General features: G+C 42.6%; 1 protein-coding gene across 1 annotated transcript; it reads left to right on the top strand.

The window, feature by feature from the left end:
* The first annotated feature begins 45,340 nt into the window (after positions 1-45,340).
* Positions 45,341-102,519, top strand: cfap77 (cilia and flagella associated protein 77). Its single transcript, XM_047048780.1, has 6 exons — positions 45,341-45,412; positions 66,425-66,524; positions 69,047-69,287; positions 84,768-84,873; positions 88,061-88,162; positions 102,155-102,519. The coding sequence occupies exons 1-6, from the start codon at positions 45,347-45,349 to the stop codon at positions 102,260-102,262; spliced, it is 723 nt and encodes a 240-aa protein (XP_046904736.1). The 5' UTR covers positions 45,341-45,346; the 3' UTR covers positions 102,263-102,519.
* The last annotated feature ends 15,794 nt before the right edge of the window (positions 102,520-118,313 follow it).

The following is a 118,313-nucleotide window of genomic DNA, read 5'->3' as shown; positions in this document are numbered from 1 at the left end:
GCCACATGATGTTGTGTCCTTGGGCAAGGCATTTCACCCTACTTGCCTCGGGGGAATGTCTCTGTACTTACTGTAAGTCGCTCTGGATAAGAGCGTCTGCCAAATGACTAAATGTAAATGCCAAACTGAAACTACAGAAGGAAACGTAATTTTTCTCCATTGGTATCGAATGATGCGGCAGCTAGCACAAGTGCTGCTCAGTGAAGTTTGGCTAGCAACAGCAGCTAGGCTAGCTTGCTCTTAGCACAATTTACCGGGGTCAGCTTCTCCACGCAGGGCTCTAGACTGAGACCAGATTTGGCATTGGTACTGACAATGATCGCCTCCTGCAAACTTTTTTTTGAATTAACCATTTCCCCCTAATAATTGTCAAGCTTATGTACGTTTTTGGGGGCACATTTTCAGTTAACAGATAGTACTGTACTGTTTGAATTGCCATTCCATCTGAAATACTGCCGGTGACAATGTTGTTACAATAGCTTGTTTCAAAGGGGGTTCTTAATGAATTAATGCAATATGAGTAGGCTAAATGCTTGAAAATATCACTAGAAGGGTAAAACGTGACATAAAGTCATAGAGGTTAGGACCGTTTTGACCGCATTGCCCAATATCTTCATTTGATCCAACTTTTCAACTGAGGCTGCTATAGCTTATCAATATTATGTATATATTAATAATTAGTATATGGATTGAAAAGAGTAAGAATAGGAGTTAAGGAGGCCCCATGCCTGTCTTCGCCTGGGGCCCCCAAATCACTAAATCCGCAACTGATCGCGGCACCAAAAATTCTTGCGCTCATTTCCATATACCGTGCGATAAGTCAATATATTGACTATCGCGACAGGCCTATTTAACAGCCTCTTCAGAGCATCTGAGGAACAGTGTTACAGTAGTCAGACTACTTTTGTTAGGTAACGAGCAGTAGCGAACCGTTACTCTTAAACCTTGGCCTCTGACCTAAATTACTCGTCGGGAAGAAAACACAAGATACAGCGTGCACAGCATTAAGGCCTACATGAAATTGTGTTGCTCATTAAGCACTATTTGAGCCAGCCCTTGCGCCACTATTCACGTCATTGTGCACAATGACGTTGCGTTGGTACCTACAGATTGACCGGTCATTCTGCACAATACTATAACATATAGTTAGGCTCTCAAAAGCTTTGGTTTTCTGCACAAAATTAAGTTCTGGTGTAGGTCTTCCTTTGCCGATTAACTCCATCTTCCCATTAAAGGTTAACCTAGAAAACAGCGCATAACAAATATGAAACAACGTCCTCCTCATTAGCGGGAACGTTACTCGCAGCTTCACTTGTGAAATGAACGAACAGGCTAGCTAGTTTATTAGGCTTGTGATCGCGTTTCTGTGTTCCCACAGCGGGGGGGACTTGTCATAAAGTGATAACAAGGCCCCACCCATTTAGAGGGAAGATATGATTGGTCAATTTTACTGTCAATGGAAATTAGTCTTTCATTGATTTTCTATCAAGCGGCCCTCTGTAAAATTCATAGCTGGACCAACAATCACAGAGCTAGCTGCATAGCATTTTCCTCCCAACAACGGAGGCAGCAAAATTCTGATAGGGTGACAAAACAGGGTTTTTTCATTTAACTCTTCACATTACAACATAAACTGAATAGGGCAGGATGGAAGGGTTTATTTCAGAAATATTGTCAATTTATGGATTGATGAAATACTACTATAACAGATTACTTTTGAAATATATATTTTTAGAATAAATTAGGCCCTCTCTGAGGGTCTAGAGGGCCCTGACGGTTCCCCACTGGTAACGAGTAACTTAACGCGTTACTTATTTAATTAAATGAATCCGTTACTAGTTCCTTGTTCAAACAAATAACGTGTTACTTATTTTAGTCTTTTAGTAGCGAGCCCTCAGCATGTAGCTAAACGTCTAGGAAAGTTGAGGATACTTTTCACTAACGCTAGGTACCTACGAAAACGTCATAATCTGCTAGACTGGTGGGTTCCCCTTCGTTCTTTTGGTGAGCAGTCTCACCAGCCCAATTTACCCGGCGTCATGTAGCCGACCAGCTAAATAGTTATTAAGACTTGCATGTACAGGCCTACGTAATGTCACATTAAATTATGTATTGAACTCAAGCTTGTGTGATTTGTTGCTGTATCGTTCAGTGGTTTAGGTTTAAGATTATAGAGGGTTTTCACGGCGCGTCATCAGACCGGAAGTTGCCATATTGGAGGCACTCCGCATCACAACAAAGCACAGGCACTGAAGTAGCCTATATACCGAACCTTGTCAAGGAAAATGGTTAATTATTGCTGTGTTTCAGGTTGTACCAATACGACAGATCGAGAAAAACATTTTCAATATTATCGACTTCCAAAAGTTATTAAAAACCAGGGAGAGGAATGTCAGAGATTATCAAAGTAAAGGAGGCGCTTAAACTCAACAATGTAATTTAACTTCTTTATTTTTTTTTTATCAACTTTAAGTATAACAGGCTGCTGCTAAGTATTGTGCATTACAACTTAATATGTGAATGCTTATGAAAAAAAGCACGATTTACAGTATAAACAAACACTTTATTTAAATGCATTTTAAAAGCCTGAATTACTGTTCTAATATTTTAATTGTGTCAACCCCTCCTCTTCCCCCTACTCCTATTCCTCCCCCTCATCCTTTCCCTCCTCGTTCTCCACCAGTTCGTCCGGAATCACCACCTGCAACATGAATTAGCTACAGTTAGACAGCAGATCAAATGCAAAGAACATTAAGTGGAAGTGCATTTTATCCATATAATGCTCCTGGAGTTATTTTTAGGACCGTAACAAGTGAAACGGAAAGCTTCCCTGACCTTCATTATCCAGATATTTACAACCATCTAAATAATCAACTTTCCTTCATCTACTCATTGTGAACATTTGTCCAATGTAGCAACAGTAACTAAAAGATCATGAGCGTCTGAGTCCGTAACCAGGACAACAATGGGCCTCATTCTCGAACGCAGTTAAGAAGAATTTAAGAAGGAATTTCTTCTGAATTGGATTAAGGAAAATATTTCCCATTCATGAAAGTTCTCATCTGGGATTTGTTCTGAACTTCAGAAGACTTTCTGAACTCGAAATAGCAGTCGTAAATCGGCCAGAGTTGTCTCAAATGCGATTCCTTAAAAAATCACAAGGATCAAACGAATCGCATTTAAGAAAACTCTGTGTTTGAAGTGTTAATGAAGTTATGAGAAATCATTGGTGATTGCGTTCAACTCTACAGACTATGGCAAGCGTTTTATCATTTAACCAATGAATTCTTGATATCCAAAATTCGAATTCTTGATATCCAAAAATCGAATTCTTGATTTCAAGAATTGTATTTTGGATATCAAGAATTCGAATTTTGGAAATCAAGAATTCATTGGTTAAATGATAAAACGGCCTGCCATAACAGACATCCTCGGATTTCGATAATTATAATAATTAACCTTGCTTAGTGTGCACACTGTTAGATCCAGTGGAGAAAAATTCCACTGCTCATCTTACTGGTATAATGTTGCACCGATGCACCTGTGCACCGGTTGCTTTTCGCTTGGACATAACTTGCATTCCTGTTGCTTTCGTAGTTGTGTCGATTCTGACTGTACACGTCACTGCTGTTGCGTGCCCTTATAAGGTGCTGTCGGGGCGTGTATGTATGCAAATTCAGGAGCACGAGGACGCGCCTTCAACTTAAGAAAACTCTTCCCGGGGAGCCCAGCTCAGAAAACTTCTGCTGCGTAGGAACACATTTTCAAGCGTTCATGAATTTTGCGGATGTGTTTTTCTTATGTTGTTTTTCCGAAGCCCGTAAGAAACATTTCAGAAGAAACTTAAGAACATGTTCGAGAATGAGGCCCAATGGCTTAGTGGCAATGACAGCCAACTCTCATTATGATACTTTTCTTGCAAAACGACTTGGTTCATTGTAGCTCTAGTCTAACTGTTAGTGATGGGAAGTTTGGATCATTCATTAAAATGAACAAATCTTTTTTCGAGTCATTCGTTCATTTCAACGGGGGGGGGGGGGGGGGGGGGGGATCATGACATGACAATGCATCATGACAGTTTGTATGATTTGGTCATTTATTATCACACTAGCTAACAATTACACTGCACTAAACTGTAAGTGTAAATATAAAGTGAAAATAACAAAACCAGTCAGTATGATGACTTGAGCGAATATCATTCACGTCTTACTAAAACAGCGGCCACGCAAAAGGGAATGAGGAAACTGTTTCCTCTACTAAAAAATACAATGCAGGTCATGTGAAAAATGATCCAAAGACTCGTAGAAAGACCGAGCCGGGAAATGAACGAATCGTTTGTTTCCTCTAGCAACCAGTACAGAGCCTATGCAGGTCATGTCAAAAATGATCCAAAGACTCGTAGAAACACCCAGTCGGGAAATGAACGAATCGTTCGTTTCCTCTAGCAACCTGTACAGAGCCTATGCAGGTCACGTGAAAAATGATCCAAAGACTCGTTCCCGAAGACCGAGTCGGGAAATTAACGTATCATTTCTGAGATCATTTGCATCAGTTTGTCTGTAACTTAACCAACAGTTTTACAACTTGCTCACACCTGCTCAGAACAAGTAGTTCATAGATGCAGCCGGTGTGGATCGGTGAAACTCACTCCTCAGGTATGTAAAAGGCCACCCGCGTCCTTGGATTGCTAGCTTTTCGTTGGCGTAGTTGGTAGTGGTGGCGCCTGGGATGTCAGAGGTGGCAGGTTCGAACCCAGTGCGGGACAAACATATGCCTGATACCTCTGACGGAGTTTGCAATGCCACGTCTGTTAAATATAATAGGCCTAGTCATATTTTCGTTATCACACGATGACTGACATATTGTCACATTATAAACATCTCTTTAAATACATGAAAGTGTTTTGCATAGCCGTTGTTATAGGTCACTTTTAAAATAATGTCATTAATTTTGACCCCCTGACAGGGGGGGGAATGTCACTCTTGCCTGTCTTCAAAACTTGAGAGCCCTGCATCCGTACTTGAGGAGCACGCCGGCAGCATTGTTTGTCATCCGGGGCTGATTGCAGTGAGTGTCGGGAAGCAGATTGTGTCGTCTTATCGGCTTTCTGTGTTTTGAATGTGGTCTATGTCACTGTTTCCTTGAGCGGTTAAACGCTGTTGTTAAATACCCGACCTACTACTGAGCCTTATAATAAAATCTATATTTTTATACTAATTCTCAGTGCCTTTTTAGTGAGGGAAACCTGGGTGTACTGGGCATTACAGTTTGACGCTGCGAGTAGGGTCAAACAGTGGATTGGGATTAGGGCAATGCGGAAAAGAAACGGTGACATAGGCCGAAGACCTCAGCGGGGAAGTGGTAGACCTCTAGACTCATCATGACAGTCCAGGAGTTGGAAAAGGACTTGCAAGTTTTAAAGGAAAGGTTGGCGTCTGAAAAGACACAGATGGCTTTACTTAAAGACCAAAATGAAAACCTGGCATCCAAATGATATGCGACTATACAGACGCCACCGCAAACGTCTCCGCAATCACAACGCCAATCTCCAACTAGGTCGTCAGTTCCTACAACAGTGGCCCACCATTGAACTTGTGTACATACCCAAAGACAAGAAGGGTGCTAGGTTTTCTGGGCATGCGGGTACTACGACCTATTATGAATGGGTAGATGATGTACAGAATTCTGTGAACTTTTGCAGGTATAAGCCTAGGGAACAGGCAGCCTATCTTTATGACCATCTAGATGGGGAAGCACAGCAAGAAATAAAGCACTGTTCAGAAGAGGTGAGGAAGGACCCAGGGAGGCTCTTAGAAACTTTGAAGGAAGCATACGGACACCCTTGCTCTTTAACTCAGGCCCAGAAACGTTTTTTTGACAGGAGGCAGAGAGAAGGGGAGAGTTTGAGAGAATATTCCCATGCTTTGTTGTCATTAGCTGAACTGATAAACCGTTGTAATCATGGCATTGAACTTTGTGGGGAACAAGCAGTGGGGAGCCAATTTGCTGAAAGTGTTAGGGACCCGGCTCTCCGTAGAGAATTAGAGAAAAAAAATTATTAGACAGGATCCTACAATCAAGTTTTAAGCCCTGCGTCAGGAGGCCATTTTGTTCAGTGAGGAGGCTGATTTTAGAGGTAAAGCAGCCTACACATGTGCAGCAAACACAGTGGTGGCAGAAAGTGCCCAGGTTGTTTCTAAAGGCCTATATATGCTTCTGCGTTTTTCAAAAACGGACACATGGGAACGCCCTCGTCTCCATGGAACGCCCTCTACAAGCTCTCCGTCAGCCCTCGTAGAGCCTCGGAGAGCTTGACGTGCACCTCCTTAATTTTGTAACTCTCCGTCGTAGCTATGGAGAGCTACGGAGAGCTACGGAGACACCCTTGGCTGTGATTGGTCAGTATTAAGTACCGCTTGCGTCAGGGGTAGGGGCGGGGTTGCCGTGATAGCAGGACGAACAGAATCCTTTGACCGCCATTGCTTGTAAAGTTTTTACAATTCATATTTCAGCTAAACGGTACATGTAAAACAGAATATGAATTAAAATGTGATTAGAAATGGGCAGTGTAGTTGCTGAAAATGAGCGTATTTTATTGATGGAACGGCTAATTTGTAAATTTGCTCCGACTTTTCGGTAACCTAGGTTAATAAACACTCAACGACGTCTAAACAAAAAACCGTTGCGCCACCTACTCTTCTGGCGGTGAATTGTTTTCAGCACCCACAGCCTACGGAGAACCATAAACGCAGTCTATCCGTCCGTATCCGTGCCTATCCGTGCGCCCGCCCATCCGTAAACGGAGACGCTGAAGCATATTTCGGCCTTAACCCAGATCCTCTCTTATGCGAGCTTAGGGAGGCTATGCGGAAACAGGAAGAGAAGCTTGATAGCCTAACCAAGAGGCTTGAGCAGATGCAGGGAGAGAGAGGTCAGCGCAGACCCAGGCAAGAACCCAGGTATGATCCGTCTGGTAGACCAATATGCTTTAGATGCCAGCAGGTTGGCCATATTGCTAGTTTTTGTAAAGGGCATTTCAAAGGCCTAATCCGAGTACCAACTCAGCATCCTATCGCCCTGTTTGGGCGGTAGCTGGGCAAGATCAGCAGTGTAGTGAGGGACCAAACTACAGGCGGGAGGCTGCTAGGTTCAAGGGATAATGTTCAGAATCAGAATTTGTGTTTATTCGCCATGAAAGTTTACACAGACAAGGAATTTACCTCGGCAGGAGAGCCTACCTAGGCAGCCATTTTCGGCGCCAACTAGAAAAGTTACAGCATAACATGAGGAGAGAGGAGGAGAGAAAAAGGCAACCCCCATACAATGCTCCTAGAGAAGTACAGTGTGGGAACAGGCAAAAACCTCAGCACATAAGCCCAACAACATTTACAAAACACATGACTTGCAACGGGGAGTCTGTGTGTGTGGGGGGGGGGGGGGAGACAAGCAGCATCTGGACCTGCAGCCATGGACATAGCATAGGCCATGTAGTAGATGAAAGTTAATCTGTGAGTGGGTCCGGGTTGGCGCCCTCGACCTAGGCCACAATCAGTCCGATTCTCCCTATGCAGATTGTGTTGGCAAGGATATCCTTGGTCATGACCCGGGCAGAGACCAAACCACAGATGTCGTTGGGCGCTCTCCGGGGGAGTTGGCCTTGGCCAAGGCCTGTGCTGGTTACGGGGCCGAAAGTAGGTAAGATTGGGGTAGTTGTTTTGACGAGTAGCCGCGACTCAATTTTCACGTCCACCCTTCAGGAAGGTCTCCAACTCCTCCATCTCCCTTGCAGAGCCGCAAACTTATCCCTGTTGTACTCCATACTTCGTTGTAAGTTCACAGTCTGAGCTCCGACAGCTCTGCCCACCGAATCAATCAGGTCGGGCAGCCTAACGGGGCTTTTGATAGCCACAGCCGTTTCCTTGATTTTCCGATATACAAACCAACCGCCTATTCCAAACAGCAAAAAGATTGTAATCACGGTTCCGAATATGAAGATGTCTTCAACGTCCTCCACGGAAAGCACCGCTAGACACACGACACGCCAATTCGCCCACGCGTCCATCGTGTAGCCAGCTGCGAACGTCCGTCAGGACAGTTGGGTTCCCCCGAACTCGAGTTTCTCTTCGAGAAGATGGTGTCAATTGCATTGAGAGACCAGCTAATTAATTCCAATGCTTCTATGGAATTAATGATTAACGATTCTTGTTAACGAAGCAGTCAGTAGTTTAATAGGGCCCACCCCTGTCATTCAGGTCTGTATGGGAGGGGTGCAAGTACCATGTCTAGTGGACACAGGTTCAACTGTCACCTTGATCACAGAAAGTTTTTTTTTTAAACACTTTGAAAGTAAGGGGGAGGGTGCTTTGAAGGAATGTGGGTGGCTTACTCTTAAGGCTGTTAATGGTGTGTCTATGCCTTATTTGGGTTACATGCAACTGAATGTGGAGATCATGGGGAAAGCACTCCCTCAATGTGGTATTCTGGTGGTTAAAGACCCCTCTGACCTGGGGACTAAACTGGAAAGAGCAAAAGTCCCTGGCCTAGTTGGCATGAACATACTGAAAGATTGCAGAGAAATTTTATCATGTCATTAGGGGCTGTGGGCAGCAAAACAACTTGTAGAACTGAAAGAAGGGTACGCAAAAGTATTGGCCCCGTCTGATGTTGTGGTACCTGCAGGGTGTATGTGTTTAGTACCAGCCACAGGGCCCCAATGTAACACTGCTTGCAGTTTTGGTTGAGGCATTAGAGTTGGATTAAGGGGTACTATCAGATAACTTATTGGTTTCCACAGCATATGTAAAGATGCAGGGGGGTCAGATTCAGATTCCAGTCCTAAATGTTGGCACTATGGACAATTGTTTACAGCCACACACACGCATAGCTCATATTTATACAACTGAAGTTGTAGTAGGAGCAGGGACAGTACATTTTCAAGACGTGGGTCCACAGGAAGTGCAGGTCTCATTCGGGTTCGATGAGGCTTCAGTAAGCATTCAGGGAGCAGAAAACTCGAATCTGCAGCAGTTTACGTGTCCTGGTCTGTCTGAGCAGTAGGTAGGGCAGGCCAGGGCTTTCCTGTCTGAGTATGCAGATGTCTTTGCGTTTAGTGACAATGATTTGGGGTGTACGGAAGTCATACAACATGAGATTCCAGTGACAGATGAGACACCAGTACATCAGAGATATCTGAGATTACCCCCTAGTCAGTATGAGGAAGTGAAGGCACACATTAAACAGCTGTTGGAGACGGGAGTGATAAGGGAGAGTAGTAGCCCATATTCCTCACCCCTGGTCATTGTAAAGAAGAAAGATGGCAGCATAAGGATGTGTGTGGATTACAGATTATTGAATTGGAAGACCAGGAAGGATGCATACCCCCACCAAGAATAGAGGAGTCCCTGGACGCCTTGCAAGGAGCCAAGTGGTTCTCAACTTTAGATCTGGCCAGTGGATACAATCAAGTTGCAGTGGTAGAGAAGGACCGACACAAGACTGCTTTTTGTACTCCATTTGGCCTGTATGAATTTAATTGTATGCCATTTGGTTGTAATGCTCCGGGGACATTTCAAAGACTCATGGAACGGATTTTAGGAGATCAGCATTTTCAGTCCCTCTTGGTATATTTAGATGATGTGGTCATCTTCTCACCCTGCTTTGAGCAACACCTAGCTCGTCTGCAAGTGGTATTGGCCCGGTTTAGAAAGCACGGAAAGCCGGTTTAGAAAGTGAGGTGGGCTGTTCCGTTACAGTTAATGAAGTGAGATCTTCATCCAGTTTTCCAGTGTACTTCGATGAGCTTCGATTATGGCCTTCTTGAAATACAGGTCCCAGGGCCAGAAGCCGGGGCCTGGGGAGTGTCAAAGAAAATTCTAGTTGGACTGTGTACATTTGAATAGTCGAAGATGGCGGTTTCAATACAATTTATTTAGACCATACAATTACATTTGATTAAACAAAGCTTTGCTGATCAGTCATTAATGAAGGAGGTGCCATCCACACAGATCGTTCGCAAGATTGATAGAGCACTTTCACACATGCACTGCCTTATATAAACTTTAGATCAAATGGCATTCTGCCCATTTGATCTAAAGTTGAGGGCAAGCTGCCCACAGAGCCATCAGCCCATTTGATCTAAAGTTGAGGGCAAGCTGCCCACAGAGCCATCAGCACCTCACATTCCTTTGAACTTAACTTAATTATCTTCCCTTCCTGTCTCTTACCAATGAACATAGAAGCTTATAGATTTCATAAACATACATCTATGCATATGACCAACATTTCTACCACAGGAGAGAGCCAGAGAAGATGGCCGAACACAGGAACTGTTGCGCCAATGGGAGAGGGTGTTGGAGGAAGGTGGCGTTTTATTTCGGCAGTTCCACAATGCTCGGCGGGGTCCCATAAAGCAGGTGGTCTGCCATGCAGTCTGCAAGGGGAGGTCCTACGAAGGATGCATGAGGAACACGGACATCAGGGGGTTGAGAGGACATTCAGGCTGATAAGAGCTCGATGTTACTGGTCAGGTATGTATCAAGACATTGAGGCCTATTGCAAGCAGTGCAGAAGGTGCATTGTTTCAAAGGCACCAGTGCCAAAGGTGGTGACGGAGCTAAGAAGTCTGCTGGCATCCAGACCCTTTGAGGTGGTGGCCATGGACTTCACAGTCTTGGAGCCGTCCAGTGATGGTCGTGAAAATGTTCTGATCTTCACTGAAATTTGTAAAAAATTTACAGTGGAAATTCCAAAGGAGATAGTGTCAGGTTTAATTATAGAATAGGACTTTTGTTGTGTGGGGTGATTTATGTCTTAGGTCTTATCATCGGGACGATGATAACTTAAGAGGGGGGTGACTGTGATATGGGTGTGGCTCCAGAGGGTGTGACGATAAGGCCACACCTAAGGCTTGTACCGATATAACTGGGTGTGAGCTTGTAGGGTCACATCCGTACTTGAGGTGCACGCCGGCAGCATTGTTTGTCGTCCGGGGCTGATTGCAGCGAGTGTCGGGAAGCTGATTGTGTCGTCTTATTTCTTGGTTTTGGATGTGGTCTATTTCACTGTTTCCTTGAGCGGTTAAACGCTGTTGTTAAATACCCGATCTACTACTGAGCCTTATAATAAAATCTGTATTTTTATACTAATTCTCAGTGCCTCTTTAGTGAGGGAAACCTGGGTGTACTGGGCATTACACTATAATTAAGTTTGTCATGCCATGAGCATAATAGCGTTCATTACAAAATGGTTACATCTGCTTTAAAATAACGAAATAAACTCTACAAACAACCGTCATGTATATATGCAACCATTTGTAAAACGTGCTACAATAAAGGCAGGCAACTGTAGATTATCAAGTCCTTTCTCCTTTACTCATTAAGCTCAGGTAAATCAGCGATGTGCTAATGTTCCCTTTTGTGCTCTTCCCCTGTTCGTATCCGCGAACACGTTTCCAGCAACTTTTCTTAGTAGTATGAGCCAGGTTCGAGAATCGAACACAAATTATTGGGGGAGATCATTTTTGAAATTTGAAAAAAATAGCATACTTCATAGATTTCAAGATCCAGTGTAATTTGATAAAATAAATAAGCAAATTAAGGAAGATAAAATAGTCTAAAGAAAAGGTGGAAAATATATCTATGTGATAAAATGAAGTATGCCTAACCACATTAAGGGAGCTAAAATAGCCTAAAGAAAAGGTGGAAAATATATCAATGTGGACAGATGTGTGATGTCTGGAGTGGCCTTAAAAGTTTTCTGGGACTACAGAGAACCAATGTACACCCTGCAACATGAGCCTTAAGGATTGTGGCACCTTTGCAGATACTCTGAACTCGTTCTAGAGGGCTTAACTTCACCAAATAGCCAAAGTCAACAAAGTATTATGTCCTGATAACATCAGTAATAACAAGCTCCTGGAGACCTGCTACAAACAACTGGCCCTGTCTTCTGTGAACTGTTCAACTGGTCCTTGGAGGAACTGGAACCCACAGTTCCAGCTCTTTGGAAGACCTCTGCCATCTGCCTTGTTCCAAAGAAGAGCAGACCCAGGCTTCCCAATGACTTCCAACATGTAGCTCTTACATCAGGGGTGATGAACAGTTTTGAATGTCTGATACTTTTGTAACTACAAGATACAATCCAGAACCTGGCAGATCAACTCCAGTTTGCCCATATGAAGTGTAGAGGTCTCGATGATGCTGCCCTTTCTTTCCTTCATCATGCACTCCCATCTGGAAAAACTAAAAGCACATGCTAGGCTTGTGTTGTTGGAATATCTCTAGTGCCTTTAACAGAATGTACCCACATCTGTTGGGAATAAAACTACTAAACATGAGTAAATCCTTGATTCATACTGCAGATAATTAAATTCCACACACACACAGGGTTCTGTCAAAATACTTATGCAATGTTCGTATTCTGTGATTCGTTTCATTGTTTTATTTTATGCTCTATACATAAATATCAAAGTTATCTGAGGAAATACAAGTTTAACTCTAATCTGTTATACTTAAATTTATTTAATGTCATCATCACAAAAAAAAACATTTTCTTTGAGTAATGTGGGATGGTGGTGCTGTGGAGGATCCACCGTTTCCTTCTCTGCTACTGGTGGTGAACCTCTATGGTGGATGGGCTGCATGAGGATGCTTCCTAGATTATGTTTTGTATTGGACATGACTCAAAACATTGATCACATCAGTGGATCAGATCATCTTTCATATTCCTGTAAATACTGCACATGCTACATTTTGGATGTGTCTGACACCACAAAGTTCTGGAAAAGTGAAGTTCTATTCTATTTGCTATGGCTTTTGCAGTCACTCAATCTCAACCACAAATGTGTAATGTTAGAGAGGCAAGACACAAGGTTGACTCTCAGGGCAGATTCAAGATATACATTGTTTATTTTGAATAATTGTCAAACAATGACAATCACCCTTCCATATCATTCCATCCCCTCCATATCACTCCATCTAGACTTCCATACAACTTCATCCTTCAATGAGAGATAGAAGCAAGAAAAACAAATATAAAAAAACGTTATGGATATTTGACTTTTCCTGACCTTTCAATATTCAAACCCCATATTGTGAAGTCGGTGACAGTACTACTTACTAGTTGAATGGTCTCCCTTCAGTGCGCTATTATTTAGATGTCCCCTCCAAACTCCTCCACTTCACTGAAATAGTACAGACTATATTACTTCTAGGTAAGCATAAATATCAGTTACCCTAACAAAGTAGTGTACATTAATTAGCATTACTTAAGTGGTTGATAATAAAGGTATTAATAGTAGATTATAAAGTTGTACGGCATTGTGCAGAAAATGTACATTCTCACTTGCCTCCGATGATAAACTGGTCCAGTGATGAAGACCTTTTCTGCATCCTGTTTTGAACGTTTAGCTAACTTAAATATGTTGATTTAAGCTACGTCGCGCTACTGTTTCATAAAACAAATACGAGTAACAATTTACTGTTCGTTTTTAAGGACGCTTGTGTGTAGAGCTAGCTACAGTAGCTAGTGCTATAACCAGAGAATGTCTAATAAAGAGAGAACTCCCACTCTCGGGAAACTTCCAGGTTCTGAACTGGTTGCAGTTCCACTCAAGTTCCATATGAGGGCGCTAACAGTCGAGTGCAGAATCAATGGAGGTCTATGGAGCTATACCCCTCAAAATCCACTTTTCTCAGGATATAATTTTTTGTCTAGTAATTTGAATTCTGAAATCGAAAAGGGAGGCCAAAGAAATACACATCACTGGGTGTTAGATTTTTTTTAAAGTCGCCTTTCTGTTCTAAAAAGCCTTTGAAAATGGCATTGACGTCATACACATCGTACGACCAGAGCTACTGCTTGACGGCAAGCTCTGGTTACTTCCACTTTTCTCTCGAGGCATCGACAACACAGCTGACAGGTTAGGCTCTCCCTGTCAATACACATGCTAGAAAGAGTTTTGGCTTGCTAATGTTGTTGCTAATGTTGTTAATGCTCTGACATTCTGGTTCTGCTTCGGATGCCATCAAGCGGGATCTCTGGTCGTAGTCAGTCCTTCACTAACCAATCAACATTCGTTAGCAGAATGCTAGCGTGTTATGGGCAACAACGACTTACCCTGTAAGAAATCGAAAGGACATAAGTACTCCTTCATTCAACTTTTGACCTGTAATCCATGTTGAACATGCAAAAACTATAATCAAATCTGAGATTTATCAACGACAATCAGGCGAAAGAGACTAATTTAGGCGTTTAGCTCCATAGACTCCCATTCATTTTGCACTCGACCACGATCACTCCCAGTGGAACTCTGGTGGAACTGCAACAAGATTTGGTACAATGGGGCTTAATAGGGAGTGGGCAGGCTCTCCTTAAACAGGCTCTGCTATAACTACTGAATGTTAGCTCTAACTAATCAAGTAGTTTGTTTGACGTTGAAAACCACTCCAGTGTCTTGAAATGATTTTGACAGCAAAGTTGAAGTTAGCTAGCTAACGTTGTCCAATTCAAGACACTAGAATTGTTTTATACATAACCATACATGATTCACATTAGCTACTTACACTCTGATTCTAGTCCATCTTGTTTAGAGCCGTAATGCTACAATATACGCTACTGCAGGAAAATATTATCTTGTTCCGGTCCACGTTTATCCCATTCGCTACGTGGCGCTGTCAGATAAAACGAGGGTCCTAGAACTGCGGTCCTGAAACTGCAGCTCTCCAGCTCTCCGGGCTCTCGGGGGTCTCCGGCTGTGCAGGTAACCCCTACTCGTTTAAAGGCCATGTGGCAGGTTAACCACCACTGTGGATTAATGGATACATAAAGCACTCAAGATATGTATATTATACAAAGACATCTCCAAATGGTGTCTCAAAATGGTGTTTAAGACCAGTTTTTGTCATTCTTAGTGTTAGCATTAGCATATAGAGGGTTTTCACCGACATCACGTTCTGGGTGGTAACCCGGAAGTGCGGCCATTTTGGAGGCACTCGGTGTAAATAACTGAACGGAGTACAACCAAAGAACGTATATTCTATACTCTTTGGTACAACTGTAGCCTTGTGTAAACGACCAAAATTGTCATCAAAACGCGTCCAAGATCCAAAGGCATATAGGGAAGGACTTGGACCACAAGAAAAGGGTCGATATTTTGAGAAATTAGGATTTATTGGCAGTGCAGATCCTACCACAAATCTGTATGTTGTCCAGATTTTTCCCTCGTAGATCTTGGTTTAGCTTTGCCAACCACAAGCGCCTCCTTTCCTCCTTCCTTCCTCTTTCCTTTCACTGGCAGTCCTTTCCCTGGTTTTTTGAACTTTTGGAAGTCGATAATATACCAAATGTTTTTCACGATCTGTCCTATTTGTACAACCTGAAACACGGCAATAATTCACTATTTTCCTTGACGACGTTCGGGATATACTTCAGTGCCAGTGCTTTGTTGTGATGTGGAGTGCCTCCAAGATGGCGACTTCCGGTCTGATGACGCGTCAGTGAAAACCCTCTATTAGCGCAATTCGACGATGACGTCACGTTGGGGAGTTGTGGAGCAGAGTAGCCTCTGTGTCATAGAGTTAATATAACTAGAGTAAGCTACTTTTGTCTTCCAAGATGGCGTCCCCATTCATTTCTATGAAAAGTGCTCAGTGGCGCAGTGAGGCAAGCGAGAGCGCGAGACTGGACACGGCCATCTTTCCACTTCCGTGTCTTCCTGTCTAGCTTTAAACAGTGGCTCTTTTTTTCCCTAGCTCCGAGAGCTCATGTAAATGGGCTATCGGCCAATGTGAACTTTTGTGCTCGTGCCCTGTTAGTATCCCCGAGCACATTTGCAGGCAACTTTCATTGACTAGACAAATAAATGGATTGCTAGTTTACCCATTTCGGATTGGTTTCAACCTTTGCAAAAATCGGGAAAAATTATTCTATGAAAAAGCTAGTAGTATGAGCCAGGTTTGAGAATCAAACACAAATTATTGGGGGAGATAGTTAGTAAATGTTGAATGGAGTTAATAGAATAAAAACGACCGGAAGAGTCGGAAACCTAACCGTACATGCAATACCACCTACATCAACCGGGGCCGTTGCTTCAAGCCGAGGGGCGAGGGGTGGCTTGCTCTGTGTAGAACTAGAACTATGGCGACTGATCGGGATGAAGAAGGGGTGGCAAGAACCACTAATGTATATGATGGCCGTCAAAGCCAAATAAATGATTCATATAACATTTATTAAATTATTTATTTATTAAACGGTTCATTGTACCGAGGAGAATGAGTGGAGAGTTGATGAAGTGTCCTCCTGGTGAGTTGCTATCATTTAACAACGCAGCAACGACCTCTGGAGCTCGTCTACAAAGAGCAGTGCACATATACAATCTGGAAGTCAACGTTTTCTTTATATCTAGTGATTATTCAGTGCCTGACATTACTTTTAGAGGCACTACACTAGCCTACATTTACGTTTCACTTTTCCATGCACAAAAGTCACGTCCGGGTAAACATTGTGCCTTTGACCAACGAAGATGAGCTGTAATATTATACAAATGATAACAATTGAAGTGTTATAAAAAACGGTATTTGTTACATTAAACATTTACACAATTTCTGCAGAATGAAACACTTTATGTACTGTATTGCAGCTTCGTCCCAATATCTACAGACCGTGCAGCTAATTTGACTTGAACGGGGGCTTATTACTTGAAAGAGGAATTATTTACTGATTTTTCTCTGTTACATTATCAGGGCTACGAAACACTGTGACTTGCTAAAGTAGGCAAATGGCTAGTAGTAGAACATAACATTCGATAATAATTGCAGTCAATCAAACAGCTGCAAGTGTGACCGCTGTTCTCCGTCCTCCAACTCAACCACTCGTCACACGCAGTAGGGATGATAAACAGGTTATTTCTGCAACGGAATAATGCACGTGTCGGGGTTTCACTGAGAAATGGTTTCTAAACCGACAGACATTCTCCCCAATTCTGTGGTAACAGTCCCAGAATTCCACAGTTTTGCTGCCGGCTGCATTACTCCGGTAATTACAATAAAAGGCCAGTAGATGGCCTCCTAACATTATGCAGTCATTTAACAACATATTCACATCGCTACATACACCCCCCTTAAATTCTGCAAAATTTGGGAAGCACAAAAAAAAACTAACAACAAAAACAAATACAAATATATATTTAAATATAAGCTTACAGAACAATCAGGTAGACAACATGAATCACGTAGAGCACCATTGTACATATCAGTCGATGAAAACCCTCACCTAGGGAGTGTGTGAAGATGGGGTGGTACCATACCCCAAACTAAACACAGAAGAAAGAAATGCCTACTACACCTCTCATACAAGTACGAGGCTCATACATTCAACCCTGTAAACACTTGCTCTGTGTAAACAGCTCCTGCTCATTCCCTTAACCAATCCGTAACCAATCTACATTGCAAAAACACTTCTATCAAAAGAAAACAAGGATGCCCCCGATGGCACTGAATCAGTTACAATTTGGTCATTCACTTCACAAATAAGCCTCTTAGGAGGTCTAGTAAGTCTACCAACTCTTGTTCTGGTGGACTCAAGCATGATCCTACGTGGCTGCGTGCAAACTACGGAACCTGTCCTGTCATTGCCTACCGGGTCAGCCTCACAAACAGGGGAGTCAAGGACACTGCCTATCGAAGGTTGGGTACTGTCGTCACTAGAGACATCACTATCCTGGTAGATCATGACTTCACTCAGGTCACTAGCTAGGCCATCCTGTGAATAACTGTCAACTACGTCAGGTAAGTCTTCAGAACAGTTCCCATTTGACTCATCTACTTGTCTGAGCCAGTCCAACGTCCGCGCATTGCTGTTTCCTTCCTCAGGGACCTTAGGAGTATCCTCACACTCTGATTCACTTTGCCTCTCATTCTGGTCAGGCTCACCGTCTATAGGGAGGAAGTTTATGGCAAGTAGAAGATTCCTGTGAACAATCTTCTCTCTGGCTGTGTCCAAATCCTTGATCCTATACAAGTTGATGTCCGGTGCCACTGATATCACTTCGTAGAGAGTCGAGTCCCATTTATCTGCAACCTTCCTCTTACCCCGTTCACCTCTGTTGGCCAGCAAAACCCTGTCACCAACTGCTAACGGTGATCCTCTAACCTTGCTGTTGTAGAGATTGGCATGACGGGTCTGATCTCTGAGGCTGTGTTTTTGAGCAATCCGGGCTGCCTCACTCAGGTCTTTCTTCAACTGGGACACAAAGGTCAACCGATCCACTACACTGGTGTCTGCAAGAACATTCTGAAACATGACATCGACTGGAAGACGTGGGACTCTCCCAAACATGAGATAACAAGGCGCAAAGCCAGTTGTCTCATGTTCAGTGCAGTTGTAACAGAAGGTTAACGTTTGAAGCATCTGTGGCCACCTGGCTTTGGACTTCAACGGCAGAGACCTTATCATACCACCAAATGTTCTATTGAAGCGTTCCGTGATCCCATTCCCCATCGGATGGTATGGTGTAGTATGTGACTTTTTTACTCCAGCCATTTCCAGAAGTTATTTAATCAATCTGCTCTCAAAATTAGCTCCTTGGTCGGAGTGAATGCGCTTCGGGAACCCATAAATAAAGAAGAAGTCGTTCCACAGCCGACGGGCAACTTGCTTTACAGACTGATTCTTGCAAGGGAACGCATTGGCCATTTTCAAGAAATGATTGGTCATGACTAGGACATCAATGGACTTGTTGTCGCCCTGTTCCGCTGTCCAAAAGTCGATGCAAACTAGTTCCATCGGCTCTGAAGTGAGGATGTTTGCTAGTGGAGCACGAGCATGCGGTTCAGGGGTTTTCCCCACGATGCATTGACGGCAGTTCTTGACATGGTTAACGATGTCCCGCTCCATTCCTGTCCAAAAGAATCGCTGTCTTGCTATTGTTCGAGAACGCCCTTGGTGGCCTGCTGAATCATGGAGGCCGACAAGTACTTGCTGTTTCATAGAGTTGGGTACGACATACTGGAAGAGCTGCTTGTTCATATTCTGCGCCCTCCGTTCTCTGTACAATATCCCATCACGGATGGTGAGCTTGTTCAGGTGCTTCAGCAATCTGATCACGCCGCGAGGCTCAGACGCACTTTCATGTCTAGTAGGTCTATGACGTTTCCGGACATAGTATAAAACTCTGCACAGAGTATTATCTTGCTCTTAAAAGGCTCAAAAGTTCACTCTGGGGAAGGGCTGTGGGTTGGTCTCCTTGTGGAAGCTGAAGGACAGATGCACCTATACCCAATATTTCACTCAGCCCACCTGAGCATTGTGCATCTAATACGGCAGAAACTTCATCAGCAGAAATGGAACCACCTGTCCTAGGCAAAGAGGCGGTGACAATAATCTCTCCATGTGAACTCCCACCAGGCGAGCTTGTCACTGCTATGTAATTGTTGCTGGCTCTGAAAGCATCTTGTACAGTTGTATTGACAACTCCGTTTACTCGATCCAGGAGAGATAGGTAGGGCTCTGTCACGAGTCGGTGACTGACACATGACTGGACGAACGGATCCCTGCTCAAAGCGTCAGCTACCACATTTCTACTGCCGGGAACATATTTGAGGTCAAAACTGTACGAAGCAAGCTTGGCCACCCAGCGCTGTTCACACGTATCAAGTTTGGGCTTCGTCAGTATGTACGTCAGTGGGTTATTGTCCGTCCAGGCTGTGAAGTGACGTCCCCTTAGCCAATGGCTAAACTTGTCGCAGACTGCCCACTTCAACGCAAGGAATTCAAGTCTGTGTGCCGGACAGCAAATGCAACAGGCCTGGCCGTCTTCTCACCTTTTGAGATCTGTGAAAGCACAGCCCTGATTCCATCGAACGAAGCATCAACAGCAAGGATAAACGGCTCACTGAAATCAGGGTGGGCCAGGGTCACACTTGTCACTAGATCGTGTTTTAGCAGTTCAAATGCTTCTTGACATTCCCTTGTCCAATCCGAAGGGGTCAGTTTGACACATACCTCCTTTTTTCTTGATCCGCATCCTCTCTGTGCCACACTTTGCTTGGTTGGCCCGGCTGTAAGCTTGAACAGCGGCTTGGCTTTAACTCAACAGTTCTCTATGAAATGCCCATAGTACAGGACCATTCCCAAGAATGAACGAATCTTCTTTGAACATGGTGTAATTTGGTTTGACTCCATCAGATCTGTTGCCTGTACATTGTTGATACTCTGAACTTTCTCTGGGTCTGTCTGTACCCCATTCTCACAGATCACGTGGCCAAGAAATCTTACAGATCTTCTTAAAAAATTGCACTTTTTTGGAGCTAACTTAAGGTTGTGTTTAGACAACCGAGAGAACACCATTTGAAGACACTCAAGCGCTAACTGTTCAGTTGGTGCAAAGACCATAAGGTCATCCAAGTAGCAAAGTAGACTTGTGAAGTTCTCATCCCCAAATATAGACATCATCATGCGCATGAAGGTTGCTGGGCTGTTGGAAAGGCCTTGGGGTAACCTTTTGTACTCATGCAGTCCGAAGGGATGAGAATGCGGTGTATTTCTTGTCTGCTTTGTGTACAGGAACATTATAGAAACCTGATGTAAGGTCCATTGTTGAGAAGAATGCATTCCCGCCCAGAGCAGCTTGCGCATCAGCCTGGTGTGGCAAGGGATGGGCATCCTTCGTTGTTCTTGTATTAAGCCACCTGAAGTCAGTGCAAATCCGAAGATCTCCATTTTTCTTCCACACCAGAACAAGTGGACATGCATATTCGCTCATAGATTTGCATATGAGGCCCCTCTCTTCCATTTCATTGAGAGCAGTTCTCAGCTTCTCGTAGTGGCCGGGGGGGTACTCCCCGATAAGGTAGGCGGAAAGGTTTGTCGTCGACCAAATGGATTCTGTGTACAAAGTCCTTGGCTTCGCCGCAATCCATTTTATGTCTGGAAAAGATTGTTTCGTGTCCCTCAATTATGCGTAGCAGTTTATCTTTCTAGGCCAGTGACACCTCACATGATTCCAAGTCTATGTCCTGTAATCCCAGAACCTTGAGGACTGCTGCCATGTCTTCCTTTGTCCTAGATGAACTGTCAGATTGCTGCCCATACTGCACATTAGACCGAATAGTGTCAGTCTCCGGTAAATCCTCTGCCGCTATGCAGGGAGACACATTAGCAATCTTTGCGTTCCTCCTTAAGGTAATCGTTTTGTCAGTGGGGTTGATCATTTTCACAGGAACAGAACCATCTCCCCACAGAAGTGTAATTACTCTTCCAACAAGTATGTGTCTCGGTTTGGATCTGGATTGTGTAGGTTCAACGATAACCGTGCTGCCCACTGATGAGACTAGAGATGATGGCAGCTTTCCCCAGACTAGATGCTCACTCCTTGGTTCTAGAGTCACACTCCGTTTGAGCTTGACAGCACCTACACTATCTGGTACAGCTTCACCTCTCCATTTCTCTGAATTATTCTGAGCCCCTCAGTTCCTGAGACTGTAACTTCTGGTCATCTTGTCGATGGACGGGAATTGGACTAACCTCCATCCTGTTCACTGCAACTCTCACGTTCGAGTCTTCCTGCACATTTGCAGCAGCGACATAAACTGACATTGTTCATCACTTTGATCATTATCAGGTGCAGACACTAGTCTCCAGTAATCATCTGTCTCCTTTAACAGCTTAATCAGGATTTTTATAGCGTTACTGCCCAATATGATCTAATCTGCCTGACCGGGCACGACGAGCGCAGGAATGACCATTCTGCATCCATACACTGTAACATCTAGATCATACATAGCTTTTGGAGTGACCTGATGACCACCGCAGCTTATAATGACAATATTCTCAGCTGAATAACTCTTAATATCAGGCATGGCTTGCCGTAGGCGTGCTTCAGCTGCCTCACTTAGAGTGCATGCCATCGATCCACTATCAATCATAGCTTTTAATGTGAGCTTCGTTCCAACATCTACAGGTGTGTAAAATAAAATATCTGTTTTAGGGATCTTCTGGGTCCCTTGAAAAATTACAGTCTTACTACTTGGGATACTGTTACTATAGAACTCGTACAAGGATTCACTATCATCTATATTAACAACAGAGGTTTTGGGAGGTTCACTCAAATGGTCAAATGGCACTACCACCCCTTGAGTGCAGACATGTTAGTTTCCCTGTTCCTTCTCAGCTGCAGCTGACATTTTGCCCGGACAGCCATGTCTTGAATGACCAGGCAAGTGACATCAAAAACACAGGTTGTGCTCAAGGCAGTGGGTCAAGGTAGAGTGAGCTGCGTTCTTACATATGGAACATGGCGCCATATTTAGGCCCTCAATTCTGGGTGGTCCACCAGTCTTCCTCATAGAGTTATAACGAGATGTGTTACTGCCACTTAACAAGACCTTCTCTAACATGTCAATCACTCTCTCCATAGTCGAGTGGTCTGAGCCCCTCAGTTCCTGAGACTGTAACTTCTGGTCATCTTGTCGATGGACGGGAATTGGACTAACCTCCATCCTGTTCACTGCAACTCTCACGTTCGAGTCTTCCTGCAAATTTGCAGCAGCTTTGAAACACATCTCGGCATGGTAGTTGTTTAACAGTTCCTTGCACTTCGTGTGCAGACCACTTGTGTGGTCCTGGTTCACCACAATGGTCCTGGCTCTAAATGTCAAAGCCTCTTTGCTCTGACAATTTCTTATGAACATTCTCGTGATGTCAATACTGAGGTCATCTTTTATCTTACCCTGTCCCTTCAGGCCCTCTACAGCAGTGTCCGCAGCTCTGTGAAGTCTCAACCTGTAGTCATATGGTCCTTCCTGCTCCTTTGGCAAGGTTGTGTAGAAGTCCTGTAGCGGGATGGGTGAATATTGACTCTGGCCGAAAATGTCGTCTCAGGAAACCATAGATTGAGTCAGGGTTGACTTTAACGTCAAGGCTACTATTTCTGGTCCCAATTTTGACTACATATTTGGCTCTGCCTCTGAGATGGCTAAGAATCTCTTCAGCTTGCTCTCCGACATTTATATTTCCTTTTTAAATGTAGCTCTTCATGGCGTCCTCCCAATCATCGAATGTGATTGTGTCTGTCTTGTCTCCCCTAAAAAAAGGTGGCTCTTTCACTTTCCTCTGGGTGAACACTTGAACCTCGGTCGCTCTCGCGCCACTGCTCATTGGGAAGTCAGATTCGTCATGTCGATTAGTCTGTCTGGTAGCTACAGTCTTTGCTGGGCTAGGTCTCTGAACAGTATTTGAAGCACCTATCGGGCTAGCAGAGGTCAGATGCATAATGATGCTATCGGCTAACTGCTGACCTATCTGTTGAACTATGGTAGACATCTGACCGACTAAGTCTGTACTATCACTCAAGCTGGGAGTAGAAGTACTAAAATCAAGCAACTTAGGTGGATTAGTTGTGTTACGGCCCATATTGACTATATTGTCTCCATTGACTAGAGGAACAGGATTTGTGACCTCATCGCTACTGACATTACTTACAAATGGACCCACATTTGGAAATGGAATAGGTAGCCCCAACACTCCCCTACCCCTGCCCCTACCCCTGCCCCTACCAACATAGGTTGGAGTAAGCTGGGTTGAGCAACCAATTTGTCGGATATCCATATTAAGCTAAACAAGGCAAATTAAACACACTGCAAAAATAACTGAAGTTGTGGATAGCATTGTATCTACAATCTGACGGTTTGGTTGTGGCCTTCCTCCTCAGCTCTCTGCAGACGATGGGGTAGCAGGACGGATCCCAGTTCGATGAATGGCACCAACTTGATTGATGATCCGGGTCACGGCAATAATGTGACCGCTGTTCTCCGTCCTCCAACTCAACCAATCGTCACACGCAGTTAGGGATGATAAACAGTTTATTTCTGCAACGGAATAATGCACGTGTCGGGGTTTCACTGAGAAATGTTTTCTAAACCGACAGACATTCTCCCCAATTCTGTGGTAACAGTCTCAGAATTCCACAGTTTTGCTGCCGGCTGCATTACTCCGGCAATTACAATAAAAGGCCAGTAGATGGCGTGAACTCCCAACATTATGCAGTAATTTAACTACATATTCACATCGTTACACAAGACCCAGTGAAATGTTATATCCAGCTAGCAAACTAACGTTAGCTAGCATCGCTAACGACATTGGCTAACTCAACTTCGGTAAGCTATCCTCAGTATTTGCAAGCTGGCCAGTGCAAGTACTAGTAACATGCCATTTTATTTTGTTTAAGTTTAAACTTGTCCAGTGGGGCAAGTACATTCTTTTCCACTTGCCCTACAAATCTAGCCTGGCTCTGCCCTCCTACGTACTTCCGCTCAATTTGGATTTTGCTTCTGTACTAGGTCTGGGAGCTCGGTTCTGAAGTCAGTTTCCAGAAACAATTTTTTTGTAGGTCCAATCAGCGAACAGAGGGAGTGGCTGAGAACGATGACGTTAATGTCGTGCACTTGTTTGAGTAGTTCAGTAATGGCGGTGGAGAAAGATGCGAGCGAAACTATTCTGCGGTTGTGGCAACGCTGCCGAATATAGGTTAAAGCCGGAGGAAGAACATTCCTTGCTGAGTTTTGTTAGTGGCCATGATGTTGTGGCCCTCCTCCCCACGGGGTTCGGGAAAAGTTTGATTTTCCAGCTACGGCAGCTAGCTCCTTTACATTAGTGGTGAAGGAGTTGGCTAAGGCGAACGCTTGCGATTGGTTATGACAAATCAGAGTGGCTCTGGGCGGATCCAATAGTTTTAAACTTCAACAGAGGACCCGCCTTCAAGGAAGTTAACGTTTGTCAATCGAGAGATCCCAGACCCTCTGTACAAATGAAATGTACGAGGGTCTGGTTAGGACCAGGCTACTACAAATCCACTTGTCCCGGACAATCATGTCGTTGTAGTTCAGATAGACTACCGGGTAAACGTAGCTCTAGATCCAGAAGACATCATGCTATGGGCTAGCTATATGGGCTAACTTGCCAGTCCCACCTGTAAAATCCCCCCAAGATCATAAATATTTTCCCCGACAATGTAAAAACCTTTCCAATTAGATGTCCCACGTTTTGATGGTACTAGCAGAGCCCATATTAGACTTTCTCTGGTACTATCCTAGTTTTTTTTCTAATCGATTTCAATGGTCTCAAAGCAGACTTTTGTCTGTTGTCTCCCCAACGTGACGTCATGCAATGCATTTTTGCAATGCAATTGCAAAAAGTAGCTACATTTTCATATTATATTGCGTTTTGTGACACCCAACAACATCAAATACAATGGATAAAAGTTTTAATTTTTATTACCAACAAGCAAATGGCAAAAATTGAAAAATGTACCTGCCATATGGACTTTAAGGAGAGCCTTGCCACTCCCTATTAAGCCCCATTGTACTGAATTTTGTTGCAGTTCCACGAGAATTCCACTGGGAGTGATTGCGGTCGAGGGCAAAATGAATGGGAGTCTAGGGGCTAAATTTGTCTCCTTCGCCTGATTGTCGTTGAAAAAATCTCAGATTTCATGGTAGTTTTTGCATGTTCAACATGGATTACAGGTCAAAAGTTGAATGAACGAGTACTTATGTCCTTTCAATTTCTTACAAGGTAAGTCGTTGTTGCCCATAACACGCTAGCATTCTGCTAACGAATGCTGATTGGTTAATGAAGGACTGACTACGACCAAGGGTGACCAGAAGCATGACCCTGGAAAGGAGGACACTTGGTTCCAAAAAGGAGGACAAAGGGTCAAAAAGGAGGACAACCCCAAAAAGTTGTTGACGGGGGGGGGGGGGGGGGTTTACGTCCCTATGGTTTCAGAGCCATCTGGGTTCCCAGCGGTGCGTGCACCTATCAGTCAGGGGGGGGGGGGTGCCCGGCAGACCTAGCATTATCCTTGTGCAGTTGCGTATAGCAGGCATGCTTAAAGCCCCTTTCCCCCTACTACTCACGTCAATGTCAATGCGACAGAACTTACAGAAGGTATGATATTGATCTTTGCTGCTCTTATGGAAAAGTGGAGTTCTGAACTCCACGTAGGTTTGAAGGAGATCTTTCTTTTTGGCATCGGAAAACTTACGCGAGTTGTAAATTGCGACGGTGGGCAGGAAGGGTCAAAAAGGAGGACAAAAGGGCAAAAAGACGGACACGCAACAGCGGTCCGGACAAAAGGCTGGAAAACCGGACTGTCCGGCCGAAATCCGGACGTCTGGTCACCTTACTACAACCAGAGATCCCGCTTTATGGCATCCGAAGCTGAACCAGAATGTCAGAGCATTAGCAACAGTAGCAACAACATTAGCAAGCCAAAACTCTTTCTAGCATGTGTATTGACAGGGAGAACCTGTCAGCTGGGTTGTCGATGCCTCGAGAGAAAAGTGGAAGTAACCAGAGCTTGCCTTCAAGCAGTAGCTCTGGTCGCACGTATGACGTCAATTACATTTTCAAAGGCTTTTTAGAAAGGCAACTGTAAAAATTTAACAACCAACAGTGTGTTTTTTTGCCTCTTTTGCCTCTCCTTTCAATTTTTTTTTACAAAAATTTATATCCTGAGAAAAGTGCATTTTGAGGGGTATTGCTCCATAGACCTCAATTCATTCTGCACTCGACCGTTAGCGCCATCATATGGAACTTGAGTGGAACTGCAACCAGCTCTCGAGAGTGGCAGTTCTGCCAATATTAGACATTCTCTGACGGTACTCGACAGTGGCTAGTGGTACGTGCCAGTGCCTCTACTGGCACCTAGTGGTACATGCCAGTGCCTCCACTGGCCCGTGACAGTGGCTAGTGGTACATGCCAGTGCCTCCACCAACCTGACCTCACAGTCTATTCGAGTCCAGTCTTTTTGTGTCCCTCGATTTCGTATACTATGTTACGAAAAACTGAACCACAAAGTGGCGCTTCACCCGAAATGTCACCTAAAATGTGTGTAGCTTATCGTAAATTAATACTCAAGTACTGCATTCATATCCACAATAAAAATTATACAAATATAAATTATATATTATTATACACATTGCTCTCTGCTTTAAAGCTCAATTCTGAGGTGCTTTGCGAGCACCCGTTTGTGGCATTTTAACGGGACGGATCTTCGGTATTTTAAGTATGGAATTACGCCTTGATCTTCATCAATCGCCTGTCAATCAAAATGTGACATCCTTGGTTACGGTGCTGACAATTGACATCCATTGTTTTAGAAGTTGGCGGTAAGTACCTACCTAAAGATGTTCCGATTAAAAAAAAAAATTGTAAATGCAGCCCTTCAGGCAGAACATTTGTGATTATTATGTAATAGTTAAGCAAGTAAACTCAAGGTAACCATGGGGATGCTCCAAAGTGGAGTTGTAGCTTAAATTTGTGAAAGTGCATGGTAATAAATACATGTTAGCCATTAGCAATGTTAGTAAGCTAGCGTGGTCAGAGCATTCTATAATAATATCTATAATTGTATGTTTTGCTCCTTCCCAATATCCTCCCGTCTTTGCCCCCCCCCCCCCCCCCCCCCCCCCAACAAATCTGTTTCCTCAGATTCATCTGTCATCTCTCTCTGACCTCCATAGTCTATTTGTCTACTTGTCTGCCTCTCGTCTCATTGCCTGTTGTCCATCTGTCTTCCTGTACTGTATATTTATTGTCTGTCTGCCTTGTCCTTTGGTCCTTCTCTGTACCCGCCATTTCTGACCCGCCCCAACGGTTCTTTTAAGAACCAAAGTTCTGCTGTCAAGTAAGTTTAACATTTAAACAATAGTCATGTTTAAATAAGGATTGTCATAATCCAATAATAATAAAATGTCAAGCCTATGTCTGCCTTGTCAAACTACCTTTAACATAGTATGGTTGCCAGAAAGATAAACTGATGGAAATGAAAATCAAAACCACATCTGCACAACAAAAGTAAAATTAACTTTCTTTTCAGATGGCCGGTTCTACCAAAAAGAGCTGCACCTCCTGCAAAGGCCACATCATGCAAAAATTGTCCCTTGTGTGGAGCAGTCCAGCCCATGAAAAGTAAATTGGAAACGCTATGACACCCAGTGGGCAGCAACGAATCTTAAGGGAAATGACATCCCCAAAGTCCTTAACTCTGCCAATTTAATGGTAGGATAACACAAATCTTCAGTCTCTGTCTCTTCACCAAGAATGAAGTGAACAGCATGAGTGAGTAATACATTTTGTCCTTTCATTGTTTCAGGTACACAAATTAGATGAGCTTGGGTTTGTCCCCTTGCTTTTCCTCGGACGCAAGTCCAAAATGTCGTGTGGCGGTCTGAGGTGGTGTGTCCTCAGGAATTTATGAATGTGAATGGGACAGCCATCAAAACCATAATGGACATTTTTGACAGTGCTTTGACAAGTAGGTGACACACCCAGTGTTGATATATTTACATTTAGTCATTTAGCAGACGCTCTTATCCAGAGCGACTTACAGTAAGTACAGGGACATTCTCCCCGAGGCAAGTAGGGTGAAGTGCCTTGCCCAAGGACACAAGGCATGTGCACCGGCCGGGAATCGAACAGCCAACCTTCATATTACTAGCCCATAGCTCTAACTGCTCAGCCACCTGACTCCCCTATATATGTGTGTATACATATTGTAGACAGATGTGTTGAGCATGGTCATGTAAACATGTCGACATGTAGACAGATGTGTTAGGCATGCTTCGGGTTGGCAATGTAATAATTGTAAATTCCCCTCATAACTTTATCAGGTTCAGGATAAGATAAATTGTAGAATCCCTAAAGCCATAACATTATGACCACCTGTATAATATTCTGTAGGACCCCCTTTTTCTCCTCCTTGTCAGAACAGCCCTGACCCTTCGACTCCACTAGATCTCTGAATATGTGCTACATTTACATTTATTCATTTAGCAGATGCTTTTATCCAAAGCGACTTCCAAGAGAGAGCTTTACAAAGTGCATAGGTCACTGATAATAAAAACAATGCGGGTAGCCAAAACATGAAGCACATATTGTGAACAACCAAAAATAAGTGCCAAAGGGAAGAACCATAAGAGCATGCAGTTAAACAAGTTACAATTAAACAACATGAATCGCTTTAGGTGCAAGTGTACCTGGAGAAAAGCAAGCAACAGTAAAAATATATTTCACAGTGTGTATAACAATTTTAATCAGTGCCACTAACCAACAAGAGCAACAAGTCTCTAAGCAAGAGTCATTGTGATCCTTGAGGAAACTAACATTGGGTCCAGCAAACCATTCCTAAGTACCATTGTACTCCCGGAACAAGTGTGTATGGTATCTGGCACCAAGACATTAGCAGCAGATCCTTTAAGTTCTGTAAGTTGCGAGGTGGGGAGTCCATGGATCGGACTTGTTTGTCCAGCACATCCCACAGATGCTCGATTGTATTGAGATCTGTGTAATTTGAAGACATAAAACTTTCACTTTCATGCTAATAGGCTATATCCCACCCATTGACAGGTGTCATGATAATGAGATAATCTGTGTTTTTCACTTCTCCTGTCAGTGGTCATAACGTTATGGCTGATCAGTGTACACATACTAGGATTTTGTTCTTAGGAAGTGTACACTTAAAACAACAATGTACATAACTCATAGTTATCAATTACTCATTTGTTGCATTTATATGTATTTTTCTTCAGTTTTCTACAGAAAACAATGATATTGCAGAAGCTGGGGACATCTGCCCCCCCACTTCTGCAAAAGCTGGGGACATCTGCCCCCCCACTTCTGCAGAAGCTGAAGACATCAGCCCCCGCCCTCCTGCAGAAGCTGGGGACATCAGCCCCCACCCTCCTGCAGAAGCTGAAGACATCAGCCCCCGCCCTCCTGCAGAAGCTGGGGACATCAGCCCCCGCCCTCCTGCAGAAGCTGGGGACATCAGCCCCCAGTTCCCGCGGCCATGCACGGCTGTTTGCGCGTCAATGTTGCTTCACTCGGTTAACCTGCGCGTCGTCCGTTAATGTTTACAACGTTAGTTTGGCTACTTGTTTGGCGTTGCCTTTTCAGAGTGAGATATACAAGATGTGGCGTGAGAGCGTGAGAAATGGGTGAAATGCGTGTGTCACACGGCGAAACCGTGAGAGTTGGCAGCTCTGTCACAGTCTATTCGTAACATGGTGTACGTCTTTCTGTGTCCCTCGATTTCGTATACTATGTCACGAAAAACCAAACCACAAGGTGGCGCTTCACCCAAAATGTCACCTTAAATTTGTGTAGCTTATCGTTATGCCTATTCGTAACATAGTGTACGTCTTTCTGTGTCCCTCGATTTCGTATACTATGTCACGAAAAACCAAACGCTTCACCCGAAAGGTCACCTGATATTTGTGAAGCTTATCTCAACGGAACCCCTAGTTAGCTGAAAGCTAATGACAGCTAACTGTCGTTCTTTAAAACAAACGACATGCCAAACAATCGTAAAACGAAGTAATCGGATAGTTTCTAATACCATGTGTTTAATTATGCGAAATTACACATGATGACAAACCAAACCAGCTAAATATAGCTACCAACTCTTGCCATACACCATGATATAAGTAGGCCTAGCCTACACAAAAGGTGTGTTCGACTTCATGCAGCGCCGGCGGCGCGGACCAGCCAATGGCATTCACTGCTTCAAGTCAGCCAGGCCGGCCGTCTGTGCCGCCGGCGCTGCATGAAGTCGAATACACCTAAAGTCTTATGGGTAGGCTAATCAATCGATGCGTCATCTCATTTAGAATACTACTCCATTGCCAACTAAGGCATTTAATGCTTAATTTAATGCGTAATATTGATTACCTCTTCAACACCTCCATTATATAATAATCTATTCATACTTTGTAGCCTATGTGATAAATCGTTAAAATGTTCTGTTTTCAAACCCTAAACATGTAAACTTTGAAACATGTAGTTGAACTACAAATATGGCGTTGTTCAACATCTCGATTTAGTGTTTAATGGAATGCGTTTGTAGTTCTTCAGTAATTTGTGTTTTACACCAATATCATCTTACATTTTATATCAGATTGATCAGAAATGTAAAATGTACATGTATTTTAGATCAATAAGCATTATAAATAATCAGCACTACAAAAGTAAAGTTTGGCATGTCTTTTTTTCATATTTTTTATTTTATATTATATTCAAGTTTTGAATGTTTTTGTCACACTGCATGGAATGTTTCAATGGAGCAACATGCACATTTTCAGCCCGGTAGCAGCATACATTGGAGTACAAGACACATTTTAGATTTGGAAAATGAATATTTCAAGGTGGCGCTGTTGAGCCTCTATCTGACTTATAGGTAAGGCCATATGAAAAAAAGTATTTACTAGTCCAAAATATTAGTCAGGGCAAGCCACGAACATGTACCACCAAGGACAACAAACCCCTAACGGTCTGTTTAGACCATGTCTTATGCAGAGCAAATAATCATCTTTAAAGTTTGGGGATTAACAAATGCCCAAGTGGGTCTGTACTCTGACCACTGATGTAGTCTATTTAGATTATGAATGGTCTTGGAATCTATACTTGGAAAGATACTTCACTGCAATGGCAGATTTGGATTTTAAAAAGACTGTCGTACAACAAAATCAAACCCATTTTTGGAAAGGTCTTAGCTTGCAGGTTCATTTATGTTCAAGTTCAAGTACAAGTCTTTTATTTGTCAGGTGCACAGAGCAACACAAGGTTAGACTGGGCACTGAAATTCTTAAGACAAGACAACGCAAGCACCTGGCATAACATAACATTTAAGTACACAGAACAAATTTACATCTATGCTGAGCTTAGATAAGTGAACTTCCTAAATATACAGATAGCAATAAATAAACGACTATACTAACCCTAACACTAAAACTTCCTAAATTACAGATAACAATAAATAGTATGCTATACTAACCCTAATACACAAAAAAAAACTGTTACAACCCTATAACCTAATCTAACCTAAGTGGAGTACAGTGCAGTAGTGCAAATTTGCAGATCAGTGACTATGTCAATGACCAAACAGGAGCCTGGTGGCGAGGTACAGTAGTGCAATGTTACTGAAAGAGCAACCAGTAGCTGAAAGTGACAGTGTATAAGTGACTAGTGTGCAGTAAAAATGTCCATATCAGTGTCCATTGAGAAGCCTGATGACCCTTGGGTAGAAACTGTTGTCCAGTCTGCGTGTGCGCGACCGGATGCTGCGGTAACGCCTGCCAGAAGGCAATGGGGTAAAGAGACTGAAGGATGGGTGGGAACAGTCTCTTAGAGTCCTGCTGGCTTTCCTTAGGCAACGTGTGTGGTAGGTGTCCTGTAGGGCTGGGAGCTTCCTGCCGATGATGAACTCAGCAGAACGGACCACACTTCGTAGGGCCTTGCGATCCCGGTCTGTGCAGCTCCCATACCACACTGTGATACAACCAGTCAGAATGCTCTCTATAGTGCATCTGTAAAAGTTAGTAAGGATGACTGAGTCCATACCAAACTTCTTCAGTCTCCTCAGGAAGAAGAGGCGCTTACGGGTCGCTTTGACCACCTTGTCCGTGTGAACAGACCAGGTGAGGTCATTGCTGATGTTCACCCCGAGGAACTTGAAGCAGCTGACCTTCTCCACTTCCGATCCATTGATGAATAGGGGTGCATGCTCCTCCTCCTGCCGCCTCCGATAGTCCACAATCATCTCCTTGGTCTTGCTGATGTTAAGAGAGAGGTTGTTGTCCTGACACCATGATGTCAGGGTGTCAACCTCCTCTCTGTAGGCTGACTGGTCACTGTCAGAGATGAGGCCCACAATGGTTGTGTCGTCAGCAAACTTAACGAGGAGGTTGGAGCTGTGCGTTGCCGCACAGTCGTGGGTGAACAAGGAGAACAGGAGAGGGCTGAGCACACAGCCCTGGGGGGTGCCTGTGTTGGTGATCAGTACAGATGAGGTGCGGTCACCGATTCTCACCACCTGTGGCCTCCCCGTCAGGAAGTGGAAGATCCACTTGCAGAGGGAGGTGCTTAGTCCCAGGTCCACAAGCTTGGAGACCAGTCTGGAGGGGATGATGGTGTTGAATGCAGAGCTGTAGTCAATGAACAGCATCCTCACATATGTATTCCCCTTGTCCAGGTGGGAGAGAGCGGTGTGCATAGTCAGAGCGATGGCATCGTCTGTAGACCTATTGGACCGGTATGCAAACTGCATTATGTAAGTTTGACACATTCCTGTAAACCCTTATCTGATATATTGACCTTTGAACCCTTCCCAGGGGTCACCTTAAAGCCCTATATTTAGTAGTAGGATGGTAATTAGGGTTAGGGTTCCTTTCATGGCACATAGTCCTGGCTTGGTACAGTGAATAATTGGGGTTAGATAAACTGTGAATTTCAGTTTCATAACCCCAGCCCCTACGGGGGATCAACAGCGCCACCTAGAAAAGGTAATTTCCTAAAATTCAATTCAAAGTTTTTTTAGCTGAGGCTAGGATCAGCCTGGGATTTTGTATTTAGACCAATATTGACCCTCTTCACATCATACTGGAACTATGTTTGAAGATTATGATGTGAAATAATGTTAAGTAAAGGTTACATATAAAGACTTTTAAATGTTGACCTTTCGAGTACTGATACATTTTGTCTTTCAAAAAAGACCAATGAATGTATATTTGTCATATTAAGTGATTTAAATGTAACTGAGGACAAAGATCTTCTCATAAAATGTGTTTTTAAATTGAAAGTAAAAATAGAACTACATATTCCAGAACCCCGCCAATGTGTTTTAACGCTAATATGCGCCATATTTGTAGTCCATGTAAGTTCACTATGGTTAGCATTTTTGTTAAGTGTAGCGCACATTATATAAAGACCTATTCAATTACATAAAAAACTTGAATAAGTCTTACCACGTGTTCAACACTCTAAAAATGAGAATATATAATTAATAATTCATAATAATAATAATAAATCTACCTTCATGCCATCACCTTTATAAAGGCATGGATTATTCTGAATGTGACGTCATCGCGCCACACTCCCAGTATAGATCATTCATATTCAGCCACAAGGAATCCATCATTTAAAATTGTATGCAATGTGGTGTTAATAGGATAACAAATTTACATCCGCTTATAATGGCCTAACTTTTAATCTAAGTCTTCTCTTCATAGGTAGTCTACTCTTACTTCCACCAAGCAAAGGATCAGACGGTTGCTTGTAGGCTTACATAAGTGAGTCCAACCATACAAGTCAATGTTTATAAAAATAAGGTTTATTGGACAATAAAACACAAAACCCATGGGACACAATAAAGTCTAATATTAGAACACTTTGAATACAAATAGTAGATAATAGACTCGGAAGTATAAGGAGGCCGGGAACGTAGCTACCAGGTTGTAACAATAACAATCTGGCGGTGAGTGGAGGGCAAACCAGGGTATGTCACCGCAACTTATTGGGAAAATGGACCGCAGGTGTGGATCTTGTGCAGGTAGGATGGACTGCATCACTGGAGCCTGGAGATGCACACAAACACAGACAAACAGAAAGACAGAAACAGAAAGACAGGCAGAGCCTTTGGAGGGCGTAATACAGGTAGACAGAAAGAAGGGTTAGTATGTAAACAAAATAAGAGCCAAAATATTTATTGTACAAAGTGTTCATTAACTACTACTGAGTCTTACTGCCTGAAATAAGGGGATTAGAAACATGCAAATATATTGTAATGCCATTTTTGGGTAGCAGGAGTTATGGAATATCAGTGGTAGACTACATGAGCTGATGTTGAGCGTGTTGTTGATTAAACAGGTGCATAGACCTGAAGCAGGAAAAGTAAAATGTATTGATTTCCAGTCAAGAAATTGTTGTAGAAAAGCATTTATTTGTCTCACAATACCCAAATTCAAATGCATAACATTGATAGTCTGTTGATGCCTAGGTGTTGACATAATCGTTATCATCTGAGCTGGTGTCTGAGCTTAAACATTCCTGGCCCTTTTCCAGGAGTTCTTCCAGGTCCAGGTCAGGTTCTGTAAGATCCAGGTAAAGGTGTTGGAGATACATCTGTCTCACTACAGCCTGCTGAGACTTTATCTCTGTAAGTTTCCTCTGGCGCAAACTTTGGAGTCCCTTCCTCCCTTTTGGTGACAGGTTCCAACAGTCACCTAAATAAATAAATAAGCTTATTAAAAAGGTGCGCCCTCAACGGAAAACACCAGAGTAACCTAATTGAAACTGCTACTAAATCGCAACAATGTAAAATGAGTTAATGTGTACATGCACACTTTTTTGTTACCAGAGATCGACTGCTCCAAGATCTCAGCACGTCTCTTCAGGTATTCCCAGTGCTGCTTCATCTCTTTGACGAGGACCACTTCTTTCTCCTCCAGCCTCCGGATACCCATGACCTTCTCAAAGACCTTCTTTTTTGTGAGAATGTCAGTTTCTGAAACAAAAAGTTGTTTAACAAAAATAAGTACAAAAGACAGTTATGTGGTTAAGAACACAAAATAATAGGAATACATTAATACAATGATAACATTTTGTAAAACTATTTGATCTCATAAGTATTAAGTGTTATTTCCTAATTGCCTTTGCCTCTAAAGTATCGAAAGTGGCTATTACTACCCACAAACCTTTTTCGCCAATTTCTATTCGTTTTATCTAAAAGCAGTTAGGAAATAACTTACTGCTCAGGTGGAGTCAGGTGTCGGCGGTTAGGGAATCAGCTAGTAAGCGGAAGGTTGCCAGTTTGATTTCCTGCCGTGCCAAAGGACGTTGTGTCCTTGGGCTAGGCACTTCACCCTACTTGCCTCGGGGGAATGTCCCTGTACTTACTGTAAGTCGCTCTGGATAAGAGCGTCTGCTAAATGACTAAATGTTATGTAAATGCACTCAGGAAAATAAACACACAGTGTTTAACGGTCAGCACAGTTCATCGCAAAAACATCATGAAATATATTACAATTTGAAGGAAACTTTAATTCAAGTAACCATAAGAAGCATGAGCGAAAAGTGCTGGACAACATAAAAAGCACTACTTTGATTTGCTCACTTTTATGACAATTATAGGCTACATACCAGATGTTGGAACGTGCCAGGGGAATATGTATTCCGGCTGGAAGATTAACTCCACTGACTCCACTCTTTCGGATGGCTGGACAAGTGTATTATGTTCCAGGACAAGAGCAGCCAGCTTCCCTTTCTCCTCTCTTATTTTGGCTCTCATCCTGTGGCGACCCTTGTTTGTGTCTGAAAAACATTAACATAAACATTGTGGCCATGGCTGGTTTCTTGAACCAATCTTTTTCTCTAACAAACCATTCTGCCTGTACAGCCAATGAGTCCTCTGCCTGATGCTGGCAGACATTTCCTCCATCTTCTTCTGCAACTCCACAGGTGCATCACTGTCCTCCACTGGTGCTGGTTAAGAAAAGAGAACACCTAAGTACAAACATGAGTTGAGGACAGAAAATACTTTTATGCATTCTTGCTAAACCCAGATCGACAGTCATTCATATGACATTTGTAGTCTATCAGCCAGTGGAGGCACTGGTATTTACCACTAGCTACTGTCACATACCACTCAGGTGTCAGATGGCTGAGCGGTTAGGGAATCGGGCTGGTAATCAGAAGGTTGCTGGTTCGATTCCCGGCTGTGCCAAATGTGTCTTTGGGCAAGGCACTTCACCCTACTTGCCTCGGGGGGAATGTCCCTGTACTTACTGTAAGTCGCTCTGGATAAGAGCGTCTGTAAAATGTAATCCACTCGCTCCACTGTCACGTACCACTCGCTACAGTACAGTACAGTTTTGGTTCTAACCGCTACTGCGAGTCGGATAGAAAATCGGAGGGGTGGGGGTCTGGCAGAAGTGTAGCAAAAGTCACATGTAAAAACACAGCCAATTGACCGTTCCCCAAGGCCATGCCCCCTTAGTTACTGTTGCTACGTCCGACATAATTCCCGGAACTGTCAACCCAAAAGCCATGGCGAGTACGGGGATAAGCCAGACCCCCGCCCCTCGGCTTGAAGCAACGGCCCCGGTGGATGTAGGTGGTATTGCATTTACGATGGTAGGTTCCCTTCCAGTCATTTTTATTCTATTAACTCCAGTCAACATTTCCAAAACTATCTCCCCCCAAAAAATGTGTTCCATTCTCGAACCTGGCTCATACTACTATCTTTTTCATAGAATAATTTTGCTAAGTTTGAAACCAATCCGAAATGGGTAAACTAGCACCCCATTTATTTGCCTACGTCAATAAAAGTTGCCTGCAAATGTGCTCGCGGATACTAACAGGGCATGAGCACAAAAGTTCACATTGGCCGATAGCCGATTTACATTAAGCTGAATGAACCATAGACTTATATTGAATGAGCACAGGGAGAAATGTAGCAAGTTGTAGCAAGTTTAGCAAATGGTTGTCACACATACATGAAATGTTGTTAATATAGTTTATTCCCGTTATGTTAAAACAGATTTGATATTTCGTAAAAACGTTCATGACATGATGGCAAATATATTATGTTAAGCGCGAGCACATTGTTGACATGTGTATCTGGAGCAAAGACGAAGATTAACACTTAATTAACTGTTAACCACAATCGGAAATTATATATATTTATATAATATTAGTCTTGCCTTCAGAAGCTTTTGTTAAACACACCCATTATTCTTTTTTTGATCGTGTCATCAAGCCAGACTGCTTTTGTGGGACAATGAAGGTCCTCAGTGATTATGTTTCACCCCCACTTTCATCTGATGGAAACGTCTTGTAGCCTATATGGTTCTGTGAATAAGCCCCTTTCAAAGGCAAATGTTCAATAAAGTATATTTTAGACACAGTTCTCAAGCTTTTATTTATTACATTATTACCAAGTCTTAGATCACGTTACATCCATTAATAGGCGTTTGGTTTTGAAGGATGAACATATAAAACACAGGCCACATTTCTACACTGATGATAAATTGAAGGCAGTGTGAATTTCGTGGCATTTCGTTTGAATATAAAGTTGACAGTAAGCTATGGTAAGTCTGCATTATGGAAGATTTCGGTTACCAAAATAACTAAGCTTTCTTTGCCTGACGAGAACAACGACGGAGCTATTCATGTTAACAGTTTATTTCATCCAATAAAATGCATTTGAAATCATACTCATATCACAAAGAAAAAAAGCAACATAGGTGATGAGTTCCATCTAGGATAGCCCTATATTTAGCCCTATAGCCTATTTCTAAAAAACAAGTAGAAGGAATACTCTACAGTGACAGAATACATTTCCGTTATGTTTGCATCATGTCTCTGATTCTTATCGGACTTTCTGCCCATAGATTCTGCCTTACCTCACACACTCGTAACCATATCAATCTAGGCTGTTTATCAATCCGAAGAACGCTGAGAACGCAAGTACATTCTTTTGAAGAACGTTCTGACAAGCCTCCTTGCGAGAATGGTCTTTAAAGGACGCAAGGACGGAGAATGAATTGAGATGGTTAGGGTTTTCCTGGACTTGCAGCATTATGACAACACTGACTAACTACAAAAACTAGATAACAAAGCAAAAAAATGGTCCGTCTACCTGTAATTTTTTGTTTTCTGTAGCCCTTAATTAGTTAATTTACAGTACCTGTTAACTAGTGTCTGCACTGCACTGAGATACTACTAGCTAGGTTATCAACAAGTCGGAGCAAATTTACAAATTAGCCGTTTCATCAATAAAATAAGAACATTTTCAGCGACTGAACTGCCTATTTCTCGTCACATTTGAATTCAGATGCTGACGTACCGTTCAGCTGAAATATGAAAAGTAAAAAATTACAGTTGTGAGGTTTGTCCGCCTCGCTTGACATCTTGCAATGACTTCTGGGAAATCAGAAGCGTTCTCACTGGTCAAGTCACCATCCGATGCATCCTCGATAAAAGGGGCGGATCAGGAAAATTTCAGGTATTTTTGGCGTTCTTGGTGGCTTGTGTTCTTTGGATTGGAACCGTACTTGGGCAATAAAATATTACGTCAAACTAGTTCGCAAGAACATAAGAACGGAAAAAAACGTGGATTGATAAACAGCCCTATGCTCGCGACTGGTTGTCGCAAAGTATGACGTGTACAGCTAGTTGCAAGAGTGCACGAGGTCTCGGACCTATGGAAAAAAAGAGCCACTGTTTAAAGCTAGACCGGAAGACACAGAAGTGGAAATATGGCCGAGCCCAGTCTAGCACTCTCGCTTGCCTCACTGCGCCACTGAGCACTTTTCATAGAAATGAACGGGGACGCCATCTTGGAAGACAAAAGTAGCTTACTCTAGTTATATTAGGTGCGTTCGACATAACCCGACTTCATGCGGCGCCGCAGCCGGCTGCAGCCGGCTGACTTGAAAAAGTGCATTCTGGTTAGACTTTTTGTCCGACTTGAGACGGCGCTGAGGACACGTCACTGTGACGTCGCCATCAAAGTACCGTGAGATCGATTCAAGAACTGCTGGCTGTGTAGCCGAGCGCATTTTCTCAAGAGCAACTGCACGGGTTCAAGTGACGACACAGCTATTTCATGATTGGCCAGACTCACACACGACAACTTTGACGCTTATTTTGGAATATTCGGACACCTTCAGTTTCGCCAACGCTTAAAAAAGTTTAATTGAATAAAAAATGTGTTGAAGAAAAGGTTTTAGTCAGCCTCTTCACTAACGGAAAGACCAAGTTAAATTATAAATAAAGTAAAGTAAGCAAACAGCGCTTGATCGGCCATGACTGACATCAACGCAGCAAACCACGAGAAGCTGGAATGTCCGACTTCACAGAGCCGTTTTCAACTCCTCCCCGACTGCAAGCGGATACTCTCGCCGGTCGTTTCATGCAGCCGCAGTCCATGTCGAACGCACCTATTAACTCTATGGGATAAGCGCTATAGCTGTCAGTGTGAGTGAGGTTTTTTGGAGAAATATTTCTGCGATATCTTCCAGATCCAGGCAGAAGGGACTGCAATATGCAGTGGAGGGATATATTCAAAATATTAAAATTAGCAACGAAGGGGAAACAACAAAAATCGAAGCCAAAGCATACAGGTCTCAAGTAGCCTTGTCTGGCCAGGCACTTGAACAGAAAGCACAGGGTAGGGATACTGTACGCCCACTCACAAAATTCTACGAAGATTAAAATAAAATAAGTTTATAATGGCTTGTTGGGACGTTTTGTTCAACACTGATACAGTATAAGCTCCTGGCAACTTAATATACAATACAATACAAAATATAGTTTAGCTCAGCTTGCAGACGTTAACATTAACATTTTGATTTGAACATTAACACATTTGTTGGAATGACTAGTTATGCACTAGTAGTGGTAGTAATACTAGTTTACATGAACCATAACTGTTTGGGGATGTTCTCTCAACTAACATCTTAGATATTGTTCACTAGCAGTTTCACGCTAGCTACCTTGTAGCAGACATATGCTATGTGTGTTTGGTGATGTTCTCTGAATTAAGTTGGGAGTGGGGTCTCCCACACTGTATTATCCACCGCCGGCACCTTCCCTCTTGAGTCTTCGGCTTTGCAAATGGAAAAAAATACCACACCTCCCTCTAAACTTTTGGGATATCTGGTGTCAGATCGATACGTCCCATAGGCACACCGTTTAACCATGTTGCTTCTGAGTCAAAGCTTGACGGATCTTCTTCTCTTAGTAGCGGTTGTTAAGGTACAATTGGAGGAGGGCCGTTCTAGGGAGGATTTTCGGGAACGGTTAATTGAGAGGCCAGCCTTAGTTTGTGACTACATATTTGTTAGGTGCGTTCGACATGGACTTTGGCTGCATGAAACGACCGCCGAGAGTAGCCGCTTGCAGTCGGGGAGGAGTTAAAACGGCTCTGTGCAGTCGTACATTTCAGCTTCTCGTGGTTTGCTGCGTTGACGTCAGTCACGGCCGATTAAGCGCTGTTTGCTTACTTTACTTCATTTATAATTAAACGTAGTCTTTCTGTTAGTGAAGAGGCGGAGTAAAACCCTTTCTTCCATAATTTTTTTATTCAATAAAACAGTTTGGTCCAGATTTGAGCATTGGCGAAACTGAAGGTGTCAGAATAATTACAAAACACACGTCAAAGTTGTTGTGTGTGAGTCTGGCCAATCATAAAATAGCTGTGTTGTCACTAGAACCCGTGCAGTTGCTCTTGAGAAAATGCGCTAGGCTACATAGCCGGTAGTTCTCGAATCGATGTCACGGCACTTTGATGGCTACGTCACAGTGACCTAGCTTCGGCGCCGTCTCAAGTCGGACAAAAAGTCTAACCAGAATTGACAGTTCCCAAAACTCCTGCCTAGAATGGCCCTCGTCCAATCGTACCAAAGCAACCGCTACTTAAGGCCAATTTATACGTTTTTACGGACACGCACACAGGGAAAGCCCTCTCTGGCAAGGAACTCCCTCTCCGTGCCTTCTCCGAACCCCTCGGAGAGCTCTACGTGCACCTCCTGATTTTCCTGACTATCCGTCCGTCAGTCCGTCATTTACGGATACCCCTTGGCTGTGATTGGTCTGTATTAAGAACCGCTTGCGTCAGGGGCGGGTTGCCATTACCAACAAGAGAACAGAATCCTTTGACCGCCATTGTTGTAAGTGTTTACAATTCATATTTCAGCTAAACAGTACATGTAAATCAGCATCTGAATAAAATTTTTACGAGAAATGGGCATGTAGTTGCTGAAAACGTGCCTTTTTTATTGATGAAATGGCTCATTTGTAAATTTGCTCCGACTTTTCAATAACCTAGCTAGCATCGCAGTGCAGCACCATCTACTGTTCTGGCGGTGAATTGCTTTCAGCAGGCAGAGCCGTCGGAGTAGTATAAATTCAATCAATCTGTCCGACTCCTCGCTGTCCGTAACGGAGTTGGAGAAGTATAAATCGGCCTTAATAGAAGAAAATCCGTCAAGCTTTGACTCAGAAGTAACATGGTTAAACGCTGTGCCTATGGGACGTGTCGATCTGACATCAGATATTCCAAAAGTTTAGAGGGAGGTGTGGTATTTTTTTCCATTCGCAAAGCTCAAGACTCAAGAGTGAAGGTGCCGGCGGTGGATAAAACAGTGTGGTAGACCACACACCCAACTTAATTTAGAGAAAATCACCAAACACACATAGTATGTCTGCTCCAAGGTAGCTAGCGTTGCTGCTAGCGAACGATTTCTAAGATGTTAGTTGAGAGAACATCCCCAAACAGTTGTGGTTCATGTAAACTAGTATTATTACTACTACTCATGCATAACTTGTCACTCCAACAAATGTGTTAAATGTTCAAATCAAAATGTTAATGTTAACGTCTGTAAAATTGCAAACTGAGCTAGCCAACGAACGCCAGCAAGTTGCCAGGAGCTTAAAATACTGTATCAATGTTGAACAAAACGTCATCAAAGCCATTATAAACGTATTTTATTTTAATCTTCGTAGAATTTTGTGAGTGGGCGACCTATTCCTGAGTACAGTATCCCAACCCTGTCCTTTCTGTTCAAGTGCCCGGCCAGACAAGGCTACTTGAGACCTGTATGCTTTGGCTTCGATTTTTGTTGTTTCCCCTTCGTTGCAAATTTTTATATTTTAAATATATATCCCTCCACTGCATATTGCATTCCCTTCTGCCTGGATCTGGAAGATATCGCAGAGATATTACTCCAAAAAATCCTCACTCACACTGACAGCTATAGAGGGTTTTCATGACGCGTCATCAGACCGGAGGTCGCCATATTGGAGGCACTCCGCATCACAACAAAGCACAGGCACTGAAGTATATACGAACGTCGTCAAGGAAAATGGTTAATTATGGCCGTGTTTCAGGTTGTACCAATAGGACAGATCGAAAAAAACATTTGGAATATTATCGACTTCCAAAAGTTATTAAAAACCAGGGAGAGGAATGCCAGAGATTATCAAAGGAAAGGAGGCGCTTGTGGTTGGCAATGCTCAACCAAGATCTACGAGGGAAAAAGAGAGTCACTTGGCTACACCTTGAGTATCGCAATGATATCATACAGTAAAGGTTAGGTTGGTTAAAGACGTTATTGCATTACTTACTTTGGCCTTCACAACACAACGGTCATTGATAACTTGGTACTGCGTCTCCCTCACCCATCCACACACCATCTGGTTATAGGCCTGCAAACCTTTGTAGGATTTAAGGTCTTCCGCTGTGTAATGGGCTCGGCGAGAAACCAGGTAGTTGACTATACCGGGATATGCAACTGAAAGAAGAATCACCGGGTCGTCACGGATCCAAGAAGAGGGAGCTAACTCGTAGGGATCTGCACCGCCAATAAATCGTAATTTCCCGAAATATCACGCCTTTTCTTGTGGTCCAAGTCCTTCCCTATATGCCTTTGCATCTTGGACGCGTTTTGATGAGATTTTAGGTTGTCTAGACATGGCTACATTCACTTAAAGGTCACATGACATGAAAACTTCACTTTAGGAGGTTATTTAACATTAATATGAGTTCCCCTAGCCTGCCCTTGGTCCCCCAGTGGCTAGAATTTTCGATAGGTGTAAACCAAGCCTGGGTGTTCTTCTCCGCCTTTGAGAAAATGAAGGCTCAAACACTCTGTTTGAAAATCTGCTCCTTGTGACGTCACAAGGAGCCTCTGCACAACCAGTATCTTAATTTTATTTTCACTGGAAATGCGCCGACACAACCTCTCAAAGTTTTGCATGTCTGCGCCAAACATTTCAGCCACCACTGTTTCCTTAACTTGAGCCAATATAAAGTTGGCCTTGCTGAACGTCTGAAATTAAATTAAATTCTGGATCAGTACTCCTTGGTCCAGCTAAAAACCTCGGACAAGTAAGTCAACTAACGCTATATCATTTTGTTGCCTATTATATGGTTACCTAGCTTGCCACCCTTTGAATCTGTCTGTAACATTAGCTCTGCAGCCATCAGCTGAGGTACTGTCGCTAATGTAAAGGTAGATAGCATCAAGTATGTGTGTGAATACACATTCTGTAACGCAGTGTTGTACGCTTCGTTGTTATGTGGATAACGTTCTGCTGTTGGTGTTATGGCGCGCGCGATATCCGCCTTTCTGAATTTCGGCTGAATTTCGGCTTTCCAATTAGATGTCCCATGTTTTGATGGTACTAGCAGAGCCCATATTAGACATTCTCTGGTACTAGCCTAGTGTTTTTTCTAATCGATTTCAATGGTCTCAAAGCAGACTTTTGTCTGTTGTCTCCCCAACGTGAAGTCATGCAATGTATTGTGGGGGAAAGAAAAATAATTGCAAAAAGTAGCTACTTTTTCGTATTATATTGCGTTTTGTGACACCCAACAACATTGAATACAACAGCAATAGGAACTAAGGGGGCGTGGCCCTGAGAACGGTCAATTCACTGCAGTGTTGCCAGGTCCGCGGTTTTCCCGCGGAATTGGGCTACTTTTGAAGTGTTGCCGCGGGTTGAATTTTTTGTCCGCTGGTTCGGGTAGACCTATTTTGCATGCAAATTACATGAAAATCTTTAAATAAAAATCTATATTTTAAATGAAATCATTTATTTACGCCCAAATCCTACCAAACTGACTCCAGATCAGCACATACACACATGGACATGGGGCATGCCCACATACACACACGCACTGTACGTGTGCACACAAGCCTAATGCTCTCAGTCTCTTGAGAAAACCTCCTGAAAACTGCTTTTAATGCTGGCATACTAAACATTTGGTGTTACTTTGTAGATATTAAAATACATTTGGCAATGATAGCAATGCTGTTGGACTTTAAAAGCAGTGTATATGGTTTGGCAGGGGCATATTTTGAGTTCAGATATTGGGCTGGTTTTGGGCTGGTTTTGATTGGCCATTGGGCTGGTTTTGTCACACAGACCTGGCAACCCTGATTCACTGTGTCAAATCAGCCGACTGCAGCGCTGCATGAAGTAAGTTCATGTCGAACGCACCTAATGTTTTACACATACACAAACCCTTTTTTAACCTAGGTTAACTAATCCAGGGTTAAAATTAAGATGTGCAACACATCTCTGATTAATTATAAACCAGTTTAAACGTAGATTTACTAACCCTATATTAACGCTAAACCAGGATTAATTTAATCCATGTTGGTGCAACCCAGCCTAGGTATTTTTTTATGCAACTGGTCACAACACCGGCATTGCATTTTATATCCGTCCGAACATTGTTTTGTTTTTTAGAGTCTCGTTGACTTGACAACCAGAGATCAGATAGCGACACAGTTCTATTAAGTGGGTACGGTAAGGACGTCACTGCTCAAAACTTAAGAAACGAAGTGTTTTCACCTGAGATGTCAAAGTAACACTGATCTTTTTCATTATCAAAACCCAGAACTCTCATTGGTTCAATTTGGTCGTGTGTTTGGTTGACTCCAGATTATTGAATGTAACCCGTTTGTCCACAATTATTTACCCAGGTGACATCTGAGAAAAGAGATGCAAGCTGCTCACATTGGGGTGGTTCGGGACGCCATGCTACCAGCTAACCCGCTGTTAATCAAGGTAAGAAATAAATGTGCAGTAGTGTAAGGCTAACTGCGGAGTAGATGTTGACAATAACTGCTCCTATTTAATTATAAAATTATGTCCAAACTAGAGAGGGTACGTTTTATGCGGAAATTGTGAGGTGTGCTTGCGTCTGTTGCATATGGGTCAGTTTTTTTAAACTTAAATTTGACCCTAGTCAAAAAGCCCAATTGGATGCCAATAGAAAAATCCCAAAAGATTTTGGAACCAGTCCAATTGGATATATTCCTCTCTAGGATATAAATCGTAAAAGAAGAATCCTGTAGGAGTCCAACAGGACAGCTCAACTTAAAGACCAAATTAATCTACTTGTGTATCTCATTTTCATACTTCTGGTATGGCTTTGCCAAAACGGAGACTTCAAACATAGCCTACCTTAATCTCATGCTGATGCCTTTATCCTCCTGGTTAACTTTTCCTCATCTGTGTATTTTTGAGCAATATGTTTTCTCACTCCTGCTTTGGAGATTCCAGATTTGGCATTCATGAATTATGTAAAAAATTACACAAAATAACAGGTGAACAGTCTTTATATGACAAAAACTTTTGAGAGTGAAATTACAGTATTTATAGTTTCATTACAGTGTGACTGATAAGGACACACTATAACATAAAGCTAAGATAACATTTCAAAACAAAATTCCTTTTTATTTGATTTGGTGAGATCAAGAGGGCTTTTACCAGTGGGGAACCGTCAGGGCCCTCTAGGCCCCCTAAAATATTCTAAAAATATATATTTAAAAAGTAATCTGTTATAATTGTATTTTATCAATCCATAAATTGACAATATTTCTGAAATAAACCCTTCAATCCTGCCCTATTTAGTTTATGTTGTAATGTGAAGAGTTAAATGAAAAAATCCAGTTTTGTCACCCTATCAGAATTATGCTGCCTCCGTTGTTGGGAGGAAAATGCTATGCAGCTAGCTCAGTGATTGGTGGTCCAGCTATGAATTTTACAGAGGGCCGCTTGATAGAAATTCAATGTAAGACTGATTTCCATTGACAGTAAAATTGACCAATCATATTTTCCCTCTAAATGGGTGGGCCTTGTTATCGCTAACTTTATGACAAGTTCCGCCCGCTCTGGGAACGGAGAAACGCGATCACAAGCCTAATAAACTAGCTAGCCTGTTAGTTCATTTCACAAGTGAAGCTGCGAGTAATGTTCCCTCTAGTGAGGAGGACATTGTTTAATATTTGTTATGCGCCGTTTTATTGGTTAACTTTTAATGAGAAGTTGGAGTTAATCGGCAAAGGAAGACCTACACCAGAACTGAATTTTGTGCAGAAAACCAAAGCTTTTGAGAGCCTAACTATATGTTATAGTATTGTGCAGAATGACCGGTCAATCTGTAGGTACCAACGCAACGTCATTGTGCACAATTACATGAATATTGCCTCAAGGGCTGGCTCAAATAGTGCTTAATGACCAACACAATTTCATGTAGGCCTTAATGCTGTGCGCGCAGTATCTTGTGTTTTTTTCCCGACGAGTAATTTAGGTCAGAGGGCCAAGGTTTAAGAGTCACGGTTCGCTACTGGCTTTTACATTACGTAAGCAAAACATATTACCTTTATTTTCAATACTGTTTTGAAGACAAGCCACTTGGGCTTGCAGTCTTGAATAAGGTTTTTTTGTTTTTGTAATTCTGACTTCACTGCAGAATCTTTCTTCCACCCATCCTGCTCTTTCACAAGGTTGTTGTCAACTTGGCTGTAGGTATCCTACAAAGTGATACTTGAGTAGCATTTTACAAACTGCATTGACAATACATTGTCTCACCACACACACACACCCCTCTAACTTATATCCAACTTACATATATGTACACATAAGCCCAATTTATACTTCGGTCGCAGACACTTTTGAAAAGGTCGCCGACAGAAATGGCATCACAGTCGACACTTTTAACCGTCGCTTGAAAGTGTCGCCTACCAGGAGAAATTTCTACTGGCGCCGATGTCGTCACATAGTGTCGCTCAAGTGTGATTGGCTAGATAGACGGCATGCGTTGTTGACTTCATTGTTTTTAATTTTCAGTGAACGCTCAACAGCTGTTTATGATAGAAGGAATAGAGGAGATATTGTCGGAGCAAGTTAGAACATATCCACACCTTTATAACGCCTGTCAAAATTAGCTACAGCCATTTTCTCTGATCGATCAGCTAGGCTACAAAGCGTTAACAATGTAACCATGGCTATGAATGTAACGGTAAAATGATTCTGTTTACGTCTCGCGAAGCTTGAGCACAGGCGACTGTTTGCCAAAGTATAAATGTAGCAGCCTGGGCGACACTTTCTTTTTTCCGTCTGCGACCATTTCAAAAGTGTCGGCGAAATAAGTATAAATTAGGCTATATGGTTGAGCTTCTCTTTGTATTTTTGAAGGAAGGATTTGGCTCTTACATTGCTGAACTTTGACTTCTTTCTTCAGACATGTACACTGGACTCCTTGGAAAAAAAAGTCTGTATTAATGGCTGTTATTGCTATAGATCAGGGGTGTCGAACTCATTTTCACCGAGGGTCACATCAGCATTATGGTTGCCCTCAAAGGGCCAGTTGTAACTACGATGTAACGTCAGTCACGATGTAAAAAACTGTGTTTTAGTGTTTAGCTTTTGTGAACATAGGGCCTATTCTGCTGGAATTGCATTCCGCGTTTTAATTCTTGGACAATCTGCTGTTTTTCTTGGAGGATAAATTTGGCATATTTAGTGGCCAAGCAGCAGCGAAGCTCCAATTCTTCTGAAACTTGGTCAGCATGCCTCATTTTTCATGAGGGACAAAAAAGCCTCAGGGACCCATAAGGTCCACCATGATGGATTTTCCTGTACAGTGATAATTTGGGAAAATCTTCTAAATAGATCTCCTCCTACAAAAAAGGTCTAATTGACTTGAAATTGTGTACAGATATGTATCATTGACATGATGTTACTTAAGACAGTTGAATAAAATACAAAATGTCTGAAAGGGGTGTATTTATGTAAATGGCCACATTGCCTCAATAAGTTTGTGTCACTAAATTGAATGTTATTTTGAATTATGGTTTTTCAAACCCAATAGGCTTTAAGATGACACCATCCTGAAGTACCCTGCAAAGTTTCACCTTGATATGTAAAAATATGACTGAATTACAGCTTTTTGAGCTTGGACCAAATCTGACAATGCTTTCCATTGGAGAAACATCTTATTTTATTATCCAGTTGATGACTGAACATGGCAGATTCCAGATCTGGCAATGGCTCAATTGGCTGAGATGTTGTGCTGATAAACAAAGGGTTGTTGGTTTGAAACCAGTCAGAGGACATTTTTTATTTTTTTGGACAGAACGGATTCTAGTGTTCCGGTCAATCCTCCGGTTGTAAAACATAGCAATGGGTGTTTATTTGAGCCCATAACAACACTCCGATCATCTGTGAAGCGAGACTGTGTAAACCACTGCAAAACAAGCCAGGTTTACAACAGTAGCTAGCTACTTGGAGTCTACGTATGGTCCTGTCAGATTTACAACCAAATTAGCTCGAATGAAGTGTATTGATCATCAGACATCTCTCTGAAGTACCATAAACTATTTCACCTTGGTATGTCAAAATATGATTGAATTAGAGCTGTTTCAACCTTGGCTGAATCTAACAACGCTTACCACAGGAGAAACAGATTACTTTTTTGTACAGTAACTGAACGTGACAATATTCAACACTGAGAATAGCTCAACGAGCTGGAAAGGTGATCTGCAAAATATAAGGCTGTAGGTTCGAATCCAGCCACACTGTTTGAGTCTGTCTTAAATTTGAAAATATGTGGATGACATCGTTGTGAAGTACCATGTGCAATTTCACCTTGATATGTCAAAAGATTATTGAATTACAGCTGTTTAAACTTTGGCCAAATCGAATAAACCACGCTACAGGAGAAACAGATTTCTTTTTTTATACAGAAATTGACCTAAATTTCCCACTCCTGTGGGTAGCACAATGGGTTGAAACGCTGTCCTGCAAAGCGCAAGGTCACAGGTTCGCATCCAGGCACAGTCATTTGGCCTGTCATAATTTTGATCACTTGTTTAGTTAAACAGGCAGACATCCTTCTGAAATACCATGCGCAATTTCATGCAATTTCACCTTGAAATGTCAACCGTTTCTTAATCTTTGTCCCAAAGCTGACCAAACACTAATACTCATATCATGCAGTCGGCACCCTTGGGTACCCAGCATGCAGTGCGGCATGTCAAAAAAAGCAAAGACTTGTGGAAAATAGTTTGGTTTCAAAAGCCGTGCGAGGGATTTCAGTTGTAGTGTTCGTTCAGTTGGATGTTTGCAATGTTATTGTTGGTTAGTTATAGTAATCTTGTTGGTCACCCTGATTGAGGATGTTGTGTAGTTTAATCGGACCAGAGAATCGGCTGCTATACAGTCGGAGACTATTCTTACAAGGAACTGAATAGGAGCGCTGCCCCAGCCCAGTTGCCCACATGACTATTATTAGTTGACTGAGAGTCTGGAAAGAAATCAATTCAAGAAGAGTTTCAATATTCTATGGAAAGTTAATAATGAGCTCTTGTTAATCATAAAATCTCAGCGGTTGGTGTGTAGCAGAGAGGCTAGAGACACTGACTTGTTACCTTATGCTCATGAGTTCAAATCCCCGTTCAGCCTATTGTTGTTGACCAAACATGAAGTAGTTTTGCTCTCTTGTTGTCCGATCTCTTGTTGTCCGAAGTCTCGATCCTCTACAGTGTACATGTTTATAATATTTTGCCATTTTGCGGAGGAACCCGCATCGCTGCTTGCAGCTATATTTATTATTATTTTTCTTCTCCTTGCGCCCCAATATCTCAAAAAGTCCCTTGTCATAAATGTTCTAATTTGGCACATTGATACTACATCCAATCGGGTACCCCAAAACCAAATATGGGCCACATCGGACCATAGGGGGCGCCACAGGCCACGCCCAAAAGTCCAATTTTCAAAGTGATGGCATTTCCACCCCATTGCTCCAATTCTTCTGAAATTTGGTGTGCATGCCTTATTTTTGATGAGGAACAAAAAACCCTAGGGACCCATAAGGTCCGCCATGATGGATTTTCCTGTACAGTGATAATTTGGGAAAACCTTCAAAATACCTCTTCTCTTGAACCAAAGGTCTAATTGACTTGAAATTTGGTACAGATATGTATCATTGACGTATTCAAAAAAGTTACTTAAGGCAATTGAATCAAGTACAAAATGGCTGAAAGGGGTGTATTTATGTAAATGTCCACATTGCCTCAATATGTTTGTGTCACTAAATCAAATGTATTTTTGAAGGATGGTTCAAACCTAATAGGCTTTAAGGTGACATGCCTCTGAAGTACCATGCAAAGGTTTACCTTGATATGTCAAAATATGACTGAATTACAGGTGTTTGAACTTGGACCAAATCTGATAATGCTCGCCATTGGAGAAACAGCTTTTTTGATTATCCAGTTATTGAACTTTGTGGATTCCATGCCTGGGAATGGTTCAATTGGCTGATATGTTGTGCTGGTACTCAAAGGGTTGTAGGTTCAAAACCAGTCAGAGGCATAGTTTTGTATTTTTTATTCTGACAAAACGGTTTCTTGTCTTTCGATAAATCCTCCGGTTGTAAAACATAGCAATATGTGTTTATTTGAGCCCATCACAACACTCCAATAATCTGTTAAGCGAGACTGTGTAGACCACTGCAAAACAAGTCAGGTTCACCACAGTACCTAGCTACTTGTAGTCTACGCATGGTAGAGATAACGCTAATGGTTATCTCTAATGAAGTAAATTGATTGTTCAGATGGATCCCTTGTCTGTTGCACAAATTCATTTCAGTAACCTAAGCCAGGACACATCCCCACTGATGCTAGGCATGATTTGAAATTCCCTTCCATGACAAGTTATGGCACTCCAAACAACCTTTAAAAAAAACTATAAGTAAGTTATTCTTTACAGCAGCAACCCAGTCATCCCGTTGTCCCATCTTTATAGGAAATGTACAAGCAGTTTCAACTTTGGCTGAATCTAACAACGCTTACCACAGGAGAAACAGCTTACTTTTTAATACAGTTACTGAACATGACACTATTCAACACTGAGAATAGCTCATTGGGCTGGGATGGTGACCTGTAAAGTATAAGGTAGTAAGTTGGAATCCAGCCATTATCTTTTGGCCTGTCATCATTTTGATTATCTGTTTAGTTCAATAGGATGACATCATTCTGAAGTCCCACAAACAATTTCACCTTGGCATGTCAAAATATGATTGAATTAGAGCAGTTTCAACGTTGGCTGAATCTAACAACGCTCACCACAGGAGAAACAGCTTACTTTTTAACACAGTAACTGAACATGACAATATTCAACACTGAGAATAGCTCATTGGGCTGGGATGGTGACCTGTAAAGTATAAAGTAGTAGGTTGGAATACAGCCATTATATTTTGGCCTGTCATCATTTTGGTTATCAGTTTAGTTAAACAGGATTACATCATTCTGAAATACCATGCACAATTTCAATTTCATTCTTGAAATGTCAACCGTTTCTTAACCTTTGTCCCAAAGCTGACCAAAGCTAATACTCGGCCCTTTCTATTCATACAATCTCACAGTTGGTGTGTAGCAGAGAGGATAGAGAGACTGACTTGTAACCTTATGCTCAAGAGTTCAAATCCCCATTCAGCCTGTTGTTGGCCAAACATGAAGTAGTTTTGCTCTTTTGTTGTCCAACTGTCGATCTTCTAAAGTGTACATGTTTATAATATTTTGCGGAGGAACCCGCATCGCTGCTTGCAGCTATATTTATCTCTGTGTTTGGTGTCAAAATGCCGACAGAGATTGTACTCCAACGACCAACATCTTCTTATAACACCAAATACATTAAAAAAAAATATCCTTGAAGCACAAACATTCGCTTTCCCATCTTTATTGAAACTGCCTTCCATCCAGGGCTGGATGCAGCCTGCTTTGACTGGGGGTGCAGTTAACATTTTGGGGGGGTATAATGATTATGGAAGGGGATCTTATAATTTTTTATATTGATAGGCCTACCATTTTTGAGACTGCTTGTTGATCCGAGTGTTAAAGGCGCGGAGCTAGGCGTTGTAAACATTTGGGGATTATCCCAAACCTAAGAGGTATTCTGGGTTTGTTGTGATGCTAGATAGGACTTTCACACTTAATGCAAGCGCGCATAGCGCGCAAGCGAAATTTTTTGCCCTTCATTTGAACGCAGAATAGCTTTTTGAGCTTTATGTAAAATAAACATTGCCATTTTCCAATTGGTAAAACCTTGTCTAGTGAAGGTGAAGTCTTCATCATTTCTGGATCCAAATTGTCGACAGGGGAAGCAGAAACATGCTACCTTGGCTGAGTACTCTAACCAAGTTCGAGAGCGATACCAACTTGGGTTGAATGCCCGAGGACCTTGGCTGAAAATGCGCATGGGGTACGTTTGCAGAACCGGCTCCATTGGAGTGCTGTCATTCAACCCATGCTCGCCTTCACCCAGTTAAACTTTGCGTTTAACACTGATGTGCATACACTGCTTATTAGAGGCGGAATGTCATCACTTTGCCGTAACATAATCGAAATGCTTTGTGAGAGATGTAGTTTATGGTCAATGCACGCTGTAAAGCAGCGTAGACTTATTTCAATACACCATTTAGCTTCAGCGGGCCACATAAAATGACGTGGCGGGCCGCATTTGGCCCGCGGGCCTTGAGTTTGACACATGTGCTATAGATGTTATTGTCATGATCACCACCACCACAAACAGTGATATTACAGACCTCATTGTCTTCAGCACTTCTGTGTACATTTTTGCACATTTCTCACGCATTCCTCTGCCAAGTTCGTTCTCAGGCTCATCCTCATCTTCCCAAGTGGCTCTGCCAGACCTCTCTAATTCTAGATTATGCATCATTACTGACCTAGTTCCTGCAGTATGAGTGGCACTCACAAAAACATTAATGATCTCACTTCACCTTGTGAAACAGCATCTAGCACTTGTAGAGTGAAATTGCAGGCTAATTCATGTGTCTCATTGATTAAGTCTAAAACATCTGTATAACATGTCCATTTTTGTGCGTCTTTTAACTCAAGTATGAGTTGGGCCATCCGTTTGACAGCAGGACATGGGTGTGTTGTATATGAATGAACTGGACTTACCTATGTTAAAAACAATTGCTTGACCACTTGTTCTTGGGACAGATGTTTCCGATGGTGCAGTGCCCATTGGGGATTTTATTTACAGGGAGCACATCCCAGGTAGGGGGATCCTCTATCCACTGAATGAGCATATATGCTACTTCATATTTTCTAAGGGAGAAACATGTATTAGGGCAACATAAAATAACATAAATTGCAAACAAACGCAATAGTGCATGGGAAGATAAAATTGCCTCAGAGAAAGAGATTATTAGTGACAGATGATAGCACAGCACTACATACTATTAGAAAATTGAAAATAATATAAAACGATATTCAAAAGGCTATTTACATGAACCTTTTGGTATATCATTTGGATGTAAAAGTCAATTCAACTTGTGCAGGTTATTCCATAACAATCATAAATGTAAATATTTATTGTAAGTGAATATGATATTGTAAGCATAAATTTTTTCTCACTAAGTAACCAGTATATTACAAAATACAGTTGTTAATAATGTCACTGCCAATTAATATTATTTCCTAACCTTAATTCAAACAAGGTTGAGTGGGGAATTTTTTTTTCTCTTGCAATGATCGTTATCTGGTTTCCCCCTCAACGAATGAAGTGGTAGTACACCAATTTTAAACGTCTTAAGACGTTCAAAATGGCTGTGTTAAGACGGCCATTTCTGTCATCTTAAAATGGCCAAATGTCTTGTCTTGCTGTGAATGCTAAATTACAGGTTTTGGCACATGGCTTTCAACAGTGGAACAGTACATAGCCTACCACCAAAATCACACATCGACCCATGCCTACTTTAGATTTTTTGGGGTCATTAATTTGAGCGCAAAATACAGTTACTGTTTTAACATCAGAATCAGAAAGGGATTTTATTCGCCCCTTTTTGTTTTTGCACAGACAGGGAATTTACTTTGGCAGGAAGGTGCATACATCTAAACATATAGGAATCTTAAAACTTAAATATGTGATCTAATTACACTAAAAGTACAAAGTCTAAAAGATCTAAAATATAAAGTAGCCAAATAATTTACAATATATTTTTTTTGTGTCATTTGGCAATATGAAAATACAAATAGTACAAGAGATACAAATAGTACAAAAGATAAAAATAGTGTAATATAGTGCAAAGTTTCATAGTGATTAAAGTCAGTGTGAGCCCTTGTAGGCCACAAGGTGAACCCTGTTATCATTTCAACCCGCTCCACAGTCTGGCATCTACACAATCTTTACCTCATAAAAAAGAACGAGTCGTGCTAAACTATCAACAAAAAGTGTGTCGCTGAAATTCCAGTCGATTGTCGATGCGGGTATGTTGCAGAACTATTTTCTTCAGAGCTTAATAGGATTTTGGTCGAGAATGGTGGCACGGTTCAACACGTGATTGTTCTACACCAATGAGGTAGCTGCTTTTTGTCACATTTGTAACAGGCTAGATTCATCAGATCGTTCTCTATAGACGGGTTCATGAGCCTAACAATGTTCGTGTTTAGTGAATAAATTATAATCCCACTGAAATAATTTCATTTTATATTATAATGAAAGATGGGGGTAAAAAGACTGATGCTTTGTGTCTCCCTGTTAGCTTGAAATTGTATTAGTGAATCTAACTACCCTATTCCGATGGAGCATGTAATTGCAAATGAATCAAACACAATTCTGTATCAACTATCAAAATTAAAGATTTATTTCAGAACTTTTGTTTTATATAAACTTTGAGGCATCTTCTCCTTTTAAGATACATTTATATGGTGATTTAATTTAAGCTTTATTTGGAAGATGTTCACAGACAAACAGACTGATGTAGCCTACAGTATCTTAACAACATAGTTGTTAAGTCATCGGCAATGTTGACTGATACCCCCTTTCCACCAAAGTGAACTGGGAGCTAGTTCGGAGCTGGTGCTAGAGCCAGTTCTGAGCTGGTTCAAGAACGGAGCTTACTAAGAACCGGTTTGCTTTTCCACGGGCGAGAGCCACCACAGAGCCATGTCATTACGTCACTGTATACGTCTCATATTTCCTAGCAACGCTAGCACGGTAGCGCCAAACACAACTTCAACAATGGCAGACGTTTCGTGGCTGTTGTTGCTCATGGTTTTGCGAACCTACATCGGCATCCAAACACGGCGCATCCGACGTGTTTGTTCAACTCGCCATTTGTATAGACCAATTATCACCCTACGTCACACAACTGTCAAGCAGTCTCAACTGCGCATGTCGGTTGTAAAAGACAAACTTCTCCCCGGTCTAATACACTTGGAGTGTCGATCAGGTCATCATATATCTCTGGCCACTGGATTGCAGGGCTTGATATTAACCTTTTGAGGCTCTTGGCCTTTGGACAAATACATTTACGTTTAATTTGTCTATGCACAAAAGTCACTTGACCCCGATACCCTTAAATAGCCTGACCAAGTGATCGGCCAAAACTAGCCTGGCTAACAGAGGTCGCTTTCTCAGGCAAATGACGAATTAAACAGGCTTGGTTGAAGAAATCCGAGATGCTGGCTATCTTCATCAGGCTCGTATCTACATTAGGCAGTCCTCCCTGACGTTTCTGGTGTAGAATGGAGTGAAATACAACATTGTGCACACTGCCAGTGAGCGAGTCTGACTGAGGCTAACGTCAAAACAGTGTAACTGGGATGTAGTCTCACTCAGATTGCCAGTTTAAACAAATCAAAAAAATAATCGGACCATCTGACTAAAAGCAGAATTCCCATATCTCTTGAAAGCTGCCCTGCTCGAATTTTTAAATGTAGAATTTACTGTAAAATTATGAACTTATTGACACGAGGAAGACATGGTTGCCGCTTGACTATGCGGTCTGTACCGGGCGACATTCTCACTCAAATTTCAAGACTTTCCTGACCCAAATCAAAATTCTGATGCGACAGATCAATGGGTAATCGCTTTCTCTTTTAAAGGCTGTCCTCCTCGACCTTTTTGGTCTGTATTTGTATTATCCGTGTGGTGCTTTTGCCATTAAAAATGCTATCCTTTCCCGGTTTTCTGCAGCCACATTGCGGGCATCCCGAATGTTTACATTACAATCGAGAATAATAAAAGTCGGAGCAAATTTACAAATTAGCAGTTTTAATCAATAAAATAAGCACATTTTCAGCAACTACACTGGCCCCTTCTCGATACATTTTCATTCAGATTCTGATTTACAAGTTCCGTTTAGCTGAAATATGAATTGTAAAAACTAGAGCAATGGCGGCCAAAGCGTTTTGTTGGTCACGGTAACCCCGCCCCAAGCGGTTCTTTGTTGGTTCGTAAACTAGACCAGCTCCGAAGTGGTGCTCGTTGCGAACCACGTACAAACCACTTTTCCGGTTCCCAGTCTGTCGAAAGAGGAAGAACTGGTTCGCGATTAGGCACCGGCTCCGAACCGGCACCCAAAATGCGTTGGTGGAAAAGGGGTAATAATGATCCAGTGTTGGCTCCTCAGTGGCGCCTATAATCCAGCTAACTATTTTGTATAGTGCAAGGGGAACAACAGTTTGAGCTTCAGTGACATTCAAATTTTCTGAAGTTGGAGGCCATGGGCATGACATGTCAGGAGTAGGGATAGGTATCGAGAACTGGTTCTGTAAAGACCCGGTTCCAAATTTCTCAAAACCTGAATATCAATAAAGTCCAAGTTTATCGATACCGCTATTGAGATTAAGTAATATAATGTAACGTTGACTTTTGTCTCGAGAAATAAGTAATGTTATTTAAATCAAATCACTGGGCACAAACATACAACGTTTGACTAATAAAATGACTAAATTCAATTCCATGGCCTGTCAACCACCTTTAAACTAAACAAAGAAGACTTTAATTGCGTCACGCGTTACTTAGCTTCATTTAAGCAATAAGCCCCAAGAGGCCGTGGTTTACCTGATTTTAGAACAGGTAAGGGGAGTTGTTAGGCACGACGCGAAGCGGAGTGCCGAAAACCCCCTTACCTGTTCTAAAATCAGCGTAAACCACAGACTCGCGGGGCTTATTGCTTTTCTAAAACTGTCACTTCAAATATTTGATACGGTTTCATCAATAAAAACAATTAGAAACAAAATAGTTTAATAATAAACCGTCATTCTTCCGCTACTGCAAAGTATAGTTCCTACATAAATCGTTGCCACGCAACAGCCAGATGGACATCTTTGCCGTCTTTTTCAATTTGAAATATTCGATGCGCAGTAATATGGAATGTTAAAGAATGTTATGAGGACAACCTGTGAGGTTATGCTGGATTTTACAACGGCATGGAACGCAATATAGCCAATCACAATCAAGGATGGGAACAACCAGTTTTAAAATTATCATTTTGTTGCTAGCTACGATGGCAGAACGCACGAAACGGTCAAAAGCTTAGCTACATTTTATTAAAGCCAAAGATAAAGACGAAGCAAAGTGCAATATATGTTTTCTTAGGTAATTTCTTTTGAAGGGGGGGAAAAAACTGCGATGAACAAGCACCTCAACGTTGTGCATCAAATAAAGATAAAATGCAGTAGGCTACTTCGACTGTCTCCGAGTCGCAACGGTGCCAACTCCAGCTGCCTTTGCAGGACAATCCTCTGGTGAGCGCACCCCAACTTCGTAGCGAGTCTCCATCGTTGACAACAATAAGCCAATTCAGGGCTCAACAGTGCAACTATTTCGCTCGCATATGCCCCAAAAATTTGTGCGCTAACTGCAAAAATGATTTACGAGCACAGTGTGTGAGGAAACACAAGCCTCCCCCCCTCACTGCTGATCATTCAAAACATAGTCACCGCGAGCATGGCTCTGTGGGATGCTTAAGCATCGTGTTAAACAAAAACGGAGACAGAATTATTGGGGGGGATAAGATAAGGAAGGTTTGGTTGACTGGTCATTTAGCTATATCAGGTGCCTTTTGTTGAAACGTGTTCAACTTTTCATATAGTCGATGAGCTTGACAATGTCACTTTTCGTCAACCAACCAATCACAGTCTAGTTACTCATCCAGGTTGTGGATAGTACATCTGTAGTGGACAGATTTAGCCAGAGTCAGGATCCATTGTGCCTATATATGCTCCTTTTAGCCAGCCTCCTCCTGAGAGCAACACATTCCCCTTGTTCTATCTGTTTTACTTAAGAAATAGAAAAGTATCGATAGTGGTATCAATAAAGACTCCAATCGTTAAGCAGTCTTGAAAATTGTATCGATATCGATTTTTTTTTACGATACCCATCCCTAGTCAGGAGTGTCACTAAGATGTATTTTTAAGAACATTGCTGTTGTATATAGTGTCCTTCCGTCCTCTTGTGTAGTTTGGCACTCTGTTGTCCCTTTTTTAGTCTCGCTGTCTGTCTGGCTCAACTCCCTAGACTGTGTGGTTTCCGCACCTGAAGGTAACATGTCCACGAGTGTGTCTGTTGACGGAGTCTCTGCAAAAACCAGCTTGCTGATGTTGTGCATGGTGGGGATGTGAAACATCAGCTGGGGGAAATCACAAGTCAGCCTCTTCTTCAACGTATCCTGTGTGCAACACAACAAAACAGTGACAATTAAGTACCATTAAAACAGAGTACCATCAAAAGCAGAGAGTGGTGGAGGTGGTACAATACATTACAGGCTAGAACCTATCTGACATACAGCACATTTCACAACAAAGATGCCCAAGAAAGGCAAGCAACACACACTACACATCAGCTGTTGTCCTTGTTTCCAACTGGAACATGTCTGTGCAAACAAGAAGACTTAAAATCTGTTTCCCCAAACAGGCTTGTCACACACATTTTGTGTAAAGCTGGCCTTGCACATGACAAACTCGAAAATGCATTTCCTGCTGAAAATGCGTTGGAAACCTGAAATATTTGTTTTTAAATGGCTGAAAATACAGAAATGAGGAAATACCCGCAAGCTGAAAGCTGAAATTGATTAAAAAAATGTGTGAGTCACACAAAAGAGGGACTGTGGAAGCTGAACTGCGTCATCTAACAAAGGTAAGTGCTTAAATACAATGCGGGACAATACATTTGAACGTTGTGAAGCAATCGAAGAAAAAGTTTAATTTCAAGATCTATGTGATAATCAATTATTCTGTATTCTAACATATTACTTCAAATCGATAAAATCTTAGATATTTGTAGAGTTTTATGTTACAGGAGCTGTAGAAAGACAAACCATAGGGGCCAAACTCATACTGACGTGTTCCATGGTACGAAGTTATTTGAATTTTTTGTTTTGAGATTTTATATGGAGGTTTGTATAGATTTAACCTTTGTATTTGTTCATGTTATGCCATGGAAACAGCGCTTTAATTAAATAATGTTACAATTTACAGAGTGAAGTGTCATGTTTTTCTTAGTAACATAATCCAAGTTTGTGTTTATTGCATGAAAAAGGGAATGAACAATTGAAAGGATATGGTTAGAACCTGGTAACACCACGGAAACAAACACAGCTTCCTTTTACACTACAGTTTCAGCTTACTTGCTGAGTAAATAGCCATGTTTTACCTGGTATCACTTGGAACGTATATAACAAGTTCATAATAAGGGTAACGTTGACAAAGTAATATTCGGTTACAAAGGATATGGTAAGACCCTGGTAACACCATGGAAATAAACACAGCTTCATTTTACAGTACAGTTTTAGCTTACTTGCTGAGTAAATAGCCATGTTTTACCTGTGTAAGGGTGGGTGTCAAACCTGCCCCCACGTCTCATATGCTAAATCTGGAGTTTCTGGACGACATCAACTTGGTGGCTCTTACACCCCATTCAGATTTGGTCTGATTGTTTGGTCTTGTGTATAAAGGGAATTGTAGTGCATTGTTCTGTGGATTCTTCATCTCCTCAGACCTTCTCCTCAGTTCTCCCTTGTCCTACTCCTTGCTCACCTCTTCCTTCTCTCTGATTTACAATGATGGTAGAGTAGGTAAGATTTAAAGCTTTCATTTTGTAACATGTTTGCCTTGTAATTGATTTCATTCAATTGCAATGTTATTAAAAGCGTATTAATCTTCATTGTAATGTACATGATTACTTATGAAAAACTGTTAATTTCCACGGTTTTTGGACATCACGTGACGTGGACGTCAGCTAGCAAGTTTTTCAAGCCATGTCAAATCAAATGCTTAGTTTGCCTGCTCTTTTGAGTGCTGCAGCAACCCATAACAACTGATCCAGACATCCCAAGTCTCCCGGAAGTTCCGTGAGTCTCCCGCATTTTAATAGCGGCTCCCGGACACCCGCAAATGCTATACAATCTCCCGGATTTCGGGGATTTTGTATTTAGAGCGAGCGCAAGACTGTGCAATGGCCATTTATGGTCGAAACAAGTGCATATCGTGCGTCCTGATTGCGTCCCGGGGGGGGGGGGGGGGGGGGGGGGGGGGGGGGGGGGGGGGGGGGGCACCTCCCGGAAATGAGTCTCTGCAGGTTGGGATGTCTGCTGATCAATGAAATAACTTGCTGGGAAGTTATTAATGAAGCCTATAATTAAACTGACATTTACATTCACAACGTCTTTACAAACAAAAGGATTTTCTCCCCTATCACTTTTTGACAAAGGTTGACTTTAAAATGAAGTAAATTAAGTTGTTATAAAGATATCTGAGTGATTTAAACAGATTTGTATCCAGGAGAGTTTGTAGTTTCCAATATGTATAATACCCAGAAAGTACATTTGCAATCATTGGGTGTCATTTCATGGTTCACATGGTTCTTCATATGAAAATAATGAACTATTATTAACAACTATATTTACTCAAGAGTATCGAAATGCTAATGTAGGCTACCTATATTAACTTCAGTTATTACAATTAATAATATAGGGGAGAGCGGGGGCGAAAGTAACATTTTTCAGAAAAACGTAATTTTAAAAGAGAATGTTTTAGAGATAGATATATTTTTGCTTGGGTCCATAACTTATAAGTGTGGTCTATCAATACCAATTTTGGTTGCATATTCGACCAAATTGGTCGCAGTCTTGAGCCCTGCGCATGCAAGCACACCCTACAATTTCCCCAGAAATTGTACCCTCTCTAGTTCTTCCTCTTCTTGTTTCTTTTTGCCTCCATAAAACTCAGTCAATATTTGTACAACATGTCATAGACAACCTACGTGTCAAAAGTATCGTCTTGGTAGCGATTGAGTTACTTGTATTTGTAATTACGTTCCGTTGCACGGTTTAAGTAGAAATTAAGTTTTTGTGGCAAAAAGTGAAGCTAACGGTGGCTAACTTGCTAGCCACAGTCACTGACGCTACTAACGTCACTAACGTCACGAAAACTAGCGTGACTATCTCTAGTAGAACATTAGTTTAGCAGCTTGTTAACTTCTGGGAGATGGCTAGGCTAACTGCTTTACTGCAAGGCAGCTGCAGAAACAACACAAGCAAAGAGACCTGGGTGATAACTATTTGCTCATTTTACTTTGTGATATGACACACAATTGTGATGTGTAATGTACAATATAAGCTGATATTAAGGAAGTACATCTACTTTCGGAAACAGTAGTCTACTATTTCACTGAATCATTAGCATCATGACATTAGCCTCTGTTGCCCGGGCAACACATACTACAGCGGTCTATAATGCATCTGTTTTCAATCGTTAAAATAAACATTCCTCACAAATAATTTTTAATTGTAGGATTTATTATGACATTAGATTACAAGTAAACGATTTGTGGGTGAAATTATCATTACCTGTGGTTTCAAACCAGTGTAGCTCACTGCAACGCTGTAAGCGAGAGACACTTGTCTAGTAGCTAGGCTAACAAAAACATCTCCGCACAGCTGTTTAGGAAGTCAAACGCCGACAGAACATGTTCGGCACTACCCTTATTTAAATCAAAAGTCTTTCAATAGGTGAAACTATCTGACTAGTGACTACTAATCTGAACTCCATTGCCACAGCCTAAACTTTGTCAATTTGTTCATGAAAATAAATTTCAGCCTAAACCATACGCAGGGCTCTCAAGTGTCACGCATTGAGAGTGACAGTCACTCATTTCGGTCTTTAGTCACGCCCTCCCGCAACACATTGTATTTCTCACGCCGAAAACAAATATTTATAACATATTTAATATGCCGCAGCACCCAACCAAAATTCCTTGGGCCGCCCCACCCTCACTATGGAACCGGCAGTCAAGTGCGTCTCCTTAGTCAAATCTGCCACTTATCAGCCAATCCAAAAAAAGAAAGGGTCTATACAATAGCCAATCGGAAAATAGCACCATTGTATCTGGGTAAGATTTAATGCAACAACCAATGGAAAAAAAGCATATCCTGTAATTTTTCGTGATTCCTCTACGTCTTCCGAAACTTTTGTTCACCTACAAAGCAAACCACTGGAGCTCGAGCATCACTTTGAGCACAGTCATGATCTCCTGTTTTAATGTTACAACAAATTCACAACTTGTTTGACACAAACAATGACAACTTGACTGCTGTTAAAAAATGTTTCCCAGATAATTAGCATCAGTTTTTCACGAGTCTCTTAACCAACAGTTTACAGCCTGTTCACTGACAACACCTGCTCAGAACAAGTAGTTCATAGATTTAGCCGGTGTGTATCGGTGAAACTCACTGGTCAGGTAAGTAACAGGCCACCCGCATCAATTGTTATCTAGCTTTTCGTTGGCGTAGTTGGTAGTGGCAGCGCTTGGGATGCCAGAGACGGTAGGATCGAAGCCAGTGCGGGATATAAATAAGCCCGATTCCTTTGACTTTTAAAATAACGTCATATTTTATTATTATATCCTGGCCATGGATGCATTAATCATTGCTGCCTTTCAATGATGAAAGGGTTAACTAAAATTCAACCAACGCAATCGCTACCAAGACGAACACAGTCTAGTACTGCAGCTTCTCCACACAGGGCTATATCTAATTTTGCGTTGTTACTGACAATGATCGCTACCACTGAGCTTTTTATGAATGAGGAATTTAACCCCCTACACCATCACTGTGGAACGTATATTACAAGTTTATAATAAGTGTAACGTTGACAAAGTAATATTTAGTTACAAAGGATATGGTAAGAGCCTGGTAACACCATGGAAACAAACACAGCTTCCTTTTACAGTACAGTTTCAGCTTACTTACTGAGTAAATAGTCCAAACATGCGCAAGAACTTACCCAGTAGCCAAGAAGATTTACCATGATAGGAGAGGAAAACTCTTCACGCGGAGGTTGTTACCAGCCAAGGGAATTAGTATGGCCATCATCGATAAATGTATCTGAAAAGGTATTTTATTGGAAAGTACTATCTTATATTCTAATTAGATGTGGACTTTTACTGACATAAACCTTAGGTAATAGTAGTGTTTTTTTCTTAATTCTGCTGGAGCTTGACCGTCTTGACCTACTTAATAGCAGTGGTATTTACCCAATAACACATTATAATTTACCATATATATCTCTTGTTAGTAATATTTATAAGTTTCCAAGTAAATACTAAATTTTGTTTTCTGTCTTTACCTAATCATGACCAGTGAAAATTACCCAGTGAAAACCAGCACGTTAGTATTTAGTTAATGGGTAAATACTTCGAATAATCTCTGTATTTACCACCTTGGTATCAGTAATACCCAATAATGCACAAAACATCCCCTTTATTTTCTAGGTAAATACCTAGTACTTAAGGGACTGTAAAAGGAAGGGTTACCCAAGTCCCTAGGGCAATGTGGCACTTATTTATGGACACATGAAATATGTGTCACAGGTGCAAATTCACCCATATGTTAATAATTTGGCCATTTTGTAATGTATTACTCATTGCTTATCACCCTATACAAAGACATGTCTTACAAATGAGTTTCATATTTCAAGTCAATTGGAGATACGGTTCATGGGGAGAAGAATTTTGTACAGAAAGCTATTAATCATAAGGTTGCTGGTTCAATTCCTGCCGGAGGAACCCTCATAATAATAATACCGTATTTCTTCGATTAAATGCCGTCCTCAAATAAACTCGAATAAACGTTGCACCGAAAATGAACATTGTGTTATAGACGCCCCCCCAGAAATGTGGTAGTAGCAGTCATTTTAATGACCATTCTCTTGTGTTGCACTAGGGGCCCACTTCTGGCTAAATACGTTTCAAATATCACATCAACATACCTTACTTAGCAAATAACTTTAGCTAGCTAGAGACAGGGGTGGTTTTAGCTAATTGGAGGCCCTGGGCAAAGAAGAATTTTGAGGCCCCCCACAAGCCGCAGTACAAGCCGCAGCTTATTTTCCGTAAAATACGGTAGTTGGTGTTGAAGTGGCTGTTTGTCTGCTGCTGCTAGTAATAGCTAAACTTGGCCCAGCAGCACTTGAAATATCCAAAATGTCTTCATCTTCCATGGACGCATTCTTTGATTGGAAAAACGGAGTTAGCTTAGGTAATTTGTCCCTTAACTTCTCCTCCCTTTTCTTATTTATTTTTTCACTGCCATTTTGAAATAGTTTAATTTTTCCACGATCATACACTCCACCACACTCTCCTGACAGAAACATTATGACCTGAATCATAAGCTTCATGATGTATTTAAGATTAAATTTAGCAATAAAGAATAGAATTAAAGAATTGTGTTTTCATGCTTTATTTGAATTGTCATTCGTTTGCAATGACAAGTGATTTATTTTAATTATAAAAAAAAAATACATTGTAAATACAACATGGCCACCCTGGTGGCCGAGGCCCTAGGCAACTGCCCAACTGGCCCAATGGGTATCCTTGTCTAGCCATGTCACCGCCCCTGGCTAGAAATAGCTGTTAGTCGGCATTAGAAGGGAAGCTTACGAAAAAATATCCAGAAAATGAATAGCAATCTAGCCTATTGCTAATGCCTGTCTAGATTATCTATTGAAAGAACTGAGAGAGGCAGGTGCTCTTGCGTTAGCAAGCTAAACTAGTTCACATGTGGAGTATGTAGGTGTTTTCGCTATCTAGCTGTTCTTGCATTCCTTGCAAATCAGCGTTAATACAAAGCAGTCATCTAGTCTAGCTAACATTTGCTCGTTGCTTAATCAATGATTTAGAAGACCGCGCTGTTCAAACTAGCTAAGAACATTTAATGTAGCGAACTAGCAAGCTTGTCTAAAGACACGTTAGCATGCTAGCGCAGCTACCCTAGAATACAGTATAAACGCCGCCCTCAAATAAATGCCGCCCTCAAATAAACGCTGCACCAAAGGTGAACATTGTGTTGCTGCAGCGTTTAATCGAAGAAATATGGTACCAACAATTACAATAGGTTTACTATTGTAATAGGAATCCTAATAATCATTGTTGGATTTCTATTTGTATGCAATAAAGAAGACCTAAAGTATTAAAGTTCAATGATGTTTCTTTATTTCAGTGGCAAAACACATTTAGTAAGTTTTGAGTGCATGTCCACGATGTGTAACGTTAGCGACGTAAGGCCAAGCTAATACAATTTGTTTCGAGATCGGTCAGCTGACCCAGGAAAGGACACCCCATGTCTGCCAACTGTACCAGAGTTTGTTATGGAAAACCTGCCAGCGAGCAGGTTAGGTTCACAGATTCAGTTACCATGGACACTGACCCAGTTTGCACTACCTCTCTTTCTGGAACTCACTCATCTCAGGGTTAACCATCTCAGGGTTTTCACTAAATCTGCTTTCTGGAATCCCCCCCTGTACAAAAAAAGTCATAAATAAACACGTTATCATTGTTATTATGCTAATCCTGCTTTTAAAGCTCTCTCTTTAACTGATGGAGCTGTTCCACCTTCAGGTATCTGAAGATTTCCTGGTTGAGTAGTTACAAGTTGCAAGTAACAACTTTATATCTGTTTGACAATGTGTGTGTATGTTTTCCTAGCCATCACTGGGAAAGACCAAGGCCAGAGGGTTGCTGTATCAAGGACCAGACTTTGTGTATGGAACATCCACAAACATCCAAGATGGAGGAGTATCAGAGGGTAAGGCTCTCTAGCATCAACAAAAGGACAGCAAGATGATCTGGTCCAGATTAGAGAAGAGCATGCCTTTGTGTGTGTGTGTGTGGGGGGGGGGGGTGACCGTGCTGGTCCTCTTTACCAGTAATCAGTGATATATTTAAGCAATAAGCCCCGCGAGTCAGACTCCGCTTCGCGTCGTGCCTAACAACTCCCCTTACCTGTTCTAAAATCAGCGTAAACCACAGACTCGCGGGGCTTATTGCTTTTCTAAAACTGTTACTACAAATATTTGATATGGTTCCATCAATAAAAACAATTAGAAACAAAATACTTTAATAATAAACCGTCATTCTTCCTCTACTACAAAGTTTAGTTCCTACATAAATCGTTGCTACGCAACAGCCAGATGGACATCTTGCCGTCTTTTTCAATTTGAAATATTCGATGCGCAGTAATATGGAATGTTAAAGAATGTTATGAGGACAACCTGTGAGGTTATGCTGGATTTTACAACGGCATGGAATGCGATATAGCCAATCACAATCAAGGATGGGAACAACCAGTTTTAGAATATGGTAAGAAACATCCACTCAGGCATTTGACCTATTGCTAAAGCCACTCCCCAAAATGGCTTTGACCAATCCTACCTTAACTATCGGTCACTATTTGAAAAAGGTCCGTCAAGCTTTCGAACGTTTAGGTGATAAATACCATACGGAACATACAACTCCGATAGCAAGTATCCCAGGAGTTTAGAGGGGAAAGTAATTTTTCCCCTTTCACAGCCCGAAATCCAAGAGTAAAATAGTGTGGTATGCCCCATTCTCAGCTGAATATCTCAAAGATCAACAAACATACTTTTGTCTGTTTCAAAGTAGCTATGGTACTCCCTCTGAAGCCGACTTTAGTCCTAGCTGTATGTAGCTCTACTAGCTGCATAATCTGTTGTCCTTGTCTAGCTAGCTAGATTACTAGCCAGCTACAGTACTATAGTATAGTATAAGTATAGCACTAGCTATAATTACTAGAACTAAATATAACTGCTGGAAACTTGACGGAGCCTACGTTTCGGAATCGTGTAATCATTATGTGTGCTTTTGCTTAAAATTATTTATATGTCCCCTTCCTTGTTGATTTGAATATTCTTAATATATCCACTGCATATTGCAATCTGTATTCCCTCGATCTGGAGAATATCAAGAAGGTATCAGTTAGACTGATCGATAAAGTATGCTACTTTTAGCAGTTTACAGAAGTACCCGCTATACAAAGAAGCAAAGCTTGACAAGCTAACAGCAGTAACTCAGATGGGCAGGGCTTTTGCAAAAGGTCAATTGCATTTTTATGTTACTCTCGACTCCCCTCTGCTCTATTGCATACACTATGATTGGTCTTTGGGTCTTTACCTGCTAGTTCTACATCTCCAGAAAAGACAAGGGCTTTGATTCTCAACTGAGGGGGTCACAACCACGTCGCATAATTATCGTTGCTGAAGGGTCTAAACATTCCTCTTTAGCTACCTCACTCCCTCTTATCTGTCACTGTTCACTTATGAAGCGTTTCAGAGACAGGGAGAGACTAACACTCCCTTTTGACTATGTGATAGCCTGCAAAAGCCAGCCGGGCCCAGTTGATGTATCAGCTAGCAATGGAGAGGACAGCGATGCCTGAGGATGCAAAGAACAGCTTAAACAGCACCAATGCCACTGACCACCAGTTATGCTCACCGAAAGCCATTAAGGCCGCAGCGATCCTTGGGCATCGATGATAGCAGCAACCTGAGGGCGTACTTCAGATCAACAAAAGATCAAACGCATTAGAATGAGTGGCAGACTTTCCACTCCTGAGAAACAACAATGAGAAAGAACAATCCTGGATAGAGTCGATATAGAGAGAGAACAACCACGTCTCAGCACCGAAAGCATAGTGTGTAAAATAGACATTATGATGGGGAGTCTATTGTCCACCGTAGGGGAAACGGACAAACAAAAGCACAAATAACAATATGGTCACAGGTTCATGCGGCAACACCAGAGACACGGACTAGGCATAGGTTACAAAGCAAAATCATACTTACGAAATTGCAACAAAAAGAATTGCAAAATTGCAAATACTGGCACTGTGAAAAGTGTGTAGCATCAGATTAAAACAAGAAACGGATACATTTTTTATTGGGATTTGAACTTGAAGATGGATGTGATGCTGCAGAGACGCAGAAGGGCCCAAGAACCCCGGCATTGAGGTAGAGGGAAAGGATAGAGTGTGCACAGCGGGGGGAGTGTGAAGTGAGACATAATGGTGTATGGTGCAGAGTTCGGTCTTGCCTGACTGAACTTGCGCTAAGCTTCATTTGGAGCAGACACTACCTATGGGAAAAGTCATGCATGTCTATGCTCAACGGGGGATGCATGGCACACACATGAGAAATAAATCACTTCTTCGTGCCTGTGTAATATCATTATCATTTCAGAGTATATTTTGGTTTTGAGAATTTATTGGATTGAAGATTGAAGAGTGTAAAATGCTCTGTCCTGTTCTGGCAGCCCTATCACGCTGGCATGTCCACTCTCTACCCAGTGGGAGTTCAAGGGCCCATGTCCACAGGATGGGTTTGGACATTGTTGACCTAAACCGGGAGGGGGTGAAGTTGGGTCTGGTGTCGGCAAAGGAACATTACCATTACCAGGCCACCCAGTTCTGCAGGCGGTGTGTGCCAGCACCTGGCCCCCGGAGGCCCCCACCCACCCGCTTCCCCCTTGACACCACCTTTGGCATCTCCACACGGTGAGCAGGAGCCCCATGATAAAGTAGGACATCGGTTTTCAAACTGGGGTAACTCTTTTAAGGGGGTACGCAGGAAAAGTCTGTAATGGCGCACACTATAATTTGCCGATCTAATAAATGTTTAATCCCTCTTTTCTATAAACGTCAGATAAGTTGATGATTGTTTCAAGCTGATATTGCACCATATACATATTCTATAATATGACTACAAAACAAGAGTTTCCATAGGGTGTACTTATATTTTCATGTGACTAAGGACAAATACAGGCCGCTTAAATATTTTCAAGGTACAAGGTATAACCCTGGTAAGGGACATTGCATTTTACTTTGCCTCACAGGACGATCCTGTTTTATACAGGATGGGTGGCAACCCTACCTATGCTGTACAGTAGTTGACGTTAGCTCTATCTAGCTAAACTTAACAGTGGGCAACATTAGTTTGCTGGTAATAGTAATAGCTAGGTACTAGTAAGGAAATATTTACAAGTAATCACACTAGTTAATAGTAACCTTTTTTATCCAGTTTTGTGAATGTTCTCATATCTAATATAGCATTAGCAGTGGCAATAGATTAGCTATCTACTGGACAGTACAGTAGCTAGGTTAGAGCAGACAAAGGTTTGAGTTGGTCACCAAATGTTTATATATATTTAACCCTTGTGTTATCTTCGGGTCATTGTGACGCGAAGGCAGAACAAGGGTTAAGGTATTTAGCTGAGAATGGGTCCTCCCTCAAATCAAATGTATTTGTATAGTCCTTTTTACAAACAATGTCACAGAAGGCTTCACATACGCCCATAGAACTCTAAACCTCAACCCTCAAGGAAGACAAGGAAAAACTACCAGAAAAACGAGTTAGAGGAGAACAAATTTAAATAACCTTGGGAGGAGCAATTCAGTGAGGGATCCCCTCCTCCACAGACCATTGGTGAAAGAGAGGTGCAAAACACAGGCTAAACACAGTCATACATCAATAAAAGTGCCAATGGGTGTTGAAACACATAAATCCAGTGTTCAACTTGGGTCAGAGTTGGTAAATGTCAGTTTAAGCAGTGGCTGCCGCGGCATCACAAGTGGTGGATGGATGGAAGGGAAGGTACCAGGAACTCGCTGTTGTCCGTCAGGGAGACCGATGTCCGCTTGTCAACTCGATCCAGCTTTGGCAGACTGTCACAGACTGATCACCACTAGCGACCAGGTCCAACATTGGCAGACCGGCAACCAGGCCGATGCTGACAGCTCAAACCCCCGCACCACAGGGAAGGTTTGGAGGGGTTTGTGGAAGGGAGACAGAGAGAAGGAAGCAGGAATTACAGAATGCAGGGAGCAACTAAGTTACAATAATAGTAAGAATGAGGTCCCCACTGGTCAAGTGTGAACTAGTGCAGCAATTTAGTAGACCAAAAAGGGTATTTGATGCAGCCCTAGACACTAAGACAGCGCCAGCCCCTTTCGGTTGGAACATTAAATCTGTTCCAGGGAAGAGAAACTCTAAAATAAGAATAAGAATGCCCTGTCCCCCGTCGTCTCCAATTAGCAACAGACACAATAACAGTAACAATATACAGTAACAGGTTTACTTTATTTGTAAATTCAAGTTAAATGATACTTATGCCAACATATAGATGTTTTATTTGTAATTTAAAAGTTATACGATACAGACAAACACAATTCAGATTTGCAGAATTTGAATGAAGTTTTAAACTAACATACAAGTACACACATTTTTGCAGCCGTAGAACTAACTAAATAGAACGTTTTTTAACCTAGCTTTGAATGTCGAAACGGTGTCAGCCTCATTAACCTTTAAAATGCGTGAGTTCTAAATATTTCCGATGGTCCCGACAGCTCAAGTTATTTTTCCAAAACGGTAGCGAGCTAGTTTTATAATACTTAAGTGTTTGTCGCATAGTTTTTGTCTATTAGAAAATATTCAATTGATGAATGTTCAAAATCACATATTTGTGATCTTACGCTGTGGGACCCACATTCGAACAATCACATATTTGTGACGCTACTCCTAACGGGTTAATTGAGACAGGTAATTTGTTCCAGAGAAGGGGTCCTCTATATGAGAACTCCCTGCTTCCAGCAGTTTTCTTGTTGATTTTAGGAACCACCAGATAGCCTGCATATTGGGATCAAGTGTCCTTATTGGGTGATAGGGTGCAAGGATACCAGAGAGGTAAGGCGGTGCTAATCCATGGAGAGATTTGTAGGTTAGTAGTAGGACTTTGAAATCAGATCTAGCTTGGATTGGGAGCCAGTGTAGGAAGGCAAGAGTAGATGTTATATGGTCGTATTTTCTGGCTCTGGTCAGTAGTCTTGCACCAGTCGTAATGTTTTTTAGGTACTTGGGAGGCCAGAGAATAATACATTGCAGTAGTCCAATCGGGATGTAACAATTGCATGTATTAATTTTTCAGCATCATCCTTTCTTATTTTAGCGATGTTTCGTGATGGAAAAATCCAGTTTTGGTAATGTGCTTAAGATAGTACTTGAACAAGAGGTCTGGGTCCATTGTGATTCCTAGATTTTTGACAAGCTGGCTTTGGGAAACTTTGATGCCTTTTAGGTCCAGGGTGAGATTGAAAAAATTATTTCTGTATTAGGAAAAAAAAATTGCCCCTCCTGTTTTATCTGACGGCGACAAATCGCCGTTTTCTTGGTCAATTGGATCATTAACGTGAATCGTGTAGAACCAGAGAGGTTGGCTGCCCTTCTTCTGCATGCCATGCGGGCTTAGAATTGCGAAACATTATTGGATAATTCTTATAATTGATATTTCTCTGGGCCAATCGGAATCTTAGCACTTTTTCTCTTGGCCAATCAGAATCTTAGCACTTGCGCCAGAATCTTTAAGCACACAGCGTCAACTGTTACTTGCACCGGCCAGCTTGCCTATCGAAGTTGAGTTAGCCAATGTCGTTGGCGATGCTAGCTAATGTTAGTTTGTTAGCTGTATATAACATTTCACTGGGGCTTGCAGCTGTGTGTTTAGTAAGTCGCAGTATTTCCAAGCCCGGATAGTTTACCTGAGATGACGCAGTAGAAACGACGTGCATATATGTGCTAGGCTGGATAAAACTAGCACTATATGGGATAGACTGTTGCACAGTAGTAGCTTAAGTACTATCTATTGTGCCGAGGTGTATGGCAGCATCATACATTTAAGCAATTCAAGACTTGCATGTGCAGTAAGTAATGTCACATTAACTAATGTATTTAAATTCAAGCTTGTGTGGTGCGTCGCTGTCTTCAATGCCACAGGCTAAACTAGGTTAAGTCAAAACAAACGTTTTTTCTTTTCCGGCACATTCAGTGAATTTTGGCTAGAAGCATCAGCTAGGCTAGCTGGCTCGTAGCTTCTTCATGGTCGGCTTTTTTTAACTGACAATGATCGCTTCCAGCAAACTTCTTTTGAATTAGCCATTTCCCCCTAGATAAATATCAAGCTTATTTACGTGTAGGGGGGCATATTTTCAGTTAGCAGATGGTACTGTTTGAATCGCGATTCCATCTGAAAAATACTGCTGGTGACAACGTTGTTAGAATAGCTAGTTTCAAAGGGACGCAACCGACGCACGCCCTACAATTTCCCCCAGAAATTGTACCATCTCTAGTTCCTCTTTCAAGTAATAAGCCCCTGTGTTCAAGTGTTGAGCATTAAATTAGCTGCATGGTCTTCAGAGATCTTGGGACAACGCTGCAATAGCGTACATAACAGAAAGTATTTCATTCTGGAGAAATTGTGTAAATGTTTTATGTAGTTAGATGGTCCGAGGAGAATGATTGGAGTTGGTGAAGCACCAGTGGCGGATCTAATACTGCCACCCCTATTTTTTTAAATGCATTTAGCAGACACTTTTAGTGACTTCCAAGAGAGAGCTTTAAACAAGTGCATTAGAGCTGCAACGAATAGTCGACAAAATCGACTACGTCGATTGTGAAAAATTGTCGACGTGGATTTTTATCGTTGACGCGTCATATATTATATATATATATATATATATTATAAAAAGATTCAGAGCTGCCGGTAATTTTCATTCAGCATTGCACTGCCCTACCGGAAGTGCAGGGGGCAGTATCGCTTACACTGTCGAACCAAGGCATAGACGTTCATACACCAAGGCAAAAAATAATAACTTTTTTGAATCATGGCGGAACAGAGTGTAGAGCCGAAACAAGTTAGACCGAGAGCTTCAAAAGTCTGGGTATATTTTACCAGCAAACCAAATATATACGCCAGTATTACATTGTGTTATTGGTTGGACTGATTTAGTAGGCAACTGTGTTTGCCGGTGAGTTTAACTAGGGTGACCAGATTTGAGTTTGTGAAAAAAAAGACACTTCGTCGCGGGGTGGGGTGGGGGGGGGGGGGGGTTTAGTCCAGTGCTTCTGTGGCTTTCAGTGGTTGTGTCTTATCCATATATTAAAGCAATAATGATAACAAATACAAAATTCTAAATAAAAAATTGTTTATGGTCACATATTAACATTAAAATTAAGACACTTTTCAGTCCTCCTCATATATTCAACAAAGGCGGCAAGGTGCTCACATTGTTGCCAGATTGGAAATGGTATCATACCAAAGGCTCACAATCATCGTATTTGGAGGATAATTATCGTGCATCTGGCAACACTGAAAAGGCGGTCGACCAATTACATTTCTATCGGTCAGAGCTCGCGCAAGAAGGTGGAACCTAAGGGGGATAGCCTACCCTTCCAAAACTTGTAAGGCCGGGCGTAATAATTAGTTTGTCAAAGACCCAGAGAAACACAAATATCTAACGAGGCAAAATCCCAGACGATTTTGGAATCGCTGCCGGACGCATTTTTTAGGTCTCAAAAAGAGGACATGTCCGGGTAAAAGAGGACGTCTGGTCACCCTAGTTTAACAAACTTTAAACGATGGTTTTGACAAAATGTGCAACTAATTTTGCTGGCAACAACTGGTTTCTCGTTGTAAATAATATAATTAACTCAACTTGAAAATTCCAGTTACTCCCAATTTAAATTATAAAGTTGAACAGATACGGGGCTTCGGCCCACCACCTAAAATAAAAAAGTACAATGCAACATCTGTTAAATGGAATTAGCATTTCATTCCAGCACCACGGCAATGCATGAACATTTGAAGCCTTGTTAACTTATCGTAAGATTTACGCTTACATGTTGGAAAACAGAACGTCTCATGGAGGATGCTTGCTAACGCTATTTCAGTTATTTTACGTGCAATGTAGTTAATCAGTGAATTGTAAGAACGTCTCATGGAGGATGCTTGCTAACGCTATTTCAGTTATTTTACATGCAATGTAGTTAATCAGTGAATTATCAGAACGTCTCATGGAGGATGCTTGCTAACGCAACTTCAGTTATGTTACGTGCAATGTAGTTAATCAGTGAATTATCAGAGTAGCCTGTCTTTTCGTTCGTTCTGAATAGTTAACCTCTTCCACTTAGCATTCGTCAAACTAAATATTGTGGAAAAATAATAATTTCATATTAACACAATTACAAGAGATCTACTCTAGCATTATACAAAAATATGATAAGCTAACATTAATTCAAACTTTGTTTGCACTTCACTTTTAAAAGCATTTTTGCACTTTAATTTGTATTACTATTTTGAATATTTATAATGATGTTGTAACTCAAATACATTTGAATTCAAATTTCAACATTTTGTCATTCTTTTAATCATTAGATTGGTCGATTAATCGAAAAAATAGTCGATAGATTAGTAGATTACCAAAATAATTGTTAGTTGCAGCCCTAAAGTGCATAGGTCTCTTATCATAACAACGAGATAGCCCCAAACATTGCGGGTAGCCAAAACATGAAGCATACATTGTGAAAAACTGTCCCAAAGGGAAGAACCATAAGAGCATGTAGTGAAACAAGTTACAATTAAACAACATGAACCTCAATCTTCCCATGGAAAAATATTATTTGTACATTACAGAACATTTCAATAGATAATATTAATGTTAGTGTTCAATTTAAACTACAATGTTCTAGCCTAATCATTTACCATAGGGAGTACTGTACCCCCCTACTTTGGGTTTGATTCGCCTCCAGGAGGCCACCCAACAACTTCCTTCTGCCACCCCGAATGAAAATCTCTAGATCCGCCCCTGTGAAGCGCCCTGATGAGTTGCAGTCATTCGCCATAGTTATAGTACTAATCTGATGCTAGTCTCCATAGATATCTATGTCTATGGATATCTATGCCTAGTCTCCTCCACGTCTCCCCAACGTGACGTCATCACCAAATTGCTCTATTATGCTAATGCTAACACCAGAAACGACAAAAACTGGTCTTTAACACTATTAAGAGACACCATTTGGAGTTTTTTTAAATGATATACATATCTTGAGTGCTTCATGTACCCATTTATCAACAGTGATGTTTAACCTGCAATATGGCCTTTAAGTCACGCCCAGAAATGTGTCATTTGCATATTAAAATCACAAAAATCGAGCCGGGGGCATGCCCCCCCCACCCCCCGTGACACTTTAACCTTTTTTACTTTTTTACTAGGAGTTTGCAGGTCTGTATTGCAGAGACGATGTTTTCTAGAGTGTGTGTTAGTTCTCCAGGCTTTGGGGACATGTATAACTGGGTGTCATCTGCATAGCAGAGTAAAATTACCAACTAATTATGTTTCCTAGAGGCAGCATGTAGAGAGAAAATAGCAGAGGGCCTAGGACATAACTCTGTATTTTACAATGGAGCTCCTGGATGAGCGGCCGTCATGGTGGATAAATTGTGACCTGTAAGATAGACAAGATTTAAACCACTGGAGTGCCATACTAGAGATCCCAACATAGTTCTCCATACATTCTAGGAGAATTTGATGATCTACAGTGTCAAATGCTGCACTTATTACTTACAGAGATGGAGCTTGCGTCAGCGTGCTTGGTATAGAGTACAATTCGGTGTTCATGGTCATTTGTCTAGGGCTGGTCTTTAGTTTGTCCCTAATTGCATAGATTTTGTGGTCGAAGAATTCTTGAAAATTATCGGGTGAGAGATCTGTATTGACACCGTCTGTACTTTGCTTTGTGAGTTTTGTAACGGTACCAAATAGGAATTTAGCGTTGGGCTAATTCTTTCAAATCAACTTAGAGAAGTATTCTAATCTTGTCCTGATGAGGGCTGGCTTGTACTTGCAACTCGCTGCTCGACGGTCTCCCAGCACGCGCAACCCGCCCTCTCCAGAGGATTCATAACGCAGCTGCCCGTCTGGTCTTCAAACTACCCAGACGCTCCCGTTACCCCGCTCCTCATCTCCCTCCACTGGCTTCCCATCATGGCCCGTATCAGATTCAAGACTCTGGTACTGACCTTCCGAGCGGTGAATGGGACTGCACCCGACTACATCAAGTCTCTCCTCCAGCCTTACACCCCCAACCACCACCTACATTCTTCTTCTGACAACCGTCTGGTGGTCCCACCGCTCAAGAGCGCCCGGTCCCAACACAAGCTCTTCTCCTGTCTGGCCCCCCAATGGTGGAATCAGCTCCCCACCTCCATCAGGGTCACTGACTGTCTCCCCACCTTCAAGAAAAGGCTCAAGACGCACTTGTTCGGAATGTCCAACGGCACTTAGGAATGCTTGGTTGGACCTGATGTTAGTTTCCTCCAGGTTCACAATGGATCTTATTGAGACTTGTTGCTCTTGTTGGCTAGTTATAACGGATTTAAACTTTTTTGTACTCGCTGTGAAATATTTTACTGTTGAATGTTCTTCTACAGGTACAGTCTTGCACTTTTTTGAGTTTCATGTTGTTTAACTGTAACTTGTTTAACTGCATGCTCTTATGGTTCTTCCCTTTGGCACTTATTGGTTTTTCACAATGTATGCTTCATGTTTTGGCTGCTTGCAATGTTTGGGGCTACCTTGTTGGTATGATCAGTGACCTATGCTCTTTTGTAAAGCTCTCTCTTGGAAGTCGCTTTGGATAAAAGTGTCTGCTAAATACGCACGCTCGCCGACCAGATTCTGAGTGTGGAGAGAGCAAACCCGGATTCCCTTGTTATTGTACTCGGCGACTTTAACAAAGGTAACTTCAACCACGAACTCCCTAAATACAGACAATTCATCAAATGCCTTAGCCTGGCTCTGCCCTCCTACGTACTTCCGCTCAATTTGGATTTTGCTTCTGTATTAGGTCTGGGAGCTAGGCTCTGAAGTCGGTTTCCAGAAACAAATTGTTTGTAGGTCCAATCAGCGAACAGAGGGAGTGGCTGAGAACGATGACGTTAATGTTGTACACTTGTTTGAGTAGTTCAGTAATGGCGGCGGAGAAAGATGCGAGCGAAACTATTCTGCGGTTGTGGCAACGCTGCCGAATATAGGTTAAAGCCGGAGCAATAACATTCCTTGCTGAGTTTTGTTGGTGGCCATGATGTTGTGGCCCTCCTCCCCACGGGGTTCGGGAAAATTTTGATTTTCCAGCTAGGCAGCTGGCTCCGTTACATTAGTGGTGAAGGAGTTGGCTAAGGCAAACGCTTGCGATTGGTTATGGCAAATCAGAGTGGCTCTGGGCGGATCCAATAGTTTTAAACTTCAACAGAGGACCCGCCTTCAAGGAAGTTAACGTTTGTCAATCGAGAGATCCCAGACCCTCTGTACAAATGAAATGTACGAGGGTCTGGTTAGGACCAGGCTACAAATGCCCAACCAGAGAAGAGAAAACTCTGGATCACTGCTATACTACAGTCAGTAGAGCCTACCACACCGTCCCTCGTGTAGCACTGGGCCACTCTGACCATACCATGGTCCATCTGATTCCTGCATACAGGCAGAAATTAAAGCTCTGTAAACCTGTTGTGAGGACATCAAAACAGCGGACCAGTGAGGCTATGGAGGATCTGTGGGCGTGCTTGGACTGTACTGACTGGGATATGTTCACAACTGCTACCAATAGTCAGGATGAACTCACTGAGGCTGTGACATCATACATAAGCTTCTGTGAGGACTGCTGTATACCAACACGCACCAGGGTGGGCTTCAACAACGACAAGCCCTGGTTCTCAGCAGAGCTGAGAAGGTTGAGGTCAGAGAAGAAGGAAGCTTTTAGGAGTGGGGATAGAGACAGATTCAAGGAGTCAAAGAACAGGTTTAGCAAGCCGGTGAGAGAGGCTAACCGACTGTACTCTGAGAAACTGAAGCGTCAGTTCTCTGCTAACGACTCTGCGTCTGTCTGGAGAGGGCTCAGGCAAATCACCAACTACAAGCTCAGAGCCCCCCACTCCACCAACGACTCCCGCCTGGCCAACGACCTGAACAAGTTCTACTGCAGATTTGAAAGACAATTGGACAGTCCTGAACTACCCCTTCCCATCCAGGAGGCCTCCCCCCTACCCCCCTCTACTGTGACGACTCTCTCCATTCAGGAGGGTGAAGTTAACAGACTTTTCAAGAGGCAGAACCCCCGCAAAGCAGCTGGGCCGGACTCTGTCTCTCCTGCCACCCTCAAGCACTGCGCTGACCAGCTGTCTCCTGTGTTTACAAACATCTTTAACACCTCCCTGGAGACATGCCATGTGCCAGCCTGTCTCAAGTCCTCCACCATCATCCCTGTGTCCAAAAAGCCAAGGCCAACAGGACTTAATGACTACAGACCCATCGCCCTGACCTCTGTGGTAATGAAGTCTTTTGAGCGCCTGGTGCTGGCACACCTCAAATCCATCACAGACCCCTTCCTGGACCCACTGCAGTTTGCCTACAGAGCCAGTCGAGGTGGATGATGCCGTTAACATGGCCCTCCACTTCACAGCATCTGGACTCCCCAGCATCCTATGCCAGGATCCTGTTTGTGGACTTCAGCTCTGCCTTCAACACCAATATCCCCGCCCTGCTCCAGGACAAGCTCTCCCAGCTGAACGAGCCCGACTCCACCTGCAGGTGGATCACAGACTTCCTGTCTGACAGGAAGCAGTGCGTTAAGCTGGGAACACAAGTCTCTGACTCCCGGTCCATCAGCACCGGATCTCCTCAGGGCTGCGTCCTTTCTCCCCTGCTCTTCCCCCTGTACACCAACAGCTGCACCTCGAGTCATCCGTCTGTCAAACTCTTGAAGTTTGCGGACGACACCACCCTCATTGGGCTCATCTCTGACGGGGACGAGTCTGACTACAGGTGGGAAGCTGACAACCTGGTGTAGCCAGAACAACTTAGAGCTCAATGCTGTTAAGCGAGTGGAGATAGTTTTGGACTTCAGGAAGACCACAGCCCCTCTCACCCCCATCACCCTGAGTGACTCCCCAGTCAACACTGTGGAGTCCTTCCGCTTCCTTGGCACCATCCTCTCCCAGGACCTCAAGTGGGAACTGAACATCAGCTCCCTCACCAAAAAATCACAACAGAGGATGTACTTCCTACGGCAGCTGAAGAAATTCAATCTGCCAAAGACAATGATGGTGCACTTCTACACAGCCATCATTGAGTCCATCTTCACTTCTTCTATCACCATCTGGTACGCTGCTGCCACTGCCAAGGACAAAAGCAGACTGCAGCGTATCATCCGCACTGCTGAGAAGGTGATCGGCTGCAATCTGCCTTCCCTCGAGGATCTGCACACCTCGAGGTCCCTGAGGGCGAGCGAGGAAGATTGTGGCCGACCCCTCCCACCCTGGACACTCCCTGTTCCAGCTACTCCCTTCCGGCAGAAGGCTGCGGTCCATCAAGACCAAAACCTCACACCACAAGAACAGTTTCTTCCCATCCGCTGTTGGCCACTTTAACAAGGCCAAAGACTCACACTGACTTTAAATCACAATCTGCACAATGACACCCTGCACATTGCAATTTGCACTATTGTATCGTTCTCTTGCACTATCTGTATTTTTAGGTTAAATTGTAAATTATGGCTACTTATATTTTATTTTTGATTCCCCTTAGTATTAGCTAGAACCCCCTTAGTATTAGCTAGACCCCCCTTAGTATTAGCTAGACTTTGCTCCTTTTGTATAGTTGGTCTACATATTCAAGTTTCAATATTCCTATATGTTTAATGTATGCACCTCCCTGCCAAAGTAAATTCCTTGTTTGTGCAAACATTCATGGCGAATAAAATACCTTCTGATTCTGAAATGCATAAATGTAATTTTAAATGTACTTCAGAAGGCTGTCCTTCTGGCCCGGCGGAAAAACGCAAATTTAGTGGTACAAATATGCCAATTATGTTCCAGTTTTCTAGTGGGCTTCTTAAGAGTGCGGGTTTCCACTGATTATCATGGAGCCATTTTCTTATCTTTTCTTTTCCTAGGTTTGAGTTGGGCTACAGAGTCTAGCGATACCTGAAGAACCATATTCAACCATATAGCCTGCTCTAAAATAGATAATATGTTCCTTGACAAAAGAAAAGCACATCTCCAGCTTGGGTCAGGGTTTCCGCGGGGTAAAAAAGTCTTAAATTCAGAACTTAAAATTTAAGGCCTTAAAAAGTCTTAAAAACGGCTAGATTATCATCCGAGGTCTTATATTTCATCTAGTCAGGTCTTAAAAAAAGTTTTACCCTTGTTTATTTCCAGAAACGCTGGGCGCAGAAAGTAATTATAAAGTAGCAAAAAAAAAATCGTTGTAGCGTCGTAGCAGGGCTCCAGACTGCGACCAAATGGTCGCGTATTGCGACCAGTTTTTGAGACGGTGCGAGCATTTTTTACAAGCACTCGCGCATGTGCGACCTACAAAATTTGAATTTATTGGGTATGCACAATGTCAGCACACATTAGCAACGATGCATAGATACGACGTTCTAATCTAGTAACACAGCGATACCAGTGAGCCCTCAGCATTAGTACCGTAGCTAAAAGTCTTGGAAAGTTTAGGCTATTTTTAGCTAGGTTCCTACAAACATGTCTTAATTTGCCAGACAAGTGGGTTCCCCTTCGTTCTTTTGGTGAGCAGTTTCACTAGCCCTTCTTACCTGGCGTCATGGAGCCGAGCACCTAAATACTTATTTAGCACTAGCGCTGCTGCTGTATATCAGTTGTAAAAATGACAGTAAAAAAACGGACCCATCTGCAACCGACGCAGGCACACCAGGGGCGATTCTAGGATCAGACCTTTAGGGGTGCTCAGCCCCCAATGAGAATGTGACATGAATACAGTGCCTTGCAAAAGTGCTAAACGTAAACCCCCTTGCTAATATAAATCCCTAACTTCACTGGTTAACAATGACATACATCAATACATTTACGTATTATTATGCAAACTATGGAATGAATTAAAAAACTAAGGATGTCCTTTCTTCATGAACTACCAGGATCAAATGATAATAAATAATATATAAAATAATATATATTATTTTTAAGGGTGCTGAGATAAAATGAAGGGGTGCTTGAGCACTCCTTAAAAGGGTCTAAAATTGCCACTGAATTGTACCCCCTCTAGTTACATTAATAAATGCATTGCAGGTCAATATATGGTGTGCCCCTAAATTTTCTGCTTGCGCTCCAAAAATTTTCAGTCAGGGGCTACTGTGCTCCTAGTAAAAAAAGTGAGTCTGGAGCCCTATGTGTAAAATTAATGCTTTTTCAATGACTGAATTCATTTAAATCAAATTATTTTATTTGAATTTTGGTAATGTGTCGTGTAGGTCTTAAATTTCGATCTTTATGGTCATAAAAAGTCTTAAAAAGGTCTTAAATTTGACTTACTGAAACCTGCAGAAACCCTGTTGGGTGGAGGCCGTCACTTTTGACCATGTTACCAATGAACATAGAAGCTTATATTCAAACCTTATTTAAGACACATTACTTTTGCATACATAAGCCCAAATTTCCTCCACACAATTCAATTGTGTTGATACAAAGTGAATGGAATGTGATTAAATAAAGTAAATTAAACTATTTTTAATATCTTTATTCCAACGCAATTTTAATATCATTTTAGCAATATCCCAATAACATAACTTTCTGTAAATTAATCAATTTTAATGTTTGTTTATACATTTCAAATTAATATTTCTTGACCATTTTAAACATTAACTACTTGTATTGTCATTAAAAAACAAGAGACAGTTATATTCTAAACGTTTATTTCACAAACTGGACAAGAGTGTCCCAAATGACGAAAAACATGCCAAAGACGTCCCCCTCTATTGCAATTGAATAGTACAAATTGAATTAGTCTAAAACTGTAGTAAATCCACACCAAAAAAAACAGTAAAACACAGACTTGTGGTAAGAAAACCATAGAATACATGTATTCTCTACAGGAAACTTACTGTGACTTATGTTAAGAAAACCATGAAATACATAAACACGTCTTCTCTGCGGGAATCAGAAGCTGAAGAAGAGAGAGAATTGAGTATAGCACTATTCAAGTCATTTTCTGATGAAGAAAAATAAAAATCTAGAGTGACCCAATTGAAAATTAGAGAGGGTACAATTTCTGGGGAAATTGTGTGGTGTGCTTGCGTCGGTTGCAGAGGGGCAGTTTTTTACTGACATTTTTACAACTGATATTTCTGTATATTTTATATAAAAATGCATACTTATTATTTATAAAGATTACATAGATTTAAAAGCATACATTTGTTGCTGCTCATTTACAACTCAAAATACTAAGAGTGAAGTGTAGAATGAAACAGTTGTATTCTAATTTCAAGGGAATGGTTCGCAAGAGGGAATGGTGATCGGCTATATAGCAGCCTCATAGTTGAATCATAACAAATAAATTGGGCAGTCCGGTGAAAAAATCTCCGGTCTTAATCTCTATGATACTACTCATAGTCAACTCATATTGCATTCCAGTGGTGGAACACTAGATAGCAACACACAACAGAAAGTGTTCCCCTCTAGCTACATAAGTTACAGGTGGAAAGCTATGTAAGAAAATTAGCATACAGGAGCCTTCATAAGCAAAAATGACATGGCTCCACAATGAATTATTCCACTTATTCATTACTTACATTAATCCAATGTTGTATGATGTAAAATAGCTAAACAGGACACTTGTTTAACAACATAAAGACGGGGGCAGCATTTAAGTTAATACTAGAAGCAATTATTGACTGAAGTATTGGCTTACAAAAGCAAAATAAGTTATCACAGTGGTATATAGAAATACAAATAATCAAGGGTGTTATTTCACTATCTTGTTGTTATTGTCAGTGACCTATGCACTTTGTAAAGCTCTCTCTTGGAAGTCGCTTTGAATAAAAGCGTCTGCTCAATTAATAAATGTAAATAAACAGTTGGCTAGGCTAGTGTCGTAGGGGTGAACTAGAAAATTAATGTAAAATATATTATGATTCAGGCCGAAAATTAGCTTCCCCAATTTGAAAGACCAACAGCCGTCTGCACTTATTCAAACTCATGTCGTTGCGCTTATTGAGAACTTTGATCGCTATTTTCCATCACAGAGGTATGCCATTCTGAATGATAAAAGTAGGATGCTACTAGGATGATAGGAAAAGTAGGAGTCCTGATACTTTGCTTGAGTTGATGCTTAGTTCTGCAGAAGAAACCGAGTTGTTGCAGCTCAGCTGGGATCGCACTGACCCTATGGATCTATGACCTTATCGTCATTCTGGATAAGCATTTCGTCAGAATATCCTGTCCTCAGTAGGGCCAGTATTTCTATGCTTATTCCTTTCACTACCACGTAGGCCTACATGTGCGAATTGGGATTTTCTGTGCTCACAAAAATTAAGACAAAGCACAAAAACAGACTGAAAGCTGCGCCTGATATGCGTGTTGCGCTTTCCTCCTGTACCCCGGACTGGAACGCGCTACAAAAATGCAGATAGGCCTACCTACCCCATTAGCAATGTTGAAATGGTACAACATGTTTTGTATAATTTGTAATCTTTTTGTAATTATTACATATTTGTTCCAATATTTCTGGTTCAATTGAATGTTGAAAATAAGAAGAAATGGGCTATATGTTTTTTTTTTTTTATAGCCTATATTTAATGTCCAAAAAGGCACTTATTGGATAACTTCTTTAAATATTGCTGGTTCAATTGTTCAGCGAGAAGTGATCACTTAGTCTGAGATAGCTTATTAACAATGGCAGTAGGCCATTCTGAAATAACAATAGAATATCCTCATTATTGTTCAATAATGGTCAAATCCACCTTAATTGTGTGATTTACGAATAATGTCTATTGGCTTGGGTCGCGAAGGCTTGTGACTTTTAAAATATGGGTTCCCAGAAAAAGTTTGTGAAACACTGAGTTACTGTATAAAACAAGCTGTTTCTGTGGCAAGCATTATTCGATTCAGCCAAAGTCTAAGCAGCTGTAATTCAGTCATCTTTTGACAAATCAAGGTGAAATTGTGCACGGTACCTCAGAATTAAGTAATCTGAAAGCCTATAAGATTTAAAATATCATCAGTCAAAAGTAAATTTGCGTTATTGACACATGGACAATATGGCAATTGAATTCAACCATATTCATTTTCATCAATTCATTTTTACTAAATATTGCTTTTATGTTTGTGTGTGTGTCACCAGTCCATCAACCCCCATCGGTGTATTGCTGGAGCACCAGCATGTCCAGCACTGGCAGGCGGAGCAGCATGTCAAGCAAAGATCCCTTCAGGGACAGTACCTAAACCAGGTTAGATTGTCACGACGTGAGGTGGGGTTGGACCCAAATGCAGGGGAGTACCGAGGAACACAGGTTTAATTCTCAAAACAGGAAACAGACAGGGTACACGCAGTGACAAAGGGTAATGCTAAGACAAAGACTGGACACAAAGCAGGAACCTAAATACACAGAAACAAACAAGACACAGGTGAACACAATGAAACTAACGACAACTGAACGAGACAGGTGACGACAATGACAGGGAAACACTAGGGCAGGGCAAAACCAAAAACAATAGGGGGGCACGGCTGTGGCCGTGACAGTACCCCCCTCTCAAGGGACGTCACCCGACGACCCACAAGGCAGGGCAGGGGGTCAGGGCAGGTCCGGGGGACGACCTGGAGGCAGGGCAGAGGGTCGGGGCAGGTCCGGGGGGCGGCCCGGAGGCAGGGCAGAGGGTCGGGGCAGGTCCGGGGGGCGACCCGGAGGCAGGGCAGAGGGTAGAGGCAGGTCTGGGGGGCGGCCCGGACGCCGGAGCACGGGCACGGGGGCACCTGGGAGCGTGGACGAGGAGGCGCCTGGGAGCGCGGACGAGGAGGCGCCTGGGAGCGCGGGCACCGGGGCGCATGGGAGCGCGGGCACCGGGGCGCATGGGAGCGCGGGCACCGGGGCGCACGGGAGCGCGGGCACCGGGGCGCACGGGAGCGCGGGCACCGGGGCGCACGGGAGCGCGGGCACCGCGGCAGGCAGCAGCCAGAAGTCCTCGGGCGGAGGAGGAGGCCAGAAGTCCTCGGGCGGAGGAGGCGGCGACCAGGAGTCCTCGGGCGGAGGAGGAGGCGGCCAGGAGTCCTCGGGCGGAGGAGGAGGCGGCCAGGAGTCCTCGGGCGGAGGAGGAGGCGACCAGGAGTCCTCGGGCGGAGGAGGAGGCGGCCAGAAGTCCTCGGATGGCCTGGCACTGGGCGGCACAACCTCGGGGCGAGGCAGGGGCTCAGGGCAGGAACGAGGCTGGGGCACAGGGCAGGAACGAGGCTGGGGCACAGGGCAGGAACGAGGCTGGGGCACCGGGCAGGAACGAGGCTGGGGTACAGGGTAGGAACGAGGCTGGGGTACTGGGCAGGAACGAGGCTGGGGTACTGGGCAGGAACGAGGCTGGGCTACAGGACAGGAACGAGGCTGGGCTACAGGACAGGAACGAGGCTGGGGCACAGGGCAGGAACGAGGCTGGGGCACAGGGAAGGAACGAGGCTGGGGCACAGGGAAGGAACGGGGCAGGGGTACAGGGCAGGAACGGGGCTGGGTTCTGGCGGCAGGCGGCCGACTCTCCCTGGCAGGAACAGCCTTGGTGGTCTGGGTGCTGGGCGGCGCAACCTTCTTCGTCCGGGCGCAGGGCGGCACAACCTCAGGATGAGGCAGGGGCACAGGGCAGAATCGAGGCAGGGGCCCAGGGCAGGACCGAGGCTGGAGTCGGGGTTCCGGCTGGAACCAGGACTTGGGGTGGGCCTTGAGCTGCAGGCTTCGGGGTCCACCAAAGGCCAGGCGGGTCCCTAGGAAAGGGTTGGGTGAACTCTCTGCTGGGTCCCATCTTGGTCTTAGCATTCTGTCACGACGTGAGGTGGGGTTGGACCCAAATGCAGGGGAGTACCGAGGCATAGCGAGGAACACAGGTTTAATTCTCAAAACAGGAAACAGACAGGGTACACGCAGTGACAAAGGGTAATGCTAAGACAAAGACTGGACACAAAGCAGGAACCTAAATACACAGAAACAAACAAGACACAGGTGAACACAATGAAACTAACGACAACTGAACGAGACAGGTGACGACAATGACAGGGAAACACTAGGGCAGGGCAAAACCAAAAACAATAGGGGGGCACGGCTGTGGCCGTGACATAGATAAGATGGGTCGAAGGTAATAAGGTGAAGTAGGGGTATGCTCAGATGGCTGAACGGTGAGGGAATCGGGCTAGTAATCTGAAGGTCGTCAGTTCGATTCCCGGCTGCGCCAAATTATGTTGTGTCCTTGGGCAAGGCACTTCACCCTACTTGCCTCGGGGGAATGTCCCTGTACTTACTGTAAGTTGCTCTGGATAAGAGCGTCTGCTAAATGACTAAATGTAAGTGAGAGTTGTCAGAGCAGGCAAAGAAAATAGTTGGAGAGGACAGTGGGAAAGACAGGTGCCAAACAAGGAACCTCAATGGCTCCACGTTACCAGTTAAAGTTCTGGTGTATTTTGCAATGCTATTGTCTTAACACTCGTAAAATGACAAGAATTTGGTTTCTTGCTAACGCAATTCATCTGAAAGTAGGGGAAACCGGCTCCACCATGTGGGTGGAATAATTACGTAATTGAGTAAAGGGCTCGTGCCTATAACAAATCAAATGTCAGATTCACTCTAAATGAATCCAACATTTACATGCACACTAATATTCCATCATTCAGAATATGATAATATTCCAAATATGATAGGGTCATCTGAACAGAATATTCAGTTTGGATATTCTGAATTAGGCCATATTCAGAATATAGCATTTTAAGATGTAGGATATGACCCACATGTTTATGTAGGAGCTTTCTTTTTATTTGGTACACAGCACATTTGGAAAATGCATCTCTGTGGGTTTTTTGCCATGGTTGCACTACATGGCCAGCCATGCATGGCTGCATGTAAAGGGGAATATTTATTGTTATTAGCCAATAGCTATACTGTCATATTCTGATTAATAGTGGAATATTAGTGAGCAGGTAAATGTGATCTGTCCGGAGCTACGTTCTGATTAGATACAGTTTTTGTAATATGAAAGAATCCTTTGCTTAGCTAAGGTAATAAAGTAAGCATTAGTGATGTAATATAGATTGCAATATTGCTCTATAAATAAACCCGCTTTGTTGATTGATGCCCTTTATTTGAATTTGGGTTTGGAAAATACATTTGAAAATAAAACACTGATTTGAGCCCATTTGGCCTCAAATCAGAGGAGCCAGAATATTCTACTCCTACTTTGTGTCACATTTTGAGGAGTCTATGCAAAGGCACCTTTTGGCATGGAAAAATATAAAATGCTCAGAATGTTACATATTTGACCGCTGCATTAGACAAGCACAGCTGAGTTTCTTAGAGAGAGGAAAGAAAGTAGGTGAAGTGAAGGAATGTAGAGAGAAAATCTGAGTCTGTCTGAATCTACATCTGTTTATCTATCTGTCCCTTGATCCAGGCCAAGCTGTGCTGTATTCAGGACACCAGGACTTCTCTGCTGAGGAAGAACCGGCCTCTTCCTGAAACCATGCCCCTCTGGAAACTCCCCCACCTCCAAAAGGTACGAGGTAGGATGGAGTCAAGTCGTACACTTCTTTGTCAGACTGGAACATGCAACTGTAGTGCTTTGTAGCTAAGCTAGGATAGCACAAATGGGTGTGGTTGGCACTTGATATTTGGTCACCTATGGTAAAAGACATTTCCGAGTTTTAGGGGTGGTAAAATAATAATAATAAATATATAAATATAACTGCAAGCAGCAATGCGGGTTCCTCCGCAAAATGGCAAAATATTATAAAAATGTACAATGTAAAAGTAAAACAACTTCATGTTTGGCCAACAACAATAGGCTGAATGGGGATTTGAATTCATGCGCATAAGGTTACAAGTCAGTCTCTCTATCCTCTCTGCTCAGACCAACTGTTGAGATTTTATGAATAGAAAGGGCAGGGTATTACCTTTGGTCAGCCTTGGGACAAAGGTTAAGAAACTGTCTGCATTTCAATGTCAAATTGCATGAAATTGCACATGGTACTACTTCTGCATGATGTAATCTCAAAGCCAATAAGGTTTGAAAAACCATCAGTCAAAATGACATTTGATATATTGACACAAAGATATTGAGGCAATGTGGACATTTACATAAACACAACCCTTTCAGCCATTTTGTATTGCATTTCTTATTCCATTCACCCTATATCTGCCCACACATAACTTCCATGAATGCTGTTTCCCTCTCTCCCAGCGCAGGTCATGCCATGGCAGAAGTGCTTGTTGGCTGCATGTCATGCAAATAACGCCTCCCACAATCAATACATTGACCACAACACCGCCTACAGTATTTCTCTAAGATTGGCTTGATAACCATATACAGTGACTGGCCCTGAGATGATCTCTTTCCAGGACCTCAGTAAAAACCACTATCACAAACGGCCCATGGGAAGCTGGGCTTGGACACACCCCACATTCAAATGCATACATGTGTGGCATATTACAGTAAACGGCAGACTCTATTAAACTATTAGGGACAAACTATTAAAATACACAACATGCACACTCAGGGTGACCAAAAAGATTATATTAACTGATAAACAGTCACATTACAAACATCTAACTGAACAAAAACAAACAGCGTTTTTTGACATGCCGCATTGCATGCTGGGTACCCAAGAGCGCTGACGCTGATTATCTAGCTGTGCTCCGACTGCGTGATATTACGAGATGCTAGTGACGCGTTAAGTTCTCAGAGTCTCCTGCATTTAACAACTTCTGCCCGATTAGCAAGCTATTTTTCCTAATGTTTTGTTAGCGATTGAATGGTAATGCAAGTTTGCTAAAACAATTTTGGTTAGCTTGGCTAAACTGGTTGTCATAGCAACAGAAATCAACAAATCAGATCAGTCGAACTTTATTCAGAAAGGGGGGGATAGCGGGAACATTTAATGTACCCTACACTTTTAAAGTGAAATGGAACGCGTCTTTCTGCCTTGAAGCTGTGTGCGCATCATCATCAAGACCCCATGTAAATGTCAAGATAACATCCAAGCTAACAATTTCACCAATTCTGACTGCAGCTTTGTATACCATATGTACTGTGTTATGGTTGTTTGAGTTAAACAACTTGCTTAATTAATTAAATGTCTGTTAAATGTCAAATGCAACTATAAATGTATAAAAGAGAGAATTCCAATCAAATCTGAATTCCTTTAAACCTAGAGGTTTAAAAGACAACGTTTGCCTAAACTGACACGCACCAACTCAGAGAACTGAGTTTCAACATCCATTTACACATTTAGTCTTTATTTTTTACTCTACTCTAACTTAATGTCTGCACCTCTCTGTCAGCAACTGTCCCTGGAATGGGGGGTGGGGACTTCACAGGGTGTCTACAGGTGTAAACAAGTTAAATTTAAGACGTTTTAAGACCTGTTAATACCACTTCCAAATGAAATTAAAGACAGAATTTACGATGGAAATATATATCAAAAGTGGAAATATACTATACTGTTCTCAACAGCTTGATACAGCAAGTTTACTCGTTTCCCAATGTCGTTATCCTCCAAGGAATACGCCAGGTATGAATTTAGCTTGATCTAACTCTTAGCTAGTTTGATCTAACTAAGCAAAGAGTTAAATGTTTTCCGTTACATTACATATACAGTAATCTTCCCAAACACCGATGTCTGTTCAATATGAACAGTATGGTAAAATGACAACAATCGGTTGAGTTTAAGGACATTGACTAAATGTGCGTAATGCGAAAGGATAACACAAAATATAAATAAAAAATATATATTACACAATAGTGGAGCAGAAACTAGCAATTCCATGAATCCCATGGAAACAAAGGCAAATGTGTGAGATGAACTGATGTGGAGCACAAATCATCCAAGAAGCAGTACTTCTCTTGAGTGGTTTTTATTCAGATAACTAATCATTGGATTCAGGTCAAAAGTCTATCACTTGAACTGGTTTCATTACTTAAGACACAAAGTCAGCAGCTTGGCATGCTGGGACATGGAAAGGATTAAAAACGTTGACTTTCATGAAAGAAAAAAAATGCTGGTTTGTCTATTTTCATCAATGTCTTCAAAAAAGCAGTCTGCAGAGCTACCGTGTCTGTGGGGTGACTGTCTCTGGAGGGCTGGCAGGTAGGGGCAAGCAGGGCCTGCAGGCAGGCAGTCAGGGCAGGCCAGCTGGATGAAGCTGTCCTGGGGTCAGGGCTGAAGAGAAGCTGTCCAGCAAGTTCAGGTAGTTCAGCATCCTCTGTTGAACTCTGTTGAGCAGGCCTCTGCATGACCCTCCAGACCTGTAAAAGTGAAGAAAGGATGCATGTCAGTTTTGAAAAACTAAGCTTTTTACATCTACACATAAACTACAGGTTTGACTGTGAAATGCAGTGGCATTACTTGAACTTGAATCCAAATGTGTTGACCTGATAGAGACCCGGCCATGCAAAGTCACTTTTTTTTAAAGTCACTCCAAACATTTGGCTTGATTCCAGGCTCTGACAAGAGTATTTAGCTCTAAACTGGTCAATATATACACATCTGACAAAAGACCAGCTCGACCTTTGCCTGTAAACAGTGATTCTGACTGTCAGACCTTTTAAATAGGCTGACCGAGTGAAACTAGCCTGGCTAACGTAGGTCGCTTTATCAGGCAAAACCCTTCTCCTCATGAACCAAAGATCCAATCAACTTGTAATTTGTTCCAGGTGTGTAGAACACATGTTTTTATAAAGAGTCAAATTGAAGAAAAATAATAATAATACTACTAACAAAAACAATAGGTTTCCTCCTACCGGAGGAACCCTAATAATAAGAATACTAACAAAAACAATAAGTTTCCTCCTACCGGAGGAACCCTAACAATTTTAAAGTACATTACAGGTTACATTTTTTAGAGCCATCTCATTCTAATTATTAATGTCTATGAAAATCTATTATCCATTTTCACATTGAATCTTTTTGGGTATTGAAGCTGTAACCTTGATAGCTGCTAAAACATTCTGAAGCCCTATAATCTTATACTAATAATTATCAATTGGAGTATTATTGGAAAAAACGAAAAAGCTCCTTGAGAAAGAAGCAGACAGAAGGGTTGCATAATGCATTTAAGGTTATACTGTCAAACTGACTGAAGAACTAAATAACGTGACTCATTGGCACTCATTCCCATGATGCAAGGCGGTAAATAGTGTTAAAATTTGCTGATAAGTTTGCCGTTTGTTCGAAATACAAATGTAACTTCATGAATTTAGTTTTTTAAATGTGTCTGCTTAGAATGTAGTGTTTTGTTGCTTGGTCATTATTGCTGGTCATTGTTGCTGGTTTACCATTGTAAACATGAGTTAAATGACTTACGTTTCATAAGAAGAGCTGGATTCTTGCAACATTAACGGTTATGCAGAGAATAGCTTCTTTCAGCTAAGAATCTGCAGTGTAACTTTGCGAGGGCCCCCGTTCTCACCAAGTGACTTAAAATCTGATCAAATAAGTAAGACTTTATTTATATGGCACTTTTCATACAAGAATTGCAGCTCAAAGTGTTTTACATAAAATCAACTAAAACAATAATACAAGTGTTGATCTAACTAGCTGCACTCTAACTGCGGTCTCTCGAATCTGTCTCAGATCCAAGCTGGCACTTGCAGTTTCTAATACACAAACATGACAAGGGGGTAGACAGGACGGGAATAAATTTTCAGCATAACATGAGGAGAGAGAGGAAAAGGAAAAAAAAAGGCAACCCCCAGACTGCTCCTAGAGGAGTACAGTGTGGGAACAGGCAAAAAACACCTCAGCACATAAGCACATACATTGTACAACATTACAGAACCACATGACTTGCAACGGGGAGGGGGGGAGGGGTATGGACAAGCAGCATCTGTACCTGCAGCCATACTAGGCGCTGGTCACAGACCCGCCAGCCACACCGGGGGATCAAGCAGGCGAAGGCGTTGGATGGGGGAAGGGGTGTGTATGAGTGTGCCTGGGTTGGCGCCTTCGCCTAGGCCACAATCAGTCAGATTCTCAGTTCGCAGATAGTATTAACATGGAGACATCCTTGGTCATGACCCAAGACAGAGACGCAATCCACAAGTGAAAGTTAGTGTATGAGTAGGCCTGGGTTGTCACCATCTCCTAGGCCACAATTAGACACTTCTCAGTTCACAGATTGTATTGCCATGGAGACAGCCTTAATCAGGTCCCAGACAGAGACAACAATCCTTAGGTGTCTGTTGGAAGGGGGTAGGGAATGCAAGAGAAGTCTCGCTGCAGCGCTCTTCAGGGGAGTTGTTGTTCCAGCAACGGCCTTGGCCAAGGCCTGTGCTGGTTAGGGTGCCGAAAGCAGATAAGATTGGGGTTGTTTGGTCGAGTAGCCGCATTCCAATTTGCACGTCTACTCCTTTTTCCACCGGTCTCCGTCGGTCCAATCATGTCGGCCAGCCTTAGGGGGCTTTTTTACAGCTGTAGCCGTTTCCTAAATTTTTCGATATGCCAGGCTAGCGCCTAATCCAATCAGCAAAAGCCTGTAATCGTGGTTCCAAATACGTAGATGTCTTCAATGTCCTCCACGGAAAGCGCCGCTGGACACCCGACGCATCCATCGAGTAGCCAGCTGCCAACGTCCCGTCAGGACAGTCAGGTTCCCCCAAACCCAAGATGGTGTCAATTGCATTAAGAGACCAGCTGATCAAATCCATGATTTTTTGTTCGGAGAGCGGTGCGGAGAGAGTCTCTCAGTATAGGACACAAGGTACAGGACTAGACAATACGATAGAAGCCAAGCAGGGAAGGTCAGGGGAGGAGAGGGAGAAAATGTGACCGTCTTCGTCGGGAGCCAAAAAGTACAGTCTGAGGCGTTTGAGGGGATCCTAAACATTTGAATACATTAGTAAGTAATAGTAAAATACAATTGATTAAGTTTACTTCTTGAAGTACTTACATTAATTGAAAGTGCACTTGAAAGTATCGCAAAGTGTACTTTGAGGCTCTTTAGGAAGTATACTTCATGAACTGAAAGTGCACTACAAGGGTTACTTTAGAGCAGGGGTGGCCAATCTTGGTCCTCTGTCCTTAATGTTTTAGATGTTTCCCTGCTCCAGAACACCTGTTTCAAATGAATGGGTCGTTATCAACGGTCGTTGTTTACTTAGTACAAAAATTGTATATAAATAAGTACAGATATTGTATATAAATAAGTACACTGCTAGTATACTTTAAGTAACATGATAATGGTATACTTTTTATACTAAGTATACTTACAAAATAAACTTGAAGTATACTTTTCTGTAAGTGTAGCACAGCAGCTTAGACAAGAATGCCCACTAATTCTGCCACTGGAAGCAGAAAAGTGGGAAGTAAATCCACTGGAGATGTTTCCCAGATGTTTAGAAGTTCAAACATCCAGAATGCGGTTCACTGTGAAAGCCGGGTGGTCATCGATGACACGGATGTTAACTTAAGGCAAACAGAGGGGTTTATAATCCTATTAACAACAAAAGGGCCAACAAACTTAGGTGCCAGCTTCTTCGAGGCCACTTGAAGGGGAAGGTCACCTGACGACAGCCAAGCCCTTTGTCCAGGCTGGTAAGTGGGGGACGGCCTGCAATGTCTGTCTGCCTTTCGCTGGTTAGGGCTAACCCTAACCCTAACCGGGCTGCTGTGCACTTGATGGCGGCACGAGGAGTCTTCCACACTCGTCGACAGCGTCTCAAGTGCGCCTGGACTGATGGGACAGCCACGTCTCCTTCTTGTTCTGGGAAAAGAGGAGGTTGAAAACCCAAAGACACCATGAATGGTGACATACCTGTTGCAGAGGAAACCAGAGAGTTGTGGGCGTATTCAATCCAGGGTAAACAGGAGCTCCACGTAGAGGGGTTGCGGGCTGTGACGCAACGTAGGGCGGATTCCAGGTCTTGATTGGCACGCTCTGTTTGACCATTGGATCGGGGGTGGTAACCAGATGAGAGGCTGATGAGAGGTTCCCAGGGCTTGACAAAAAGCTTTCCAAACCTGAGAGGCGAACTGGTCCTCCGTCTGTCATAATGTCTGTGGGAATGCCATGGAGCTTGTACACATGAAGGACTAACAGTTTAGCGGTTTCGCTGGATGTAGGTAATTTGGGAAGGGGAATTAAATGTACAGCTTTTGAAAAACGGTCCACAACGGTGAGTATGGTTGTATTACCCTTTGATACCGGGAGTCCAGTCACGAAATCCACAGCAACATGGGACCACGGTCTGCTGGGGATAGGCAAAGGGTTGAGGAGGCCCGCTGGAGGTTGATGGTTGGACTTGCTCCGGGCACAGATAGAACAGGCAGCAACAAAAGAACGAGTATCTTGGCTCAGAGGGCCACCAGAATCTCTGCTTGAGGAAAACAACGGTCCGATGGGACCCAGGATGGCAGGTAAGTTTGGAACTATGCCCCCAATGGAGGACCTGCGTTCGAACCGCGTCTGGGACAAACAAAAGATTGGGCGGACCGCTACCTGGGTCGGGTTGATTGAGTTGAGCTTTGCGAACCTCTCTCTCGATCTCCCAGTGTACTGCACCGACCAGGTAAGGTGATGGGGCATTCTTGGACGGGGCGTTTGACTCGTCCGGGTCATCAACCACACAAGCGGCGGGCAGAATGGAACCAAGCTGGGACTCTGGGTCATCAGGCGTGGATTGGCGTGACAAGGCTTCCGGCCTAACGTTCCGGGATCCAGGGCGATAGGTTAGGGTGAAGTTAAACCGTCCCAGGAACAGCGCCCATCTAGCCTGTCGAGAGTTCAACCTCTTGGCCGATCGGAGGTAGGAGAGGTTCTTATGATCTGTCCAGACGATGAACTGATGCTCTGCTCCTTAAAGCCAGTGTCTCCATTCCTGCAAGGCCAGTACCACAGCTAGAAGTTCACGGTTTCCTATATCATAGTTTACCTCAGCGGGAGAGAGCCGTCGCGAGAAAAAGGCGCATGGATGTAGCTTCTGATCGTCAGGTGAACGCTGGGACAGGACTGCTCCCACACCGGAGTCTGAAGCATTGGCCTCGACGACAAACTGCCTGGAAGGGTTAGGGTGAGAGCACAGGTGCAGAAGTAAACAGTTCTTTCAGGGTGGAAAAAGCCTCTGCGGCCTTTCTGGATCACTTAAAGGGATGGAGGGTGGAGGTGAGGCGGGTCAGTGGGGCAGCCTTTCGGCTGTAGTCTTTGATAAACCTCCTGTAAAAGTTGGCGAACCCAAGGAAACGCTGAAGCTGTGTTTGGGTGTCGGGGCATGGCCATTCTGCCACAGCTTTTATTTTGTCAGGATCTGCCTTCACTTGCCCCTGCTCGATTACAAAACCCAGGAAGTGAACACAAGCAGTATGAAAAACACACTTTGCAGCTTTGACAAAAAGCTTGTTCTCTTGGAGGCGTTGCAGTACTAACGTCACATGCTGTACGTGATCCTGAAGAGTCCTGGAGAAAATAAGTATGTCATCCAAGTAGACGAAAACAAACTTGTTCAGCATGTCCCGGAGAACATCATTCACGAGGGCTTGGAACACAGCAGGTGCGTTTGTAAGGCCAAAAGGCATCACCAAGTACTCAAAATGTCCTAGTGGAGTATTGAATGCGGTCTTCCATTCATCGACGTGTCTGATGTGCACCAGGTGGTATGCGTTCCTCAAATCCAGTTTTGTGAATATGGTGGCTTGAGGGAGAGGTTCAAAAGCGGAATCAATAAGGGGGAGAGGGTATTTGTTCTTCACAGTGATCTTGTTTAACCCTCGATAGTCTATATAGGGCCACAGTGTCTTATCCTTCTTATCCACGAAAAAGAATCCTGCCCCTACAGGTGAGGAGTAAGGACGAATCAACCCTGCTGCTAAGGAGTCCTTAATGTAACTCTCCATTGCCTCCCTCTCAGGATGGGAAATCTTGTACAGTCAGCTAGTAGGCAACGGGGAACCAGGAAACAGTTCAATGGAGCAATCATAAGGGCGGTGAGGAGGCAGGGACAGCGCTTTCTGCTTGTTGAACACCTCACCGAGACAATGGTATTCAGGGGGCACAGCAGATAGATCAGGAGGACTAGGTGGCGGGGTGTCTGCTTGTTTGCTGGAGATCACGGCCGACCGAAGACAGCTGGAGTAGCAGAACTCGCTCCAGCTGACAATCTTGTTGGCTGTCCAGTCAATGTGTGGGTTGTGTCTCTTTAACCAGGGAAGCCCCAAAACCACTGGGGCATGTGGTGAAGAAATATCCAAGACCATCGTGACCATAGCAGGGCGCACTGGAGTTGGAGCCTTTGGGCGGGTGTAGACTGGAGAGAAAAAGTGTGGCTCACCAGAACCTCTCCGCTTACTGGTGAACCCTCTCTTTTGGCAGCAGGGGGCACGTGTTGGTGTAATGTCCGGCTTGTCCACAGTAAAGACACAGCCCGGACCTTTGCCGACGTTGGCGTTCGGCAGGTGTAAGACGAGCCCGACCAAGCTGCATAGGTTCCTCTCCGGCAGATGGTCCAGGGGAACTGGAAGGCACAGGGGAAGGAGCAGCTGAAAGAGAGGGAAGAAACGGTGGGGAGTCGAGAATGCGAGATGTAGGCTGTCGCATGGCTCTCTCCCTTCTCCTTTCTCTAAGCCTATTGTCAAGGCTGAGATCCTCAAGCGAGTCAGTCTCATCTCTGGCAGCTAGCTCGTCCTTCCTGTTGTCAGATAGCCCTCTCATGAAAACGTCTTGCAAAGCGGTGTCATCCCAACCACTCTCAGCAGCTAAGATACGAAGGTCTATGGCATATTGTGCAACGGGAGACAAGCCTTGAGTGAGTGACAGTAGCCTTTTGGCTGCTTCCTTGCCCTTAAGAGGGTGGTCAAATATCTTCCTAATTTACAAAGTGAAAGCAGCATAGGAGTCACACACAGGAGAGTTACTCTCCGAAACGGCTGTAGCCCACTGCGCTGCTCTGCCAGCAAGTAAACTTAACAAAAAGGCAATATGGGACTTATCTGCATGATAGGTGTTGGGTTGTTGATCAAACACGAGGGAGCACTGGAGGAGAAACCGGCCACAGGCACCTGGAGCACCTGCGGTGAGGGGCTGGTTCGAAGACCGTGCAGGGATCTCAGGTTGATCCCTGGAAGGCGATGGTGGTGCAGCCAGCGTGGACACCTGAGCGGTGAGGTGGATCATCTGTCTGCCAAGCTGGGTAACGTCAACGGCGAGCCCTTTGAGCTTCTCCACCAAATTCCGTAAAACCTGTTCATGCTGGCCCACTGGGTTCCTTCTGAAGCGCGTGTTCTTCCGTTTGGTCCATTTGGCGAGATTGTTCTGTTAAGGTACAGCAATGTTCGGACCTTAAAACGTGAGGTAAAAAGTTTCAAACGGTGGTGAGCAGGGTCTACATCGATCGTTGACGGCTGATCTGCCACAGGTGAGGATGGTTGTCTACCCCGGGAGACTCCGCCCATGCACACACACATGGAAAAACAAAAAAGGAGGGAGTAGAACACAGGAAAAAGAGAAACAGAAACAGTCTTTCAACAGACCCTCCAATCATCTCGAAAAGCTCAGCGTCCAGGCCAGCCCACTCCTCCATTCACCCCCAGAGAAACTGAGCGTCCGTAGCCGGGACATAATCACAGCATTTTATCCAATGACCGTATAGTTTAGAAGCACTAAAAAAACTGTTTAAAGCAGCCACATTAAGGCCGAATCCCAATACTCCCCCTTACCCCTTACCCCTTCCCCTTAGTTTTGTGTGTTCCCGTGAGAGCTAGTGGTGTCCCAATACTCTTTTGGAGCTAGGGGAAGGGCTAAGACTAAGGGGTATACACCCCTTAAAACCAAGTAAGATCGGGAGCTTACTTGAAACCTAGGGCTATGTGAATCCTGCGCGACCGGCAACAATGGCGGCCAGATCATCCAGAGAGTCCGATAAATGTAATATTTTCGGCTTAATTAATTGATAAAAAAATTATGACAGTCTTGTTTTGTGTTATACACAGTCATGAACATATATATTTGCAACCATTTTCCAAATCGAAACGTTTCTAAAAATCGTTAGTTTGGTACACTAATGCGACAGTGTTGAATTGCACAACAGTCCCGCATTTCTCTGACTAGCATGTCTACAGTTTTAAGTAAACTCCATTAGCAGCGAATTTCGTTTAATATCAGTGCATAACACTACTTGCTTTGGAGATATCGATACGTGCTAGACGACGTACCTGTAACCAAGTGGCGTCCCATTTCCTAGGGCTATGTAGTCCTTCACCTTACTTTCGAGGGCCAAGGGCTAGGGGTATATTAAGGGGAAGGGGAAGGGGTAAGGGGGAGTATTGGGATTCGGCCTAAAGTCCATGGAAGCTGGGCTTCAACAGGGTAATGCACTGTGACGATACGGGATTGTATGAGAAGGAAATCAGTCAGTCGACCTGCTAATATATGTAGATGATTCTGAACTAACTCGTCTTCGATATGAACGTGTTCTGACGCATTAAAAAATGTTAACACAATAGTAAATATTTGATCATAAATGTTTTGACATTTTAGGGGAAGCTGAGCTTCCCTTGCAGCAGTGGCGTTTCTAGACAAATTCGAGACAGTGTTTAATCAGAAGGGCACATAAAAAAATGCTTTACATTAAAATCTTAATTGCTTAATTTAAAATTTCAACATCACCATTAGCTCTCCCCAAAAATATTTGCAAACAAGATTTTTTTTTTACAACCACATTTACATAACCAATGGGTCCTATTGTCTTGTCTTGCCTTGCAATGCTGATGGATAAATTAGGTTAAAAAAAATAGCAATTAAAGAGCTAAAGGTGACGTTGTAATTTTACAACAAGGGGTCTTACAGGGTTAATGATGACAACTAGAAGAAAAACATTTGTACGAAAATAAATAATTATTTTGTCAACTTAGGGGGGCCACAGGGAGGGCCAGGGACATTTTTACAGGGCCACTGGTCTCTGTAGGCCCCGGTGTAGAACCGCCCCTGCCTTGCAGTCTTAAATAAATCGCCACTGTTTGGTACATCCATGCAAATGATTATGCACAATTCTCTGTTGTTTCCTACATTATCAATTGCTTATGTCATGTACTATGATGGGTCTCTGTCGAATAGTCTCACTCCCCACAACATTTAGGCATTAGTTCATGGTATAAGTCTTTACATGCAATATGGTTGAACAAGTTGTCATAATATGTCAAGCATATTTCTATACATTTCCATTAGACTTTTTTCTAAATCTGTCCTGAATTGCCGGAGTTGGAACCGCCCGGTCCCAACACAAGCTCTTCTCCTGCCTGGCCCCCCAGTGGTGGAATCAACTCCCCATCTCCATCAGAGACACAGACTGCCTCTCCACCTTCAAGAGAAGGCTCAAGACCCATTTGTTCCGGGAGTACAATGGTACTTAGGAATGGTTTGCTGAATCCAATGTTAGTTTCCTCAAGGATCACAATGACTCTTGCTTAAAGACTTGTTGCTCTTGTTGGTTAGTGGTAACTGATTTAGACTGTTGTATTCGCTGCTAAATATTCTATTTTAGTTAATCTTACTTTTATTTTTACTGTTGCTTGCTTTTTCTACAGGTACACTTGCACTTAGAGATTCATGCTGTTTAATTGTAACTTGCTTAACTACATGCTCTTATGGTTCTTCCCTTTGGCTCTTATTTTTGGTTGTTCACAATGTGCGCTTCTTGTTTTGGCTTCCCGCAATGCTTTGGGGCTATCTTGTTGTTATTATCAGTGACCTATGCACTTTGTAAAGCTCTCTCTTGGAAGTGACTTTGAATAAAAGCGTCTGCTAAATGAATAAATGTAATTGGTAAATTGCTCCCAGGTGAATCTTGACTTTCTCTAACAAAGGTGTATCTTATGAACCATCAACTGGCAAGTTTATATAGCCAGAGCACAACACAATGTTACAATGTCTCACAATGGAAGGATAAGGAATTGGGGGGGTCTCAAGACAAGGAATTTGTTGTGATGTGGATGAGGATTTGTGGCCCAACATACAGGAACGTCAGGAGGTGTAGGAAGACTGCACTGTAATTCCTACTGCACTGCATGTACAGTTTTCCCTACAGAGATTGTCCTATGTTCACATTTCTTTTACTCTCTGTATCGCAATGACATGGTCTGTCAACAAATTACAGTACAGAAAGTAAAAGCGTAAATGTGAATCTTTAGCCTGGCTCTGCCCTGCCACATACTTCCGCTCAATTTTCATTTTGCTTCTGTACTAGGTCTGGCCATGAGGTACGTAAGTCAGATATCTCCGGTTAGTTTTCTACCGGCCAATCAGCGAACAGGGGTAGTGGCCGAGAACGATGACGTTGATGTTGTGAGCTAATTTGTGTTGTAGTTCCGTAATGGCGGCGGAGAAAGATGCGAGCGAAGCCATTCGATCCGTTGTGGCAACGCTGCCGAATATCCATAAGCTAAAGCCGGAGCAAGAACAAGTTTTGCTGAGTTTTGTTGGTGGCCATGATGTTAAGGCCCTCCTTGCCACGTGGTTCGGGAAGTTTGATTTTCCAGCTACGGCAGCTAGCTCTCTTACAGTAGTGGTGAAGGAATTGGGTAAGGCGAACACTAGCCTTGGCCAAACCACTAACGGGGTTATGGCAGATCCAATAGTTTTAAACTTCAACAACAGAGTACCCGCCTACAAGGAAGTCAACGCTTGTCAATGGAGCGAGCCCAGACTTTTGGTACAAATAAAATGTACGAGAGTCTGGTTAGGACCAGGCTAGTGAATCTTGTCCAGTCTCTTGCAATCAAACTTCTACATACACTAAGGTGTAACTTACAATTGACCATAATTGTCATCAAAACTTTAGCCATAGTTTACATCAGAACATCCCTCCAGAGTACACTGTTATATTGACAACATGACTAAGCAATTTGACTGTCTTATCCGTACACAATGACTTGTCATTCTGATGGCACTGACATGTTCATTGACACAGATATTTACTTTTGAGAGATGAACTAAGGATTTTGGGCAAAAGACCTGCTTTTGCAGGTAATCCATGATGTTTTGCTATTTGTACGAATTGTTTTGAGAAATGCACTTACTGTTATGCAAATGTTGAGGATGATTCGATAAATGTACCAAAGCGACTGAGAAAAACTGCAACAGACAAGACAAAACAGAGCACACCGACCGGCCAAGGCTCCCATCATCGGCGCCATCTTGATGACAATAACATTTAATCTAATCTAATGAGCCATGGTAACTGACTCAGAGAAACACTATACTGCTCTTTAAACCCAGAGTTTCCATCAACTCTAACATACTCTAAGTGTTCACTTAACCTGCTTTTACTAAACACCCCAATGCCTTTCCAGAGGTGAGGTGAGAGGAGGGTGTCTTGTGGAAGATGGGTCACGTGTGTCTCTATATCTTCCCATTATGCTTTTTTGCAAATCTGTGAGTAAATAAATATTGTGTCTGTGTGTATATGAACAGAACAGAAGAAACCAGCACCATACATGTACGTTGTGTGTTCTAAAAACCCAATTTTGAACATCAAATCTTTTATTATTTTGCCCTCTCCCTCCAGGTGGGTCCAGCTCTGAGCACCTTTCGGGACACAGATACCACACAGAAGGCCTTCAATGCCCAGTTCTCAGGAGAGGGACGCTGGGTGGGAACTAACACAATAGTGTAGACCGGCTTGCCCACAGCTAGGGTGGGGAGCGGGGTGTAAGTTCAGGCACGAGATATACTCACATTCTCACATGAGAAAATCTACTTTCAAAATAAATTGGTAACATGATTATGAAATCTTACTGTGTTGGCAATATGCTTGTGAGTAAAAAAGCAGACTGTTTCTCTTCCTTGTCACCAGCAATACAACTGTGACCGTTCATTTTACCGTACCTTGTGATAGCAAATAAATTATTCCCGGTGACAAACAACCTTGTAAACTTTTAAACTGAGATTATTTTATTAGCTTTCCTTTTCTTGACAAACTATTTAAAGATATGCAATCTGGAAACATTGTAGGTTAAGGCGGCATGCTGCTATAGTATAGCCTCCAAGAACATCGTTTTTTCCTCACAGTATTTTGTCCTAGCTTATCCAAAGAATGTTTTCAATAATGAAATATTAAAGTATTTGAAGGAAAAAGTTACTTGAGAACTTATCATTTTATTTCAAACCATATTCATGTGACTACAATAGGACTCTGCTGTTTTCATTATTATTATACTAACAAAAATAATGGGCATATGAATATCTACTTACAAGAAGGAGATGCGTGAGATAGATGAAGAAATCTGTGGTGGCCGGTGACTTGAAAATTGGGGAGGACAGGAGGATAACCCACCCATGGCATATTTTGCACTAGTTAGCTTCTTATCTTTACTTCCATAAGTCAAAGGGATTTATTTGTCACATGCACAGTAAACCATTTAGCAGATGCTTTTATCCAAAGCGTCTACAACCTTCCAAGAGAGAGCTTTACAAAAATGCATAGGCCAATGATCATAAACCAATAGGTGCCAATAGGAAGAAACATAAGAACATGTAGGTAAACGAATTACAAATTAAACAACATGAACCTCGAAAGTGCGAGTGTACCTGTAGGAAAGCAAGCAACAATAATGTAATTTACAGCGAGTACAAGTAGGTTAATCATTAAAAACGAACCAACAAGTGCAACAAATCACTCAATAAGTGTCATTGTGTTCCTGGAGGAAATAAACTAAACTAACAACAGATCCAGCAAATCTTTCTTAAGTACCGTTGAACTCCCAGAACAAGTGCGTCTTTAGCCTTTTTTTGCAGGCTGGGAGACAGTCAGGGCCTCATGTACTAACGCTTTTGCGCCCACTTCAGGCGTATTTGTTTCGCAATTTGCGCTTAAAAGCATGGCGAGGTATGTACAAACATGCCGCAATGAGGTAAAAGCGCAGACTGCCTGTCGCGGGAACTGAAAATGGCAAATTGCGCTTTTCCGTGTCATATATGCATTTACGGGAGGGTCAGGGGAAAGTGGGAGTTTCCCATAAAGATATGGGAGGAGATGCGCAAAATGCGCCTAATTATGTATTCGGCGGTATGTACAAAAACCGCCTGTGAAAGCGCACCTCTATTTTGCGTTGAAAATTCTCCGTCTGTTATAAGCAAGAGTAAACCAGGGGCCCGTTCTCCGTACGTCGCTAATTCAGTTAGCTGGATTTGATTGTTGACGATTTGTCATCATCTTGGATTGTTCGGTTCTTCAATGCTCATCCTGGACTTGCTGTCATAGCAACAGGTCCGCAAGCTTAAACCTGCTCGGGAGCAAGTTTATTTTATGTAAACACGATTAGATTGAGGCTTTACAAGCAGAGGTGATACAGGAAGTCCGTCACAGACATGTCTTGTCTGTTTATAGTACAGGAACCTGTTGGAGAAGGTGCAAGAATAATGAACAGACTTTAACATGAAACCGAATCACTGAATCCGAGCAGTGAACGGGACTGCACCCGACTACATCAAGTCTCTCTTCAGCCTTACACCCCCACCCGTCACCTACGGTCTTCTTCAGACAACCGCCTGGTAGTCCCACCGCTTAAGACCGCCCAGTCCCAACACAAGCTTTTCTCCTGCCTGGCCCCCCAATGGTGGAACCAGCTTCCCACCTCAATCGGGGACACTGACTGTCTCCCCACCTTCAAGAAAAGGCTCAAGACGCTCTTGTTCCGGGAGTACAACGGCCCTTAGGAATCTTTGATTGGACCTGATGTTAGTTTCCTCCAGGATCACAATGACTCTTATTGAGAGACTTGTTGCTCTTGTAGGTTAGTTACAACGAAGTTAACTCTTGTAGGGGCCTACTTGCTGTGAAATATTTTACTGTTGAATGTTCTTCTACAGGTACAGTCTTGCACTTTTTGGGGTTCATGTTGTTTTAATTTGTAACTTGTATAACTGCATGCTCTGATGGGTCTTCCCTTTGGCACTTGTTTCGTTTTTCACAATGTATGCTTCATGTTTTGGCTGCTTGCAATGTTTGGGACTACCTCGTTGTTATGGTCAGTGACCTGTGCTCTTTTGTAAAGCTGTCTCTTGGAAGTCGCTTTGGATAAAAGCGTCTGCTAAATGCATAAATGTAAATGTACATACTACATTTGTTGAAACCACATCATATGATTTAAAGATGATAACTGAAAATATGAAAGTATGAAAAAACATAGGCCTAGGTTACTGTAATAAGCGATAAAACGCGTGGTCACTACTCTGTATTTAATTTGGTCTGCTGCTTTTTGCCAGCCTTCTTTCTTGGATTTTGCAGACTTTGAGGTGTTCCCTGGCGTTCTGATTAAATCTTCAAATTCGGAGTGACCTTCAAGCAAGCTGTTGCACTGTTGCCTCTGTTGCCGATAAAGAGGGCGCTCATTTTGGCCACAGTTAGCAGCCGATAGCAGCTTTGCTGATCAAGGTTTCTACTATCGATACATACCACCTTTTAGATCAAAGCATAACTCAATCCAGCTATACTATTTATAAACAACATGGGTGTTCAAAGAACCGAATTAGCCAGATCATGATTAGCAAGATTATGTCATCTTGGATGTGTCATTTGATCTCGGATGTAATAAGCGACGTACGGAGAACGGGCCCAAGGATGTGCATATGAAATGCCTCCTGGTGAAATGGCAGCCGTAACTCGAGAAAGACGAAGACATAGGCCAAAGGACTTTTGCCACAAGGATCACACTTTTTGAGTTGAATAATTACACGTTACAGATTAAGCAGCCATGCAATAGTACAGATAGGCTACTGGAAGAAATCTAAGATTGAATCTCCGACTCAGCGTTCACATTCCATTCCAGCAGTTGTTAAACTCCTTGCTACATTACAAATATTGGCATCAGGATCATTTCAAACAGTCATCGCTGTTTTGACTTAGGTGACTGATCCATGATTGAAAGATTTAATTCATTCCATTCAATTGCGCGTTTAAATGCTCTCAATGTGCGGTATAGTGGGCGGAGAAAGGCGCTGATTACCCAATGACTTGCAGGTTTCGTAAATACGACGTAAACTAAAGTTTCACAGCGTGCGCAATCTGCGGGTTGGCCATGGCGCTAATAACGCTACGTTTGCGAATGTACGTACATGAGGCCCTCAGTGTCTCTGAAGGAGGTGGGGAGATGATTCCACCATTGGGGGGCCAGACAGCAGAAGAGCTTGGGTTGGTAGCGGGTGCTCTTGAGAGGAGGACCACCAGATGGTTGTCAGAAGAAGACCGAAGGTGGCGGGTGGGGGTGTAAGGCTGCTGGAGAGACTGGATGTAAGCAGGTGCAATCCTGTTCACCGCTCAGAAGGTCAGTACCAGGGTCTTGAATCTGATACGGGCTGTGATGGGTAGCCAGTGAAGGGAGATGAGGAGCGGGGTGACATGGGAGCGTCTGGGTAGGTTGAAGACATGGGGCCTCATGTATAAACGTTGCGTCCGCACAAAAAGCTTGCGTACGATGGTTTTCACGCACACTTTGTGATGTATAAAGATTTACTTGACGTGAGAATGTGCGGGCCGTCACGGAAACGTTTGAGCAGACGTGAGAATGTGCGGACCGTCCGCAAAGTCTTGTCTGGCTCTGTAACATGGCGAATTCTAACTGAAAAGTGCCGAGACTCACCAAACATTACAAAATAAAGTTTCCACTAGTACGTTTATGACGTTGATTATTCAAAAAATATAAAAATAAACGTTTGATCATTAATGTGGATGATCATATCAAAATGCCAAAACGGGAAATGCCATATAGCCTTCTGTTTATACCGCCACCACTTAATAACTTCTGTTAAACTTGAGGCTGTCAAACGAACGACAAAATCATGCTGTTACGATGCGCCACCACTCGTTTCTTCATTTAAAGTTTTATATCGGACCATTTCTTCTTAATTTCTGCCATGGTCCGGTTCTCTGAACCCACAGCATTGATGGCCCTACAATAATAATGATAATTTTATTTGTAATTTACATTTTACACTTTACATTTAGCTAAATCTCAAAGTGCTGTCTTTTGTCACCAATACCTGATGACAGGCCGCCAAACAGGACACATTTTCTCGCCTCCACCTCTGTTGTCAGAACCGCGATCTCACAGTCACCGTGTTTCTTCAAATAAACGCTGCAGCGTTTAACGTTCATTTTTGGTGCTGCGTTTCTTCGAGGGCGGCGTTTCTTCGAATAAATACGGTAATTCAGACAACGAAATGATCTCAGGAGCGCATTTATAGTCCATCTGCATATTAATTTATGGGAGGAGGCAAGGCGGGGTCAGTGGCTCGTTCACGTGCGGTCAATCTCACGTTGATTGTGATTTATAAAGGAAATGTGCGCAGGATCTGGCGTATGACCGGTTTTATACATGTGAATATTTTTGTGCGTAGGTACTTTTCGAGTTTTGGCCGTAGCCATCTTCTGGTATGAAAGCTGCCCAATCCTTTATACATGAGGCCCCAGGCGGGTTGCGCATCCTGGGAGACCTACGAGCAGCGAGTTGCAGTAGTCTAACTCGGAGAGGACAAGTGCTTGGACTAGCTGCTGGGTGGAATGCTCAGACAGGTATCTCTTGATTTTGTGGATGTTGTAGAGGGTGAATCTACACAACCGGGAGACAGCAGCAATGTGAGATGCTGACAGAGCAACTAACAGTAATACACAGAATGAGGTCCCCAACGGTCAAGTGTGGACTAGTGCAGCAATTTAGGAGAGGCAGCTAAATCTTTTTTTGCGTCATGGACGTCCATATGGACGTCCATAGACTGACGGCGATGGCTGCTGATCTTTGCATGGATGGACGGACGGCGATGCTGTTCAGAGTGCCGTCCATAGAGGGAGCATATATTTTGGACAGCGTCATAGCCGTCCATATGGACGGCGATGCTGTTCAGAGTGCCGTCCATAGAGGGAGCATATATTTTGGACGGCGATGGATTAGCAGGGACGTCCGTCGTTAGGGGGAGCATAGATCATGGACGGCGTCATAGCCGTCCATATGGACGTCCATAGAATGACGGCGATGGCTGCTGATCTTACGGACGGCGATGCTGTTCAAAGTGCCGTCCATAGAGGGAGCTTATATTTTGGACGGCGATGGATTGCATGTTTAGCAGGCTGTTGAGCTAACAGAACTGCTGAAGAATACCATAGCATGTAGCTAGCTACATTAACTTTGGATGACTCAATCTTTTGTCAAGTTAATTTGTATGAATTGCATGTTAGTGTAGGCCATATATTTACGCCTTTATTATTTTTTTTACATAATCAGCAGTATAATCTCATGACAATATAGACTTGAAAAACAATATGTTATGGTTTGGGTTTGCCTAGATATAGGCTAGATATATTTTAATTATTTCGAGAATTGTTAATAAAGACTCTTGTAAATTGTAAAATTTGGAGTGTTAGGCCTAAAGGCAATTTTTTTACGTTTTGCATTTGTCTCCGCTCAAAGTGGTTCGTGCGCAACATTGGAGCTACTGACTGGTGGCTCCAAATCCACCCATAAAACACTTTAATCTGACGGCTTAAAAGACCTAAAGGGCAATGTATTTCATAGGGTCATAACACAATGTTAAAATCTTAATTGAGTCTTTATTAACAATTCTCGAAATAATTAAAATATATGTAGCCTATATCTAGGCAAACCCTAACCATAACATATTGTTTTTCAAGTCTATATTGTCATGAGATTCTATTGTTGATTGGCCTACTTATGTATGTTAAAAATAAAATAAAGGCGTAAATATATAGCCTTCACTTAAATGCAATTCATACAAAATAACGTGACAAAACTTATTGAGTCATCCACGGTTGCTGTAGCTACATTTATGGTAGCCTTTGACGGCTTTGGTTTGGCTCAACACATCGTATTGTGTTTTGCATTGGTCTCCGCTCCAAGCGAGTGTTTGTTGTTTTGCGTTTGTCTCCGTGCGCAAAGTTTGTGCGCAACATTGGAGCTACTGACTGGTGGCTCCAAATCCACCCATAAAACACTTTAAACTGACGGTTTAAAAGACCTAAATGGCAATGTATTTCATAGGGTCATAACACAATGTTAACATTTTAAATTAGTCTTTATTAACAATTCTTGAAATAATTAAAATATATGTAGCCTATATCTAGGCAAACCCAAACCATAACACATTGTTTTTCAAGTCTATATTGTCATGAGATTATACTGCTGATTATGTAAAAAAAATTATAAAGGCGTAAATATATGGCCTACACTAACATGCAATTCATACAAATGAACTTGACAAAAGATTGAGTCATCCAAAGTTAATGTAGCTAGCTACATGCTATGGTATTCTTCAGCAGTTCTGTTAGCTCAACAGCCTGCTAAACATGCAATCCATCGCCGTCCAAAATATAAGCTCCCTCTATGGACGGCACTTTGAACAGCATCGCCGTCCGTAAGATCAGCAGCCATTGCCGTCAGTCTATGGACGTCCATGACGCAAAAAAAGATTTAGCTCCTACTGCAATTTAGCAGGGCAAAAAGGGTATTTGATGCAGCCCAAGTCACTAAGATAGCGCCAGCCTCCCTCGGTTGGAACATGAAATCTGTTCCAGGGAAGAGAAACTCTAAAATACGAATAAGAATGCCCTATCCCCCGTCGTCTCCAATTAGCAACAGAAACAATAACAGTAACAATATACAGTAACAGGTTTACTTTATTTGTAAAATGGGGGCGATATGAACATATAGATGCTTTATTTGTAATATAAAAGTTATATATGATTCATATACAGACAAACGCCCTGCCTCCAGCAGTTTTTTTATACATTTTGGGAACCACCAGATAGCCGGCATCTTGGGATCTTAGTGACCTTACAGGGTCTAGCGGCAGCCTTTTGCCCCCGCTGTAAATTTTTTAAGTAAGTACTTGGGAGGCCAGAGTACATTACATACAATACATTGCAGTAATCCAATCGGGATGTAACAAATGCATGTTTTAGTTTTTCAGCATCTTTTTTTGAGAGGAAATATTGTATTTTGGCTATTTACGTAGATGGAAAAATGCAGTTCTGGTCATTTGCTTATGGTACTCAAACGAAAGGTCTGGGTCCATTGTGAATCCTAGATTTTTTCCCAGCTGGCTTTGAGAGACTTTGATGCCGTTTAGGACTAAGGTCAGATTGGATGATTTTTTTCTGTATTTTTTAGATAAAAAAATGTGCACCTCTGTTTTATCCGAATACTGCTGCTGTAAAACGGTTGGTTAAAGAAAATCCACCTTTGTGACGTCACAAATGTGGCTCCGCCTTTTTGGCTCTGGTCTGTACCTTTGTCACTCCCCAAAATTTGCTGTGCACTGCTCTGTGTACTTCCACGGGAATTACAAAGAAGAACGTTTGAAAGTTTTTCAAGGATATTGAAAATTCCAGGCTGTACAGGGAATGCTTCATAGTCTTCGCAAGGAACCAAACACTCGGGCATGGCTGATGTTTGTCTATGAGAAGATCCCTGTGAAGTTCAACACTCAATTATTAATTTGATCGAATCCTTTCCCCAAAGACACCAAAGTTTTTAAAACCTTGGACAAGATAAAGAAGGATTTGCTAAGCCGCTGTTGCTGAAAACAGGTGCTGTTCTGACTATATGCTCATCACAACAGCAAGTTGTAACTATGATTTTGTAGCTAACAGTTATTAGCAATACATTTACATTTATTCATTTAGCAGACGCTTTATCCAAAGCAACTTCCAAGAGAGAGCTTTACAAAGTGCAAAGGTCACTGATAATAACAAGATTAGACGGGTAACCAAAACATGAAGCACACATTCTGAACAACCAAAATAAGTACCCAAGGGAAGAACCAAGCATGTAGTTAAACAAGTTATATATATATAAACTACTCGCAGTCAATACTAACTAGCATAGGTAGAATGTGTGATGATTTAGTTTATTGGCAATGGGTCTAACGTTATTAAATTTTCCTGACAGTGTTTCATTCGAATAAACAGCCTGTGTTGTCATGTAAATCTACAATTCACGATGCATGTTTGGCTATTTTGCGTCTTTGCTCCGCAGCTTCGCCTATTGTAAACCAACCAATCAGTGAGCAGCTCATCTATATATTCATTTGCATGCCAATAAAAGGGAGAAAACCTCTTGTTTTATTCCAGGGCTATTTCACAAGGTTGCATTAGGGCGCATAATACAGCACCTGGGCCATTTTCAGCCCGACCAATGTTACATACCCTATTCGGAGACTTTAACCGTTAAGGAGTAGCGTCGCACATATGTGATCGTTCGAATAAGGGTCCCACAGCGTAATGTCGCATATATGCTATTTCAAACATTCCAACTGAATATTTTCCGATCGACAAAAACAATATGACAAACGCTATAGTATGGCTTCAAAATGTACAATGAGGAGGCTAACAAGTAACACTAGCATGGTAGTAACAGTGCTACGAGTATTATGCTAGGTAACTTGGTAACGGAAACTAACTAAAGCTAGGTAGCTTACGTTTCTGAAAATAACTTACGCTGTGGGGGTCGTTGGAAATATTTAGAACTCTCGCATCTAAAGGTTAAGGAATCATGTAAAAAACCCTTTAAATTAGTCAATGACCCCTTTAATGTTGGCTACAGCAGCTTTTCTAACATGAATGTTACTCTATCAGTTTCATGGTTGACAGACTTCCTTCAATTGCTATCACACCTACCTTCACTGGTGGCAATGGGCTCTGATTACAGGTTAAATATTTCAAAAGAATAAAGACATAATGTTAGTTTATTTTAGTGCTGTCAAACGATTAGAATATTTAATCGCGATTAATTGCATTAATGTCATAGTTAATTTCGCAATTAATCGCAATAAATCGCACATTTTAATCTATTCTAAATGTCAATTGATTTACTTTTATCCCATTAGTTTTTCTCATTTAGATGCTATTATTAACATGGAAAAGTGGCTCGGATTGCTTAGTGCAATTTTTTTTTAAACAACATTGCAATCGCCTGGCTTTGACGAGGGGGCGGAGAAATCGCATCAGCTGTGTGCTTGGTCTTCAAGTGGTATTTCAGACTGGACATGCTGCGATAATAGCTCAGTTCACAACGACAAAACACAAAGATCACGTTGGTATTGTCAATGGAACCATTTGGCAACTTTTTTTAAGTAAATGTTCCATTCAGAATTTTGTTGGCATCCATTTCGGGGTCTCGCGCTCGCCATCAACTCAAAACATAACGTTTGCCTACTACTCTTCAGCCGGCTCGCAAGCCCAAACAAGTGTGTGCGGCGTGCCTGTTGTTTTGTTTCCGGTCTAGCTAGATCCGGTGTGGTGTTGTAGTTTTTCTAACGTCAGTAGTTGCTGCAACAGCATGTGAAAACAAACTACAAAGTTTGCTTGGCCAAAAATGTTGTTAATCGAACGATAAAAAAATTGACGCCGTTAAAATGGGTTTGTGTTAACACCGCCAATAACGAGTTAAACTGACAGCACTAGTTTATTTACATTGTGCCTAGACCAATGCATTCTATTTGAAATTCTGCGGGTTTTCATCAGAATTCTGCACTCGCGAATTACGTTTGGGCCTGCTCATTACCAATGGACTCCAGTTCTACGGCTAATCTCCTACTGTAGTTAAAGGCAGTGATAATACCATACATGGAGATCAGCTGCTAAAAATCATGAAAGTGTGCTCTAGTGAATCAAAAGTGATGTGACCCCAGCTTCTTAGAATCTGCTCTACCACTACTTCTCTTGCGGCGGTGCCACCAGTGTTTGGGCCAGGGATGCAGGCTACCCATCTACAGGTCTGAGAGATCTTGGTAGGAATCCAAATAAACATAATCCTGACCGGTTGGCCGGCAGGAATGAATACTTACTTCATACTCACAGTGCCATTGTTAGCTGTATGAGGAACCCAAAATAGTGATGCCCTTATACTATTTAAAGGTCCATCTGCAACAGGCTATTAGTATACATAAACACAGTGGTCACATGTATTTTTCAAAATACCTTCCCATAATTATTTGAGACATTTACTCAACCTTCTGTAGTATGCTAAAAGTATAGGAATAGCATAGTCATGCAGGACAAGGAACATTGAACTCAGATACAAATCATCCAGAAGAGTGTGAACATAGAAACCGTATCGGAAGATCAGGAGATACCTGTCTGAGCATTCCACACAGCTGCTAGTCCAAGCACTTCAAAAAGTTGGACTACTGCAACTCGCTGCTCGCCAGTCTCCCAGCATGCGTAACCCGCCCTCTCCAGAGGATTCAGAATGCGGCAGCCCGTCTGGTCTTCAATCTACCCAGATGCTCCCATGTTACTCCGCTCCTCCTGTCCCTCCACTGGCTTCCCATCACGGCCCGTAACAGATTCAATACTGGTACTGACCTTCCGAGTGGTGAACGGGACTGCACCCGACTACATCAAGTTTCTCCTCCAGCCTTAAACCCCCACCCGTCACCTACGGTCTTCTTCTGACAACCGTCTGGTGGTCCCACTGCTCAAGAGCGCCCAGTCCTAACAAAAGCCCTTCTCCTGTCTGGCCCCCCAATGGTGGAATCAACTCCCCACCTCCATCAGGGACACTGACTGTCTCCCCAGCTTCAAGGAAAGGCTCAAGACGCAATTGTTTCAGGAGTACAACGGCACTTAGGAATGATTGGCTGGACCTGATGTTAGTTTCCCCCAGGATCACATTGACTCTTATTGAGACTTGTTGCTCCTGTTGGTATGTTGTAACTGTCCTAAAATTATTGTACTCGCGAGAAAAATATATTATTGTTGCTTGCTTTTTCTATAGGTACACTCTTGCACTTTTGAGGTTCTTGCTTTTTAATTGTAACTTGTCTAACTACATGCTCTTATTGGGCCTCATTCTCAAACGCAGTTAAGAAGAATTTAAGAAGGGATTTCTTCTGAATTGGATTTAGGAAAACATTTGGCATTCATGAAAGTTTTCTCATCTGGGATTTGTTCTGAACTTCAGAAGATTTTCCGAACTTGAAATAGCAGTCGTAAATTGACGACGATCAAATGCGATTCCTTAACTAACCACAAGGATCAAAGGAATCGCATTTAAGAAAACTCTCTGTGTTTGAAGTGTTAATGAAGTTTTGAGAAATCGTTGGTGATTGCGTTCACATCAACTCTACAGACTATGGCAAGCCGTTTTATCATTTAAACAATGAATTCTTGATATCCAAGATTCGAATTCATGATATCCAAGATTCAAATTCTTGATATAAAGAATTCAATTCTGGATATCAACAATTCATTGGTTAAATGATAAAACGGCTTGCCATAACAGACATCCTCGGATTTAAATAATGATAATAATTAACCTTGCTTAGTGTGCACACTGTTAGATCCAGTGGCGAACAATTCCACTGCTCATCTTACTGGTATGACGTTGCACCGATGCACCGGTTGCTTTTCGCTTGGACATTGGAACTTGCCTTCCTGTTGCTTTCCTAATTGTGTCGATTCTGACTGCACACGTCACTGCTGTTGCAAAAATTGCATTTATGTTACGTCGTTTCAAAGGCGTAACATTTTCTACGCTAAGAGCGTTGCCCACTGCGGCCATTGTAGACTTTGCAATCCGTTGGCGTTCGGTTTAGTTCAACATTGCTTTTGAAAATTGATTAAGTTGGATGTTTTGAGACTCCAAAAAACTTAATCATTGTCCTAATTTTTATGAATGCATTGTACGTGTAACAGTTATCTGGGTTCAGTTTAAATTCCACTAAATTGGCAGAACTACGCCAACTACTGTCAAATGTGTACCTGGTCTGAGTAGCTATAGTGTGACATTTTGGGGAATTCCTCATCTACAAGGCCGAACGTGCCTGCTGTTGTCTACATTCACACCTTTTTACAATTGTAAATGCTGAAGTAAAACTGGATGTTAACAACTGAACGGCTCTGAGTGATTTAGAAGACATCTCACATAGGTCAGTCATTAATTCCTAGGACTTGCATTTCCAATGGGTGTAAATAAGCATTCCAATTACAGTCCTAATTTGGACACACATTGCATCACTGTGTCTGTCTCAGACACAAAACACAACGGCAAATAGCAAAACACAACGGCAAATAGCAAAACACAACGGCAAATAATAAAACACAACGCCGGATAGGAAAACGCAACTGCAAATAGGAAAACACAACGGCAAATAGGAAAACACAACGGCAAATAGGAAAACGCAACGACATTAACTTCTGACGGAAAAGGTATGGCCTATCTAGCAGAAGACGGACCCTCCTGATTGGACAGACGGACTGTCTGTCTTTTAACAGGAAGGAGAATGCCTATTTTGAAAACATAAATCCCTGGAAAATACTTTCGCTATTTTTAGGAATGATTTTTATGCAAAACATAGGCTACATACCACGTGATAGTGGACATGTTGTCAACTAATCACAACATCAGGATGAGTATAAGCACTTGAAGTCTCGTTTGTCAAATTAGTTCTACTTATCGGTGTTGGCATACATTTACATTTATGCATTTAGCAGACACTTTTATCCAAAGCGAATTCCAAGAGAGAGCTTTACAAAAGAGCATAGGTCACTGATCATATCAATGAGGTAGTCCCAAACATTGCAAGCAGCCAAAACATGAAGCATACATTGTGAAAAAACTAAACAAGAGCCAAAAGGGAAGACCCATAAGAGCATGCAGTTATACAAGTTACAAATGAAAACAACATGAACCACAAAAAAGTGCAGGACTGTACCTATAGAAGAACAATCAATAGTAAAATCATCACCATCACCATGACAATCGTCACCATGGGAGGTGACCAATCATCACCTCCCATGGCTTCTCCTACCACTGCTACGCTGATGACACGTAGCTGTACCTGTCGTTCCCCCCGACCGATCTGGGGATCTCAGCTAGGATTGAGGCCTGCCTCGCAGACATCTCCGCCTGGATGACCGAGCACCACCTCCAGCTGAACCTTGCCAAAACGGAATTTCTCATCATCCCGGCCAAACCCTCCATCTCCCACGACCTCTCAATCACCCTGGGATCTGCGACCATCCTCTGCCAGGAACCTTGGGGTTACCATGGATGACGAGCTCTCCCTCACGGCCCACATTGCTGCGGTCTCCCGGTCGTGTAGATTCACCCTCTACAACATCCGGAAGATCAGGAGATACCTGTCTGAGCACTCCACCCAGCTGCTTGTCCAAGCAATGGTCCTCTCCAAGTTGGACTACTGCAACTCGCTGCTCGCCGGTCTCCCAGCATGCGCAACCCGCCCTCTTCAGAGGATTCAGAACGCAGTGGCCCGCCTGGTCTACAATCTACCCAGATGCTCCCACGTTACCCCGCTCCTCATCTCCCTCCACTGGCTACCCATAACGGCCCGCATCAGATTCAAGACCCTGGTACTGACCTTCCGAGCAGTGAACGGGACTGCACCCGACTACATCAAGTCTCTCCTGCAGCCTTACACCCCCACCCGCCACCTACGGTCTTCTTCAGACAACCGCCTGGTGGTCCCACCGCTCAAGACCGCCCGGTCCCAACACAAGCTCTTCTCCTGCCTGGCCCCCCAGTGGTGGAATCACCTCCCCACCTCCATCAGAGACACAGACTGTCTCTCCACCTTCAAGAGAAGGCTCAAGACGCACTTGTTCCGGGAGTACAACGGTACTTAGGAATGGTTTGTTGAACCCAATGCTAGTTTCCTCAAGGATCACAACGACTCTTGCTTAGACTGTTGCTCTTGTTGGTTAGTGGTAGCTGATTTAAACTGTTGTATTATATTTAATCCTATTTTTATTGCTTTCCTACAGGTACACTTGCACTTAGAGATTCATGTTGTGTAATTGTAATTTGCTTAACTATATGCTCTTATGGTTTCTTCCCTTTAGCACTTATTTTTGGTTGTTCACAATGGGTACTTCTGTTTTTGGCTACCTGCAATGCTTTGGGGCCATCTTGTTGTTATTATCAGTGACCTATGCACTTTGTAAAGCTCTCTCTTGGAAGCCGCTTTGGATAAAAGCGTCTGCTAAATGAATAAATGTAAATGTAAAATATTTCACAGCAAGTACAAGACTTAACTTTGTTATAACTAACCTACAAGAGCAACAAGTCACTCAATAAGAGTCATTGCGATGCTGGAGGAAACTAACAACAGGTCCAGCCAAGCATTCCTAAGTGCCGTTGTACTCCCGGAACAAGTGCGTCTTGAGCCTTTTCTTGAAGGTGGGGAGACAGTCAGTGTCCCTGATGGAGGTGGGGAGCTGGTTCCACCATTGGGGGGCCAGGCAGGAGAAGAGCTTGTGTTGGGACCTGGCAGTCTTGAGCGGTGGGACCACCAGGCGGTTCTTTGAGGAAGACCGTAGGTGACGGGTGGGGGTGTAAGGCTGCAGGAGAGACTTGATGTAGTCGGGTGCAGTCCCGTAATATCAATTGATATTATGTGTTAGTATACCGAAAATGTCAGTAAATCGAGATGGTGCTGCTGTTCGTCCCGACGAAAACCATTCAAACAGGTGCTGTTCGTGTTTTTCACCACTCCTTCCTGTTAAAAGACAGACAGTCCGTCTGTCCAATCAGGAGGGTCCGTCTTCTGCTATATAGGCCCTACCTTTTCCGTCAGAAGTTAATGTTGTTGTGTTTTCCTATTTGCCGTTGTGTTTTCCTATTCGCCCTTGTGTTTTCCTATTCGCCGTTGCGTTTTTCTATTTGCCGTTGTGTTTTGCTATTTGCTGTTGTGTTTTGCACTTCAGGGCCACCGTAGATTTCCTTTGTACTTGAGTTATTCACAAATCAATAGAACTTTCACAAATCAGGGTCACGAGAAAGTACTGGGTGAACGTCCCTTGTCACGACGAGGAGAGCTCAACCTATGATCTCTCTCTGCCCTGAGTGGTCATGGGCTGGGAGCTGGGAATCTTTCTCTGTGACTGTTGTTACACCATTAATGCCTTACTATCAGCTATGGTGACTTTATTTGGCCCTATAAAACATGATCCTCCAACCTTTGAGGATTGAGACCTAAGCCTGGTGTTGTGCCGTAATTTATTTTCAGAGGACTGTTTTCTCTCCCAATCTGCAGATCAATAATTCTTTAGTCACATATAAAAAATACAGAACTGAACTTAAGTCTCCGTTAATGAAGACGAACAAGATACTTTCTTCATCAAAGGTGAGTTCTCTGCTGGGGATCATCATGGACAGGTTGGAAGAGGAGGCTGAGAGTAGCTGATGGCCATTATGGACAACCCAATTCATCCCCACAGTGATGATGCAATGGAGAACCCATAGCAACAGAATAGACAACCAAAATACTTACAGGCCACAGTACAATCCATTAGGTAGCCTGTTTTTTGTCCGGGCCAAACAAATATATGTTTTTGACTGCTACACATGTTATACATCATTGGAAAGCTACGATTCTTGTGCTTCCATTGCAATAAACCAATTCAAGATCAAGTCGCAACAGCAAGTGCCGTCAACGTCTTTGTCCGGTGACCGTTCCTTCAACACAGCCAGAGAAAAAAATCGTACTTACCTACCAATACTTCCGAATGTTCCAGGTATGCACACAACCCATCAAATCTCATCCTCTTACATTCCCAAAGGTCCAAAGTATCTAACCATGTCGAGTAGTTGTCCAAACAATGCATTACATCCACACATAGCCACAATCTTGTTGCTTCATTCTTCCTTTGCCAATAATTTTTATTTCAGTCTCTCACGCACTATCGCTCATAG

Source organism: Hypomesus transpacificus, chromosome 24 (assembly GCF_021917145.1).
Source record: "Hypomesus transpacificus isolate Combined female chromosome 24, fHypTra1, whole genome shotgun sequence".
Lineage (NCBI taxonomy): Eukaryota > Metazoa > Chordata > Actinopteri > Osmeriformes > Osmeridae > Hypomesus > Hypomesus transpacificus.
This window is presented reverse-complemented; position numbering and strand designations above follow the sequence as displayed.

Excerpts from the sequence above, each read along its gene's own strand:
- cfap77 (XM_047048780.1), top strand. The coding sequence starts at position 45,347 with ATGCAAGCTGCTCACATTGGGGTGGTTCGGGACGCCATGCTACCAGCT. Across the intron at positions 45,413-66,424 it reads CTAACCCGCTGTTAATCAAG|CCATCACTGGGAAAGACCAA; the intron begins GTAAGAAATAAA and ends ATGTTTTCCTAG. Across the intron at positions 66,525-69,046 it reads AGATGGAGGAGTATCAGAGG|CCCTATCACGCTGGCATGTC; the intron begins GTAAGGCTCTCT and ends CTGTTCTGGCAG.